We start from the raw sequence: 144,179 nt of genomic DNA, 5'->3' as shown, positions 1-144,179 counted from the left end.
CAAGTAGGCCCAAGGCAAGTATTTATATGACTCAAATATGCCGCAGACCACAAAAAAGCCAACTAAATCATATTCAATACAAATACACTCCAGACCAGCATGCATTCCTCCATGGACTGGCGTGGGTTTGAGAAAGACTAGACGATGAATCATTTTATTGAGATCACACTTGGCACACTTGATATTGCAAGCCCAGTACAGAATAAGGGATGAGGGGCATCATCGGGCACACAAGATATAAGCAACTACACTGAACAAAAATATAAAACACAAGATGTTTTAGTGTTGGTCCCATGTTTCATGAGCTGAAATAAAAAGATCCCAAAAAGTTTTTATACCCACAAAAAGCTTAATTCTCTCATTTTGTGCACAAATTTGTTTACATTCCTGTTAGTGAGCATTTCTCCTTTGCCAAGATAATCCATCCACCTGACATGTGTGGTATATCAGAATCAAATTAAACGGCATGATCATTACACAGGTGCACCTTGTGCTGGGGACAATAAAAGGGCCACTCACAACACAATGCCACAGATGTCTCAAGTTGAGTGTGCAATTGGCATGTTGACTGCAGGAATGCTCACTAGAGCTGTTGCCAGAAATTAATGTTAATTTCTCTACCATAAGCCACCTCCATCATTTTAGAGAATTTGGCAGTACGTCCAACCGGCCTCACAACAGTGCCCCATGGCAGCAATTGGGTTATGGTATGGGCAGGCATAAGGTACAGACAACAAACAATTGCATTTTATTGATGGCAATTTGAATGAACAAGAATACCGTAAAGAGATCACGAGGCCCATTATTTTTTTTTTTTGGTATCTGTGACCAAGAGATTAGCGGTCGACCGATTAATTGGCATGGCTGATTAATTATGGCCGATTTCAAGTTTTCATAACAATCGGTAATCAAGACTTTTTTTTATGCCGATTATGGCTGATTACATTGCAATCCACGAGGAGACTGTGGCAGGCTGACCACCTGTTACGCGAGTGGAGCATCAAAAGGACCTTGTGGCTGCAAGGAGCCACGGTAAGTTGCTAGCTAGCATTAAACCTATCTTATAAAAAACTATCTTCACGTGGTTGATGATATTACTAGGTTAACTAGCTTGTCCTGCGTTGCATATAATCAAAGCGTTGCCTGTTAAATTTACCATCGAATCACAGCCTACTTCAACTTAGCCAAACGGGGGTAGATTTAACAAAAGCACATTCGCGAAAAAAAGCACAATTGTTGCACAAATGCACCTAACCATGAACATCAATACCTTACTTAAAATCATTTTTAAACCTGCATATTTAGTTCAAATAGATGCATGTTAGCAGGCAATATTAACTAGGGAAATTGAGTCACTTCTCTTGCATTCAGTGCAAGCAGTCAGGGTATATGCAGCAGTTTGGGCTGCCTGGGTCGTTGTGAACTGTGTGAAGACCATTTCTTCCTAACAAAGACCGTAATTAATTTGCCAGAATTTTACAAAATTATGACATGACATTGAAGGTTGTGCAATGTAACAGCAATATTTAGTCTTAGGGTTACCACCCATTCGATAAAATACAGAACGGTTCCGTATTTCATTGAAATAATAAACGTTTTGTTTTCGAAATGATAGTATCCGGATTTGACCATATTAATGATCAAAGGCTCGTAGTTCTGTGTTTATTATATTATAATTATATCTATGATTTGATAGAGCAGTCTGACTGAGCGGTGGTAGGCGGCAGCAGGCTCGTAAGCATTCATTGAAACAGCACTTTACTGAATTTGCCAGCAGCTCTTAGCAATGCTTGAAGCACAGCGCTGTTTATGACTTCAAGCCTATCAACTCCCGGGATAAGGCTGGCAATACTAAAGTACCTATAAGAACATCTAATAGTCAAAGGTATATGAAATACAAATGGTATAGAGAGAAAGTCGACGCGTCATTATTCCTATAATAATTACAACCCAAATCTTCTTAAATGGGAATATTGAAGAGTCATGTTAAAAGGAACCACCAACTTTCATATGTTCTCATGTTCTGAGCAAGGAACTTAAACATTAGCTTTTTTACATGGCACATATTGCACTTTTACTTTCTTCTCCAACACTGTTTTTGCATTATTTAAACCAAATTGAACAGGTTTCATTATTTATTTGACACTAAATTGCTTAAGCATTTCACTGTAAGGTCTACACCTGTTGTATTCGGCGCACGTGACAAATAAACTTTGATTTGAATTGATTTTATGTATTATATTAAGTTAAAATAAAAGTGTTCATTCAGTATTGTTGTAATTGTCATTATTACAAATATATGTATACATTTGTATTTGTATTTTTTTTAATTCTGCCGATTAATTGGTATCGGCTTTTTTTGGTAGGGTATACGGTTGGGTATACAGGACATCCCAGCATTGTGTTATTGTTGTCTGAGGCTCACAGGTATGGGAAGGTTTACCCCATAATCCTGAGGTGAAGGTGTCTAGCGTGTCGTCTTTTCTGTCACAGGGAGACACGGTTGTTAAGCCCACACAAAGCCCCTCGCTAAAGCCACAGCCTCCCAGGACACTCAACGTCTCTCTCGCCCTCTGACACTCAAGTGTTTTTTTGTTTTTAACTCAATAAAAATGTGTGAAATTGCATTTTTGTGTCAGTATTGTTCTCAAACCTTAGGCAATATGACATTTAATTGATTACAAATGACATGACCCTTTCCTGGACTAAAAAACACTAAACTGTGAACATTGACATCACCCTCAGCAGATGCTCTTTAACCAGTAACTTCAAATATCACTCATAATTAGAAAATGTTTTCCTCAATAAAGCAGCATTCAGTCAGTGCTAGTCAGAAAGATGCAAGAAAGGCAAGGGTGTTATCTTTCACTTTTGTGAGGACAACAACTAGTTTTCCCCTTGGTTTTATTAGGCAAATGGTCAGCCCCATTATTATTCCTTTCAAACATTGGTCACTTGCGAGTACAGGAAGGCAGAGTTGTCTGCTGGAAGACCTCCCTGATTCGCTCTACGCAGATGTCGGAGGCCACCTTTATCTCCTCTGCATATCCCGATAGGCTAAGGAAGCCATGTGGGAGGTCTTCCACTACCCTTAGGGTCACTGGTTGGCCCATATTCCGCAGTTTCCTGGCGAACATCACAGAGTCATCCAGCAAAGCATCCAGTGCAGAGGCCTGTGGGGACAGACAGGGGAGTAAAAACTACAGAAAACTCAAGAGATTAAAGTGGAAAGACCATCAATTGTGGAGTGAGATAGAGACCAGTGAACAAGGACAAAATAGGCCTGCTGCAGTAAAATGTGTCTTGGTTTTTCTTTCTTTATCTTTTCCATCCCTCTCAACCTACAAACACGTCTTCCTAAATCAGCATTTCCCTAACTCGGTCCTCGGGACCACAAGGGGTGCACGTTTTGGTTTTCGCCCTAACACTTCACAGCTGATTCAAATGATCAAAACTTGATGATTAATTGATTATTTGAATTGGTTGTGTAGTGCTAGAGCAAAAACCAAAACGTGCACCCCTTGTGGTCCCGAGGACCGAGTTAGGGAAATGCTGATTTAGGAAGACGTGTTTGTAGGTTGAGAGGGATGGAAAAGATAAAGAAAGAAAAACCAAGACACATTTTACAGAGGACTGAGTTTGGAAAACCCTGTCTTAAATGCATTGACTCGCCCCCTCCCCATCCCTCCTCTCTCACCACTATGTGTACATGTGGTAGTCCACGCAGTAGGTCGTCAGAGGCTAGCAGGGGTGACACGAATGGGTTCTTGACGGTGGGACAGCTATACGGCTGGATCACAGACAGGCGCTCGGAGCGCAGGGGCTCAAAGCCTTCTGGGTAGTCCCTGGGGCCTGAGGAGGAGTCGGGTGAACATGGCAACACTGATCTCTGGTGGGCCTTGTTGTCCAAGGACCTCCGGTGAGACGATGACCATGACCCTAGGACCTCTGCGGGAATGAAGGACTGGATCCATTTGGACGCCCCGTGTGAGAGGTCACTGATCAGCGAGGCTGTGTCTCTACCTAGAGCGCTCAACGTGCTGATCCCCTCTGTAGGCTGAACCGTCTCAGAGTCTACACCTGGGGGGGGGGGGGGGGGGGTGAAAAAGAGAAAGACAAGGTCATTTGGAAAAAAGGAGAAAGTAACTTAACTTTTCCTATTGAAAAACAATACCACACATATAAATACAGTAAGGTAGTGATGGCTACTCTGAGGAAAAATGTACTTTCTATGCCTGTGATATGTGGTTGTCCCACCTAGATATTTAACTAGTCGCTGTGGATAAGAGCATCTGCTAAATGACAAATGTTTAAAGAAAAGTAAAATAAGACTGGAGTGTGACTAACTACCTTTTACATAACCTTGGACTAATACCCTCTCATGCCTTTCACTTCCTTACCTGTGTAGGCGTTGATACACTTGGAGAGCACCCCTAAGGGCAGCAGTAGGTCAAAGCTGGTGAGAAGGCGGGAGGGCGAGGCTTCAATGGTGAGCAGGGTAGCAGGATATGCAGCCATAATTCCATCAGGGATGCGCACACCGCAGGCAATGGCCCTCATGGACACAGTGATGCAGAGGTTCCCCCCAGCACTGTCCCCAGCCAGACACACACGCTCAGCAGTGGAGCCTAGGGCAGAGGAACAGACCAATCAGTACCAGCGGGTCCGACAGAAGTTTTGTTGTAATACTGCATAAGATGTACCAACATGATTGAGCCGAGGGTCCTCTGTCAAGCTAAGAAACCATTGCATTTGGCTCTTAGCTCTAACACAGTGGTAATGACACTGACCCAGAAGATGGCAGTTCTTGAGGGCCCAACAGTAGGCGTAGAAGCACTCCTCCAGGGCTCTGGGAAAGGGGGCCTCAGGTGCCAAGGAGTAATCCACAGACAGGATGGGGACATTCAGATCCTTGGACCAGCTCTTCAGATAGTTCTGGGAGATGGAGGACAGATGGAGATGTGACAGGAAAATTAAACAGCAAGGTTCAACAATATGAAAGTATTCATGGTATGTGCTGAGCCCCAAGCTCCACTTAATTACTGTGAAACTAGGGTTTGGGTTTAGCATAAGTCATTTCAGGCGACACACCACTACCCCCAGGCCTATGTACCTCATGGGATTTGGAGGTCTGGGACACGAAGCCTCCTCCATGGAAGTGGATCAACAGCCAGGGGGAAGGAGGTCGCTTCTGGGCACCAAACGGTACTAAAGACAGGGAAATGGGTGGAGCTTCTGTACGAGCGAAGGCTAGCAGCTCTTTACTGTCCTGAAGAAAGAGAGATGGTAAGATGTATGCATCATAACTGAACCCTTTTTACAGTAATTTGATTGATAAAACAGTGTAGACCTGTGATGAAATCATCAGATAATAAGCACAAGGTAAAAGCTGAGTTCTCACCTGTCCTTCTCGAAGCTCATAGGAGATGAGGCGCATGTTGATAGGTCCAGGGCCCCAGTGGGCCACTGGCGGGGACACAGGGGTAGAGAGACGGGGGTCTGAGACCAGGGGGAGGAGTAGCGGTTCAGGGGGTATGGTCAGGGTGAGGTTCACCTGCACTAGGGTAGAGGTTAAACTGGCAAAGCCCTGTGGAATGGATGGACAAAAAAGATGGAGGACATTGCAAACAGTCAGAAAAGGAAACAAACAGGAAGATGGAGTGAGCAAGGAGAGACTGAGTAAGTAGGAGAAACACTGCTCCCCCTTTGTAGAGTGGTGTGATGAATCACACTTGGTCCTCAATACCAATAAGACCAACGAGATGCGCAAAGACTTCAGGAAGCATACAACACCTATCAGAGGTCAGAACATAGAGATTGTAGAGGAATACAAATATCTGGGTGTCCTCTTAGACAATAAACTTCAGTGGAATAAATGTACAGACCTAATCTACAAAAAGAGTCAGAGACTGCGTCCTCAAAAAGCTGGGATCTTTTAATGTTAATTGTACTATACGGACTCTGTTTAACAAATCTTTCATTGAGGGTATTTTAACTTTTTGTATTGTTTGTTGGTTTGGCAATGTCACTCAGCCAGAGAAATATGCTGAGAAGGATTATCACCACAACAAGCAAGGAGTCAAACAGACAGGCCTGGATGAGATCTTTAAGGTCAGGGCCCTCCGCAAGGCTCACTAAATAATTTTAGACCCAAGCCACCCCCTGTACCCAGACTTCGAACTACTCCCCTCTGTCTGCAGGTATAGGCTCAGGAAAAACACAACTAGACAATTTGTGCCAGGTATGATATCCCTCCTAAATAGCTTGGGCCAATGTTTCTATCGACCCAGTACGGCCAGCAGGCCAGTCTCTTTTTTATCAAATCAAATTTTATTTGTCACATACACATGGTTAGCAGATGTTAATGCGAGTGTAGCGCAATGCTTGTGCCTCTAGTTCCGACAATGCAGTAATAACCAACAAGTAATCTAGCTAACAATTCCAAAACTACAACCTTATAGACACAAGTGTAAGGGGATAAGAATATGTACATAAACATATGAGTGAGTGATGGTACAGAGCGGCATAGGCAAGATACAGTAGATGGTATTTAGTGCAGTATATACATATGAGATGAGTATGTAAACAAAGTGGCATAGTTAAAGTGGCTAGTGATACATGTATTACATAAAGATGCAGTAGATGATATAGAGTACAGTATATACGTATACATATGAGATGAATAATGTAGGGTATGTAAACATTATATTAGGTAGCATTGTTTAAAGTGGCTAGTGATATATTTTACATCATTTCCCATCAATTCCCATTATTAAAGTGGTTGGAGTTGAGTCAGTGTGTTGGCAGCAGCCACTCAATGTTAGTGGTGGCTGTTTAACAGTCTGATGGCCTTGAGATAGAAGCTGTTTTTCAGTCTCTCGGTCCCAGCTTTGATGCACCTGTACTGACCTCGCCTTCTGGATGATAGCGGGGTGAACAGGCAGTGGCTCGGGTGGTTGTTGTCCTTGATGATCTTTATGGCCTTCCTGTGACATCGGGTGGTGTAGGTGTCCTGGAGGGCAGGTAGTTTGCCCCCGATTATGCGTTGTGCAGACCTCACTACCCTCTGGAGAGCCTTACGGTTGTGGGCATAGCAGTTGCCGTACCAGGCGGTGATACAGCCCGACAGGATGCTCTCGATTGTGCATCTGTAGAAGTTTGAGAGTGCTTTTGGTGACAAGCCAAATTTCTTCAGCCTCCTGAGGTTGAAGAGGCACTGCTGCGCCTTCTTCACAATGCTGTCTGTGTGGGTGGACCATTTCAGTTTGTCCGTGATGGATACGCCGAGGAACTTAAAACTTACTACCCTCTCCACTACTGTTCCATCAATGTGGATAGGGGGGTGTTCCCTCTACTGTTTCCTGAAGTCCACAATCATCTCCTTAGTTTTGTTGACGTTGAGTGTGAGGTTATTTTCCTGACACCACACTCCGAGGGCCCTCACCTCCTCCCTGTAGGCAGTCTCGTCGTTGTTGGTAATCAAGCCTACCACTGTTGTGTCGTCCGCAAACTTGATGATTGAGTTGGAGGCGTGCGTGGCCACGCAGTCGTGGGTGAACAGGGAGTACAGGAGAGGGCTCAGAACGCACCCTTGTGGTATTGATATGTATTGGTATGTAACTGTTATGAAAGTTGTATTGTCAAATTGTTCTGTATTTAAACGCCACTTTAACTTCTTGCGTCGAGCCAACCCGGATCCGGGATCATGACTACAGCCTCAAGCCCATTACCATAACGCAACGTTAACTATTCATGATAATCGCAAATGAAATGAAATCAATATGCTAGCTCTCAAGCTTAGCCTTTTCTTAACAACACTGTCATATCAGATTTTCAAAAATATGCTTCTCAACCATAGCAAACTAGCATTTAGCATTGGCATTTAGCGTTAGCATTAGCAGGCAACATTTTCACAAAAGCCAGCAAAAACATTCAATAAATCATTTACCTTTGAAGAACTTCGGATGTTTTCAATGAGGAGACTCTCAGATAGCAAATGTTCAGTTTTCCTGAAAGATTATTTGTACAGGAGAAATCGGTCCGTTTTCTGCGTCATGTTTGGCTACCAAAAAACCCCGAAAATTCAGTTATAAAAACGCCAAACTTTTTCCAAAATAACTCCATAATATCGACTAAAACATGGCAAACGTTGTTAAGAATCAATCCTCAAGGTGTTTTTCTACATATCTCTTCGATGATGTATCGTTCCTGGAAGTGTGCTTCTCCCTCTGAATGGCATGGTAAAATGATTGCCACTGAGAATTGCACACCAATTTAGACAAAGGACACCGGGCAACCTGGCAAATGTAGTCTCTTATGGCCAATCTTCCAATGATATGCCTACAAATACGTCACAATGCTGCAGACATCTTGGACGAACGGCAGAGAGCATAAGCTCGTTCACGGCACATTCACAGCCATATAAGGAGACGATAGTAAAACAGAGCTTCAAAAATTCAGCTCATTTCCTGTTTGAGGTTTCATCTTGGTTTCGCCTGTAGCATCAGTTCTGGGGCACTCACAGATAATATCTTTGCAGTTTTGAAAACGTCAGAGTGTTTTCTTTCCAAAGCTGCCAATTATATGCATAGTCGAGCATCTTTTCGTGACAAAATATTGCGCTTAAAATGGGCACGTTTTTTTTATCCAATAATGACATAGCGCCCCCATAGGTTGTAGAGGTTAAACATGTACATGACACTGCAACATAATTTCCCCATGGGGACAAAGTAAATATCTGCTAAATGTACAAATATTCTGCAGATGATCTTACCAAGAGTGACTTACAGTTAAGTCCGTTCATCTTAAGGTATCTAGGTAAGACAACCACATACCACAGTCATAGTTAAAAAAATTCCTCAGTACAGCTGCCATCAGCAAAGTCAGTGCTAGTAAGAAAAGTAGAATTAGTTAAGAGCCTCCTCCCCTCACCGATACAAGCTCTGATTCGGTGAGGTTCCAGAAGGACTTCCAGAACTTCATGTCCAGGTTCTGGGTGATCCGCTCATATTCTTCTCCTCTCAGCTCTGGATCGATGACATACTTCCCAGAGGTAAGGAGGGAGAATGCTGCCATGCCTAAGGGATATGGAGGAGAGCAAATGGGAAGTCAGTATAGCACTGCACACTATGCACTAACTTTGTAAAATGACAAAGGATTACCATAAATCTTGCAATAGGACCTACAAGGTAGATAATCAGTCAGTTGTTATGGCAACTAACATGTATAGTTTTACAACTTGATACAGACCAAAGAACTCAGAGACTGACCTAACCCGGAATGCTGTTTTTCGTAGCTCTCTCCAAACGAGACCATGCTTATGATTAATGACTGCAGGATCGGACGAAGGGAAGATGAGAACTGGGGAAGCATAGGGGGAAAAAATATTTCAGAATCTATTCATTCACCAAGTACATTTACACATACCTGGAATTTGACTTAGCGAATAGTTACTGTCAGCAATAAACAACATATACAGAATACAGACAGTAAGTCAACATACAGGATATACAATATAAACATAGTGAACATAAAACTCTGGAGAAAAGCTGATTTACAGTGAGGATATACAATTTACAGAGGGAATATATATCTAGTACCCCCGGTTGAGAACCACTGCTCTATAGCATCTCCCCCTGGTGGTGACTGACCTGAAAGCCCAGGCAGCGGCCGTAGAAGCAGGCCTTGTGCATGGAGGCATACTCCCTCACCAACCACCTGCTCAGCTCTCCGTCCTGCTCTCCGTACAGCTGCCCGGGACTGTTGTCGTGGAGCATTCCCTGGGCAATGTAGAGGAGGGCCCGTAGCTGACACAGGACACTGCCATAGGCTTCCATCTCTGAGGCATTGTGGTCGGCCCTGAAGAAGGCCCTGTGGCAGTTAGAGGCAATGTAGCGGCCAATGTGGATGATGTGCAGAAGGCAAGACTTCAACACCTGTGAAATTAGATCATATTCTGTTTGCTCTGAAATATGAATACAAAGATGTAAAATATAAATGTGTTTTAATAATCGAAGGAGCTCTATCACTCCCTCCCAGGGCCGGCCCTCCCATTAGGCAAGATTCGGCCACCGCCTATGGCGGCACTTGAATTCGGGGCTGCATTTTGACAATTGGCTGCCGCCACCCGGGCGCCCCTGATCGGCTGCTTCACTACCCGCGGCACCCCATTCCCACTTCTCCCGAAGTTCACTCCCACTATCCTTGGTAGCTATGGTGATGTGTGTGTTTATATGAGATTATCCAATTGCGAAACATTGAATCTGCCAGTTATTTTTTCATTTTTATGTGACGAAGACGATTAGTGATTAAGGCAGTAGCCTAACCTAGCCTGTTAACTTTGGCTAGCTACTACTAGTGGATATTATTTTAGCTAAAAGTAATCTATAGAGATCTGAAACCATTTTCTACCATGTCAAAGAGACAAAAACTAATCAGGAAACGAATATTTAAATGTATTAAATAAAAACAATGAGAAAAGAGGCATAACCTCTAAACCAAAGAAATTTGCTGGTGAAATGTATCCGCGTGTAGCAATGTGCATCAGCCGTTGGGGAGAATGACAAGCCTACGAGGACAGGCCATTTATTCGGCGAGAACGACAAGCCCCCAGTGATGGCAGCTCTCTGGTTGGACAAGTACAGGTGGTCGCACCAGGCCTAGCCACACCTCCAAACAATGTCGGCGAAGATCCTACTATTATTGACCCAGACTCGTCGCTCCCCATCCTGGATGACAGTGGTGGTGGTGCTGTTAAATCCGACTCCCATACAACAACAAAAAAGATCCCGGTGAGTGGCCAAAATATATAAATGGATCTTTACGGGATGCTAGTGCAGGCTGGGCCACATCAGGATAAGGAGGGGAATTTCCCAAGAGATGAGGGGCAATGAAAGTGTTCAGTGGCCCACTACAATAGGAGGATGGCGAATGGGGAGAGAGTGGAGAGACCAAGGCTGGTCTATTCCAACAAAAACGATGCAGCCTTCTCTGTTTTTGTGGCAAACTTTTTTCACGAGTGCAAATCTGTGCTGGTCAGGGATGGATTCAGGGACTGGAAGAATCTGTGCCACCTCCTCAGCTCGCATGAGAAGTCGCATGACCACCTAGATAGTTTCCAGAGGTGGAAGGAGCTGGAGATCAGGCTGGGGTCCAATCAAACTCAGATGATTTGATTTCAGGACCATGGACCGTTACCAAGAGAAAACGTTGCTGACTGTAATGCAGCGCCACAGCAGAGGAAAGAGGCCACTAGGTGGAGATGAAATAAATTCAATATGTAAATTTTAAAAATGAATTAAGGCTAGGTCATTGACATGAAGTTTATTTTACACTGCTCCAGTGAAACGAGGCCTGTCATGCATTTATCAAAGCAGTTGTTTCTAAAGCTCAAACGATCTTACTCTGTTTTACAGTTCTACAGGAATATATAAATATGTTAAATATGTTATATAAAAGTGTTATTTTTATTGTAATTGTAACAATTATGTGGTCATGCCATGTGTGATAACAGGTGGGATATTATTAATAAGAAACTTGTTTTCCGGCCACCTGAGTGGCAAAGTGGTCTAAGGCACTGCATCACAGTGCTAGCTGTGCCACTAGAGATTCTGGGTTCGAGTTCAGGCTCTGTCGCAGCCGGCCGTGCCCGGGAGACCCATGGGGCGGCGCACACAGCATCGTCTGGGTTAGGTGAGGGTTTGGCCGGCAGGGATGTCCTTGTCCCATCGCACACTAGCGACTCCTGTGGCGGGCTGGGTGCAGTGCACTCTTACACGGTCACCAGGTGTACTGTGTTTCCTCTGACACATTGGTGTGCCTGGCTTCCGGGTTAAGTGGGCATGGTGTTAAGAAGCAGTGCGGCTTGGTTGGGGTGTGTTTCGGAGGACGCATGGCTTTCGACCTTCGCCTCTCCCGATTCCATACGGGAGTTGCAGCGATGAGACAAGACTGTAACTACCAATTGGATAAAAAAATGTAACTTATTTTCCTCCTATAGGTAGTAGGTTGCATAGTGATAGCAACCTTGTAACTCTCCGATGAAGGGGTTCAAGTAAAATTCCCTTCTGCCTGGAAAGGGACCTTCTATATGTGCACGCGTGCGCCAACATTTTCTATGGGCATAAACATATATAATTGGAGATGATTTCTTAATCTTTCAAAAAAATAAGTGGTAAGCCTACCTGTTTGACAGACACAATTATCTAAATACCTCCGTGCCTGGGAAGGGCTTGGTGTGCTTGACTAAAACCAGGGCTCGAATTGAGTGAGGGTATCACATATCCTTTTGCCCTTTTCTTTAACAAAGGGTATCTATTGGTTTGTTTTATATTTTGAAATAAATACATAGAATGTATCCAGATTATATCAAGCGTTCTAGAACAATGCTTAACTCTGATGCCTTATGGTAGAAACAAGCTCTGAAATGTCTGTGAAAGATGTGACTCTGACCCATGTGGTGATATATTGATTCCTCTCCATGACAGTCTGAAGCTAAACTGCAGCCTATAATATTCGAGATCAAAAAAATATACTTTGCTATTCTGTCTTTTCTCTTTCTGAAAAGAAAAGATGTTTGTTTAAACCCAGGCAGCTTTTAGGGAAGCACTTATGTTGTTGGGTTATATAACGGACGAGTAGCCAGCAGTTGAAGCTTATAGGCTCTACTGACGCAGAAAACTGTTTCTGGGTGGAAAGGTAACTTTTGAAAGTGCCATGCTTAGATTCTATAGGATGTCTAAGATGTAATCATTTTTGTCTCACCTAGGGCGGCAGAACCTCTAGGGTATTGGTGATTTTATCAATGTAATCAGATTGAAAATATTAGACTATGTTATTGACATTGTACTGACTATATGGCCTACAAACCAGCTGTGCTAAAATTTGTAGTCTTATGGTCTCGCCTACGGCGGCAGAACGTCCAGGACAGGCCCAGCTCCCTCCAATTTTCCCCTCTGTGGCAAGAGAATGAGAGGCAATCACAGAGTGATAATTCTACCTTACCTTGACCAGTGTGCGATACCCATTCCCAGGGGTATCAGAGTCCAAGTCATAGTGGTGGTAGACTGCAGTGATGCCAGAAACCACAGGTTCCAGGGCACGACCATGGTCCTGAATCTTTCTCATGCATGTCACCAAGCGCCTGGACACGTCGCCATATGGCAAGTCAGGAGGCCCAGACAGAGCAGTGATGTTTTCCTTACACACCGCCTCCAAGGATGTGAACACAGCTATCCAATCCATACCTGAGACACTAGAGCGCAGACATACAGAAATATAAACCAAACCTAGGCCAAAAACATTATTTTATTTCTGAATAATTTGAAAGTTTAAATAAGGAGATATAAAAATCATTACATTTACATCTGACTAACCTCTTTAAAATGACTGGTTTGGTTGTGTGTGCCAAAGGTCAAAGATTAAAAGATGCAACTAGCACAGGACTCTTACAAATTGACTTAGCAAAAAAAAAAAAAAAAAAGGCTGTTGACAACATTTATCAAAATGTACACTAAATATTGTCCTAAAGCCTTAATTTATAGGCCTAGTCAATAGAAGACTAGGCTACTAAGAATCAACAAATCAAATCAACCTTGTTCCGGTATATATGACTGACAAGTTATGTAGGCTATATGCTTGTACGTCAGATATGTAATAACCACGTTTCCATTACAGGTTAACGTTAGCTTATACAAAACGTTGAAATTGATTCTTCAACTAACCTGCTCTTGCGACAACGTCTTCGTTCTCGATTCGGGGAAAGGGTGCCTTATAAATGTCAGTATCCAGTTGCAGGGGGTTCTACAAAAAAACAGAAAATATATATTTGAATTAAATTCGTGTTTTGTACGTCACGAGGAGGTTCCTAGCCATTTTAGGGTGTGTTCGGAAATTCAATCTGGATTGCCAGAGGTGCGCTCTAGGGTCGCTCTAATCGGGGAGTAGGGTTTATACGAGCGTTCTGACCTCACAACGGCAGTCAAGCATCCACGCTAACGGGCTAACGTTGGCTAGCTACTTCCAGACATACTAGCAGAGCTGGTTAGGCTGTTCATGTTATCCAGACCGCTGGTGACTGTCACTGTGTTGCTGTCAACAATTTAATTACGCGTTGTTGAGCGTTCGTAAATTCGTCAGTTATTCTTCGCTCTGGCACACTCAGATGAGTGTCTTCTGAAATCGGTGTTGATGGCCAGAGTAAATTTACGAACGCACCCTTGCTGCCCCGCATCTAGCATTTTCCAGCATCTTTGCAGGAACTAGTCGTTTCTTTGCGACGCGTCACTGTGCGTCACACAGTGCGACCAAAACAAAGATTGACACACATGTAAAAGGTATTTGTCACTCGATACAAAACATGGATAAAAAAAAGTGTCACACAAGCATGAAGATCTTGTGCTTAGAGGGGGAGGGGGGCCAATGGGGTGTTAATGCAGGATCCCCGGAATTGCAATTGAACACTAGTGCATCAGACAGGGTTCTGGAGAACGGAACAGCCATCATCGGTGCATCCTTTGACCCGCGAGTCCTGTCGTACTGATCCTAGCCCAAGTTACTTAATGCATAGCGAACGTTCTCTCTTTGTGGTGTTTTGGGAAACGTATGTTAGCCGTCATATTCGGCCGTTGTAGGAAATATGTATCGTTAAAACACTACACGACTTACGGACGTGCTCCCAAATATTTCCGTCCATCCTCAACCCCAGGACGTGGGTGCTCACATATTACGATGATTCCCTAGTTGATCATACACTGCTATCCAATCCATACCCGAGACACGGTTGTCGTAGGAAAAAAATCCGACACACAAACAGTGAGCTGCTTTATTAGTGTGCACTTTCTGTGCAGAAATATTGGTTTTAAAGAGACGGAGGCCAAGAATATAGACGCAAAATGCAATAATAATGATACTTGTATTACCTTTTGTTTGTTTGTCATGGTAGGGAAGCAGATGTAATATTGGTACAGTTCGCCTTGCACTTGAAACGGTCTAAAACAACAAATCCACTAAACCGGGGCACCGGGCCATGTAAAACGATCTCGCCCATTGAAAAGGCATTGTGTTCTCTCCACAGTTCCACCAATCTTTATTCTATCACCGCAGTCCGCATGGTGCGTGTTGTTAATTTCCTCTTCGCCATACAACAATATGCACGACCAACATTTACTGACATCTGACAGGTGTATGGAGAACAGAACAGCCATTGTCGGTGCGTCCTTCACCCGCTCAAACTACCAGATTCCCGGAGTACTGATCCCAGTGACTCCTTTAGCACTGCATATCAGTGCTAAAGGAGTCACTAAAGACCCTAGTTCGATTCCAGGCTCTATCACAACCGGTCGTGATTGGGAGTCCCATAGTGCGCACAATTGGCCCAGCGTCGTCCGGCTTAACGTTTGATCCGTGTAGGCCGTCATGGTAATTAGCATTTGTTCTTAACTAACTTGCCTAGTTAAATAAAGATTTAAAAAAACAAGTCACCTTTCATCTAATTACTCAAGACTCCCCAGCTCTCAGATCCTAACCAGCTGCTTGATGACGTCACCACACATCGACAAATAAACAACTCCACTCTAAACTGACCAAATCCACTCTTCCCAATATATAAACTCTAAACTGGGACACTGGTAGCCGCGATATCATCTTTCCCGATGGTAACCACATGTAAATCCATATAGTTAAAAAAAATAGCACTTTCAAACACGACATAGAACTTTGGAAAAAAGTATAACCTACCCCAGCTTCAGCCCTGCCCAGTTGAAACAAAAAGGGAATCAGCTGGTGCTTGACTGATGGACTTTAAAATCCCCACAAAATGAATTAACCCCAGAACACTTCTATTGAAGATTATCCGGGAGAATAAAAACAAGGAGCAATCGGTTGCGGCGTAAATCTGATCGATTTATTGAAGGGAGAAACACATTTAATCAGAGGCTCTGATTAAGGCGATTCATACCGAAACGTAAGCAAATATTGTTTGTCCCGTCAATACATGTCAGATTTACGCAAACAGTGTCATTAAATGTTTTATCTCCAGGATAGTCACCAGTTGAAGTGTCCTAGTGTACATAAAGTTTTTTTCTACGACATTGAATTTGGCCGCCCAAGACTTGCAAAAAATTGTGACCGACGAACGACAATTAAACAAGTGACTTCAAACGAACACTTGCAATAAACGTGCGACCTATGTTTACGAGAAAAGTTAGTGTACAGTATGATCAAATATGGAAAGCCTTGCATTGTACAGCCTACAAACTTACCAACACGCATCCTCTATTCTTCAGCTGACAGTTTCTGTTTCGCCCCACCGATTGGGGTGCGTTCAATTCGTTTAAAAAAAAAATCTTTGGCTTCATTGTTTCTTCTTCTATGGTATAATAGCCGTCCGCACACACGTTTAAGGTGCATGCCTGCCGCCAACTACTGTGCTGGAGTGTGCGATTAGAATTATACAAACCATGATCATACTACAAAAACCCATATTAATTTATAACAAACCCTCCCCTCCCCTCCCCCGTCCCCAAAACACATCAAACCTTTTCAAACTTTTGCTCTGTAATGTTGAGACAATCGATCCTTAGGATTACTCATCATTTAAAAAATCATGTGGCCAGTAACATTTTTATTTAACCAGGTAAGTTGACTGAGAACACATTCTTATTTACAGCAACGACCTGGGGAATAGTTACAGCAGAGAGGAGGAATTAGCCAATTGTAAACTGGGGATGATTAGGTGGCCATGATGGTATGAAGGACAGATTGGTAAATTTGGCCAGGACACCAGGGTTAACACCCTACTCTTACAATAAGTGCCATGGGATCTTTAGTGACCAGAGAGTCAGGACATCCGCTTAACATCCCATCTTAAAGACGGCACCCTACACAAGGCAATGTCCCCAATCCCTGCACTGGGGCATTGGGATATTTGTTTTAGACCAGAGGAAAGGGTGCCTCCTACTGGCCCTACAACACCACTTCCAGCAGCATCTGGTCTCCCATCCAGGGACTGACCAGGACCAACCAGCTTCAGAAGCAAGCCAGCAGTAGGATGCAGGGTGGTATGCTGCTAGCTTGCTGCTACATTCTGTTAACATCTGTTGCCACTAATAACTCTGTTGCCATATCCACAATAATCTTCAACATGGCATTTCTGCTTTTCACAATCTGAGTCATGTTGATAACCTTTCCAATGAAAGCTATGAAATCAATTTTATTTACTATCAAAGGGTCCTTTGACCAGACCCGGCGCCAGAATAAAGTGGCTAAGGGTGCGGCAGGATAAAGTGACTAAGGGGGCGGCAGGATAAAGTGACTAAGGGGGCGGCAGGATAAAGTGACTAAGGGGGCGGCAAAGTACAGTGGCTAAGGGTGCGGCAGGATAAAGTGACTAAGGGGGCAGCAGGGTACAGTGGCTAAGGGGGCGGCAGGGTACAGTGGCTAAGGGGGCGGCAGGGTACAGTGGCGGCAGGCTAAAGTGACTAAGGGTGCGGCAGGATAAAGTGACTAAGGGGGCGGCAGGGTACAGTGGCTAAGGGTGCGGCAGGATAAAGTGACTAAGGGGGCAGGGTACAGTGGCTAAGGGGCGCAGGGTACAGTGACTAAGGGGCGGCAGGATAAAGTGACTAAGGGGGCGGCAGGATAAAGTGACTAAGGGGCGGCAGGATAAAGTGACTAAGGGGCGGCAGGATAAAGTGACTAAGGGGGCGGCAGGATAAAGTGACTAAGGGGGCGGCAGGGTACAGTGGCTAAGGGTGCGGCAGGATAAAGTGACTAAGGGGGCAGCAGGGTACAGTGGCTAAGGGGGCGGCAGGGTACAGTGGCTAAGGGGGCGGCAGGGTACAGTGGCTAAGGGGGCGGCAGGGTACAGTGGCGGCAGGATAAAGTGACTAAGGGTGCGGCAGGATAAAGTGACTAAGGGGGCGGCAGGATAAAGTGACTAAGGGGGCGGCAGGATAAAGCGAGGGGAGAGTTGAAATCGGCAAAGGGGCACAATTTTGAGGGGTTCTTGCATTGGAATTATTTTGAATTCGGCTTATATCAAGCTATATCACAATAAACAAAGTTAAAATGCAGAGACTGAGATCATTGAGTGCTTTTGAAATGACAGTCAGGTTGGTGTGAAATATGTAGCCTATCACCGCTGCGCTGTATCAGCACAATAGACAGCACCCTACACCAAAATGCTATTCACTATTTTTGTTTCCATACATGAATAACTAGGCTACTACTTACAGCATTTAGTTTGCATTATTTTGGCAGGACAGCTGTGTATAAGGCTGAATTCACATAGGTGAATTACCCTACTGCAAACAGCCTATCTACTATATCTTGCAGCCTATATTCATTACCAAAATGGCCTTGCTTTAAGGCTTAGAATACCAAATGAATGAATGAGAACAAAACAGCGGTATAAAGTACAGTAGTAGGCTGAGTAAACTAAATATCAGATCAACAAAGGCATGACACAATCTATATCTAGGCTAGTTACATTAACAGTCAACAAACACATTAAACAAAAGGTGAATGGAGATCCAAAAAGCCTAAAGCCTACTACAGTGCAATGCAGCCATGCACAGCTGTCTTGCCAAATAAATAGTCCTATAACAAGTTGTGATATGGCGCAATATACTTCTGTGAATCAAATTTGACCCACGTAATCAATTAAGCAATGCCAACCTACCTTAAACACATTTCCAATATGTACGGTTCCATTTACAACCATGAAAACCAATAGGCTACCAAGAAAACCATAATAGAATGTATCGATTTCTATGATGAAACTTACTGATATGTACTGTAGCTACTATACCCAGGGGCATCATTTGGGTTCTTGCATTGGAATCATATTGAATTCTGCTTATATCACGCTGCACCACAAACATAAAAGTGAACATGCTTTTGACAGTGCCCTATACACTAAAGCAAGATTCTTTATGAAAAACAATAGTTTCTTACCCTTCAGAACAGTTGAAGCCTCCTTGATGCTCTGTGGAACTTCTTGAGGAATCGATCATTCCATTCTCCCCAAAAATCTTCTTGTAAGAACCCCTTCAAATGCCAGTTGGATTAGTTGAGCTATCCTCGGGTGTAGTACGCTTCTTCTGTGCTGACTGAACAAGTTTGTCAAAGTGGAAAATGAGTTTTCGCATGTAGCTTCCTCAGTGACTATCTCACCAATGAGCCCTATGATTTCATTTTGAATATCGTGTGAAATGTATGTGGCACTGTGGGGTATGGTGCTGGTATGGTGCAAGTTCCTTGTTTTTTCGGAAAGTGTATTCCGTCAGACAGGAAAAGTCCACTGCCCCCCTCCCCCACCGACTCTATCATGTCCACCTCAGTGGTTGCTGGTTTGAAACAAGTAACTCAATAATGTCCACAATCGCCGACACATACATGTGATTTCTTGCCAGCTACCCATCATTAAAATGTTTCGACATGGGATACAAAATGCAGCATTTTCTGTAACCGAGTACTCCAGCCACTCTCTTCCTCTGAACCAATTGCTATTAAATTAACGTTTTTGGACAGGAAACCTGGGACTAGGGTAGGAATCTAGAGGCTGGCTCCTCTGTCCCAAGATCATAAGGAACAGTCATAGGTGGAGGGGGCTGTGCAGCCATTATTCTGGCAGCACTTGTGGAAGAGGGTGAAGGCTCTGCACGCGGAGCTAGCTAGAGCTCAGCTGCATCATTGCTGCTGGGCTTTGTGACAGCCTCAAGTGGTTTGATCCTGCTGCTACTCAATGCTCTTCTTTGGCTTTGTTTGGATACTTTGGCAAGGCCAATTTCTGATATCCATCATGGCAGTGGCAGATTAGCTGGTTCCTGCTAGCTAAATAGGCTAAGGCTAATAACACTACCGTGTTTTACTGCTAGCTAAGAAGCTACCTCTGTAGTGGTGTGGGGCGTGAGGATGAGTTGAGTGAAGCAGCTCTAATTGTAAAATTGACCCCGCCCAAAAACATATTACAGGCAGAGGCGTATGTTGTTATTCACTTCGCCTACCACAGAGAACCGTTTCCCCCCCGCTTTTTATGGAAGACCAAAGGATTCATACCTAAACAGCCCCAGTGGCTTTCCAAAGCCCACCTTCACATACCTTGGCGCGCTCTGTCCATTGTACTGACACAGCGCAGATACAGATTTTGCGCAAACCTGTCACTCAATTTCTTACTTTTTTGCTATTTTTATATTGGGACATAAAACTGAAATTGAAGGGGCAAAGGTTTCAAGTTAGGGGGTTAAGCACTCTTTTACCCCCTTGTGGAGCCAGGTATGCCTTTGAAACAGCACATTTATGGGAGCAAGACTTCTGAACAGGTTTCAAAACCATGTCAGGACAAGTAGAAGTATTATTCTCCTGGCAGAAGGGGCCTCATTAATAAATCGTGTATAAGTACAAAAATAGACCCCAAAACATGCGTGTGCCAGTTTTCACGCAAAAGTGGGCATTTACAAAAACTGAACTTGACGTGAAAATGTACTCACCTTCCCGTAAACTTTAGACCATGTGTACGCACAACTTCTAGTGGTTGAAGTATTGCATTGCAAGCAGGCAAGTAGATTAGTCATTCGTGCACATGGGTGATATGATAGACAAGCTTATTCATAAGAATAAACAGATTAATAACAAGATGCAATCTTTTTTTTTATCCCCAATTTTACTAGGTAAATTGACTGAGAACACTTCCCATTTACAGCAACGACCGGGGAATAGTTACAGGGGAGAGGAGGGGGGATTAATGAGCCAATTGGAAGCTGGGGATGATTGGGTGCCTATGATGGTATGATGGCCAGATTGGGAATTTAGCCAGGACACGGGTTAAAACCCATACTCTTATGATAAACGCCATGGGATCTTTAGTGAACAGAGTCAGGACACCTGTTTTAACGTCCCATCCAATAGACCTACCCTACAGAGGGTAATGTCCCCAATCACTGCCCTGAGGCATTTTTTATTTTTAGACCAGAGGAAAGAAAGAGCCTGCTACTGGCCCTCCAATACCACTTCCATTTACATTTACATTTAAGTCATTTAGCAGACGCTCTTATCCAGAGCGACTTACAAATTGGTGCTTTCACCTTATGACATCCAGTGGAACAGCCACTTTACAATAGTGCATCTAAGTCTTTTAAGGGGGGGTGAGAAGGATTACTTTATCCTATCCTAGGTATTCCTTAAAGAGGTGGGGTTTCAGGTGTCTCCGGAAGGTGGTGATTGACTCCGCTGTCCTGGCGTCGTGAGGGAGTTTGTTCCACCATTGGGGGGCCAGAGCAGCGAACAGTTTTGACTGGGCTGAGCGGGAACTGTACTTCCTCAGTGGTAGGGAGGCAAGCAGGCCAGAGGTGGATGAACGCAGTGCCCTTGTTTGGGTGTAGGGCCTGATCAGAGCCTGGAGGTACTGAGGTGCCGTTCCCCTCACAGCTCCGTAGGCAAGCACCATGGTCTTGTAGCGGATGCGAGCTTCAACTGGAAGCCAGTGGAGAGAGCGGAGGAGCGGGGTGACGTGAGAGAACTTGGGAAGGTTGAACACCAGACGGGCTGCGGCGTTCTGGATGAGTTGTAGGGGTTTAATGGCACAGGCAGGGAGCCCAGCCAACAGCGAGTTGCAGTAATCCAGACGGGAGATGACAAGTGCCTGGATTAGGACCTGCGCCGCTTCCTGTGTGAGGCAGGGTCGTACTCTGCGGATGTTGTAGAGCATGAACCTACAGGAACGGGCCACCGCCTTGATGTTAGTTGAGAACGACAGGGTGTTGTCCAGGATCACGCCAAGGTTCTTAGCGCTCTGGGAGGAGGACACGATGGAGTTGTCAACCGTGATGGCGAGATCATGGAACGGGCAGTCCTTCCCGGGAGGAAGAGCAGCTCCGTCTTGCCGAGGTTCAGCTTGAGGTGGTGATCCGTCATCCACACTGATATGTCTGCCAGACATGCAGAGATGCGATTCGCCACCTGGTCATCAGAGGGGGGGAAAGGAGAAGATTAATTGTGTGTCGTCTGCATAGCAATGATAGGAGAGACCATGTGAGGTTATGACAGAGCCAAGTGACTTGGTGTATAGCGAGAATAGGAGAGGGCCTAGAACAGAGCCCTGGGGGACACCAGTGGTGAGAGCGCGTGGTGAGGAGACAGATTCTCGCCACGCCACCTGGTAGGAGCGACCTGTCAGGTAGGACGCAATCCAAGCATGGGCCGCGCCGGAGATGCCCAACTCGGAGAGGGTGGAGAGGAGGATCTGATGGTTCACAGTATCGAAGGCAGCCGATAGGTCTAGAAGGATGAGAGCAGAGGAGAGAGAGTTAGCTTTAGCAGTGCGGAGTGCCCCCGTGATACAGAGAAGAGCAGTCTCAGTTGAATGACTAGTCTTGAAACCTGACTGATTTGGATCAAGAAGGTCATTCTGAGAGAGATAGCGGGAGAGCTGGCCAAGGACGGCACGTTCAAGAGTTTTGGAGAGAAAAGAAAGAAGGGATACTGGTCTGTAGTTGTTGACATCGGAGGGATCGAGTGTAGGTTTTTTCAGAAGGGGTGCAACTCTCGCTCTCTTGAAGACGGGAGGGACGTAGCCAGCGGTCAGGGATGAGTTGATGAGCGAGGTGAGGTAAGGGAGAAGGTCACCGGAAATGGTCTGGAGAAGAGAGGAGGGGATAGGGTCAAGCGGGCAGGTTGTTGGGCGGCCGGCCGTCACAAGACGCGAGATGTCATCTGGAGAGAGAGGGAGAAAGAGGTCAGAGCACAGGGTAGGGCAGTGTGAGCAGAACCAGCGGTGTCGTTTGACTTAGCAAACGAGGATCGGATGTCGTCAACCTTCTTTTCAAAATGGTTGACGAAGTCATCTGCAGAGAGGGAGGAGGGGGGGGGGGAGGAGGATTCAGGAGGGAGGAGAAGGTGGCAAAGAGCTTCCTAGGGTTAGAGGCAGATGCTTGGAATTTAGAGTGGTAGAAAGTGGCTTTAGCAGCAGAGACAGAGGAGGAAAATGTAGAGAGGAGGGAGTGAAAGGATGCCAGGTCCGCAGGGAGGCGAGTTTTCCTCCATTTCCGCTCGGCTGCCCGGAGCCCTGTTCTGTGAGCTCGCAATGAGTCGTCGAGCCACGGAGCGGGAGGGGGAGGACCGAGCCGGCCTGGAGGATAGGGGACATAGAGAGTCAAAGGATGCAGAAAGGGAGGAGAGGAGGGTTGAGGAGGCAGAATCAGGAGATAGGTTGGAGAAGGTTTGAGCAGAGGGAAGAGATGATAGGATGGAAGAGGAGAGAGTAGCGGGGAGAGAGAGCGAAGGTTGGGACGGCGCGATACCATCCGAGTAGGGGCAGTGTGGGAAGTGTTGGATGAGAGCGAGAGGGAAAAGGATACAAGGTAGTGGTCAGAGACTTGGAGGGGAGTTGCAATGAGGTTAGTGGAAGAACAGCATCTAGTAAAGATGAGGTCGAGCGTATTGCCTGCCTTGTGAGTAGGGGGAAGGTGAGAGGGTGAGGTCAAAAGAGGAGAGGAGTGGAAAGAAGGAGGCAGAGAGGAATGAGTCAAAGGTAGACGTGGGGAGGTTAAAGTCGCCCAGAACTGTGAGAGGTGAGCCGTCCTCAGGAAAGGAGCTTATCAAGGCATCAAGCTCATTGATGAACTCTCCGAGGAACCTGGAGGGCGATAAATGATAAGGATGTTAAGCTTGAAAGGGCTGGTAACTGTGACAGCATGGAATTCAAAGGAGGCGATAGACAGATGGGTAAGGGGAGAAAGAGAGAATGACCACTTGGGAGAGATGAGGATCCCGGTGCCACCACCCCGCTGACCAGAAGCTCTCGGGGTGTGCGAGAACACGTGGGCGGACGAAGAGAGAGCAGTAGGAGTAGCGGTGTTGTCTGTGGTGATCCATGTTTCCGTCAGTGCCAAGAAGTCGAGGGACTGGAGGGAGGCATAGGCTGAGATGAACTCTGCCTTGTTGGCCGCAGATCGGCAGTTCCAGAGGCTACCGGAGACCGGGAACTCCACGTGGGTCGTGCGCGCTGGGACCACCAGATTAGGGTGGCCGCGGCCACGCGGTGTGGAGCGTTTGTATGGTCTGTGCAGAGAGGAGAGAACAGGGATAGACAGACACATAGTTGACAGGCTAGAGAAGAGGCTACGCTAATGCAAAGGAGATTGGAATGACAAGTGGACTACACGTCTCGAATGTTCAGAAAGTTAAGCTTATGTAGCAAGAATCTAATTGACTAAAATGATTAAAATGATACAGTACTGCTGAGGTAGGCTAGCTGGCAGTGGCTGCGTTGTTGACTTTGTAGGCTAGCTGGCAGTGGCTGCGTTGTTGACACTACACTAATCAAGTCGTTCCGTTGAGTGTAAAGTTTCTACAATGCTGCTATTCGGGGGCTAGCTGGCTAGCTAGCAGTGTTGATTACGTTACGTTGCGTTAAAAGAACGACAATAGCTGGCTAGCTAACCTAGAAAATCGCTCTAGACTACACAATTATCTTTGAAACAAAGACGGCTACGATCAAACAAATCACACCGTTGGGACTGTAATGAAATGAAATGAAAATGTGATACTACCTGTGGAGCGAAGCGGAATGCGACCGGAATGCGAAAGTTCTATTCAGTAGACGTTGGCTAGCTGTTGGCTAGCTAGGAGTGTCTCCTACGTTAAGGACGACAAATAGCTGGCTAGCTAACCTTGGTAAATTAAGATAATCACTCTGACTACACACTCTAAACTACACAATTATCTTGGATACGAAGACAGCAAGGACAACTATGTAGCTAGCTAACACTACACTAATCAAGTCGTTCAGTTGAGTGTGATAGTTACTACAGTGCTACGGTAGACGGTGAACGTTTGCTAGCTGGCTAGCTGCTGGGCAGATAGGAGGACGACGAAATATGATAATTACGCAATTATCACTCTAAGACTACACACTCTAAACTACACAATTATCTTGGATACGAAGACAGCAAAGACAACTATGTAGCTAGCTAACACTACACTAATCAAGCCTACAACAAGGATACCAATCGTCCCATCTCTCCTTTAAATTGGAACCACATCACAGTAGTAAATACAATGCATTCGAAAAGTATTCAGACCCCTTGACTTTTTTCATATTATTACATTACAGCCTTATTTTAAAATGGATTAAATAAAAAAAATCCCTCGTCAATCTACACAAAATTCCCCATAATGACAAAGCGAAAACAGGTTTTATTGCAATTTTGTAAATTTATTAAAAATAAACATAAATACCTTAATTACATAAGTATTCAGACCCTTTGCTATGAGACTCCAAATTGAGCTCATGTGCATCCTGTTTCCATTGATCACCCTTGAGATGTTTCTATATAACTTGATTTGAGTCCACCTGTGGTAAATTCAATTGGACGTGATTTGGAAAGGCACACACCTGTCTATATAAGGTCGCACAGTTGACCGTGCATGTCAGAGGAAAAACCAAGCCATGAGGTCGAAGGAATTGTCTGTAGAGCTCCTAGACAGGATTGTGTTGAGTCACAGATCTGGGAAAGGGAAGCAAAAATGTCTGCAGCATTGAAGGTTCCCAAAAACACAGTGGCCTCCATCATTCTTAAATGAAAGAAGCTTGGAACCGTCATTACTCTTCCTAGAGCTGGTCACCCAGCCAAACTGAGCAATCGGGGGAGAAGGGCCTTGGTGAAGGAGGTGACCAAGAACACAATTGTAAATCTGACAGAGCTCCAGAGTTCCTCTGTGGTGATGGGAGAAACTTCTAGAAGGACAACCATCTCTGCAGAACTCCACCATACATGCCTTTATGGTAGAGTGACAAGACAGAAGCCACTCCTATGTAAAAGGCACATAACAGCCCGCTTGAAGATTTCCAAAAGGCACCTAAAGGACTCTCAGACCATGAGAAACAAGATTCCCTGGTCTGATGAAACCAAGATTGAACTCTTTGTCCTGAATGCCAAGTGTCACATCTGGAGGAAACCTGGCACCATCCCTACGGTGAAGCATGGTGGTGGCAGCATCATGCTGTGGGGATGTTTTTCAGCGGCAGGGAATGGGAGACGAGTCAGGATGGAGGGAAAGATGAACGGGGCAAAGTACAGAGAGATCCTTGACTAAACCTGCTCCAGAGCACTCGGGACCTGACTGGGGTGAAGGTTCATCTCCAACAGGACAACAACCCTAAGCACACAGCCAAGACAACCCAGGAGTGGCTTCGGGACAAGTCTCTGAATGTCTTTGAGTGGCCTAGCCAGAGCCCGGACTTGAACCCGATTAAACATCTCTGGAGAAACCTGAAAATAGCTGAGCAGCGACCCTCCCCATCCAACCTGACAGAGATTGAGAGGATCTACAGAGAAAAATGGGAGAACCTACCCAATTACAGGTGGGCCAAGCTTGAAGCATCACACCCAAGAAGACTCGAGGCTGTAATCACAGCCAAAAGGTTCTTCAACAAAGTAAAGGGTCTAAATACTACCGGTCAAAAGTTTTAGAAAACCTACTCATTTAAAGGTTTTTCTTTATTTTTTTACTATTTTCTACATTGTAGAATAATAGCAAAGACATCAAAACTATGAAATAACACATGGAATCATGTAGTAACCAAAAAAGTTAAACAAATCAAAATCTATTTTATTTTTGAGATTCTTCAAATAGCCACCCTTTGCCTTGATGACAGCTTTGCACACTTTTGGCATTCTCTCAACCAGATTCATGTGGTAGTCACCTGGAATGCATTTCAATAAACAGGTGTGGCTTCTTAAAAAGTTTAATTTGTGGAATTTCTTTCCTTCTAAATGCGTTTGAGCCATCAGTTGTGTTGTGACAAGGTAGGGGAGGTATACAGAAGATAGCTCTATTTAGTAAAAACCAAGTCCATATTATGGCAAGAACAGCTCAAATAAGCAAAGAGAAACGACAGTCCATCATTACTTTAAGACGTGAAGTTCAGTCAATACGGAACATTTCAAGAACTTTTAAAGTGTCTTCAACTAATTAGAGTCATTAGAGTTGCCAGCCTCAGAAATTGCAGCCCAAATAACTGCTTCACAGAGTTCAAGTAACAGACACATCTCAACATCAACTGTTCAGAGGAGACTTTGTGAATCAGACCTTCATAGTCAAATTGTTGCATAGAAACCACTACTAAAGGACACCAATAATAAGAAGAGACTTGCTTGGGCCAAGAAACACGAGCAAGGAACATTAGACCAGTGGACATTTGTCCAAACAGGTGATTTTTGTGAGACGCGGTGTGGGTGAACGGATGATCTTCTGCAAGTGTATTTCCCACTGTAATGCAAGGGTGCCTTGCTGGAGACACAGTCAGTGATTTATTTAGAATTCAAGGCACACTTAACCAGCATGGCTACCACAGAATTCTGCAGCAATACGCCATCCCATCTGGTTTGGGCTTAGTGGGACTATAATTTGTTTTTCAACAGGACAATGATCCAACACACCTCCAGGCTGGGTAAGGGCTATTTTACCAAGGAGAGTGATGGCTTGCTGCATCAGATGACCTCCACAATCCCCCAACCTCAACCAAATTGAGATGGTTTGGGATGAGTCTGACTTTAGAGTGACGGAAAAGCAGCCAACAAGTGCTCAGCATATGTGGGAACTCCTTCAAGACTGTTGGAAAAGCATTCCATTTCTGTTTGAGAGAATGCCAAGAGCGTGCAAAGGTGTCAAGGCAAAGGGTGGCTACTTTGAAGAGTCTAAAATATATTTAGATTTGCTTAACACCTTTTTGGTTACTACATTATTCCACGTGTGTTATTTCATAGTTTTGATGTCTTCACCATTATTCTACAATGTAGAAAATAGTAAAAATAAAGAAAAACTCTTGAATGAGTAGGTGTTTTAAAACTTTTGACCAGTATGTAATTGTGATAGCAGTTTTTTTTAATGCATTTCCAACAATTTCTAAAAACCTGCTTTTTCTTTGTCATTAAGGGGTATTGTGAGTAGATTGATGGAGGGAAAAAACGATTTAATACATTTTAGAATAAGGCTGTAACAAAATGTGTAAAAAGTCAAGAGGTCTGAATACTTCCTGAAAGCACTGTAAATAAAAAAATACATTAAAAAAATCTGCATCTCTTCCCAGCCTGGCAAGAGTAGCTCTAAGGGTGTTTAGCTTCTCCAGTGGCTCTGCAAGAATGGAGAGGATATTCTCCGCTGCTATACAGGCACCATAAGCCTGAAGCCACAGACTCACAGACCACAGACTGGCCAAACTCGTGTTTCTAAAAATGAATTAAAAGGCACTGTAGACTGAGCCTAATAAGGCATGTTCCCTTTAATTTGTATTTAATTCTAAGTATGTCCCAGCCTATATGTGTAATTTATAGACGATGATTTAATACAACGAAATGTTGTTTATTGATGAGCGCTTTATGTCCCTACCAGCCTAGTGTCGCACTCGCAAATGCTTCACAATGTATTTCTTTGTAGGCTATAGCCTTGAAATAATTGAAATAAATAGCCAGAATAATTCATTTTTATTCCTTCTTAGGCTCCCTGTCTGGCTCCTGACCTATTTAAAGTGTATATATGCCGTTTAATACGACATGTAACCCATTTGAAATTATGAGTGCTACTTACATTAACCTTTTCATGTTTATTCAAATACGTTTCATTCAAATCATATGGTTTGGTTAAATTGTGAGGGGCAGCTTTATTATCTGTGAGCGCAGAGTGGTTTTTGGAGGAGCCGTTGGAAAGGATGTGGAGAGCTGGAGCGGCTCCATGACCAATGAGCGCGATTTCTGACCGCTCAACTCCGTTCACATTGTAGCTCCCTTCAGTAACCACGAGCACAACCGTTCCTTGATTTTAACTGGCGGCTTTATTCTGTAGTTTTAGTCAGAATTATCACCTTCCGTGAGAACTATAAAGTAAATGAAAAATACAGTTAAGTACACTCTTACAACCTTATCTTACGAGTATAACTCTGAAGTGCTTACATACATAACAGTTTAACCGGCGTTATAACGGGTTCAGATTAAACACATGAATAAAGGAACAAATACCTCATTGGCTGCTTATTACAGAAGGGAGGAAATCAAACTTCACATTTATTATTCCTGGCATGAATTCACACTTCATCCTAACATACACTCTTCAACCTTTATGAACTACACCCGATGACATGAAAACTTAGCAGGATTGCCTTCCCTCCAAAAGTGTGTTGCTACAATAAGGATCCCCGTTACAACAGTATTAGCTACGTAGTTCCGCTTGCATTATCATTTCCCCCGCACGGCGGACACATAAACAATTCAAACAAAAGACAACGACATAACCTGTAAGTCTAACTGTCAGTTACACACATATTCTGCTCAGGTGGAACAAACTTAAACTTGCTCCTACTTTCAATGCTGAATTGAATGTCATTGAGAAAACAGAAAGGTGTCATGTTTTTTTTTGCAAACATCCTTTCTAAATTTAAAAATAATCCAAGTTAAAAATATTTAGCTGGTAACTGATTTTAGTTCGTTTTGTAATCAGTTTACATGTAACTGATTAGATGTAATCAGTCACTCTCTAATCATGTTTAAAAGATGTGTTGATATCCTACCTGTTTATTGATTGTATATGGGACTATCCAAATAAAAGTGTGACCGTTTTATTTGTCATATATTGTTGGAGAGGAAAATGCGTCGTTTTATTAGACAAGTTTAAAAGATTGACGTTTCGGTCTTCTTGAGATTTATTATTGATTCTGAAGGCCAATGAAGGATGAAACGTCAACGTCTTAAATTTGTCTAATAACAAAAAACTATGGTGAGTGAGCGCTGCGCCTTTTCCTGTCCAATGATGTCAACACATTTTTAGGTTGCACCTACTTCTTTCCAAAATGTTCATATATTTGTATTGATATCCTATGTTTATTTGTATTGTCATTTAAATTCTAATAAAAAATATACATTTGCCCTGCTACTGTAGCAGGCTAGATCGGGATGTCATGGCATTAGTAGGCAGACTGAGTTTGTTGCGGGTCATTCCAGCTGCAGAGTTTTTTGATGACGTGACTCTTCCTATTCAGTCCCTATTGGGCAAAACATAAACCAAAACAAACCGCAATTGCATCCAACAAGTTTGTAGAGTCACAAGCTTGATGTAATCATTGCGTGCAAGGAATATGGGACCAAATACTTAACGGTTTGACTACTTTGATACACTAAGTGAATTTGTCCAAATACTTATGACTTCTTCAAATGTGGGGACTAGATACAAAGTTATTTGATGTCTAAATGGTAAAACAGACATGTATGAAAATACCCTCAAATAAAATCTGACATTCTAGCTCAAATCTAAAATGCTGGAGTATAGAGAAAAATTAAATGTTTTCACTTTGCTGTCCAAATACATATGGAATGGAGTAAAAACAAAATGCTTACCTGCTCAGGGAATGGGCACCAAAAAAGAGCAAAAGGAAAGTAATCTAATGTTATTAACATTTTACTGCAAGTGACACTAAAGTCCACAGAATAAAGGATGCATTGATATTTTAGTTAACCATGATAGCCTTTATAATAGAACGCTTGTGACAACACACATCTAAATATTGCACTTGGGAAAAACATCTTAAAGTAACTGCCAAGTGAAAATCTCACTTAAAAGTTCATATTTAGTAAACTCGTATCCAACTAATGTTGACTCGTCCTATACTCGTTTGTGGCCGGAGCATACATTGGAGAAACAAAACACAACCCCACCTCAAACGATCTCAAACAGACCTTTTAAAAAATGCTTGCTATTTCCTCATAGAACATGTCATCTCCCTGAGGATGAGCTGACCAATCAGAGGTCTAGAGGAGGCTGAGCTGGCATACCAGCGGTCGACTTGCAAGAATATTTTTGACCGGTATACGCCCAAACCATTTTGTTGTTGTTATACACCCACATCATTCCGACACAGGAAAGCAGATTTTTAAGGTAATTTAAAAATAATAATTGGAAGGAAATCCACTTCACTCATATTGTAAGTAATTATAGAAATCTGGAACATCTGGGCAGTTACTTTGAAATAGATAAGAATTCAGTGAATGTAGTCAATCTCACCCCATACACAACTCATACAGAATGAAACATAACAGACATTCTATTTTCGCTCTATTATAGTGGCGACGATAGCACAAGGCTACATGTGTGCAAAAATAATGTTCAGAGTTCAAAATGAAAAATGCTCTCTCCACTCACACGATAGTGTTAGAGTATGTCAACAGAACAAAGCAATATCTTTAAACATACACAGTCAGTGGGGTATTCTAGAAAGAATGATTATCAGACAACAAATGCTGCATGTGAGAGGTTGTACTGTATCATCATAAAAATACCAGGAATCACAGGAATCACATACACTGATTTTTCACCAACAATGCTCAGTAGCAAATATCCTTCGAGAGAGTAAAGTAGAAAACATGCTTTACAAATTTAAAATAAAACCAATTGTAATTCATTTCAGAGGGCAAATGAACAGAAACCCAACAGACCGGTCCTATACCAACATACATTTTCAGATCCCTTTCTTAAAAAAAAAACATATGAATAGAAAACACAAAACATATATTCCATCAAATGAAGGTCAATGGTGGCAAAACAGGCCTCTGAGATGCTACTGCATCCTATTTCTTGGGCTTCAACCTCTCCTTTAATTACTTTTCATCAGTTGTTTAAAAGACAACACAATAAGCATAATGATAAACTAAACCACACACATGACATGGTAGAGAGACAAAGGAAGCTATGAACAACCACTTGAGAAACTTGCTCCAACATTATCCAACACCTCAATAACCCAACCACCACATTACAAAAACCAAGTCACACAGCTCCCCATTAAAATAAACAATGTTGTAATAAACAAATCTCCCTTAAAAAGTTGAGATGACGACTATAAAGCTTCTGCACCCCAGGTTGGAGATGAGACGTGAGAAAATACAGTGGGGCAAAAAAGTATTTAGTCAGCCACCAATTGTGCAAGTTCTCCCACTTAAAAAGATGAGAGACCTGTAATTTTCATCATAGGTACACTTCAACTATGACAGACAAAATAAGAAAAATCCAGAAAATCACATTGTAGGATTTGTTATGAATTTATTTGCAAATTATGGTGGAAAATAAGTATTTGGTCACCTACAAATAAGCAAGATTTCTGTCTCTCACAGACCTGTAATTTCTTCTCTAAGAGGCTCCTCTGTCCTCCACTCGTTACATCTATTAATGGCACATGTTTGAACTTGTTATCAGTATAAAAGACACTTGTCCACAACCTCAAACAGCCACACTCCAAACTCCACTATGGCCAAGACCAAAGAGCTGTCAAAGGACACCAGAAACAAAATTGTAGACCTGCACCAGGCTGGGAAGACTGAATCTGCAATAGGTAAGCAGCTTGGTTTAAATAAATCAACTGTGGGAGCAATTATTAGGAAATGGAAGACATACAAGACCACTGATAATCTCCCTCGAACTGGGGCTCCACGCAAGATCTCACCCCGTGGGGTCAAAATGATCACAAGAACGGTGAGCAAAAATCCCAGAACCACACAGGGGGACCTAGTGAATGATCTGCAGAGAGCTGGGACCAAAGTAACAAAGCCTACCATCAGTAACACACTATGCCGCCAGGGACTCAAATCCTGCAGTGCCAGACGTGTCCCCCTGCTTAAGCCAGTACATGTCCAGGCCCGTCTGAAGTTTGCTAGAGAGCATTTGGATGATCCAGAAGAAGATTGGGAGAATGTCATATGGTCAGATGAAACCAAAATATAACTTTTCGGTAAAAACTCAACTCGTCATGTTTGGAAGACAAAGAGTTGCATCCAAAGAACACCATACCTACTGTGAAGCATGGGGGTGGAAACATCATGCTTTGGGGCTGTTTTTCTGCAAAGGGACCAGGACGACTTATTTTCCACCATAATTTGCAAATAAATTCATTAAAAATCCTACAATGTGATTTTCTGGATTTTTCTTCTCATTTTGTCTGTCATAGTTGAAGTGTACCTATGATGAAAATTACAGGCCTCTCATCTTTTTAAGTGGGAGAACTTGCACAATTGGTGGCTGACTAAATACTTTTTTGCCCCACTGTATCTAGTTCACAGAGAGGGAGGGGAGGTGGGTTTATGTTAGAAGGCAAAAAGGGACAAGAGGCATTTTGCTCAATGATTATCACTGCCCAAAATAGGCGCTACACTCAGAAATATAATCGCTAGAAGGGACAGCGCCCCTCAGGCCAAGATCATATTTCTATGGCCACACCACCCGTAAACAATAAGTGAAGGCCTCCTGTTCTCTATGAATGTTTCTTAATTCAGACTCACGGCCAACAGACTGATATTAAGTCTCAGTATCAGAGAGGCTGGCGAGACATCAACAAATCTGACTCACTGTCATATTCTCTACTACGAAATGTCTTCTACGGCAGGATGATATTCTCTACTACGACACATCTTCTACGGCAGGATGATATTCTCTACTACAACACATCTACGGCAGGATGATGTTCTCTACTATGACACGTCTTCTACGGAACAATGAAGAACACACTTCTGTAGAAAATGCATGCAGTCGTGATTTATGCTACAGGAAAATATATCAAATTAGACATAATATTATGCCACACTGTACAATATATTTACCTTTAGTGAGACATATAGACAGTTAGGTATTGTAGACACTTTTTTGGGCATCCTGAAATTGTGTTTGCATCTTTGTAAGTATGTGATGCAACTTGCAACCAGAGGGATCATGCGTTTCAAGCAATCAAGAATCTACCATGCCGAGCATACGCCCGCATCACAAATAGGGTCAAAAGTGTCATCTGAAAACATTAGTTCAATTCCATGGACTCTCAATTTGGAAACCAAGGAAACCAACATATTCTCTCAGTTCCTCCATCCTCACATACTAAGAATTCTCTTCTCAACTCCCTTCTGTTCATCTCTTATTTGCTCTTTCAAAGCTCACCTGAATGTCACAAGAAAAAGTTAACATTTTTAATGTTAAAATTGTTTAAGTATTGCACCAACACTTAGTGTGCTTCCCTGGAGAGGGTTATATTAGTACTGTAGCAGTCTTATAACAGTAGCCAAACATAAGTCACGCACGCACGCACGCACGCACACGCGCACACAAAACATAAATAATAAAATATATCTGTGGTTAAAAGCGGCACCAGAGTCCAACAGAACTTCAAAAACTAAGTCACCTAGATAAAATAAGAAGCCTCTTTTTGGAGGCATGATTTTTTTCATACATTCAAGATTCACTTTGTCACAAAATGCCAATTTGAGCACACCTGGCCAAGATAAAATAATCCAAATATTTCATAATAATAAAATAAAAACCTACTCTTCCAAACAATATTTTTCAAATTGACTGATTCTCTAGGGTTGGTGACTTGGTTCCCATACCAAACGTTTGATGAAGCCAGAGTGCTACATGTACTGATGTGAATTTAAGATACTACATTACCAAGCTATCATTCCTATTTAGACACTAAAGTATTGTAGGAGTGGAAGGCCACTGGGCAGTGTGAGCACGTCCTAAACTCTCCACCCTAAACCCTCCATACTAAACCTTACACTTGTGCCTTTTATAACATCACTACAATACTGACCATCTTCTCCTTATTTATCCATAATTCTTCCTCTCAGACAAGCATGTTAAGTCACTGAAAAGCAGGCCTCTTTCTCCTTGTCTATGAGAACTGGGGAGAGCTGTGTTTATAGTATACAATGGGCCTGAACAACACTAAAATGCATGCTGGTGTAGAGGAGATACAGCACTCACAGTGCCCCACAGAAACACAGAGGAAATGGCACCCTAGTCCCTATATAGTGCACTACTTTTGACCAGAGCAAGTAGTGAATATTGTGCCATTTCAGATGCAGCCAGAGAGAAACATACAGTAAGAGCAGCAAACCCTTAGTGCAGAAGAGGCAGAGGCAGAGTGAGGTGTGATTTTCTTCACACCCACCAGAGGGCGATGCAGGGGAGGAGAGGGACTGGAGCTTCAGTTCGGCTGGATTTCCTCTTTTGCAACAAAAAAAGGCCACTCCATCTGCCAGTAACTCTGTCTGTACTGGAGATCTGTCAGTTGATCTGTCAGTAGTTTATCTGTACTCACACGTCCAGAACAAGCAACCGACACAACTACAACACAAATAGTCCATATCATGCTACAGACGCTAAAAGCACCTTAGTGTCAACGTGTTAGGTTAGGAGTGTGTGAGTAAATAGGGATGTACTGCTTTGGTTCTAGTGGATCTAGAGCCAGAATTGGACTGGTGTCGTTATAAAACACACAAAGTTTCACAAACACAGTGGAAGACACGAGCAAACACACTTACTGCACTGATTCCCCATGGATAATCTTGTTCACTAGACACTTCCAATTTGCCTAGGGACGAGAGTACCCCAGGTAGGGAAATGGATGGAAAGTAAAAGGAATCAATAAATACTATATATATAAATAACAGTTCAAAAGTTTGGGGTCACTTAGAAATGTCCTTGTTTTTGAAGGAAAAGCAAATATTTTGTCCCATAAAATAACATCAAATTGATCAGAAATACAGTGTAGACATTGTTAATGTTGTAAATGAGTATTGTAGCTGGAAACAGCAGATTTGTAATGGAATATCTACATAGGCGTACAGAGGCCCATTATCAGTAACCATCACTCCTGTGTTCCAATGGCACATTGTGTTAGCTAATCCAAGTTTATAATTTTGAAAGGCTAATTGATCATTAGAAAACCCTTTTGCAATTATTTTAGCACAGCTGAAAACAGTTGTGCTGATTAAGGAAGCAATAAAACATGTCCTTTAGACTAGTTGAGTATCTGGAGCATCAGCATTTGTGGGTTCGATTACAGACTCAAAATGGCCAGAAACAAATAACTTCTGAAATTCATCAGTCAATTCTTGTTCTGAGAAAAGAAGGCTATTCCATGCAAGAAATTGTCAAGAAACTGAAGATCTCATACAACGCTGTGTACTACTCCCTTCACAGAACAGCGCAAACTGGCTCTACCCAGAACAGAAAGAGGAGTGGGAGGCCCCGGTGCACAACTGAGCAAGAGGACAAGTACATTAGAGTGTCTAGTTTGAGAAACAGACGACTCAAGTCCTCAACTGGCAGCTTCATTAAATAGTACCCGCAAAACACCAGTCTCAACGTCAACAGTGAAGAGGCGACCCCGGGATGCTGGCTTCTAGGCAGAGTTGCAAAGAAAAAGCCATATCTCAGACTGGCCAATAACAATAAAAGATTAAGATGGGCAAAAGAACACAGACACTCGACAGAGGAACTCTGACTAGGTTTTCTTTCAAAAGCAAGGACATTTCTCAGTGACCCCCGAACTGTAGTATATATATATATATATATATATATATAAGAAGATCTATATTTATAAACTGGGTGGTTCGAGCCCTGAATGCTGACTGGCTGACAGCTGTGGTATATCAGACCGTATACCACAGGTATGACAAAACATTTATTTTTTACTGCTCTATTTATGTTGGTAACCAGTTTATAATAGCAATATGGCGCCTCGGGTCTTGTGGTATATGGCCATTATACCATGGCTAAGGGCTGTGTCCAGGTACTCCGCGATGGGTCATGCATGAGAATAGCCCTTAGCCGTGGTATATTGGCCATATACCACGCCTCCTCGGGCCTTATTGCTTAAATATATATATATCCATTTATACGAACTTGCTGTGAATTCAGATAAAAAATCAAATAAAACCTATTAAAAAAACATAGTAGGTATTAGTCGTATCAGTGCGTCATCAGAGGAGGGAGATTCTGGTTGGGTGGGGTGGAGCAGGCCCCTTGGTTAGTCAGTGCAAAGGTCAGAAAACACACAGTAGTTCGGACAACTCACACACCTCAGCCCCAGAGAGACTTTCCATCCCAAACACACACAGTTCCAGTGTGAGTGTATTGTTGCTAGCCCTCCAGGGCCATGTCCATAGGGGCATCCATCCGTCCTGTGACGCCCATCTTGTCCTATTTGGGCTGGTGGTGGGTGGTGGTGTTAGCCGTGAGGTGAGGGGTGAGTGCATTGCCAGGGCTGGCATAGCCTGTGCCATAGTAAACTCGATTCCAGCCTCTTTAGGCTGGGGACGAGGTTAGTGCCATGTAGGCAGGGAGAATGATGGGAGCCCAGAGACTGTGCCGGCCACAGACAGCCCAGCCCCCCCCAGTGGAGCTCAGAGCTGGTGCACAATGCTGTCTGTGTGGTTGACAGGTACAGGGCCGTCCTGGCGGAGCCGCTGCCACTGGAACGTGGTGCTGAGGGAACCCACCTCTTCCTCCTCGTTCTCCTGCTCCTTAGCAAACTCCATGAAGACCTGAGAGATGGGGTGAGAGAGAGCAAGAGAGAGACTAGCTAAGACAAATAGTCAGGAAGTGGATAGAGTTTGCATTGCAGTTGATGTAACATCACATGATATTCAAGGTAAGGTTCACAAATGAGTACTTACCTGCTCTAAGGTTGATTGTGAAAAGTTGTACTCTTCAAAGTTGAAGGCTTGCTTAGCTGGAGGAAGCGGAAAGCAGAAAACATTAGAACACAATGCATTTTGCCTAAATTGTAACGGATCAATGAAACATGAGGCAGATGGTCAGAGAGTGATCTCACACACTCACCACTCTCTAGCTGAGAGAAGGACTTGGCCAGTGACTTGACATCCTCCATGGGGATCTTGTAAACCATCAGGGTGGCAAAGCTGCAAGACAGAGGCAGCAGGCTTTAGCATGTCACTACACACACACACACACACACACACACACACACTCTGCTCTGACTCACCTCTCCTGTCTTGCAGCGTGAGGGAAGATTCGACGGATCTCCTTGTGGAGCAGTGCCACTTGTTGGAGCCCCGTCAGCTCCTCTCTCAGCTTCAATTCCAGGCTGTAGCCACGCCCATACTTCCCCTTCAGGTGCTGGATAGACCCAATACACCTGAGAGACAGAGACACATCATCATGTGCCTGGGCTTACCTCCGCTGTACCCGCACCCCACCATACCCCTGTCTGCGCATTATGCCCTGAATATATTCTACCATGCCCAGAAATCTGCTCCTTTTATTCTTTGTCCCCAACGCTCTAGGCGACCAGCATTGATAGCCTTTAGCCGCACCCTCATACTACTCCTCCTCTGTTCCGCGGGTGATGTGGAGGTAAACCCAGGCCCTGCATATTTTCAGGCACCCTCATTTGTTTACTTCTGTGATCGAAAAAGCCTTGGTTTCATGCATGTCAACATCAGAAGCCTCCTCCCTAAGTTTGTTTTCCTCACTGCTTTAGCACACTCTGCCAACCCTGATGTCCTTGCCGTGTCTGAATCCTGGCTTAGGAAGGCCACCAAAAATTCTGAGATTTCCATACCAAACTATAACATTTTCCGTCAAGATAGAACTGCCAAAGGGGGAGGAGTTGCAGTCTACTGCAACAGTCTACTGCAGAGATAGCATGCAAAGTTGTCATACTTTCCAGGTCCATACCCAAACAGTTCAAACTTAAAAATGACTCTCTCCAGAAATAAGTCTCACTGTTGCCGCCTGCTACCGACCCCCCTCAGCTCCCAGCTGTGCCCTGGACACCATTTGTGAATTGATCGCTCCCCATCTAGCAGAGTTTGTTCTGTTAGGTGACCTAAACTGGGATATGCTTAACACCCCGGCAGTCTTACAATCTAAGCTAGATGCCCTCAATCTCACACAAATCATCAAGGAACCCACCAGGTACAACCCTAAATCTGTAAACAAGGGCACCCTCATAGACATTATCCTGACCAACTGGCCCTCCAAATACACCTCCGCTGTCTTCAACCAGGATCTCAGCGATCAATGCCTCATTGCCTGTATCCGCTACGGGTTCACAGTCAAACGACCACCCCTCATCACTGTCAAGCGCTCCCTAAAACACTTCTGCGAGCAGGCCTTTCTACTCGACCTGGCCCGGGTATCCTGGAAGGATATTGACGTCATCCCGTCAGTTGAGGATGCCTGGTCATTCTTTAAAAGTAACTTCCTCACCATCTTAAATAAGCATGCTCCATTCAAAAAAATGCAGAACTAAGAACAGATATAGCCCTTGGTTAACTCCAGACCCGACTGCCCTCGACCAGCACAAAAACATCCTGTGGCGGACTGCAATAGCATCGAATAGTCCCCGCGATATGCAACTGTTCAGGGATGTCAGGAACCAATACACGCAGTCGGTCAGGAAAGCAAAGGCTAGCTTTTTCAAGCAGAAATTTGCATCCTGTAGCTCTAACTCCAAAAAGTTCTGGGACACTGTAAAGTCCATGGAGAACAAGAGCACCTCCTCCCAGCTGCCTGCTGCACTGAGGCTAGGGAACACGGCCACCACCGATAAATCCATGATAATCGAAAACTTCAACAAGCATTTCTCAACGGCTGGCCATGCCTTCCTCCTGGCTACTCCAAACTCGACCAACAGCTCCCCCCCCCGCAGCTACTCGCCCAAGCCTCCCCAGCTTCTCCTTTACCCAAATCCAGATAGCAGATGTTCTGAAAGAGCTGCAAAACCTGGACCTGTACAAATCAGCTGGGCTTGACAATCTGGACCCTCTATTTCTGAAACTATCCGCCGCCATTGTCGCAACCCCTATTACCAGCCTGTTCAACCTCTCTTTCATATTGTCTGAGATCCCCAAGGATTGGAAAGCTGCCGCAGTCATCCCCCTCTTCAAAGGGGGAGACACCTTGGACCCAAACTGTTACAGACCTATATCCATCCTGCCCTGCCTATTTAGGGTCTTCGAAAGCCAAGTCAACAAACAGATCACTGACCATCTCGAATCCTACCGTACCTTCTCTGCTGTGCAATCTGGTTTCCAAGCTGGTCACGGGTGCACCTCAGCCACGCTCAAGGTACTAAACGATATCATAACCGCCATCGATAAAAGACAGTACTGTGCAGCCGTCTTCATCTACCTGGCCAAGGCTTTCGACTCTGTCACTCACCATATTCTTATCGGCAGACTCAGTAGGCTCGGTTTTTCTAATGACTGCCTTGCCTGGTTCACCAACTACTTTGCAGACAGGGTTCAGTGTGTCAAATCAGAGGGCATGTTGTCCGGTCCTCTGGCAGTCTCTATTGGGGTGCCACAGGGTTAAATTCTCGGGTCGACTCTTTTCTCTGTATTTACCAATGATGTTGCTCTTGCTGTGGGCGATTCCCTGATCCACCTCTATGCAGACGACACCATTCTGTATACTTCTGGCCCTTCCTTGGACACTGTGCTATCTAACCTCCAAACGAGCTTCAATGCCATACAGCACTCCTTCTGTGGCCTCCAACTGCTCTTAAACGCTAGTAAAACCAAATGCATGCTTTTCAACCGTTCGCTGCCTGCACCCGCACGCCCGACTAGTATCACCCCCCTGGATGGTTCCGACCTAGAATATGTGGACATCTATAAACACCTAGGTGTCTGGCTAGACTAAACTCTCCTTCCAGACTCATATCAAACATCTCCAATCTAAAATCAAATCTAGAGTCGGCTTTCTATTCCGCAACAAAGCCTCCTTCACTCACGCTGCCAAACTTACCCTTGTAAAACTGACTATCCTACCGATCCTCAACTTCGGCGATGTCATCTACAAAACAGCTTCCAATACTCTACTCAGCAAACTGGATGCAGTCTATCACAGTGCCATCCGTTTTGTTACTAAAGCACCTTATACCACCCACCACTGCGACCTGTATGCTCTAGTCGGCTGGCCCTCGCTACATATTCGTCGCCAGACCCACTGGCTCCAGGTCATCTACAAGTCCATGCTAGGTAAAGCTCCGCCTTATCTCAGTTCACTGGTCATGATGGCAACACCCACCCGTAGCACACGTTCCAGCAGGTATATCTCACTGATCATCCCCAAAGCCAACACCTCATTTGGCCCCCTTTCCTTCCAGTTCTCTGCTGCATGTGACTGGAACGAATTGGAAACTTTTATCTCCCTCACCAACTTTAAACATCAACTATCTGAGCAGCTAACCGATCGCTGCAGCTGTACATAGTCCATCGGTAAATAGCCCACCCAATTTACCTACCTCATCCCCATACTGTTTTTATTTATTTACTTTTCTGCTCTTTTGCACACCAGTATCTCTACCTGCACATGACCATCTGATCATTTATCACTCCAGTGTTAATCTGCAAAATTGTAATTATTTGCCTACCTCCTCATGCCTTTTGCACACAACGTATATAGACTCTTTTTTTCTACTGTGTTATTGACTTGTTTATTGTTTACTCCATGTGTAACTCTGTGTTGTTGTCTGTTCACACTGCTATGGTTTATCTTGGCCAGGTCGCAGTTGTAAATGAGAACATGTTCTCAACTAGCCTACCTGGTTAAATAAAGGTGAAATAAAAATAAAATCATCACAACTAGATAAACCTAATACACATGAGACACAGCATCATAACTAGATAAACCCAATACACCTGAGACACATCATCATCATAACAACTAGATAAACCCAATACATCTGAGACACATCATCATCATAACAACTAGATAAACCCAATACATCTGAGACACATCATCATCATAACAACTAGATAAACCCAATACATCTGAGACACATCATCATCATAACAACTAGATAAACCCAATACATGTGAGACACATCATCATCACAACTAGATAAACCTAATACACATGAGACACAGCATCATAACTAGATAAACCCAATACACCTGAGACACATCATCATAACAACTAGATAAACCCAATACACCTGAGACACAGCATCTTAACTAGATAAACCCAATACACCTGAGACACATCATCATCATAACAACTAGATAAACCCAATACACCTGAGACACAGCATCATAACAACTAGATAAACCCAATACACCTGAGACACAGCATCTTAACTAGATAAACCCAATACACCTGAGACACAGCATCATAACAACTAGATAAACCCAATACACCTGAGACACAGCATCTTAACTAGATAAACCCAATACACCTGAGACACATCATCATAACTAGATAAACCCAATACACCTGAGACACAGCATCATAACAACTAGATAAACCCAATACACCTGAAACACATCATCATCATCATAACAACTAGATAAACCCAATACATCTGAGACACATCATCATCATAACAACTAGATAAACCCAATACATCTGAGACACATCATCATCATAACAACTAGATAAACCCAATACATATGAGACACATCATCATCATAACAACTAGATAAACCCAATACATCTGAGACACAGCATCATCATAACAACTAGATAAACCCAATACATATGAGACACATCATCATCATAACAACTAGATAAACCCAATACACCTGAGACACATCATCATCATAACAACTAGATAAACCCAATACACCTGAGACACATCATCATCATCACAACTAGATAAACCCAATACATCTGAGACACATCATCATCATCACAACTAGATAAACCCAATACATCTGAGACACATCATCATCATAACAACTAGATAAACCCAATACATCTGAGACACATCATCATCATAACAACTAGATAAACCCAATACATCTGAGACACATCATCATAACTAGATAAACCCAATACACCTGAAACACATCATCAACTAGATAAACCCAATACACCTGAGACACATCATCATCATAACAACTAGATAAACCCAATACACATGAGACACAGCATCATAACTAGATAAACCCAATACACATGAGACACATCACCATCATAACAACTAGATAAACCCAATACACCTGAGACACATCATCATCATAACAACTAGATAAACCCAATACATCTGAGACACAGCATCTTAACTAGATAAACCCAATACACCTGAGACACATCATCATCATAACAACTAGATAAACCCAATACACCTGAGACACATCATCATCATCACAACTAGATAAACCCAATACATCTGAGACACATCATCATCATCACAACTAGATAAACCCAATACATCTGAGACACATCATCATAACAACTAGATAAACCCAATACACCTGAGACACAGCATCTTAACTAGATAAACCCAATACACCTGAGACACATCATCATAACAACTAGATAAACCCAATACACCTGAGACACATCATCATAACAACTAGATAAACCCAATACATCTGAGACACAGCATCTTAACTAGATAAACCCAATACACCTGAGACACATCATCATCATAACAACTAGATAAACCCAATACACCTGAGACACATCATCATAACAACTAGATAAACCCAATACACCTGAGACACAGCATCTTAACTAGATAAACCCAATACACCTGAGACACATCATCATAACAACTAGATAAACCCAATACACCTGAGACACATCATCATCATCACAACTAGATAAACCCAATACATCTGAGACACAGCATCTTAACTAGATAAACCCAATACACCTGAGACACATCATCATCATAACAACTAGATAAACCCAATACACCTGAGACACATCATCATCATAACAACTAGATAAACCCAATACATCTGAGACACAGCATCTTAACTAGATAAACCCAATACACCTGAGACACATCATCATCATAACAACTAGATAAACCCAATACACCTGAGACACATCATCATCATCACAACTAGATAAACCCAATACATCTGAGACACAGCATCATCATCACAACTAGATAAACCCAATACATCTGAGACACATCATCATAACAACTAGATAAACCCAATACACCTGAGACACAGCATCTTAACTAGATAAACCCAATACACCTGAGACACATCATCATAACAACTAGATAAACCCAATACACCTGAGACACATCAACTAGATAAACCCAATAACAACACATCATCATAACAACTAGATAAACCCAATACACCTGAGACACATCATCATCATCACAACTAGATAAACCCAATACACCTGAGACACATCATCATCATAACAACTAGATAAACCCAATACACCTGAGACACATCATCATCATCACAACTAGATAAACCCAATACATCTGAGACACAGCATCATCATCACAACTAGATAAACCCAATACATCTGAGACACATCATCATCATCACAACTAGATAAACCCAATACACCTGAGACACATCATCATAACAACTAGATAAACCCAATACACCTGAGACACTTCATCATCATAACAACTAGATAAACCCAATACACCTGAGACACAGCATCTTAACTAGATAAACCCAATACACCTGAGACACATCATCATCACAACTAGATAAACCCAATACACCTGAGACACATCATCTTAACTAGATAAACCCAATACACATGAGACACATCATCATAACAACTAGATAAACCCAATACACCTGAGACACTTCATCATCATAACAACTAGATAAACCCAATACACCTGAGACACAGCATCTTAACTAGATAAACCCAATACACCTGAGACACTTCATCATCATAACAACTAGATAAACCCAATACACCTGAGACACAGCATCTTAACTAGATAAATCCAATACACCTGAGACACAGCATAACAACTAGATAAACCCAATACACCTGAGACACATCATCATCATAACAACTAGATAAACCCAATACACCTGAGACACAGCATCACAACTAGATAAACCCAATACACCTGAGACACATCATCATCATAACAACTAGATAAACCCAATACACCTGAGACACATCATCATCATCACAACTAGATAAACCCAATACACCTGAGACACATCATCATAACAACTAATAAACAACTAGATAAACTAGATAAACCAATACATCTGAGACACATCATCATCATCACAACTAGATAAACCCAATACACCTGAGACACATCATCATAACAACTAGATAAACCCAATACACCTGAAACACATCATCATCACAACTAGATAACTCCAATACACCTGAAACACATCCCCAACACTCACCTGAGCTGCCCTGACACCATGATGGCCACGCGGTCACACACAGCCTCAGCCTCCTCCATGTAGTGAGTGGTCAGAATGGCCCCACGCTGGCGGTTCTTAAACGCTGCCCGGATAGCCCTCCTGGAGACAGGATGAACCAGAGGGACAGAAGGACCACAGCTTTAGCACTTTACTGGCTACTTAACAGAGTAGAACAATGAACATCTAAAACTAAAAAACAAACTGAAAACCTTAAACTGAAGTTGACATATACTTTTGGTTATGTAGTGTATGGACACCTGCTCGTCAACCATCTCATTCCAAAATCATGGACATTAATATGGAGTTGGTCCCCCTCCACTCTTCTGGGAAGGCTTTCCACTAGATGTTAGAACATTGCTGCAGGGACTTGCTACCATTCAGACACAAGAGCATTAGCGAGGTGGGACACTGATGTTGGGCTATTAGGCCTGTTGGGTTAGTCGGCGTTCCAATTAATTCCAAAGGTGTTCGATGGGGTCGAGGTCAGGGCTCTGTGCAGGCCAGTCAAGTTCTTCCACACTGATCTTGACAAACATTTTCTATATGAACCTCGCTTTGTGCACGGGGGTATTCTCATGCTGAAACTGGAATGGGCCTTCCTCAAACTGTTGCCACAAAGTTGGAAGCGCAGAATCATCTAGAATGTCATTGTATGCTGGAACTAAGGGGCCTAGCCCGAACCATGGAAAACAGCTCCAGACCATTATTCCCCCCTTTACAGTTGGCACTTTGCATTGGGGCAGGTAGCGTTCTCCTGGCATCTGCCAAACCCAGATTTGTCCATCAGACTGCCAGATGGTGAAGCGTGATTCATCACTCCAGAGAAAGCGTTTCCACTGCTCCAGAGTCCAATGAGCTTTACATCACTCCAGCCGACGCTTGGCATTGCGTATGGTGATCTTAGGCTTGTGTGCGGCTGCTCAGCCATGGAACAACATTTCATGAATTGCTTCCAGAGGCAGTTTGGAACTTGTTAGTGAGTGTTGCAACCGAGGACAGACGATTTTTATGCGCTACAACGCTTCAGCACTCGTGGTCCCATTCTGTGAGCTTGTGTGGCCTACCTCTTTGCAGCTGAGCCGTTGTTGCTCCTAAACGTTTCCACTTCACAATAAGGGCAGCTCTAGCAAGGCAGAAGTTTGACAAACTGACTTGTTGGAAAGGTGGCATCTTATGACGGTGCCACGTTGAAAGTCACTGAGCTAATCCGTAAGGCCATTCTACTGCAAATGTTTGTCTATGGAGATTGCATGGCTGTGTGCTCGATTTTATACACCTGTTAGCAATGGGTGTGGCTGAAATAGCTGAATCCACTGAAGGTGTGTCCACATGCTTTTGTATATATAGTGTACATATACAAATTACACAATGAAACACGATACATTCTGGTTTCTATTGATTGCAGTGTGATTTTGTTGTAATTTTCTCAGCCTTGTACCGCACAACTATTTCTTGTCAACAACATTGTTTTGGTCTGATTGTGCCTGTCCCAGAGAGAGGAGCATGGGTCTCACCACATGCGTTGTTTGGACTTGGGGTCCATCCCTGTAGAAGGCTCGTCCAGCAGAACTATCTGAGGGTTCCCCAACATGCTGAGAGCAAAGCACAACTGAAACACATAAACAGGAAACACAAAGGAATACAGTCAACAACGTGTGGCACAGATACAAATTAAACAGGCAAATGAGAATTAGTGAGGGCAAAAGGATTTGAATGTTTGGGCTAGGCTAAAACACACAAAGAAAACGCAACAATCAAATCAAATGTATTTATAAAGCACTTTTTACATCAGCAGATGTCCCAAAGTGCTTATACAGAAACCCAACCTAAAACTCTAAACAGCAAGCAATGCAGATGTAGAAGCAAGGTTGGCTAGGTAAAACTCCCTAGTAAGTCAGGAAGACACCTAGAGAGGAACCAGGCTCTGAGGGGTTGACAGTCCTCTTCTGGCTTTCCCAAGTGGAGATTATAAGATTGTCCATAAAGGCCAGATCGTTCTTCAAGATGTTCAAACGTTCATAGATGACCAGCAGGGTCAAATAATAATCACAGCGGTTGTAGGGGGTACAACATGTCAGCACCTCAGGAGTAAACGTCAATTGGCTTCTCATAGCTGAGCATTCAGAGATTGAGACAGCAGTCAACATACTTTGACACAGATATACAAATTAAACAAGTGAGCAAAGTAAGGTTTTAGGATTTGGTTAATGTTTATGGGCTAAGCTTGGTGGTTATTTTACACACACACCAGCTAACATTGTAGGGCTGTTTGAGCTGGCAGAGGGACGAAATACTCACCTCATTTCCTCTCTCTATTATCAAACGTCACATTAAATGATGGATGGTACTGCTAGGCCCAAACGGAATCTTTGAAGCAACCCCATTTCAGCTCTCCAAAGGTCTCCCCTGGCAGGCAGTTTCAAACTAAGTCTCCCTTTCCCCAATGTTATGTAAAGTTGTGTGGAGAGTAGACAGAGTGTAAAGTGGAACTCTCTCTTGCTCTCCCTCATTCTGTCTCACCTTCCTCTTGATCCCAGCTGAGAGGTTTTTGGCCTGCTTGTGGAGGTGGCCCTTCAGCTCCAGAGCATTCACCACACTGATAGGAACACAGAGAGAGACAAACACAACGTTCACACAAAGTCCATTCCACAGGAGACCACAGCAAAAAGGTACATAACAGAAAAATAAAGAGGGCCATGTCTAAAAGGTAGGTTAGATAAGACGCAAATGTTATATACATTATTCATTTTTTAGGATTAAAATGAACTCCAGATAAACAATCCAATCAATGCTTAGTTGTCAACAGCATATCTCTGACTACATCAGGCACCACCTGTTACTACCACAAGACAGTTGTCATAAGGGTATTTATATCTATTATGGGGTCCAAACACATTAAGGCACTTACATTACATATAAAAACAGAGAAAACAGGACATCATATAACATTATTACACCACTACATATCTACAATACAAACTGTATAAAACCACCATACAACAATATTATAATGTACGTGTGTGTAGAGTGTGTGTGCTAGCGCTTGTGTGCGTATGTTTGTGTCTGCACCTTTGTGTGTGTCTCTTCACAGTCCCCGCTGTTCCATAAGGTGTATTTTTAGTTTGTTTTTATTATAATTTTTTTATTTACATTTGAAATCTGGACTTGAGCATTGTGAAGAGACCTCTGGTGACATGTCTTGTGGGGTATAAATGGGTGTCTGAGCTGTGTGCTAGTAGTTTAAACAGACAGCTCTGTGAATTCAGCATGTCAACACCTCTTACAGAAACAAATAGTGATGAAGTCAATCTCTCTTCCACTTTGAGCCATGAGAGATTTACATTCATATCATTGTTAGCTCTCCGTTTACTTTAAAGGGCCAGCCGTGCTGCCCTGTTCTGAGCCAATTGTAATTACCCTAAGTCCCTCTTTGTGGCACAGTGGTTAACATCTCTTTTCTGAGTGTACTGCATTTAACCAGCTTCTCAGGCACCATCTCAGTGTGCTTCATTCTATAGCTAGAGGACTCCTGATAGTATCCTTTTTTTGTCTTTATCTATTGATGTCTAGTACTGTCTGTAAGCTAGCTAGGGCCATCTACTTTAAGTGCTCCCTGTCTTCACAGTGACCTACTTGGTGTCTGCTGACTGTTCATAATTTGCAGATAGTTCATGACACATCAATCAGGATGAAGGTACAAGGCCATTTGTGACTTTCTTTGGGTAATAAGTGGCTATATTGGAGGGGGAGTGCTTTCGCTTCTCCTAGGCAATCAGCAATTAGTACAGGGAGGCGTGCTCTCCACCTCTGATAAGCAATTAGCAATTAGTGTTATTTCTTCAGTCTCCCCTGGTTTCTCAGCTGTAGTGTCAGTTAGGTCTCATAACTAAGACCAATGCTGAAACAAAGATGGTTCTGTGGAGTTGTTGGAGGAAGGCTCCACACTCTCACTTGAGTATATCTTACTTAGTTATTTACTTTCTGATTTTGCAGCTTTGTCAAACCTGTGTGTTTTCTATACCTGTTTGCACCTCTCCCTGTAGGATTTACAGATGTTCCCCACAACTTGGTTTCAACCCTCCTAATTTAGTGCACCCTGCACGCACAATCCATGTGGAATTCCTGGTCTCTGGCAGCATTTGGAACTGCCACTGCGGTCAAGAATGCCTAGTTCATCTCAGTCTATGCTGCCCTTCAGTCCCTCGACTTTCTGGCCCTGACAAAGACATGTATCACCCCAGAAAACACTGCTACTCCAGCTACTCTACATCTGACTGTTTCTCTCATAGTCCGAAAGCACCTGGTCTTTGGTGGTGGTGACACAGGTCTACTAATTTCTATTCTCACCTGTCCATCTCCTCTCCCTTCTGCTAAATACTTATCCCGACTCTGCCTCTTCGACTCTACTCCCCTCCCTTTCCGCATCCTATGACCTGCACAGTCCCCTTTCCTCCCGGCCGGCTCGGTCCTCCCCTCCTGCTCCGTGGCTGAGTGATTCATTGTGAGTTTACAAAACAGGGCTGAGAGGAAAATTAAACTTCCAGAGAACCTATCATCCTTTCACTCCCTCCTCTCTACCTTCTCTTCCTCTGTATCGGCTGCTAAAGCCACTTTCAACCACTACATTTCATGCTTCTGCCTCTTACCCTAGGAAACTCCTCCACCTTCTCCCTCCTTAATCCTCTACCCCCTCCTCCCTCTGGACGACTTTGTCAACAACTTTGGGGGGGAAAAAAGATTGACGACATCTGCTACTCCTTCACTCAGCCTATTGAGTCCACTGGTCTCACTCAGAACTACCCTACACCTTGACCTCTTTATCCCCTTTTCCAGATGACGTCTGGCCACTGGACAACCTGCCTGCTCGACCCCAGACCATCTTGGAGACCTTCTCCCATCAACTTATCCCTGACCACTCAAGAAACCAACACTCGACTCATCTGACGTCAAACTATAGACCTGTAGCCTTTTCAAAACACCTGAGTGTGCTGTCTATGATCAACTTTATCGGTATAGCTCTCTATGATCTTGACCCTAACTAGTCAGGCTTCAAGATGGGTCACCAAACCGTGACTGCTCTTCTGTGTCAGAGGCTCTCTGCACTGCCAAAGCTGACTCTCTCCTCTGTTCTCATCCTCCTAGATCTATCCACTGCCTTTGACACCATGAACCATCAGATCCTCCTCTTCACTCTCAGGGCCGGGCATCTCGGGCTCTGCACACTCTTGGATTGCATCCTACCTGGCAGGCCGCTCCTACCAGATGACATGGAGAGGATCTGTGTCGGACACAGATTTACTGGTGTCCCCCAGCGCTCGGTTCTAGGGCCTCTATACACCGAGTCACTCGGCTCCGTCATATCCTCACATGGTCTCTCCTATCATTGCTCTGCAGATGACACACAACTACTTTCCCTTCTGACACCCAGGTGCCCAGCCCACCACCTCAAGCTCAATAAGACATAACTGCTCTTCCCCTGGGGGAAGGCCTGCCCGCTCAAAGACATCTCCATCATGGTTGACAACTCCAGTGTCGCCCTCCCAGAGTGCGAAGAACCTTGGCGTGACACTATTGTTCTCTGCAAACATCAAAGCAGTGACCCGCTCTTGCAGGTTCATGCTCTACAACACCTGTAGAGTACAACCCTATAATACACAGGAAGTGGTGAAGGTCAATCCAGGCACTTGTCATCTCCGGTCTGGACCACTGCAACTTGCTGTTGGCTGGGTTCCCCGCTTGTGCCATCAAACCCCTGAAACTTATCCAGAACGCGGCCGCCTGCCTGGTTTTCAAGTTCTCCTATATCACCCCGTTCCTCCTCACGATCCACTGGCTTCTAGTCGAAGCTCCCATCCACTACAAGACCATGGTGCTTACCTACGGAACAGCAACTGCCCCCACCCACCACACTTTCGTTGCATGTGATGTGGTTGTCCTTCCTAGTTAACATGAATGCAGTCACACTGGAAAAGAGCATCTGCTAAATGACAAGTGTTAACATGTTAGTGGATAGGTACCGTGTGATGATGCCAGGGACGTCCTGTCCGCGGAGGCCCTTGATGGCAGCGTAGATCTCCAGGTGTTCCTCCAGGGTGATGCGGGGCCACAAAGGGCTGACCTGGGGACAGTAGCCTATATGCTCCAGGGGGTTGTCTACTGGACGGAACTCTGTACTGTAGTCCCCCATCAGGACCTGAGGCAAGAAAAACAGACTGTTATATTCAATCAGATTGGACCTTAAAAGCAGCTGTTTTTTGTCTCAATATTAAACCATTTCTGGGCAATAATTAAGTACCTTTCATTTGCGATTGTTTAATACAATTTTGATTGAAAACCAACCTTAGCAAAGAGCAATTTCTCAAGCAAGAATTGTGTTAGGACTGGACAGCATCCTAATTTTGACTGTGTATTGTTTCCACTGAGGTTAGAATAATACTAAGTATTCAGACCCCTTTCATCACATTGAAAGCCTTATTCTAAAATTGATTAAAAGAAATCTCAACCTACACGATACCGCTTAATGACAAAGCAAAAATAGGTTTGTAGAATTGTTTGCAAATAAACATTTACATGACTTGAGCTCAGGTGTATCCTGTTCCATTGATGTTTCTACAACTTCATTGGACATGATCTGGAAAGTTACTATACAAGGTCCCACAGTTGACGGTGCATGTCAGAGCAAAAACCAAGCCATGAGTTTGTCAAGGCACCAAAACATTTCTGCAGCAATGAAGGTGCACAATAACAGTGGCCTCCATTCTTAAATGGAAGAAGTTTGGAACCACCTAGACTCATCTTAAACTGAGCAATCGGGAGAGAAGCACCTTGGTCGGGGAGTTGACCAAGAACCCCAGAGTTCCTCTGTGGAGATGGGACAACCATCTCTGCAGTACTCAACCAATCAGGCCTTTATGGTAGAATGGACAGACGAAAGCCACTCCTCAGTAAAAGGCGCTTGGAGTTTGCCAAAAGGCACCTGAAGGACTCAGACCATGAGAAACTAGATTCTCTGGTCAGATGAAACCAAGATTGAACTCTTTGGCTTGACAGCAAAGTGTCACATCTGGAGGAAACCTGGCACCATCCCTACGGTGAAGCATGCTGGTAGGGCTGGGCGATATATAGATCGTGTGACGATAGAGCATAATATTTTATTGTTGCAAATCACTCTTTACGGCAATATTTTTTGTCAATTGGAAAACGCTTAGCGTTGTTCCACACGGGGAAATTTTCAACACAAACAAACACGGAGGAGATGAAACGTGACATGGAGCTCGTACCTAAAAGGGCTACTTCGGTCACATGGACGTGGTTTGGGTATGAAAAGTCTGACACGGACCAGAAAACCGTCCTCTGCAAAATATGCCTCAGGCCGGTTCTCGACAACGGGCTCAAACACCACCAACACAAGAATCGCGTGAAACAGTACAGAGAGAGTCTACGGATGAGATCCCAAAAAGTACGGTCGAGTGCTCAAAACAAACCCCCGACTCAGACCACGAAGATGGGAGTTTACATCTGCAAAGACATGGCCCCAATTTACACGGTTGAGAAATGGGGGTTTTCGTGAGTTGGTGTTAACACTTGACCCAAGGTACCATATGCAAATTGATGTGACACGTATTAATGCAAAACATGCAAGCCCCAAAAAATATTTTTAAGAATAAAAATATGTAATAAGAAATAGGCCTTTACATGTGGTCATTTTATATAAAATGTGCTATTTCAGGATATGAGATTTTGACCATATTGCCCAGCCCTACATGGTGGTGGCAGCATCAAGACCCTAAGCCCCTAGCCAAGACAACGCAGGAGTGGCTTCGGGACAAGTCTCTGAATGTCCTTGAGTGGCCCAGACAGAGCCCGGACTTGAACCCGATTTGAACATCTTTGGAGAGACCTGAAAATAGCTGTGCAGCGACACTCCCCATACAACCTGACAGAACCTGGGAGAAACCGAGTAAAGGGTCTGAATACTTACGCATATGTAATCGTTTTATTTGCAAAACTGTATTAAAATATTTTTTTCCTTTGTCATGGGGTATTGTGTAGATTGAGGAAAAAACATTCATACATTTTAGAATAAGGCTAACGTAATAAAATGTGGAAAAAGTCAAGTAAAATCAAGTTTTTGACTGCACTGGGGCTTTAAGGCTAAACCTCACATTAGACCAACCATCTTTCCTGTAGTTGTGCGCATACTAAACGATGGTGGCACAGACGGGGGTCACACTACAAGATTCTTCACTTGGTCTTGAGGACTGCCAATACCACGGTGTCGCACGAAAACAATGATGGGATTAGATTTAACGTAGCTACAACAAGCTGTGGCTCAAAGCAGTCCTAAATGTTTTCAGTCAGACATTCACGCTTGCCATTCAGTGTTGAAATATCTAGCCAACAATTTGAAATTAATAAGATTGATTGTGAACTTCAGAGCTGTAACAATTTGACACTTGGCTTTGATTTAAAGGCAAGTACAAATGCATACTAGCAGTAGTCATCGCTCCTTCTCGAGTCTACACATTATGGGTGACGTGAAACAACGTGCTCTCATTGGCTATTGCTCATCACCGTTCTCAAAACTTGTCGTTGCACATCTCACACAACGAGAATTGTTTGAAAATATCGTGACGTCTGGGACTGCTCAAAGATTGATCGTTAGCCCTCAGATTGAGTCTCTGACCCACTCCCATTCAACATGCGTTGGTTACTGCCGCGCACCCAAAGTAGGCATGGGGATTTTGTCTCTGATCTCAAACTTGTCTGCGACAGCTAAATCGGGACCAAAAATGTGTAATGTACACCCAGCTTAAAAGGCATTTTCAATTTAAATGACGTTTAAGTCCAGGAAACTGGCCCTAAAAATTCCATATAGGATCCAGTCAAAAGACAGACAGGATGAATGGTATGTACCTGTCCAGCGGTTGGGACTGTGTCTCCAGACAACATATGCATGATGGTGCTTTTCCCTGCTCCGTTGGGCCCCAGCAGTCCAAGCACCTCACCTGAACACACATACAGTTGATATACTGGTTATCTGTTATGAGACCATTGACATTGTTCAAAAACCCAAGCCTCACAGTGCAGACCTCAGGGATTTCTCTGCCATTAATATCCTTGGACGGGTTGCTTAAATACAAACAATGTCAAATATATATAGATTTTTTTTGAACTAACACCAAAATAAAAAATAGACAGTCAGGGAGAATAGAAAAATCCCAAAACAATTCATTTAGCAGTGTATATTTTGTTATGTTTGGGCAAAAGAACACAGCATTAGCCATGGCAAAATGCATAGAATTGCAGGAAATCTGCTTTAAAACAAAAATAATAGCGGCTGCATGGAAAGTGTAGAATTGGGGGAAAATGGCTTGTCTATAATTTCCTGACACCGCCAAGATTGGGGCCACTAATTGTATTTTTTTTACTGTGCAGGCAGAACAACTGCGCCCCTGCCACATCCCTTACCACGTCCACCACCTAAGCCTAATTTAAATCCAGTTGAGGCTGCTGAGGGGAGGACGGCTTATAATAATGGCTGGAATGAAGTACATGGAAACCATATGTTCGATACCATTCTATTTATTCCGGTCCATCCATTACTACGAGCCGTCCTCCCTTCAGCAGCCTCCATTGCCCTGGACATAAATCATTGCATTCATAACGTCATGTGATAAATGTCAAGCAATGGAATTGTTTAGTGCTTGACTGATCAAATGTACAGTTTACAGTTGGAGAGTAGTAAGCTCGGCTGACCTTTGCGTACACAGAAGGAGATGTTCTTGGTGGCTACCGTCCTCCTCTTCTTGAGAGAGATTCCTTCCCTTGGACATTTATACTGCTTCCTCAAGTTACTCACAACCACTACTGGTTTCTGAAGGGGGGGGCACAAGAAAAATATTATTAGATGACAGTTAATAGATCTGAGGAAACCGTCAAAACATGGCAAATCCCCTTTCAAAGATGGGACTAGTCTTCCACAGAGATCAAGGTGTGAATAAAAAAGCACTTAACACACACACCTCCTCACAGCACTGGCAGGTGAGGGCCTCCTTCACCCGAGCCTTTTCCATCTGAACATCTTCATCCTCGTTGATCCCCTCCTCTGGGTTACGTTCCACTTTAGCCTTAGTATTGGAAGAGATCCTTCAGGAGAAAGAATGGTAATATTCAGTTTCATAGTCTCACGTTACCATACTTTCAAGTCTCATTCAAATCAAGGAACATTGGAATCGAAGCTAGGTGGAGTATTATGACGACTTAAAGATCCAATGCCGCCATTGTTATCTCAATATCAAGTACCACACTGGGATTGTTTTCAATTGAAAAGGTCAGAAAGAAACAAAAACAATTATTTCTTTTTACTGTTTGTTTTTTCATTTAAAAAATATGTTTTTATTTGTCATTTTTTGGTTGGGGGGTTTACAGGTACAATATTGATGTGCATTTACACACTTTTAGTTTATACTACACTGCCCTTCTACAGTAAAAGAAAAAAATCATATTAACCACACAGCATTTTGTAATAAAATTGGTAGGTAAAGAAAAGACAAAAAAAAAGAAAAGAGGTGGGCCTCCAGAAGTCTCAAGTTTTGAGGGAGCATGCAATTGGCATGCTAACTACAGGAATGTCCACCAGAGCTGTTGGCAGAGAATTTAGTGTTAATTTCTTTAGAAAAAGCCACCTCCAACATCATTTTAGAGAATTTGGCAGTACGTCCAACACTGCAGACCACATGTAAGCACGACAGCCCAAGACCTCTGCAGACCCCTTGACTTTTTCCACATTTTGTTACGTTACAGCCCTATTCTAAAACGGATTAGATAAAAACAATTCCTCAGTAATCTACACACAATACCCAATAATGACAAAGCGAAAACAGGTTTTTAGAATTTGTTTTTAGAAACCTTTACATAAGTGTTCATACCCTTTGCTATGAGACTGGAAATTGAGCTCAGGTGCATCCTGTTCCATTGATCATCCTTGAGATGTTTCTACAACTTTATTGAAGTCCACCTGTGGTAAATTCCATTGATTGGACATGATTTGGAAAGGCACAACTGTCTATATAAGGTCCCACAGTTGACAGTGCATGTCAGAGCAAAAACAAAGTGGAATTGTCCGTAGAGCTCCGAGACAGTATTGTGTCGAGGCACAGATCTGGGGAAGTGTACCAAAACATTTCTGCAACATTGAAGGTCCCCGAGAACAAAGTGGCCTCCATCATTCTTAAATAGAATAAGTTTGAAACCGCCAAGACTCTTCCTAGAGCTGGCCGCGCTGCCTAACTGAGCAATCGGGGGAGAAGCGCCTTGGTCAGGGAGGTGACCAGGAACCCGATGGTCACTCTGACAGAGTTCCTCTGTGGAGATGGGAGAACCTTCCAGAAGGACAACCATCTCTGCAGCACTCCACCAATCACGCCTTTATGGTGGAGTGGCCAGACGGAAGCCACTCCTCAGTAAAAGGCACATGACAACCCGCTTGGTGTTTGCAAAAACGGCACCATCAGAGCATGAAAAACAAGATTCTCTGGTCTGATGAAACTAAGATTGAACTTTCTAGTCTGAATGCCAAGCGTCATGTCTAGAGGAAACCTGACACCAAATATATTTAGATTTGTTTAACACGTTTTTGGTTACTACATGATTCCATATGTGTTATGTCATCGTTTTGATGTCTTCACTATTATTCTACAATGTAGAAAATAGTAAAAAAATAAAGAAAAACCATGGAATGAGTAGGTGTGTCTAAACTTTGGACTGGTACTGTATATGGAATTGCTTTAAGAAGGTCACACCAAGTATCATTTAGTTATTTGATATTGAATTTTAAGACACCTTGAAGTATAAAAATATATATATAATAATTATGAAAAAATGTTTTGGGCCTTACTGCTATTAGCCAATACAAATGCATTGAATAACAGACTATCTACATGGACAGTTCCCCCAAAATATAAAAAGGACGTTTGTTCTGAAGTGTCTCTAGAGAGACACGTATATCTTGAGATATAAGAAAGATCAGGAAACATTTATTATTATTATTATTATTTTTAAACGTATTTAAAACCTTATTTTTTGTCATTAAACAGTCTCCATATATACTTCCATTCATTTTTTTCAACTGGTACCAGGGGACCTTCAGACAAGTCTTGTGAGGCCTGTGGGTGTTCTAAAGAACTGTTTGGGTCAAAGGTCCATTTGATACTCATGGTGGCAGAGGAGCTTTCGACATTGTGTCAGAGACAATTACGCTATGCATTTGTCTCTCTCGCTGTAATTCAAATGATCTCTCCCATGCACTCTCCCTTTCTTTCTCTCTTCTCTCTCCCTTCCCCCTAGTCTGGGTTGAGAAGGACAGGGAACTGGGTGTGAACTCCAACACAGTGTCGGTTTGGGTCAAAGGTCCATTTGATACTTGTGGTGGCAGAGGAGACAGTTACTCAATGTATGTGTGTCTCACTCCCTCCCCCTCTCAGTCTGGGATTGTTCCTGGTCTTCCTAGCTGCTGTGCTAGTATTGTCTCTGGCTACGGGGAACATCCAGATCCACGCTCCAGAACTCATCAAGGCAAAGGGTGGCTATTTGAAGAATCTCAAATATAAAATATATGTTGATTTGTTTAACATAACACACTTTGGTTACTACATGATTCCATATGTATTATTTCATAGTTTTGATGTCTTCACTATTATTCTACAATGTAGAAAATAGTAATAATAAAGAACAACCCTTGAATGAGTAGGTGTGTCCAAACTTTTAACCGGTAGTGTACATTGTCTAGATAAAGTTTGATATTATCTGAGTATAATGAGATGGCATGACCTGTAGAATTGAGAGATATGATTGTAATTTCTTTTGATTGTTGAAGTCTCTGGGCCAGGGCCTCCATAGACAATAAAAATAGCTGAGGTGAGATGGGATCACCTTGCCTGCTACTTATTCTGACCAGAACAGAGCAGGTATTGCCTGTTATTACTATGGCTGAGGTATTGGCACATAGTATTTTAATAATATTTTCCAAAACCGACCAAAGATAACCATTTAGTCTATCAAAAGCTTTTTTATGCGTCGAGAGATATAACTGCCCAATGAGCTTTGGTTTCTGATGAGCATGTAAGATACTGTAAGTAATAGACGACGGCGGCTATCTGAGGATGTACCAATTTGGGTAAGTAGGTTTTGAGACAGGACAACAGGATTTTACAAAATGGTTTAATATCTGTTTTTTTTTCATCAAAGATAGGGGGTGATAGTGAGAGCAATGGGCGGCTTCCTTATCTTTTTTTACATTTATTTTTTATAAAATAAAAATTAGCGCTGTATTTATATCCCTTCCAAGTAAACCTTTGTGACCAGTTGTGTTAATAATTTCCGCTAGTTTGTACAAATGGTTTTCTATTCTACTGTATGCGAGTCCTTTTCGACTGCACTGGGACTTTAACAACATTTTTATCAACATACTCCCCCTATCCATTGACCACCACCTCTTCCCTCTGAGTAGCCCTGCCCCTCTTCTTCTTCTCTCATCCCTTACCTGCAGAACTGGTCATTCTTCATGGTCCTCCCTCCGTAGCGGATCTCCAACCAGCGCAGCATGAACAGCAGCAGGATGCACTGCAGATAGGGCTGGGGAGAAACAATGTGTGTGATGTGCTGTATGTCTGTCTACAAAAAATATTGATATGCTAGCATGTATGAAACAGAAATAATTTCCTACCAGACACAAAGTAAGCAACAACAACAAACCCAATCCATGTTAGACCTCAACATCTCCGTACTCTGACTCCTATTCCTACTATAATGTCCAGGGCATTTCCTGCTACTTACAGATAGGACAGCTATGAGCAGGTTCTTCCAGAGGAAGTCCTCTTCATAGAGGGAGGGCAGGAAGGTGGCCTTGGTGATAGAATTAAGGCAGCCCATTAAGGGGTAGAGAGGGTTGAAGAAACATAGTGTATTGTGGAGGATCCTCGTCAGCCCGGGGTTGTCGTTCACAAATGACAGCTGGACGATGGAGGCAGACACCACACACACCTAGTATGCAACAGAACGACACACACACACAAAATAACCAAACAAAGTAATATAGCTGCTCCCACATTGACACAAATCATTAATCTACTTATATTGTTTTTCACTATAGATGAAACGTCATAATAAAAACAAACGATTTTGTTAATATTGTAAGAATGTTGCGTGAACGTTGTAATGTTGTGTGTGAACGTTATATAAATGTTGTGTGACAGGGAGGGAGGGAAGGTTGTTGTTCTCACCATCATGGAGACCACAGAGAAGAAGTCTCTGTTACTCTGGACGCGTGTGAACATGAAAGACACCACATAGGCGAACAGGATCATAGCTGGACCAAAACCTATCAGACACAGGATCTATAGAAAATAAGATGGAGAGAGAGTCAGTCTGAGGGAGTGTACAGTGGCATGAAAAAGTATGTGAACCCTTTGGAATTACCTGGATTTCTGCATAAATTGGTCATAAAATTTTATCTGCTCTTCATCTAAGTCACAACAATAGACAAACAGTCTGCTTAAACTAATAACACACAATTATACGTTTTCATGTCTTTATTGAACACACCATGTAAACATTCACAGTGCAGGGTGGAAAAAGTATGTGAACCTTTAGATTGAATAACTGGTTGACCATCCTTCGGCAGTGTTAGCTATTTATGTTATTCTTCAATAACACAAACTCCAAAGCAAATCAGGGGGAGAAAAACAGGTTTATTTGAAAAGGACAAATCAGGATGTTATGCTGGTAGGTAGATGTTCAGTCTCCCCTCTCCTCAGCTTTTCTCCACCGAACAAAGGAACAGGCTGCCATTTATAACCCCCCACCCTAACCTGGGGTTGACTAAGTCATTGCAGTACAACTTGGCCAATGGCCAGTAACAAGTATCCTGCCCCCGACTCAATGTACAGACTAATGAAAACGTGGCACACGTCGCTCTGAGTTCAGGAGTGACATTCCACAGATTCTAAACAGATGTTGAACTGAAACCCAACTCCTATTTACAATTTGCTATTAGTATTCTAGTACTCTCGTCCTCTGCGTTGTGTATTTATCTTCAAAATATTCTTAAAGCAGCAATAACCTCAAACCAAAGTTTTCTGTTGTTGCGGTTTAGACCTGCAAAAACACTCAGGAGGAATTTTACAAAACCGTTTCAGTTCAGCAATTTTCTTTGGATGTCTGGTGTGAACTGCTCTCTTGAGGTCATGCCACAGCATCTCAATCGGGTTGAGGTCAGGACTCTGACTGGGCCACCCCAGAAGTCATATTTTCTTCTGTTGAATCCATTCTGTTGTTGATTTACTTCTGTGTTTTGCGTCATTGTCCTGTTGCACAACCCAACTTCTGTTGAGCTTCAATTGGTGGACAGATAGCCTAACATTCTCCTGCAAAATGTCTTGATAAACTTGGGAATTCATTTTTCCTGTTGATGATAGCAAGCTGTCCAGGCCTCGAGGCAGCAAAACAGCCAAAACCACGATGCTCCCTCCACCATACTTTAGGGTTGGGATGAGGTTTTAATGTTGGTGTGTCTTTTTTTCTCTCTCTTCCAAACAACTCAACTGTAGTTTCATCTGTTCACAACATATTTTGCCAGTAGCGCTGTGGAACATCCAGGTGCTCTTTCGCAAACTTTAGACGAGCAGCAATGTTTTTTTTTGGACAGCAGTGGCTTCTTCTGTGGTGTCCTCCCACAAACACCATTCTTGTTTAGTGTTTTACGCATCGTAGACTCGTCAACAGAGATGTTAGAATGTTCCAGAGATTTCTCTATGTCTTTAGCTGACACTCTAGGATTATTCTTAACCTCACTGAGCATTCCATCTTTGCAGGACGGCCACTCCTAGGGAGAGTAGCAACAGTGCTGAACTTTCTCTATTTATAGACACTGTCTTACTGATGAACATCAAGGCTTTTAGAGATACTTTCGTAACCCTTTCCAGCTTCATGCAAGTAAACAATTCCTAATCGTAGGTCTTCTGAGATCTCTTTTGTTCGAGGCATGGTTCACAACAGACAATGCTTCTTGACAATAGCAAACTCAAATTATGTGAGAGTTTTTTATAGGGCAGGGCAGCTCTAACCAACATCTCCAATCTTGTCTCATTGATTAGACTCCAGGGTAGCTGACTCCTGACTCCAATTAGCTTTTGGAGAAGTGATTAGCCTAGGGGTTCACATACTTTTCCCAACCTACACTGTGAATGTTTAAACGCTATATTCAATATAGACAAGAAAAATACAACAATTTGTGTGTTATTAGTTCAAGCACACTGTGTTTGTCCATTGCTGTGACTTAGATAAAGATCAGATCAAATTGTATGACCAATTTATGCAGTAATCCAGGTAATTCCAAAATGTTCACATACTTTTTCTTTCCACTGTATGTGTGTGTTGTTTCTGACTGACCACGGAAATGTGCATGTGTACTGTACTAGACACGCGAGTCTAACTAACTGACCACTGCGGTGACGTTGCTAGAGGTAAGCAGGTTGGCAGTATGGAAGGAGAAGAGGATGCTGGTCATGGTGGTCAGTATGAGGTAGTAGAAGGGGATGTCCACTGCAGCCTGACCACACCAGTACGCAGACGGGACCAGGCCAGAGATACGCAGCGTTGAACGGCACTTTATCTAGGATTGAGAAGAGAAAGGAAAGAGTTATCAGTCAATATGGAAAGCACACCAAATGCATGTTTTTGAATGTAGATCACAAAAGGAGTGCCTTTTTTGTTGTATTGTAGGCTTTCAGTTTCACCGCTATTGTTGTTCAATCAATCACCAATGAGGTCATTTCTGAATCGGGAGAAAACTGAAAGCTCCAGACAGCTCTGCATTAGAGCAGTCCCAGACAGTATTCATGGAAAGTCTACTATTCTGTGAATCGACTGCTTAGTGCTTACCCTCCCCATCTCAGGTGAATCGACTGCTTAGTGCTTACCCTCTCCGTCTCGGGTGAATCAACTGGTTAGTGCTTACCCTCTCAATCTTGGGTGAATCGACTGGTTAGTGCTTACCCTCTCCGTCTCGGGTGAATCGACTGGTTAGTGCTTACCCTCTCCGTTTCGGGTGAATCGACTGGTTAGTGCTTACCCTCACCGTCTCGGGTGAATCGACTGGTTAATGCTTACCCTCTCTGTCTCGGGTGAATCGACCGCTTAGTGCTTACCTCTCTGTCTCGGGTGTGGTCCATGGCGAAGTAGGCAGGCATGCCTGCAGCTAGCATCCCCAGTATGATAGCCTCAATGTAGACCAGAGCATATGACGTGGCGTCGGGAATTTGCTAAGGAGAAGAACATAGGGAACGTAAAATTATTGTAGCATGACGCTCACTCTTTCAGGCACCTTTTGTTAATTCGATAGATACATGGATAAATACTTTATTGCTTGTGTATGTCTGTAACAAGTTTTAGATAGAATATAACTATTGCTGTACGTGCTATTCTAACGAAACCATCACGGTGTTATTCCAATCATTAGTTTTATTGGACTTGACTTACATAGTCGAAGGGCTTGGTCCAGGTGTGGATGCGTTGTGTGCCGTTGAGACCTCTTAGGATGGCGTTACTGAGGACGTTGACTGTCATGGGCAAAGAGTGGACGGTAGTACTGTTGAATGCTACACTGTATCTGAAACCCTGCAAAGCGGAGAAAGAAAAAAGTGTCTGTTGTCAATGGTTGTCTGTGTGTGTGTGTGTGTGCGCAGGCGTGCTTGCGTAAAGCTTTGCTTAACTGAAACCCTATAACCAGACAGAAGAGTCAATCAAGGACTGGGCATTTAAAGTGGCATTAGTGGCCTCTCTATGTCTTCTGATCTTATGCCCCAATTATTGGCAAAAGAGCTGATTTGATTTTGATTGGTCAAAATAGTCAGAGGGGGGGAAATCAGAATTGGGCTGCCTGTGTAGACACATCCTATGTGGCTCTGCGCCATAGACAGACAGCCAGGGTAAACGTGAACCACTCTACTGAAGCACCCTACTACCAATTAGGGCACTTGCTGCATAACTAGCCTCAGCCTAAGAGCACTCCATATAGCATCTAATTTAGAACCATCCACATCATGCATATAATCAGAGGGTAAACCGCCCACACACATACACACTCACAGAGAGAAAGAAAGAATGTCACCCTTCTGTAGAAGAGGGGTTATAATTTTTCACCTTGTTGGATCCGGTGACGTTGATGGCTGCACTGTGAGGAGCACAGGACATGTAGTCTGTGTTCTTCATCATCTCCACCTTGATGTCCTGAGATTCCAGGTTACGGATGAAGTCGGAGATATCCGAGCCTGCACAGAGAAACAGACCACAGTTTTTTGTGTGTGTTTCTAACCAGAGTGTTTCTACTCTCGTATTCAGCCATTCAAATTCTGTGAACAGATGCTGCTAGGAACTACTGCTTGGGAAGAGCTAGATAGAGAACAAATTATTTCAGACTGTAGTGATGGGAGGAGAACACAGTATTCAAGAGTATCAGTTCACAGTATAGAAGAGAGTATGGACTAACCTGATGAGTTCTGGACCAGTAGACTGGTGGTGTATTTCCTGACTGATTGGCTGACGTACCTGATGAGTTCTGGACCAGTAGACTGGTGGTGTATTTCCGGGGAGCCTGGTTCGGTCTCAGCAGGTAGATGGGGAGAAACTGCCGTTCTGGAGCGTGGATCTGGATGTTCCCCGTAGCCAGAGACAATACAAGCACAGCAGCTAGGAAGACCAGGAACAATGCCAGACTGAGAGGGGGAGGGAGTGAGACACACACAAATACATTGGGTAACTGTCTCCCCTGCCACCACATGTATCAAATGGACCTTTGACCCACACTGACACTGTGTTGGGGTTCACACTCACACCCAGAACAGTTCCCTGTCCTTCTCAACCGAGACTAGCCCATGTAGCCAAAGGCCTTCCTCTCGCTCTACATGTTGAGCATGTGGGGAGGGAACTGCTTACCTCCCTATTATCTTGCCTATAGCCTTAGTACAACAACACAGTGTATAAGGTCAATAACGTCATATTAGGTTAGGTAATAGAGAGGTAAGCAGTTCCCTCCCCAGACTCACGTGTAGACAAAGGCCTTCCTCTCTCTCTGCATGTTGAGCATGTGTAGCCAGGCCACGGTGCTGAACTGCTGTCTCCACAGAGCATGGCCCTGGACCGCCTCTGGCTTGCTGTCAGAGAAGGTCAGTAGTCTTTGGTCAGTGTCGTCCAGAGAGGATGCATCACCCTCATCCTCAACCTGCTCCTGGTTGAACACACTGTAGTCTGGAGACGGGAGGGGTGGGAGAGAGGAATATGTTATTAGGCTACTCAACAGGGTTGTACTTTTCGGGCTCACTGTTTAAAATGTTTTTGAAGGGCCTCCCGGGTGGCGCAGTGGTTAAGGGTGCTGTACTGCAGCGCCAGCTGTGCCACCAGAGACTCTGGGTTCGCGCCCAGGCTCTGTCGTAACCGGCCGTGACCGGGAGGTCCGTGGGGCGACGCACATTTGGCCTAGCGTCGTCCGGGTTAGGGAGGGGTTGGCCGGTAGGGATATCCTTGTCTAATCGCACACCAGCGACTCCTGTGGCGGGCTGGGCGCAGTGCGTGCTAACCAAGGTTGCCAAGGTTGTTATCGGAGGACGCATGACTTTCAACCTTCGTCTCTCCTGAGCCCGTAAGGGAGTTGTAGCGATGAGACAAGATAGTAGCTACTAAACAATTGGATACCACGAAATTGGGGAGAAAACGGGGTAAAATTAAAAAATAATAATAATTTGTTTTTGAACAGAAAACGAAAAATTATATTTCTAATTGGACAAGTCATCTCCCTGTTTGTCAGTTTTCTTCAGTTCGGTTCCTAATGAATACGACCTAGTAACATAGTTGTCAGGAGATTGCATCTTATGATCACATGTGAAGTTAATGTGATAACATGTGCGAACATAAAACTACACGTGACAACATGTGAAATAAATGTGACATGGGATTCAAAATGTAAATGTCAGAATATGAAATTACGCGTGACAACATTTGAGCACATGTGAAAGCTGAGATGTCCAATATCATTTAGAATACTACTTTAAAATGAATAGTTGATGTTAATGGACAGTATGCGGCTGTATGCTGATTTACTTGGGACTCAATCTCACTTGGGATTTGAACTCACAACATCTTTGGTTGCTAGCTACCGGATGTTGCTGCTGCACCACCAGATCTATGGGCATAATGGAGATTGGCTATATATTTATTGCCAAGAATACGTTTGCAATTTGTCTAAAGTTGCAGTAAAAATAAAGTAAAAACGTACAATTTCTTATTTCTATAAACATGACAGTATACTACTATATTCTGATTTCAATTACTGTAAAATATAATTTTGTACTGTGAACAATGCGTTCTACAGACTAATTGGCAATAATTGGCCATTTCTGCACTTTGCTAAAAGCTGCACAGTATCAAGTAACGTAAGTGTAAAACTAGCAGTGCTCAATGACACTTAAGAGAATATACAAAAATTATTTGAGGATTTGAATGTGCAACCCCTTTGTTGGGAGTGCAACAATGTTTCTGCAGTGCTCGAACATACGGTATATTAAAACACTCAAAAAACAAGGGTATGGTTAGTGTAGTGTTGTTCCCCGGGGAAGAAAAAGGTCAAAGATACACTTCACAGCTATACATACTGTAAACTCACATGGAACAGTTCGGTGTACCTCATAGGTATGTCAGATTTTCCCACCCAATATTTTGAACATAAGGAATGATCATCACCGCACTTTAAAATATAGGTGGGGGCAATGTACTGGTTGGGTCTCATTCGCATATTTGGGGGCGTGGTTAAATACACTACATGACCAATAGTATGTGGACACTTGCTCATCGAACATCTCATTCCAAAATCATGGTCATTAATATGGAGTTGGTGCCCCCTTTGCTGCTATAACAACCTCCACTCTTCTGGGAAGGCTTTCCACTAGACGTTGGAACATTGCTGTGAGGACCTTCAATCACAAAAGCATTAGTGAGTTGGGACACAATTAGGCCTGGCTCATAGTCGTTGTGTTCCAATTCATCCCAAAAGTGTGCAGGCCAGTCAAGTTCTTCCACACCGATCTCAACAAACCATTTCTGTATGGACCTTGCTTTGTGCACAGGCGCATTGTCATGCTGAAATGGGAAAGGGCCTTCCCCAAACTGTTGCCACAAAGTTGGAAGCACAGAATTGTCTTGAATTCATTGTTTGCTGTAGCGTTAAGATTTCCCTTCACTCGAAGTAAGGGGCCTAGCCTGAACCATAGAAAACAGCCCCAGACCATTATTCCTCCTCCACTAAACTTTACAGTTGGCACTATGCAGTCGGGTAAGTAGCATCCACCAAACCCAAATTCGTCCTGTGATGGAACATTTTATGTTGGTGCTTTTCTAAGCTACATTGAGGAAAAAAGTATTTGATCCCCTGCGGATTTTGTAAAACATTTAAAACTACTTCTGTAATACAACTTCAGGTATTTTTTTACGTAAATAATCAATCAAATTGAAGACGGGATGATTGGTGTTCAATACAGGAAGAAAACAAACTGTAGCATGCTTTCTGGTCACGCGCCTCTAACAGTACACTTCAAGTGACCCTCGTTCAAGATGGCCGTACTTCTTCATTACACAAAGGAATAACCTCAACCAATTTCTAAAGACTGTTGACATCCAGTGGAAGCGATAGGAACTGCAAGAAGGTCCCTTAGAAATCTGGATTCCCAATGAAAACCCATTGAAAAGAGAGTGACCTCAAAAAATCTGAATGGTTTGTCCTTGGGGTTTCGCCTGCTAAATAAGTTCTGTTATACTCACATACATGTTTTAGAAACTCATAGTGTTTTCTATCCAAATCTACTAATAATATGCATATCTTATCTTCTGGGGATGAGTAGCAGGCAGTTGAATTTGGGCATGCATTTCATCCGGACGTGAAAATAATGCCCCCCTGTCACCAAGAAGCTAACAGTGCAGCTCTTGGTTGTCACAAGTTCTTACAAAGATTGCAGAACTGACATTGTCAAAAGATAAAACTGTTACAACATTTTCACTGAAACATATTTTTGACCTCAAATATGCTAATGCGTCCTCCCCTCAGCACATTGCCCCCATCTACATCTCAGTATAAGTGCAGTACATAATCCTGCGTTCTTAATCAAGTGGGAAGTGGGAAATTACCACGACTGTGAAAAATGAATTTGAACGGCCCCCCATCTGGTAATTACTAGTGGGAAATGCATCTATCATCCCAGAGCTCTGACTTCACCCACATGCTGACCTCACCTACTAAGGAAATTACCTCTTTAAGAGGATTTTTCAGCAGTTAAATGTAACAAAACATTATTTATAAAAAGCCATCTATTAATATTGTTTTTGAACTCTATAATTTGTTTACAAGCATGATAGCTGTACTTATAGTTTATGGTTAATGCAGCTTGTTGGCTATTAGCCAATTGGCGTTTCTCAACAACTTCAAAGCACATGAATGCATCCAACTTCACAACTAGTAAATTCCCACCTCCCACATGGTTATGAATGCAGCATTATATTGAATATATTGGGTAGAAAAAATGTACCGTTATAGTAGATTATCTGCACATGTACCCTAAAAGGTACCGACCAGTACCATGTGAGTTCCTATGTGTACCTTTGACTTTTAGTACACCGGGGAACAACACTGTACCGTAACCATACTCTTATATTTGAGTGTGTGGCTATACACTCACTGGTCAGTTTATTAGGTACACCCATCTAGTACCGGGTCAGACCCCCCTTTGCATCCAGAACAGCCAGAATTCTATGGGGCATTCACGCGATGGCATCACGCGATGGACAGTGGTACATTCATGCTGCGAACAGCCCGTTCTCATTCCTAAGATGATCTATTGGGTTGAGGTCTGGGGACTGCGCAGGCCACTCAAGTAAATTTAACTTGCTGTCATGTTCCAGGTGATGTTTTTCCACTCCTCAATTGTCCAGTGTCGCTTGCCCATTGGAGCCACTTATTATTTGAGCTTTTTGCCCAAAGGACTGCTGCTGACTGGATGTTTTTCGCACCATTCTCGGTAAACCCTAACAGGGCCTAAAGTTAACACACCCCCTGCCAAATGCAGGTAGATTTTGGCATTGGCGGGTAAAATGTTTATTTCACCAGCCACATTGGCAGGTGGTCAGGGCTCCACAGTGGGAGCATTTTACTGGCATTTGTGAATAAAAAATGCTGCTGTAGTGGTTTTCAAAGTATTTCTGACGTTTTGTTTCATAGCTGGTAAATTAAATCGTACAAAGTCAAATAACTACGAATCGTAAATAACCTATTCCACCTCGTGCTGCAACGCTGCCTGGCTGGGGGCTGTCCGCACGTAAATGAATTTTTAGAAGCGCTGCACACAGGCATAAAAGTTAGTCTAATTTACTTAAAACTAAAGTCTAGTGAAGTGAGACTCTGTCCTTGTCTTTCTTGGCTATTTACTTTGTTTTTCTATGTTTCAGTTTCAACGGCTAGGGAAGAGAAGACAACCCTTCTCCTATTCAGACTCAATCTCACAGGCACAAACATGACTCGAGGCGCACTACCACGGCAACCTCCCGCCATCTTGAAGAACGATCTGGCCTTAATGGTCATGTACTCTAATAATCTCCACCTGGCCACCCCTCAGAGCCTGGTTCCTCTAGGCTACGTCCGAGTTTCCTAGGGAGTTTTTCCAAGCCACTGTGCTTCTACATCTGCATTGCTTGCTGTTTGTGGTTCTAGGCTGGGTTTCTGTATAGCATTTTGTGACATCTGCTGATGTAAAAAGGGCTTTATTAATACATTTGATTTGATTTAAAGGGGCAGGTGAATTTGTCTAATCTGTGATATTTTGGTAAAAATACTCTTATTAAACAATATACCTCATTACTTCTTACTAGTAATACATTTGTTTTAGAAACATGACAAAGCATGCTCATGCATTTTTTGTGTTTTGTTGGTGTAATTTGAGCACCCAAGAATATTTTTCTGTGGTAAAAAAAATCTGAGTGGCTGGTAGATTTTTAAATCTACCTGCCACAGAGGCTGGTGGACCAAAAATAACAATGCTATGCCCTGAACCCTAGAAACTGTTGTCAAAAGCCCAGGAGTGTGGCTGTTTCTGAGATAATGGATCCGGCACACCTGGCACTGACGATCATACCAAGCTCAGTCGCTTAGGTCACTACTTTTGCCCATTCTAACGTTCAATCGAACAGAAACTGAATGCCTCCATGTCTGCTTCATATAACAAGCCAGGGTCACGTGACTGTCTGTAGGAGTGATACATTGTTGTGAAAGGTATGGTGTACCTCAAACTGTCCGGTGAGTGTATGTTCTTGGTAACAAGCCGTTTTCCCCCACAGGACTGCTGCTGACTGGATGTTTTTTATGTCGAATCTTGTGGCACTACAGTTTAAATCCAGAGAGCATTTATGCAGACTTAGGGCTAGATTCTATCAGATCAGGAAATAAGGAAATTCAGGTTGCTGGCATCCAAGTGGTTGTGAGTTCAAATCCTAGGTGTGGTTGCATCCCAAGTGCGCTAACCAATGTTGAGGTCAATTCCATTCAAGTTCCAGTATATTCAGAAAGTAAACCAAATACCAATTCCACATTTTTCAGTATTGAAAATAACTAATTAGAATGTATGTGTACCTTCTGAATACAGTTAGTTGTTTCACAGTAGATTTACTGTAGAAATACAGTTCAGGCGTAGAAATACTTTAAAACTTGTTTGCACTATTTTCACCATAACTCAGTAGCTGATAACTTACAGAATAAAAAAAACAACAGTTTGTCATAAAACAAGTATCCTATAAGTTCAAATGCAATTACAAGTGAAGCGTGCCAAGTTAATTTGCAGTACAGATCAAAAAGTACATTGTTATTCACAGTAAATATAGCAAAACACTATTACTGTAGAAATGTACAGTAAAATTACAAAAATCTACCTCAAAATTAACAGCAATGGCCAACAGTGTAATTTCAAGTTATCACATATTGAAACACATGATTTCAAATGTGTTAAATCACATGACATGTCAAAATGTGTTTTTGGAACACGTGAAATTATATGAAAACATGTTTTTCCAAAACTTCACATGTGGAATTGCATGTGTTATTGCTCCTTCAGCAAAAGTGTAACCCAACCTGGGATTTGATTGCACAACCTCTGGATTTGAGGTACACTGAACTTTCTACTCCACCACAAAGTCTGTAGCATTCCCCTACACATTCATTACCTATAATACATCTCTGCACTTAGCAAAAGACTGCCAGCTGCACTGCTATTTTAGTTGTCAGTTATTCTGACTATTCTCATTATTTATTTAAATGTACTTATTTCAGCAATTTCAGGGTTTGGTGTGGCATATAATTCTGTTTTAATGGTACTCCTGAATCACTATAATAAATATAATACTTTTTCTTGAGCATATGCGATCACGTGAAAATCCACGTGAAGTATCATAGGTGAAGTGTTCTAAGAACACATGGTTTCACATGTGAAAATCCAGATCACCACATGTGACGTGTTCCAAAAACACATGGTTTCACATGTGAAAATGTGGAAATATCACATGTGGAATCATGTGGTTTTTCCATAAGAGCAGGGCTTTAAAGTGCGACCAAGGAGTTTTATTATGGGAACACTGTGCGATTATGAAAGAAATCTCCCAGATAATAATTGTTGTAGTGATAATGTTTCCGAACACCCTAGAGAAAAAAGTGAAAACGTCTTGATTCTAGCCCAACCAGTACCAAAAGATCTGACCCATATTACCGCAACATGTTTATCTTGCTATAGTGGATTGCTAGGACCCCATTTTACATTCATAAACCATGTCGTTGGTTGTTCTAAAACTACTTGAGCATTGTTAAATAATTTGTTCAATCATGTTACCTCATTGGCTAGCTAGCTAACAACCTGGTAACTTTACCAGTATATCCAAACATTTGCAGGCACAGAAAGAAAGCAAAAGGGATTTCTTCTTCAGGAGCTCAATGATCATAGCAATGAATGAAAGATCTGGTACATGGTACAACTTTCAATAGGAAAATAGTGTTTTTACACAATGTAGAAACTTAATATTGCACAAAAGACTTTGTAATTTAAATGACAAGTATTTGGATCAACATTTTAGCTTTTATAATAAACTCATGTCTTTACAGTGTTACATATTCGTTTCTAGGTCACAACATGTGCTGCAAAAGTAGCTAGAATTCATGTAGGCCGTATCTCAATAAATAAAATGTAGAATGTTTTCTGGTGCTCCTAACTTTTTAAAGTTGGGAGCACCAGTGCATGTGAATGTAGAGCCCTGCTTAGTACAGAAGGAGAGAAAAGAAGGCTCACCAGCCTGGTCCACCTCAGCCTCAGCCTCCAGACGAAGAAACACATCCTCCAGCGTTGTCATGGACACCCCGTAGTTGATGATGCCCAGGTCTGGCCTGCAGTCTAGTTCTGAGAACAATCCTGAGAGAGTGAAGTCAAGGTACAGTAAGTACAGAACCACAGATCTAAAACTCTACCTGCTATATATGAATAGAAATAGAATTCCTCGAAAGTGAATAGCCCCTCGGACTATAGCAATTTGACTTCCCCGTCATGGGTACACTCAATAGGAATTATATTTCTATGATAGGCGCGATCAACTGAGCCGTAGCACAGAGATTAGTTTCTGACCTGAAAAGGTGTCCATGCTTTCGAAAGGGAGGGTGAATGTCAGCTCAGCCTCTTGTTGCCGTGACAACTGCGCCTTGGGGACGTGGTGCTTGACCAATGATGTGACACCATCCACCTCACACCGTCCACCAATAGACATTCTATAGGAAGGGGGAAAAAAACATGATTTAGCTGTGGTATGTATGCATCAGTCTTACTGTCATCAAACAACATGATTTAGCTGTGGTATGTATGCATCAGTCTTACTGTCATCAAACAACATGATTTAGCTGTGGTATGTATGCATCAGTCTTACTGTCATCAAACAACATGATTTAGCTGTGGTATGCATGCATCAGTCTTACTGTCATCAAACAACATGATTTAGCTGTGGTATGTATGCATCAGTCTTACTGTCATCAAACAACATGATTTAGCTGTGGTATGTATGCATCAGTCTTACTGTCATCAAACAACATGATTTAGCTGTGGTATGTATGCATCAGTCTTACTGTCATCAAACAACATGATTTAGCTGTGGTATGTATGCATCAGTCTTACTGTCATCAAACAACATGATTTAGCTGTGGTATGTATGCATCAGTCTTACTGTCATCAAACAACATGATTTAGCTGTGGTATGTATGCATCAGTCTTACTGTCATCAAACAACATGATTTAGCTGTGGTATGTATGCATCAGTCTTACTGTCATCAAACAACATGATTTAGCTGTGGTATGTATGCATCAGTCTTGCTGTCATCAAACAACATGATTTTTGAAGAAACAATTTTTGAAGAAACAATCTGCTGGATGGCTTAAATAGGTCAAAACGCATTAGGTCGAGATATGTTTTATAGTGTATTTTTTTGTGACATTTAGAGAGCTGTCTGCCGAAATTACCTGAGGTGGTATCCTACTCCACACTTGGTCTTGAGATATAGGGAAGAACCAACACACTTAAGTTGGCCCTGAGAGATCACAGCTTTGCGGTCTAGAAGGGAACGGGAAAATGAAAGAGAGAGAGAGAAAGAGATAAGAGAAATTGAGATGGCGAGTGAAAGACGTAAGTGTATTGAGGGATATAGAGAACCCTGCTACAGATGAACACATTGTTAGAGATAGATAGGGAAGAGATGGGTGTACCAGCGAGTATGTCTGCCTCGTCCATGTAATGTGTGCTGAGCACCGTGACTCTGCCTGCTCTGCGACTCTTCAGCAGAGACCACACCTGGTGTCTGGAACAGGGGTCCATACCAGCAGTAGGCTCATCCAGGAGCAGGATCTAAACATATACACACACGCAAAATCTAATCAAATTTTATTTGTCACCTGCTTCGTAAACAACAGATGTGGACTAACAGTGAAATACTTACTCATAGGAACTTCCCAAAAATGCAGAGAGAAAGAAAACAGAGAAATAATAGAAAAGTAAAACATGTAATAATAAAAGTAACAATAGATACACAATGAGTAGCAATAACTTGGATATATACACTGTACAAGGGTTACAAGTACCGAGTCGATGTGCACGAGGTAATTGGGGTAAATATGTACAGTACCAGTCAGTAAAAAATTTGGACACACCTACTCATTCAAGGGTTTTTCTTTATTTTTACTATTTTCTACATTGTAGAATAATATTGAAGACATCAAAACTATGAAATAACACACATGGAATAATGCAGTAACTAGAAAAATGTATTTTAGATTTTAGATTCTTCAAAGTAGCCATCATTTGCCTTGATCACAGCTTTGCACACTCTTGTCATTCTTTCAACCAGCTTCACCTGGAATGCTTTTCCAACTGTCTTGAAAGTTCCCACATATGCTGAGCACTTGTTGGCTGCTTTTCCTTCACACTGCAGTCTGACTCATCCCATACCATCTCAGTTGGGTTGAAGTCAGGGGATAGTGGAAGCCAGGTCATCTGATACAGCACTCTATCTCACTCTCCTTCGTCAAATAGCCCTTACATAGCCTGGAGGTGTGTTGGGTCATTGTCCTGTTGAAAAACAAATGACAGTCCTACTAAGCGCAAACCACATGGGATGGTGTATTGCTGCAGCATGCTGTGGTAGCCATGCTGGTTAAGTGTGCCTTGAATTCTAAATAAATCACCAACAGTGTCACAAGCAAAGCACCCCCACACCATCACAACACCTCCTCCATGCGTCACGGTGGGAACCACACATGCGGAGATCATCCGTTCACCTACTCTGCGTCTCACAAAGACACGGCGGTTGGAACCAAAAATCTCAAATGGATTCATCACACCAAAAGGACAGGTTTCCACCGGTCTAACGTCCATTGCTCATGTTTCTTAGCCCAAGCAAGTCTCCTATTATTGGTGTCCTTTAGTAGTGGTTTCTTCACAGGAATTTGACCATGAAAGCCTGATTTATGCATTCTCCTTTGAACAGTTGATGTTGAGATGTGTCTGTAACTTGAACTCTGAAGTATTTATTTGGACTGCAATTTCTGAGGCTAGTAACTCGAAGTAACTTATCCTCTGCAGCAGAGGTAACTCTGGGTCTTCCTTTCCTGTGGCGGTCCTCATGAGCCAGTTTAATCATAGCGCTTGATGGTTTTTGCGACTGTACTTGAAGAAACTTTAAAAGTTCTTGAAATGTTCCAGAATGACTGACCTTGAATTACTGATGGACTGTCCTTTCTCTTTGCTTATTTGAGCTGTTTTTGTCATAATATGGACTTGATATTTTACCAAATAGGGATATCTTCTGTATACCCACTTACCTTGAAACAACACAACTGATTGGCTCAAACACATTAAGGAAAGGAATTCCACAAATTAACGTTTAACAAGGCACACCAGTTAATTGAAATGCATCCCAGGTGACTACCTCATGAAGCTGGTTGAGAGAATACCAAGTGTGCAGAGCTGGGGTGGCTACTTTGATTTGTTTAACTATTTTTTGCTTAATACATGATTCCATATGTGTTATTTCATAGTATATGTTTTCACTTTTATTCTACAATGTAGAAAATAGTAAAAATAAAGAAAAACCCTGCAATGAGTAGGTGTGTCCAAACTGTCCAAAAATGTGCTTTTCTTTCAAAAACAAGGACATTTCTAAGTGACCCCAAACGTTTGAACGGTAGTTTGTGTTTGTATGTGTGTATACATACAGTTGAAGTCGGAAGTTTATATATACCTTAGCCAAATATATTTATACTCAGTTTTTCACAATTCTTGACATTTAATCTTATTAAAATTCCCCTGTCTTAGGTCAGTTAGGATCACCACTTTATTTTAAGAACGTGAAATGTCACAATAACAGTAGAGAGAACGATTTATTTCAGCTTTTATTTCTTGTATCACATTACCAGTGGGTCAGAAGTTTACATACACTCAATTAGTATTTGGTAGCATTGCCTTTAAATTGTTTAACTTGGGTCAAACGTTTCGGGTAGCCTTCCACAAGCTTCCCACAATAAGTTGGGTGAATGTTGGCACATTCCTCCTGACAGAGCTGGTGTAACTGAGTCAGGTTTGTAGGCCACCTTGCTTGCACACGCTTTTCAGTTCTGCCCACAGATTTTCTACAGGATTGAGGTCAGGGCTTTGTGATGGCCACTCCAATACCTTTACTTTGTTTTCATTAATCAATTTTGCCACAACTTTGGAAGTATGCTTGGGGTCATTGTCCATTTGGAAGACCCATTTGCAACCAAGCTTTAACTTCCTGACTGATGTCTTGAGATGTTGCTTCAATATATCCACATAATTTTCCTCCCTCATGATGCCATATATTTGTGAATTGCACCAGTCCCTCCTGCAGCAAAGCACCCCCACAACATGATGCTGCCACTCCCGTGCTTCATGGTTGGGATGGTGTTCTTCGGCTTGCAAGCCTCCCCCTTTTCCCTCCAAACATAACAATGGTCATTATGGCCAAACAGTTCTATTTTTGTTTTGTCAGACCAGAGGATATTTCTCTAAAAAGTACGATCTTTGCCCCCATGTGCAGTTGCCAACCGTAGTCTGGCTTTTTTATGGCTTTGGAGCAGTGGCTTCTTCCTGGCTGAGCGGCCTTTCAGGTTATATTGATATAGGACTTGTTGTACTCTGGATATAGATACTTTAGTACCTGTTTCCTCCAGCATCTTCACAAGTTCCTGTGCTGTTGTTATGGGATTGATTTGCACTTTTCGCACCAAAGTACATTCATCTCTAGGAGACAGAACGAGTCTCCTTCCTGAGCGGTATGACGGCTGCATGGTCCCATGGTGTTTATACTTGTGTACTATTGTTTGTACAGATGAACTTGCTAACTTCAGGTGTTTGGAAATTGCTCCCAAGGATGAACCAGACTTGTGGAGGTCTACAATTTCCTTCTGAAGTCTTGGCTGATTTCTTTTGATTTCCCCATTATGTCAAGCAGAGGCACTAAGTTTGAAGGTAGGCATTGAAATACATCCACAGGTACACCTCCAATTGACTCAAATGATGCCAATTAGTCTATCAGAAGCTTCTAAAGCCATGACACACACACACGCACGCATGTTCAAAGGTTGTGTCCTTGTTTTTGAAAGAAAAGCACACATCTTGTCCATTAAAATAACATAAAATTGATCAGAAATACAGTGTAGACATTAATGTTGTAAATGACTATTGTAGTTGGAAATGGCTGAAATTGCAAAAGGGTTTTCTAATGATCAACTAGCCTTTTAAAATGAGAAACTTGGATTAGCTAACACAACGTGCCTTTGGAACACAGGGTGATGGTTGCTGATAATGGGCTTCTGTACACCTATGTAGATATTCCATTAAAATAATCAGCTGTTTCCAGCTACCATAGCCATTTACAATATTAACAATGTCTACACCGTGTTTCTGATCAATTTGATGTTACTTTAACTGGCTTTTCTTTTAAAAACAAGGGCATTTCTAAGTGACACCAAACTTTTATGATCTATGTTTTATTTTTTTAATGAACTATTTATCAGTCTTATGGCTCGGTGGTAAAAGCTGTTCAGGGTCCTGTTCCAGAATTGGCGCATCGGTACCGCTTGCAGTGCGGTAGCAGAGAGACAGACAGAGAGAGCGAGAGAGACAGACAGAGAACGAGAGACAGAGACAGACAGAGAGCGAGAGACCGAGACAGAGAGCGAGGAACAGAGACAGACAGAGAGCGAGACAGACAGAGAGAGATTGACAGACAGACAGACAGACAGAGAGCGAGAGACAGAGAGAAAGCGAGAGACAGAGAGAAAGCGAGACAGAGACAGACAGAGAGCGAGACAGAGACAGACAGAGAGCAGAGACAGACAGAGAGCGAGAAACAGACAGACAGAGAGCGCGAGAGACAGACAGACAGAGTGCGCGAGAGACAGACAGACAGAGAGCGAGAGACAGACAGACAGAGAGCGAGAGACAGACAGAGCTAGAGAGAGAGCGAGAGACATACAGACAGACAGACAGCTAGAGACAGACAGAGAGCGAGAGACAGACAGACAGAGAGCGAAAGACAGACAGACAGAGAGCGAGAGACAGACAGACAGAGAGCGAGAGACAGACAGACAGCGAGAGACAGACAGACAGACAGAGAGCGAGAGACAGACAGACAGACAGAGAGCGAGAGACAGACAGACAGACAGAGAGCGAGAGACAGACAGACAGAGAGCGAGAGACAGACAGACAGAAAGACAGAGAGCGAGAGACAGACAGAAAGACAGAGAGCGAGAGACAGACAGACAGAGAGCGAGTGACAGACAGACAGAGAGCGAGAGACAGACAGACAGACAGAGACAGACAGACAGAGAGCGAGAGACAGACAGACAGAGAGCGAGAGACAGACAGACAGGCCATTTCTGTTGTGTTGTGAGGGTGGATGATCAAGGATCCAGCTACCTTGGGGTCTCCCAGGATGGCTATGCCCACAGACAATTTCCTCTTCTGGCCTCCACTCAGGTTCTTAGCCTGGGCGTCCATGATTTTCTCCAGGTCTAGATCCTTCAGCACCTTGGACACCTAACAGACAGATCCAACACACAGGAGGGAGGGAGAGAAAAGGATGTGATCCCAAACATGACTCAATATTATCCATCTTGTGAGTTGAAGCTGAATTCAGAAATACGGAAGCAACATAGAGGCCTGCCAGTTACCAACCAGCCATGCTAGAGTGACCGAGTGATCATATATGATGCATTTTACATTTACATTTTACTATTTTAGCAGACAATCTTATCGAGAGCGATTTGAAACAGCATTCAGTATCACAACATCACAAGTAAATCCTTCTCGAAAATAACCGCTATCATTATCTGTACTGGTAATAAAAATTCCCTCACCTCATTGTCAATGTCAGAGGGCAGAATCCCTTTAATGGCAGCAAATATCCTCAGGTGCTCTTCTACAGTGAGCACGTCAAAGATGATGTTGAACTGAGGGCAGATGCCCACCAGCTGCCTCATCTCTGCCCCCTCAGCGATCTCTGCCACAGGGGAGCCATAGATGGAGGCGTGGCCGTCAGTCGGGGGACAGATCCCACACAGGATGTTCATCAGAGTGGACTTCCCTGCTCCGCTGTGGCCCAGGAGGGCTGTGATCTGACCTTCATAGATGTCAAAGGACAAGCCTGGATAGAAGAGAAGTGGGCGGGACATGAAGACATTAGGGTCTACGAAGAGCCTCATATGGGGCGGTTTCGTGGACACAGATTAAGCCTAATCATGGACGAGGATAAACAGAGAAAGGTAAGACAACGTCAGGATCTGTTAACCTCTCTAGGCTAGGGGGCGATATTTTCATGTCCGGATGAAAAGCGTGCCCAAAGTAAACTGCCTGCTACTCAGGCCCAGAAGCTAGGATATGGATATTATTAGTAGATTTGGATAGAAAATACTCTGAAGTTTCTAAAACTGTTTGAATGATGTCTGAGTATAATAGAACTTATTTGGTAGGTGAAACCCCGAGGACAAACCATCCAGGATTCTTTTTTGTTGTTGAGGTTTTCAATGAGTTTTCTATGTGGATCTAGATGTCTAAGGCACTTGCTTGCAGTTCCTATCGCTTCCACTGGATGTCAACAGTCTTTAGAAATTGGTTGCTGTTTTTTTTTTGTGTAATGAAGAAGTAGGGCTGTTCAGAATGAGGGTCGAGTCTAGTGTAGTGTTGTGGTTGGGGCCGCGGCCTGAAAGCTCGCTCCACTTGGTTTTTATCCGCTATTGAACGCAGTTTATCCCGTCTTCAATTTTATCGATTATTTCCGTAAAAAAATACCTAAAGTTTTATAAGGAAAGTTGCTTGAAATGTTTGGACAAAGATTACAGGTAACTTATTTTGTAGTCATGTTGCGCGAGTTGGAACCGGTGTTTTTCTGGATCAAACGTGCCAAATAAATGGACATTTTGGAGATATAACGACGGAATTAATCGAACAAAAGGACCATTTGTGATGTTTATGGGACATATTGGAGTGCCAACAGAAGAAGCACTATCGTTATTTCTGAGTTTTGTGTCGCGCCTGGCGGGATGAAATATGATTGTCTGTGTTTGTTTGATGGTGTGCTGTCCTCAGATAATAGCATGGTTTGCTTTCGCCGTAAAGCCTTTTTAAAATCTGACAACCTGGCTGGATTAACAAGAAGTTAAGCTTTATTTTGACATATTACATGTGTATTTTCAAGAATGTTAAATATTTAAAATTCTGTAGTTTGAATTTGGCGCCCTGTTCGGAACTCTGCCGATTTCCAATTTGTCTGTTAGATACGGCAACTAGAAAAGAGGCTCCACACAGACACAGACACAAGAGTGACAAGAGAAATACTTAAGAGGAATGAGCCTCACCCCTCAGAGCTTCCACGATGCTGTCCTTCTCTTTGTACACCTTGCGGATGTTGTTAATGCTGCCAGGGTGGGGAGACAGAGAAGAGGGTAAACAAAAGGTTTCAATCTGGCACTCATTCTTTCTGGATCAAAGCTAATGGAAGTTTGCAGGCTGGAAGCAGACCAAGCCAGTGGGTTCCTATCAGGTGGTCATCTATATCGATACAGCTCGGCTGAGGTTATCGTTTCAACTGGTAACTCTAAAAGCCTGTATTTCTGTCCTGGAAAGTCAATAATGGGACCAGGTTTCTCTATAATGTAAGAGGATATCCGCCTGATCCGGAGCTGTCGAGCTGAGGCAGCCACAGAGTCTATTTTCAAAGCCACTTGTTACAGAGAGACACAAGTGTCCTCTCCCAGCCAGGGACATGAGCATTATGATAAGAAGAGCTGCACCAAAATATTTCATATGATGCACCATCGGAACTGACGTCAATGGAAAGTTGCTGATTCACACTATAGGGCCGGCCGAAACCTTACAGTGTTCCCTTCACATTGTCCTTTACAGCATGGTTCAAGCAACTATGAAGGTAAAGTCAGTAGCCTTGTGTGAGGCAGCTTCATGTACAACCACACCAGTGGCGGCCAGTGTCGTTTAAGATGAGGGAGGACAATTCTTTTTTTCATGAGCATGGCCTTATTTCTATTGCAGCATATTGGATGATTGTCATTCATATTCCATTCACCCAGTTCAATGTAACAGCAATATGGTTAGGCTACTAATAAGATAACTAAGATATTTACGAGGTTACAGCCTCAATCTCATTTCACTGACAGGTAGTAGTAGGTGAACGGTTCAGAGGTCTATTTTTTGCTTAAGAAAACACAATTAGTTTAGTCAGCATTGAGCAGACAACAATAAACAAAAAATAAAAGTATAATCAATATAAAAGTGAAGTTGTGCATTTTTCACGTTAATTATTTATATAAATAGTGAATAAGAGTGGACCAAGTCCCGAGCCCTGGGGCACACCATTACAGACAGACAATTTAGCAGACATGAGCACATCAAATTGAGTGCACCGAGTTCTATCAGACAGATAGTTAGCAAACCATGCAACTACATGCTCGGAAAGACCTATGCTCGATAGTCTCTGCCTCAGTACAGCATGATCAATTGTATCAAAAGCCTTAGAGAGATCAATAAAAAGTGAGATAGTGCTGTTTTTTTTTGTCAAGGGCTTCAGTGATATCATTTAAAACCTTCATGGCTGCTATAATTGTGATATGCTTCTACTTGAAGCCTGATTGGTACATTGATAAAATAGAGTTCATTTTTATATACTATTTTAGCTGTTCAGTAACAAGGGTTTCAAGTATTTTTGCTAGGGGTGACAGCTTTGAGATTGGCCTAGAATAGAGTTGGATCTCCCAGTTTTAAAAGTTGTAGGACAAATGTTGATTTCCAGATCCTTGGAATTTCATTACATGCAAGGGTTAAACTGAACAGATATAGTGGTTCAGCTATGAAATCAACTGCCAGTTTTAAAAAGCAGGGATTAAGATGATCAGGACCTGCAGGATTTCTCTGATCTAAGGATGTCAGGGCTTTATGTACCTCCTGCACTGAGAATGGCAAAAAGCTAAATGTTTGACCAGCTCTCACCGGTTCATCCACACAGGGCTGTATAGAGACAGAAGATACTAAATCAAACAGCCTATCAGATGACACAAGGTGTTCATTGAAACAATTTAGCATTTCAGTTTCGTCATGAAGAACAACAGAGTCCTTCAAAAAACATGAAGGTAATTCATTAACAGTACTGTTACCAGACAGACTTAATAGCCCTCCAAAACTTCCTAGGGTCATTCAGGTTATTAGTAGTAACAGACATAAAATATTCGGACTTGGCCTTCCTGAAAAGAGAAGAACACTTGCTTCATAGCTGTGAAAAAAGAAGCCAATCAGCATAAGAACATGATTTCTTTGCCTTAGCCCAGGCTAGATTACGTTAGTGAATAATACAAGACAGCTCAGAAGAAAACCATGGATTATCCCTCCCTTTACCTCTGAACCTGTGGAATGGGGCATGTTTTTTACTATTTGGAAAAAACAAATCATGAAAGAATTTCCAGGCAGTTTCCACATTAGGAAAAAGCTCAATCTTGCTCCAGTCAAAATAAAACAAATTATGAAAGAAAGCCTGCTCATTAAAACCCTTAAAGTTTCTCATCAAATCAAATCATATTTTGTTTGTCACATGCGCCGAATACAACAGGTGTATTAAGTACTTAAGTGTACTTACAAGCCCTTAACACTTATTGTTCTTAAAACTGCATTTTCTGTAAAATAAAAGTAGAAAAAAGTAACAAATAATTAAAGAGCAGCAGTAAAATAACAATAGTGAGGCTATATACAGGGGTACATTTTGAAAAGAAGGTCGACGACATCCGATCCTCGTTTGCTAAGTCAAACGACACCGCTGGTTCTGCTCACACTGCCCTACCCTGTGCTCTGACCTCTTTCTCCCCTCTCTCTCCAGATGAAATCTCGCGTCTTGTGACGGCCGGCCGCCCAACAACCTGCCCGCTTGACCCTATCCCCTTCTCTCTTCTCCAGACCATTTCCGGAGACCTTCTCCCTTACCTCACCTCGCTCATCAACTCATCCCTGACCGCTGGCTACGTCCCTTCCGTCTTCAAGAGAGCGAGAGTTGCACCCCTTCTGAAAAAACCTACACTCGATCCCTCCGATGTCAACAACTACAGACCAGTATCCCTTCTTTCTTTTCTCTCCAAAACCCTTGAACGTGCCGTCCTTGGCCAGCTCTCCCGCTATCTCTCTCAGAATGACCTTCTTGATCCAAATCAGTCAGGTTTCAAGACTAGTCATTCAACTGAGACTGCTCTTCTCTGTATCACGGATGCGCTCCGCACTGCTAAAGCTAACTCTCTCCCTCTGCTCTCATCCTTCTAGACCTATCGGCTGCCTTCGATACTGTGAACCATCAGATCCTCCTCTCCACCCTCTCCGAGTTGGGCATCTCCGGCGCGGCCCACGCTTGGATTGCGTCCTACCTGACAGGTCGCTCCTACCAGGTGGCGTGGCGAGAATCCGTCTCCTCACCACGTGCTCTCACCACTGGTGTCCCCCAGGGCTCTGTTCTAGGCCCTCTCCTATTCTCGCTATACACCAAGTCACTTGGCTCTGTCATAACCTCACATGGTCTCTCCTATCATTGCTATGCAGACGACACACAATTAATCTTCTCCTTTCCCCCTCTGATGACCAGGTGGCAAATCGCATCTCTGCATGTCTGGCAGACATATCAGTGTGGATGACGGATCACCACCTCAAGCTGAACCTCGGCAAGACGGAGCTGCTCTTCCTCCCGGGAAGGACTGCCCGTTCCATGATCTCGCCATCACGGTTGACAACTCCACTGTGTCCTCCTCCCAGAGCGCTAAGAACCTTGGCGTGATCCTGGACAACACCCTGTCGTTCTCAACTAACATCAAGGCGGTGGCCCGTTCCTGTAGGTTCATGCTCTACAACATCCGCAGAGTACGACCCTGCCTCACACAGGAAGCGGCGCAGGTCCTAATCCAGGCACTTGTCATCTCCCGTCTGGATTACTGCAACTCGCTGTTGGCTGGGCTCCCTGCCTGTGCCATTAAACCCCTACAACTCATCCAGAACGCCGCAGCCCGTCTGGTGTTCAACCTTCCCAAGTTCTCTCACGTCACCCCGCTCCTCCGCTCTCTCCACTGGCTTCCAGTTGAAGCTCGCATCCGCTACAAGACCATGGTGCTTGCCTACGGAGCTGTGAGGGGAACGGCACCTCAGTACCTCCAGGCTCTGATCAGGCCCTACACCCAAACAAGGGCACTGCGTTCATCCACCTCTGGCCTGCTTGCCTCCCTACCACTGAGGAAGTACAGTTCCCGCTCAGCCCAGTCAAAACTGTTCGCTGCTCTGGCCCCCCAATGGTGGAACAAACTCCCTCACGACGCCAGGACAGCGGAGTCAATCACCACCTTCCGGAGACACCTGAAACCCCACCTCTTTAAGGAATAACTAGGATAGGATAAAGTAATCCTTCTCACCCCCCCTTAAAAGATTTAGATGCACTATTGTAAAGTGGCTGCTCCACTGGATGTCATAAGGTGAATGCACCAATTTGTAAGTCGCTCTGGATAAGAGCGTCTGCTAAATGACTTAAATGTAAATGATACCGGTAAAAGAGTCAATGTGCGGGGGTACCGGTTAGTGGAGGTAATATGTACATGTAGGTAGAGTTAAAGTGACTATGCATAGATTATAAACAGAGTAGCAGCAGCGTAAAAGAGAGGTCTGGGTAGCCATTTGATTAGCAGTTCAGTAGTCTTATGGCTTGGGGTTAGAAGCTGTTAAGAAGCCTTTTGGACCTAGACTTGGCACTCTGGTACCGCTTGCCGTGCGATAGCAGAGAGAACAGTCTATGACTAGGGTGGCTGGAGTCTTTGACAATTTTTAGGGCCTTCCTCTGACACTGCCTGGTGATGTGTCCTGAGCCGTACGCACTACCCTAAGTAGTGCCTTGCGGTCGGAGGCCGAGCAGTTGCCATACCAGGCAGTGATGCAACCAGTCAGGATGCTCTCAATGGTGCAGCTGTAGAACCTTTTGAGGATCTGTGGACCCACGTCAAATCTTTCAGTGTCCTGAGGGGGAATAGGCTTTGTCATCCCCTCTTCACAACTGTCTTAGTGTGTTTGGACCAGGATCGTTTTTTGATGATGTTGACACCAAGAAACTTGAAGCTCTCAACCTGCTCCACTACAGCCCCGTCAATGAGAATGGGGGCGTGGTCGGTCCTCGTTTTCCTGTAGTCCAGAAATCAGCTCCTTTGTCTTGCTCACATTGAGGAGGAGGTTGTTGTCCTGGCACCATCGTTGTCGGTGATCAGGCCTACCACAGTTGTGCTATCGGCAAACTTGATGACGGTATTGGAGTTGTGCCTGGCCATGCAGTCATGAGTGAACAGGGAGTACAGGAGGGGACTGAGCACACACCCGAGGGGCCCCTGTGTTGAGGATCAGCGTGGCGGATGTGTTGTTATCTACCCTTACCACCTGGGGTCGGCCCGTCAGGAAGTCCAGGATCCAGTTGCAGACGGAGGTGTTTAGTCCCAGGGTCAAGGGCTTGTAAGTAAGCATTTCACTTTACACCTGTTGTGTTGGCAAATATAACAAATAACATTTGATTTGATAATATTTAGTATAGTTTTATCTAAAAAACATAACTTTAATGTTTGACCATTTTTGTTCTTATGAAATTCACTGAGGATGGTCAACCCCTTCCTCCTCTGAGGCGCGTCCACTGAACTACACCCATTGGACAGGACGCATCAAGTAACTATGGTGGATGCATAACCAGGCCAGCCCAGTGCAGCTTGGCTTAGATCAGTAGTGTGGAAAGGGTATAAAGGGGAGGCTCTTACCGGATGGCCTCTTTCCCCCTGAATTCCGGAGAGACAGGCTCCACAGACTCATTCACTCCTGTGGCCCCGTTCACCTCCGTCTCGTACACAGAGCTCACCTCGACGTAGCGCTTACTGCGCTTGGACCAATAGGATGGCTTCATGAAGTATACCAGGGAGCGCCGCATGCCAAACTCACCTGCACAAAGGACACAGGAATACGGAAGGCCATTTGAGATAAATTTAAAAAATGTAAATTAAGAACAAACTGTATGAGTAAAGGTTGAATAAAATCAATACTTCCTTGATGTGTTGAGAAGAGAGGAAGAAGAGTCAAAACAGTACCTGGTAGGACCTGGTCCAGGTAGACAGCCAGCAGCAGGTAGAGTATACAGTCCAGGACGAGCATGAGAAGGGGGGCGTAGAGGGGATGGGGGCCGTTGGCCAGGGTAGCGAACACAGCTCCGTCCCCCTGCGCCTCCAGGTACACCACCTAGACTCACAGAGAATAGAACAGAATAGCTTTATACATTTTAAAATGTATGTCAAACAAAAAACAATGATTGCAAAGTTAAACAAACAATACAGCTTTATGCACAAGAATAACTTAATTTCCACAGAACATTTGACAAAAAAACATTTACTTGAACAGATTTGCAGATGCAAAGTTTGGTAACAGAATGATGGTTTGTGTTGTTTGTTCTGTGATTCTGTTACTAAACTTTGCACCATATCACCACAGAAAATGTGCGCTTCTATTGTCCAAGTCCAGGTAGTCGCTCCCTGTTTCGGTCTGTTTAATCCCATTTGGTGCTTAATGAACACGACACGGGCGTTGACTGTGTTGGTTACCTGGGCAATGCCGATGGAGAATGCGCTGGGGGACAGCAGACAAAGAACCCAGACCAGCGGCTGGGGGAAGTCCTTCATCAGGACAGTGAACAGGGACAGGCAGCCGAACACCACAGTCAGCATTGAGCCCACCGTACTGGCAAACTTAGGCTTCTTAAACAGAGGGGTCAGCATGAAGGAGAAGAAGATCTGGGGAAGGATAAAATACAAGAGTTTAAAGAGGTAGTTCACTGAGGTTTGAAAATCGGATGGAACATTCTAACTGCAAAAGTGTTGCTACTGTACTGCTCTCACTTTCTGGAGTACGATTGTGCCATGCGGACTCTTCTCGGACTCTGAAAATGAATCAGACTATGGGGAAATCCCTGATTTAAGTTCAAACATTTTCATTGAACCAGACATTGGAGTCTTCTCAAATGGTAATCAACATGGTTGTTGTCACAGAAGAAGTTGACAGAGTTTTGAAATCAGTGGAATGCCCAGTGAAAGCAGAGTATGCTAGCTAAGGAGATGGAGAAAATTCTGGCTTTTGATAGCAAATATGCAGAGTGAGTCGAAAAGAGAACACACAGAAGGCTGTTGTATAAAACAACTGTCTCTGGATTACAGCTTCAATTTAATGGCAACCATGGCATCCATGACAGAGGGAGAAGCGTTCATCCATGTATACGGGGAATATAGTCTAGCTAGCTACATTTTCAAATACTATACATTTCAAATTTAGTCAGAAAGTCATTTTCATTGCAAGTTAAAGAGTACTGTTAGATAACATTTGCTAGCTAAAGTTAGTTGGCTCGCTAGCTAACATTACATGTATGATCTGTGTAGTAAGATTAAGATTATTAATATTTATTATTATCTCACAACGCCATTTGCATTGCTAGTCATAGCCTAATGTTAGCTAGCTAGCTAACACTGAACCTAGTTAGCTTTAGCTACCTGCAGATTGCATAGTAGCTAGCTATGACAATCAGTTTGTATTGCCAGTAGTTATGGTTGGGATTATTGCCACATTCAAAACAACTGGGAACTCACGAATAAAAACGAGCTCCGACTGGGAAAAAGTTTTTTTTGCGGTCATCCAACTCGGATTTCACTGTATCATTTACACCTTTTGCATGTGAAAAATAAATTTTGATTTTGGTTGATATGTTGTGTTTACCAGAGATGGTAAGGTGAAGAACATGACCTGCCCAAATGCAGAATAGGGTATAGGCCAAGGACTAAATAAAGTGTATTTTTGCTACTACTTTTAGTATTTAAATCTTTGGTTGTTTACAAATTTCTCATAAGTGGAGTTACAAGTTAATAAACTTTCAAAGCATAACTGCAGTGTATGATATACCATTGTCCAGCTCTGAGTCTCTACTTTTATCCAACGCAAAAAACACCATTTCAAATCTTGCTACAAAGCACCGAATCGAGCCAGTCGATGTCACACATACACACACCCACCCACACCAGTGGCGGTCGGTGCCGTATAAGATGAGGAAAGATTATACAGTTGAAGTCAGAAGTTCACATACACCTTAGCCAAATACATTTAAACTCAGTTTTCACAATTCCTGAGATTTAATCCTAGTAAAAAATCCCTGTCTTAGGTCAGTTAGGATCAACACTTTATTTTAAGAATGTGAAATGTCAGAATAATAGTAGAGAGAATGATTTATTTCAGCTTTTATTTCTTGCATCACATTACCAGTGGGTCAGAAGTTTACATACACTCAATTAGTATTTGGTAGCATTGCCTTGAAATTGTTTAACTTGGGTCAAACGCTTCTTGTAGCCTTCCACAAGCTTCCCACAATAAGTTGGGTGAATTTTGGCCATTCCAGAGCTGGTATAACTGAGTCAGGTTTGTAGGCCTCCTTGCTCATCACACACACTATTTCAGTTCTGCCCACAAATGTTCTATGGGATTGAGGTCAGGGCTTTGTGATGGCCACTCCAATACCTTGACTTTGTTGTCCTTAAGCCATTTTGCCACAACTTTGGAAGTATGCTTGGGGTCATTGTCCATTTGGAAGACCCATTTGCGCCCAAGCTTTAACTTCCTGACTGATGTCTTGAGATTTTGCTTCAATATATCCCCATAATTTTCCTTCCTCACGATGCCATCTATTTTGTGAAGTGCACCAGTCCCTCCTGCAGCAAAGCACCCCCACAGCATGATGCTGCCACCCCTTGCTTCACGGTTGCAAGCCTCCCTATTTTTTCCTCCAAACATAACGATGGTCATTATGGCCAAACAGTTCTATTTTTGTTTCATCAGATCAGAGGACATTTCTCCAAAAAGTACCATCTTTGTCCCCATGTGCAATTGCAAACCGTAGTCTGGCTTTTTTATGGCGGGTTTTGGAGCAGCGGCTTCTTCCTGGCTGAGCAGCCTTTCAGGTTATGTCGATATAGGACTCGTTTTACTGTGGATATAGATACTTTTTTACCCGTTTCTTCTAGCATCTTCACAAGGTCATGTGCTGTTGTTCTGGGATTGATTTGCACTTTTCGCACCAAAGTACGTTTACCTCTAGGAGACAGAACGTGTCTCCTTCCTGAGCGGTATGACGGCTGCATGGTCCCATAGTGTTTATACTTGCGTACTATTGTTTGTGTAGATGAACATGGTACCTTCAGGCGTTTGGACATTGCTCCCAAGGATGAACCAGACTACATTTTTTCCCCGTGAGGTCTTGGCTGATTTCTTTAGATTTTCCCATGATGTCAAGCAAAGAGGCACTGAGTTTGAAGGTAGGCCTTGAAATACATCCACAGGTACACCTCCAATTGACTAAAATTATGTAAATTAGCCCATCAGAAGCTTCTAAAGACATGACATCATTTTCTGGAATTTTCCAAGCCGTTTAAAGGCAGTCAACTTAGTGTATGTAAACTTCTGACCCAATGGAATTGTGATGCAGTGAATTATAAGTGAAACAATTAGTCTGTAAACAATTGTTGGAAAAATGACTTGTGTCATGCACAAAGTAGATGTCCTAACCGACTTGCCAAAACTATAGTTGGTTAACAAGAAATGTGTGGAGTGGTTGAAATACGAATTTAATGACTCCAACCTAAGTGTACGTAAACTTTTGACTTCAACTATATATATTTTCTCATGAACATGGCCTTATATCTATTACAGCATATTGGATGACTGTCATTCATATTCCATTCACTAAGTTAAATGTAAATCAAATCAAATTGTATTGGTTACATACATATATTTAGCAGATGTTATTGCGAGTGTAGAGAAATGTTTGTTCATTGCTCCAACAGTGCAGTAATATATAACAATTCACAACAATACACACAAATCTCAAAGTAAAATAATGGAATGAAGAAATATAAATATTAGGATGAGCAATGCTGTAGTGGAATTGACAAAAATACAGTATATACAAAGTGGGGAGAACAAGTATTTGATACACTGCCGATTTTGCAGGTTTTCCTACTTACAAAGCATGTAGAGGTCTATAATTTTTTATCATTGGTACACTTCAACTGTGAGAGACAGAATCTAAAACAAAAATCCAGAAAATCACATTGTATGATTTTAAAGTAATTAATTTGCATTTTATTGCATGACATAAGTATTTGATACATCAGAAAAGCAGAACTTAATATTTGGTACAAAAACCTTTGTTTGCAATTACAGAGATCATATGTTTCCTGTAGTTCTTGACCAGGTTTGCACACACTGCAGCAGGGATTTTGGCCCACTCCTCCATACAGACCTTCTCCAGATCCTTCAGGTTTCGGGGCTGTTGCTGGGCAATACGGACTTTCAGCTCCCTCCAAAGATTGTATATTGGGTTCAGTCTGGAGACTGGCTAGGCCACTCCAGGGCCTTGAGATGCTTCTTACGGAGCCACTCCTTAGTTGCCCTGGCTGTGTGTTTCGGGTCGTTGTCATGCTGGAAGACCCAGCCACGACCCATCTTCAATGCTCTTACTGAGAGAAGGAGGTTGTTGGCCAAGATCTCGTGATACATGGCCCCATCCATCCTCCCCTCAATACGGTGCAGTTGTCCTGTCCCCTTGGCAGAAAAGCATCCCCAAAGAATGAGGTTTCTACCTCCATGCTTCACGGTTGGGATGGTGTTCTTGGGGTTGCACTCATCCTTCTTCTTCCTCCAAACACGGCGAGTTGAGTTTAGACCAAAAAGCTCTATTTTTGTCTCATGAGACCACGACCTTCGCCCATTCCTCCTCTGGATCATCCAGATGGTCATTGGCAAACTTCAGACGGGCCTGGACATACGCTGGCTTGAGCAGGGGGACCTTGGGTGCGCTGCAGGATTTTAATCCATGACGGCATAGTGTGTTACTAATGGTTTTCTTTGAGACTGCAGCGCACGCAAGGAAAACATTTCCACTGGTCTACTGTCCATTGCTCGTGTATAGAGGTCCTGGAAGGCAGGAAGCTTGGCCCCAGTGATGTACTGGGCCGTATGCACTACCCTCTGTCGTGCCTTGCGGTCGGAGGACGAGCAGTTCCCATACCAGGCAGTGATGCAATAAATATATTTGGATTTGTTTAACACTTTTTTGGTTACTACATGATTACATGTGTGTTATTTGATGTCTTTACTATAATTCTACAATGTAGAAAATAGTAAAAATAAAGAAAACCCTGAAATGAGTAGGTGTCCAAACTTTTGACTGGTACTGTATGTTATCTTTTAGAACAGTCTGAACTTCAACTCTGTTCTTCTGTTTCAGGGATTTAATTGAACACACAGTAAATGGCATGTCATGAACGAACCAGGGCTCATTAGAGGTACTCACAGAGGAGATGCCGTAGAGGAAGATGAGGAGGAAGATGACGATGAAGTCACTGTTGGGGAAGAGAGCTGTATAGGTAGCGATGATGGACATGAGGATGGACATGGTGGTGACCAGAGCTGCATACAGCAGGCCCCACGATAGCCTGTTGAAACATCAACACACACACACACACACACCTTTGTAGAGAAAAAAAAAGCAGATATCATAACATAAATTACCGTAATTTCCGGACTATAAGCCGCTACTTTATTCCCACGCTTTGAACCTCGCGGTTTATACAATGACGCGGCTAATTTATGGATTTTTCCCGCTTTCACAAGATTCATGCCGCCAAAAAACTGAGCACCGTCACATAATGTGACGTAAATCGAGCGCGCTCAAACTTCCCATCATTCTGATTACGGTAGTAATTTTGTCACCCTCATCATGGCAAAGACACGGAGAAATGCATATGATGCAGCTTTCAAGTTGAAGGCGATCGATCTGGCTGTTGGAAAAGGAAATAGAGCTGCTGCACGGGAGCTTGGCCTTAATGAGTCGATGATAAGACGTTGGAAACAGCAGCGTGAGGAACTGACTCAGTGCAAAAAGACAAGAAAAGCTTTCAGAGGGAAGAAAAGCAGATGGCCCAAAGTATTTGCAGCCACTCGACATCAGTGTAAATCGTGCATTTAAGGTGGCGCTCCTTGTTCAGTGGGAGGCTTGGATGACAAGTGGGGAGAAATCCTTCACTAAAACGGGCTGCATGCGAAGAGCAACTTATGGTCAAGTCTGCCAGTGGGTCCTGACAGCGTGGAGCATTGTCAAAAAATCCACTATCATCAACGGGTTTCGAAAGGCTGGACTGCTGCGTGTTGAAGGGGCAGCATGACTTCAGTGGTTTCAGTGCACAGGAGGAGGAAGATAGTGACCAAGTTAATTTGTTTCAATGTACCGGTAGGCACCTGCTGCTTATAAACATGTGCAGCTTATTTATGTACAAAATACATATTTTTTAATAATTCAGTAGGTGCGGTTTATATTCAGGTGCGCTTAATAGTCCAGCAATTACGGTATGTAAAAATCCTCCCCTCAGACTCTTATTTTTTTATTTTATTTTACCTTTATTTAACTAGGCAAGTCAGTTAAGAACAAATTCTTATTTTCAATGACGGCCTAGGAACAGTGGGTTAACTGCCTTGTTCAGGGGCAGAACGACAGATTTTTACCTTGTCAGCTCTGGGATTCGATCTTGCAACCTTTCGGTTACGCTCTAACCACTAGGCTACCTGCCGCCCTTACTAGGCTACCTGCCGCCCTTCTTTAACAACCTAGCTTTGCACATGGTACGCCAGCCTCCATCATTGAGTCAGTTAACTGTTGGAGGTTCTTTATGGCAATATAGTATAAATGTATACAGCAGTTACTTTAACAAACACAAATCATCCTACTGACCAGAAGGCAGAGTCGTAGAGGCCCATCATGGTCATGGTGTCTTTGAGCCTGTGTTCCTTCTCTGCTGCCACGTTGACGATGAGGAAGGTGATGAAGGGTGTGAAAGCCAGTACCAGGTAGATGGAGATGAGAGCGTGGGGAAACTTTTGGACCTCCACTGACCCTGGCTGGCCCATCATCACCACACGCAGGTGGTCCATCTCACTCCATACTGACCGCTTGGTCTGCATCTGAACACAGGACATAGGCAGGGATCAAGCATTAATATACACTGAACAAAAATATTAACGCAACATGTAAAGTGTTGGTCCCATGTTTCATGAGCTGAAATAAGATATCCCAAAAATTCCATACACACAATAAAAGGCCACTAACATTTGCAGTTTTGTCACACAACGCAATTCCACAGATGTCTCAAGTCGAGGGAGCATGCAATTGGCATGCTGACTGCAGGAATGTCCACCAGAGCTGTTGCCAGAGAGTTGAATGTTAATTTCTCTACCATAAACCGCCTCCAACGTCATTTTAGAGAATTTGGCAGTATATTCACCTACAGTGGGGCAAAAAAGTATTTAGTCAGCCACCAATTGTGCAAGTTCTCCCACTTAAAAAGATGAGGCCTGTAATTTTCATCATAGGTACACTTCAACTATGACAGACAAAATGAGAAAAAAAAATCCAGAAAATCACATTGTAGGATTTTTTTATGAATTTATTTGCAAATTATGGTGGAAAATAAGTATTTGCTTCTTACGAAGCCACTCCTTCGTTGCCCGGGCGGTGTGTTTGGGATCATTGTCATGCTGAAAGACCCAGCCACCTTTCATCTTCAATGCCCTTGCTGATGGAAGGAGGGTTTCACTCAAAATCTCACGATACATGGCCCCATTCATTATTCCTTTACACGGATCAGTTGTCCTGGTCCCTTTGCAGAAAAACAGCCCCAAAGCATGATGTTTCCACCCCCATGCTTCACAGTAGGTATGGTGTCCTTTGGATGCAACTCAGCATTCTTTGTCCTCCAAACACGACGAGTTGAGGTTTTACCAAAAAGTTATATTTTGGTTTCATCTGACCATATGACATTCTCCCAATCTTCTTCTGGATCATCCAAATGCTCTCTAGCAAACTTCAGACGGGCCTGGACATGTACTGGCTTAAGCAGGGGGACACACCTGGCACTGCAGGATTTGAGTCCCTGGCAGCGTAGTGTGTTACTGATGGTAGGCTTTGTTACTTTGGTCCCAGCTCTCTGCAGGTCATTCACTAGGTCCCCCCGTGTGGTTCTGGGATTTTCGCTCACCGTTCTTGTGATCATTTTGACCCCACGGGGGTGAGATCTTGCGTGGAGCCCCAGATCGAGGGAGATTATCAGTGATCTTGTATGTCTTCCATTTCCTAATAATTGCTCCCACAGTTGATTTCCTCAAACCAAGCTGCTTACCTATTGCAGATTCAGTCTTCCCAGCCTGGTGCAGGTCTACAATTTTGTTTCTGGTGTCCTTTGACAGCTCTTTGGTCTTGGCCATAGTGGAGTTTGGAGTGTGACTGTTTGAGGTTGTGGACAGGTGTCTTTTATACTGATAACAATTTCAAACAGGTGCCATTAGTACAGGTAACGAGTGGAGGACAGAGGAGCCTCATAAAGAAGAAGTTACAGGTCACAATTTGCAAATAAATTCATAAAAAATCCTACAATGTGATTTTCTGGAATTTTTTGTCTCATTTTGTCTGTCATAGTTGAAGTGTACCTATGATGAAAATTACAGGTCTCTCATCTTTTTAAGTAGGAGAACTTGCACAATTGGTGGCTGACTAAATATTTTTTTGTATATCCTACCAACGGGTCATTAAAAACTGTAATATCTTATGTTTCACAGAACCGTGGCTGAACGACGACATTAAGAACAAACAGCTGGCGGGTTATACACTCCATCGGCAGGACAGAAGAGCAGCCTCTGGTAAGAAACAGGGCGAGGGCCAATGCATATTTCTAAACAATAGCTGGTGCTCGATATCTCAGGAAGTCTCAAGGTTTTGCTCGCCTGAGGTAGAGTATCTCATGGTAAGCTGTAGACCACACTATCTACCTAGAGAGTTTATCTGTATTATTCGTAGCTGTCTACATACCACCACAGACCGAGACTGGCACAAAAACCTCACTCAATGAGCTGTATTCCTCCATAAGCAAACAGGAAAACGCTAATCCAGGAGGTGGCGCTCATTAATTAATGCAAGAAACCTTCAATCAGTTTTACCTAATTTCTATAAGCATGTTAAATGTACAACCAGAGGGAGAAAAAATTCTAGACCACCTTTACTCCACACACAGACACGTACAAAGCTCTCCCTCGCCCTCCATTTGGCAAATCCTCCTGATTCCTGGATGCCACCCATTCTGTAAAATACGTAACGGTTCCGTATTTCACAGAAAGAATAAACGTTTTGTTTTCGAAATGATAGTTTCCGGATTCGACCATATTAATGACCTAAGGCTTGTTATTTCTGTGTCTATTATATTACAATTAAGTCAATGATTTGATATAGCAGTCTGACTGAGCGGTGGTAGGCAGCAGCAGGCTTGTAAATATTCATTCAAACAGCACTTTACTGCGTTTGCCAGCAGCTCTTCGCAATGATTGAAGCACAGCGCTGTTTATGACTTTAAGCCTATCAACTCCCGAGATTAGGCTGGCAATACTATAGTGCCTATAAGAACATCCAATAGTCAAAGGTATATGAAATACAAATGGTATAGAGAGAAATAGTCCTATAGTTCCTATAATAACTACAACCTAAAACTTCTTAACTGGGAATATTGAAGACTCATGTTAAAACCACCAGCTCTCATATGTTCTTATGCTCTGAGCAAGGAACTTAAACGTGAGCTTTTTTACATGGCACATATTGCACTTTTACTTTAAACCAAATAGAACATGTCATTATTTATTTGAGACTAAATGTATTTTTATTTATGTATTAAGTTCAAATAAGTGTTCATTCAGTATTGTTGTAATTGTCATTATTACAAATGTATATATAAAAATTGGCCAATTAATTAGCATCAGCTTTTTTTGGATCTCCAATAATTGATATCGGAGTTGAAAAATCATAATCGGTCGACCTCTATCCTGAACAGCTCATCAAATGGCTACCCATACTATTTGCATTGCCCCCCTCACGCTGCTGCTACTCTCTGTTAATATCTATGTATAGCCACTTTAATAACTCTAACTACGTGTACATAATTACCTAGACACCGGTGCCCCCCGCACATTGACCCTGTACAGGTATATATCCCCGCTATCGTTATTTACTGCTGCACTTTAATTATTTGTTATTCTTATCTCATACGTTTTTAAAGGTATTTTCTTAAAACTGCATTGTTGGTTAATGGCTTATAAGTAAGCATTTCACTGTAAGGTCTACTACACCTGTTGTATTCGGCACATGTGACAAATAACATTTGATCTCACCTGTATGATGGCGGCGTCGATGAGAGTCTGGAGGCGGATGAAGCCAGAGTACCAGTAATTAGCTGCTCTGCAGTTCACTGAGCTGGCTAAACAGTTGGCTGAGGGAGGGAGGAACAAACAAAGACAGACAGACAGACACACTCCGTTAATGCCTTCATAACTCACATCTGTACATGGACTAGTAACCAATCCTTTGAATAATCTTGGAATTTAAAATCATCTAGCAGTATGCAAACAATATATCTCCAAGCGGAAGGCTATCTATTGTATTGGGGATGTTCTGCATGTACAAAGAGGGTAGGGTCAAACTTTGTCTCTCTCACTAATGGACATTAGGAAGGTATAGGCTCAACTCTCGCTCACAATTAAAAAAATACATTTTTTCACCTTTGTTTTACCAGGTAGGCAAGTTGAAAACATGTTCTCATTTACAATTGCGACCTGGCCAAGATAAAGCAAAGCAGTTTGACACATACAACAACACAGAGTTACACATGGAGTAAACATACAGTCAATAATACAGTAGAAAAATATGTCTATATACAATGTGAGCAAATGAGGTGAGATAAGGGAGGTAAAGGCAAAAAAAGGCCATGGTGGCGAAGTAAATACAATATAGCAAGTAAAACACTGGAATGGTAGATTTGCAGTGGAAGAATGTGCAAGATAGAGGTAGAAAAAATGGGGTGCAAAGGAGCAAAATAAATAAATAAATTTATACCGTAGGGGGAGAGGTAGTTGTTTGGGCTAAATTATAGATGGGCTATGTACAGGTGCAGTAATCTTTGAGTCGAGGATCGGTAGGATGGTCAGTTTTACAAGGGTATGTTTGGCAGCATGAGTGAAGGATGCTTTGTTGCGAAATAGGAAGCCAATTCTAGATTTAACTTTGGATTGGAGATGTTTGATGTGAGTCTGGAAGGAGAGCTTACAGTCTAACCAGACACCTAGGTATTTGTAGTTGTCCACATATTATAAGTCAGAACCTTCCAGAGTAGTGATGTTGGACAGGCGGGAAGGTGCAGGCAGCGATCGGTTGAAGAGCATGCATTTAGTTTTACTTGTATTTAAGAGCAATTGGAGGCCACGGAAGGAGAGTTGTATGGCATTGAAGCTCATCTGGAGGGTTGTTAACACAGTGTCCAAAGAAGGGCCAGAAGTATACAGAATGGTGTTGTCTGCGTAGAGGTGGATCAGAGACTCACCAGCAGCAAGAGCGACATCATTGATGTATACAGAGAAGAGAGTCGGTCCAAGAATTGAACCCTGTGGCATCCCCATAGATACTGCCAGAGGCCCGGACAACAGGCCCTCCGATTTGACACACTGAACTCTGTCAGAGAAGTAGTTGGTGAACCAGGCGAGGTAATCATTTGACAAACCAAGGCTATCGAGTCTGCCGATGAGGATGTGGTGATTGACAGAGTCGAAAGCCTTGGCCAGGTCAATGAATACGGCTGCACAGTATTGTTTCTTATCGATGGCAGTAAAGATATCGTTTAGGACCTTGAGCATGGATGAGGTGCACCCATGACCAGCTCTGAAACCAGATTGCATAGCGGAGAAGGTATGGTGGGATTCAGAATGGTCGGTAATCTGTTTGTTGACTTGGCTTTCAAAGACCTTAGAAAGGCAGGGTAGGATAGATATAGGTCTGTAGCAGTTTGGATCAACAGTGTGTCCCCCTTTGAAGAGTGGAATGACCGCAGCTGCTTTCCAATCTTTGGGAATCTCAGACGACACGAAAGAGAGGTTGAACGGGCTAGTAATAGGGGTTGCAACAATTTCGGCAGATAATTTTAGAAATTTGTAGGGGTCCAGATTTTGCAGCTCTTTCAAAACATCAGCTGACTGGATTTGGGAGAAGGAGAAATGGGGAAGGCTTGGGCGAGTTGCAGTGGGGGGTGCAGTGCTGTTGAACGGGGTAGGGGTAGACAGGTGGAAAGCATGGCCAGCCGTAGAAAAATGCTTTTTGAAATTATCTATTATAATGGATTTATCGATGGTGACAGTGTTTCCTATCCTTAGTTCAGTGGGCAGCTGGGAGGAGGTGTTCTTAATCTCCATGGATTTTACAGTGTCCCAGAACCTTTTTGAGTTTGTGTTGAAGGAAGCAAATGTATGCTTGAAAAAGCAAGCCTTGGCTTTTCTAACTGCCTGTGTATATTGGTTTCTAGCTTCCCTGAAAAGTTGCATATCACGGGGGCTGTTCGATGCTAATGCAGAACGCCATGGGATGTTTTTGTGTTGGTTCTGGGCAGTCAGGTCTGGAGAGAACCAAGGGCTATATCTGTTCTTGGATCTACATTTCTTGAATGGGGCATGCTTATTTAAGATGGTGAGGAAGGCATTTAAAAATAAATAACCAGGCATCCTCTACTGACGGGGTGAGATCAATATCCTTCCAGGATACCCCGGCCAGGTCGATTAGAAAGGCCTGCTCGCTGAAGTGTTTCAGGGAGCGTTTGACAGTGATGAGTGGAGGTCGTTTGACCGCTGACCCATTTCGGATGCAGGCAATGAGGCAGTGATCACTGAGATCTTAGTTGAAAACAGCAGAGGTGTATTTGGAGGGCAAGTTGGTTAGGATGATGTCTATGAGGGTGCCCGTGTTTACGGCTTTGGGGTGGTACCTGGTAGGTTCATTGATAATTTGTGTGAGATTGAGGGCATCAAGCTTAGATTGTAGGATGGCTGGGGTGTTAAGCATGTTCCAGTTTAGGTCGCCTAGCAGCATGAGCTCTGAAGATAGATGGGGGGCAATCAGTTCAAATATGGTGTCCAGAGCACAGTTGGGGGCAGAGGGTGGTCTATAGCAGGCGGCAACGGTGAGAGACTTGTTTTTAGAGAGGTGGATTTTTAAAAGTAGAAGTTCAAATTGTTTGGGTACAGACCTGGATAGTAGACAGAACTCTGCAGGCTATCTTTGCAGTAGATTGCAACACCGCCCCCTTTGGGCAATCTATCTTGCCTGAAAATGTTGTAGTTAGGGATGGAGATTTCAGAATTTTTGGTGGTCTTCCTAAGCCAGCATTCAGACACGGCTAGAACATCCGGGTTGGCAGAGTGTGCCAAAGCAGTGAATAAAACAAACTTAGGGAGGAGGCTTCTAATGTTAACATGCATGAAACCAAGGCTATTACGGTTACAGAAGTCCTCAAAAGAGAACGCCTGGGGAATAGGAGTGGAGCTAGGCACTGCAGGGCCTGGATTCACCTCTACATCACCAGAGGAACAGAGGAGGAGTAGGATAAGGGTACGGCTAAAAGCTATGAGAATTGGTTGTCTAGAACGTCCAGAACAGAGAGTAAAAGGAGGTTTCTGGGGGCGATAAAATAGCTTCAAGGTATAATGTAAAGCCAAAGGTATGGTAGGATGTGACTACAGTGGAGGTAAACCTAGGTATTGAGTGATGATGAGAGAGATATTGTCTCTAGAAACATAATTGAAACCAGGTGATGTCATCTCATTTGTAGGGGGTGGAACTGAAAGGTTGGATAAGGTATAATGAGCAGGTCTAAAGGCTCTATAGTGAAATAAGCCAATAAACACTAACCAGAACAGCAATGGACAAGGCATATTGACATTAAGACTAGAGGTCGACCGATTATGATCTTTCAACGCCGATATCGATTATTGGAGGACCAAAAAAGCCGATACCGATTAATCGGACACTTTCTATTTATTTATTTGTAATAATGACAATTACAACAATACTGAATGAACACTTATTTTAACTTAATATAATACATAAATTTAGCCTCAAATAAATAATGAAACATGTTCAATTTGGTTTAAATAATACAAAAAGGTAAAGAAGTAAAAGAAGTAAAAGTGTAATATGTGCCAAGTAAAAAAGCTAACGTTTAAGTTCCTTGCTCAGAATATATGAAAGTTGGTGGTTCCTTTTAACATGAGACTTCAATATTCCAAGGTAAGAGGTTTTAGGTTGAAGTTAATATAGTATTTATAGGACTATTTCTCTCTATACCATTTGTATTTCATATACCTTTGACTATTGGATGTTCTTATAGGCACTATAGTATTGCCAGTGTAACAGTATAGCTCCCGTCCCTCTCCTCGCCCCTACCTGGGCTCGAACCAGGAACACATCGACAACAGCCACCCTCGAAGCAGCGTTACCCATCGCTCCACAAAGCGGCGGCCCTTGCAGAGCAAGGGGAATAACTACTCCAAGTCTCAGAGCAAGTGACGTTTGAAACGCTATTAGCGCACACCCAGCTAACTAGCTAGCCATTTCACATCGGTTACACCAGCCATTAGGCTGATAGGCTTGAAGTCATAAATAGCGCTGTGCTTGCGCATGAAAGTGCTGTTTGAATGAATGCTTACGAGCCTGCTGCTGCCTACCATCGCTCAGTCAGACTGCTCTATCAAATCATAGACTTAGTTATAACACAAAGAATTACGAGCCTTTGGTCATTAATATGGTCGAATCCGGAAACTATCATTTAGAAAACAAAACATTTATTATTTCAGTGAATCTAACGGATGGCATCCCTAAGTCTAAATATTCTTGTTACATTGCACAACCTTCAATGTTATGTCATAATTACATAAAATTCTGGCAAATTAGTTCACAATGAGCCAGGCTGCCCAAACTGTTGCATGTACCCTGAATGAACATTTACATTACATTTAAGTCATTTAGCAGACGCTCTTATCCAGAGCGACTTACAAATTGGTGCATTCACCTTATGACATCCAGTGGAACAGTAGTGCATCTAAATCTTTTAAGGGGGGAGGGGTGAGAGGGATTACTTTATCCTATCCTAGGTATTCCTTAAAGAGGTGGGGTTTCAGGTGTCTCCGGAAGGTGGTGATTGACTCCGCTGTCCTGGCGTCGTGAGGGAGTTTGTTCCACCATTGGGGGGCCAGAGCAGCGAACAGTTTTGACTGGGCTGAGCGGGAACTGTACTTCCTCAGTGGTAGGGAGGCGAGCAGGCCAGAGGTGGATGAACGCAGTGCCCTTGTTTGGGTGTAGGGCCTGATCAGAGCCTGGAGGTACTGAGGTGCCGTTCCCTCGCAGCTCCGTAGGCAAGCACCATGGTCTTGTAGCGGATGCGAGCTTCAACTGGAAGCCAGTGGAGAGAGCGGAGGAGCGGGGTGACGTGAGAGAACTTGGGAAGGTTGAACACCAGACGGGCTGCGGCGTTCTGGATGAGCTGTAGGGGTTTAATGGCACAGGCAGGGAGCCCAGCCAACAGCGAGTTGCAGTAATCCAGACGGGAGATGACAAGTGCCTGGATTAGGACCTGCGCCGCTTCCTGCGTGAGGCAGGGTCGTACTCTGCGGATGTTGTAGAGCATGAACCTACAGGAACGGGCCACCGCCTTGATGTTAGTTGAGAACGACAGGGTGTTGTCCAGGATCACGCCAAGGTTCTTAGCGCTCTGGGAGGAGGACACAATGGAGTTGTCAACCGTGATGGCGAGATCATGGAACGGGCAGTCCTTCCCGGGAGGAAGAGCAGCTCCGTCTTGCCGAGGTTCAGCTTGAGGTGGTGATCCGTCATCCACACTGATATGTCTGCCAGACATGCAGAGATGCGATTCGCCACCTGGTCATCAGAAGGGGGAAAGGAGAAGATTAATTGTGTGTCGTCTGCATAGCAATGATAGGAGAGACCATGTGAGGTTATGACAGAGCCAAGTGATTTGGTGTATAGCGAGAATAGGAGAGGGCCTAGAACAGAGCCCTGGGGGACACCAGTGGTGAGAGCACGTGGTGTGGAGACGGATTCTCGCCACGCCACCTGGTAGGAGCGACCTGTCAGGTAGGACGCAATCCAAGCGTGGGCCGCGCCGGAGATGCCCAACTCGGAGAGGGTGGAGAGGAGGATCTGATGGTTCACAGTATCGAAGGCAGCCGATAGGTCTAGAAGGATGAGAGCAGAGGAGAGAGAGTTAGCTTTAGCAGTGCGGAGCGCATCCGTGATACAGAGAAGAGCAGTCTCAGTTGAATGACTAGTCTTGAAACCTGACTGATATGGATCAAGAAGGTCATTCTGAGAGAGATAGCGGGAGAGCTGGCCAAGGACGGCACGTTCAAGAGTTTTGGAGAGAAAAGAAAGAAGGGATACTGGTCTGTAGTTGTTGACATCGGAGGGATCGAGTGTAGGTTTTTTCAGAAGGGGTGCAACTCTCGCTCTCTTGAAGACGGAAGGGACGTAGCCAGCGGTCAGGGATGAGTTGATGAGCGAGGTGAGGTAAGGGAGAAGGTCACCGGAGATGGTCTGGAGAAGAGAGGAGGGGATAGGGTCAAGCGGGCAGGTTGTTGGGCGGCCGGCCGTCACAAGACGCGAGATTTCATCTGGAGAGAGAGGGGAGAAAGAGGTCAGAGCACAGGGTAGGGCAGTGTGAGCAGAACCAGCGGTGTCGTTTGACTTAGCAAACGAGGATCGGATGTCGTCGACCTTCTTTTCAAAATGGTTGACGAAGTCATCTGCAGAGAGGAGGAGGAGGGGGGGAGGATTCAGGAGGGGAGGAGAAGGTGGCAAAGAGCTTCCTAGGGTTAGAGGCAGATGCTTGGAATTTAGAGTGGTAGAAAGTGGCTTTAGCAGCAGAGACAGAAGAGGAAAATGTAGAGAGGAGGGAGTGAAAGGATGCCAGGTCCGCAGGGAGGCGAGTTTTCCTCCATTTCCGCTCGGCTGCCCGGAGCCCTGTTCTGTGAGCTCGCAATGAGTCGTCGAGCCACGGAGCGGGAGGGGAGGACCGAGCCGGCCTGGAGGATAGGGGACATAGAGAGTCAAAGGATGCAGAAAGGGAGGAGAGGAGGGTTGAGGAGGCAGAATCAGGAGATAGGTTGGAGAAGGTTTGAGCAGAGGGAAGAGATGATAGGATGGAAGAGGAGAGAGTAGCGGGGAGAGAGAGCGAAGGTTGGGACGGCGCGATACCATCCGAGTAGGGGCAGTGTGGGAAGTGTTGGATGAGAGCGAGAGGGAAAAGGATACAAGGTAGTGGTCGGAGACTTGGAGGGGAGTTGCAATGAGGTTAGTGGAAGAACAGCATCTAGTAAAGATGAGGTCGAGCGTATTTCCTGCCTTGTGAATAGGGGGGAAGGTGAGAGGGTGAGGTCAAAAGAGGAGAGGAGTGGAAAGAAAGAGGCAGAGAGGAATGAGTCAAAGGTAGACGTGGGGAGGTTAAAGTCGCCCAGAACTGTGAGAGGTGAGCCGTCCTCAGGAAAGGAGCTTATCAAGGCATCAAGCTCATTGATGAACTCTCCGAGGGAACCTGGAGGGCGATAAATGATAAGGATGTTACGCTTGAAAGGGCTGGTAACTGTGACAGCATGGAATTCAAAGGAGGCGATAGACAGATGGGTAAGGGGAGAAAGAGAGAATGACCACTTGGGAGAGATGAGGATCCCGGTGCCACCACCCCGCTGACCAGAAGCTCTCGGGGTGTGCGAGAACACGTGGGCAGACGAAGAGAGAGCAGTAGGAGTAGCAGTGTTGTCTGTGGTGATCCATGTTTCCGTCAGTGCCAAGAAGTCGAGGGACTGGAGGGAGGCATAGGCTGAGATGAACTCTGCCTTGTTGGCCGCAGATCGACAGTTCCAGAGGCTACCGGAGACCTGGAACTCCACGTGGGTCGTGCGCGCTGGGACCACCAGATTAGGGTGGCCGCGGCCACGCGGTGTGGAGCGTTTGTATGGTCTGTGTTGACAGGCTTAGTTGACAGGCTACACAAGAGGCTACGCTAATGCAAAGGAGATTGGAATGACAAGTGGACTACACGTCTCGAGTGTTCAGAAAGTTAAGCTTACGTAGCAAGAATCTTATTGACTAAAATGATTAAAATGAGTACTGCTGAAGTAGGCTAGCTGGCAGAGGCTGCGTTGTTGACTATGTAGGCTAGCTGGCAGTGGCTGCGTTGTTGACACTACACTAATCAAGTCGTTCCGTTGAGTGTAATAGTTTCTACTGTGCTGCTATTCGGGGCTAGCTGGCTAGCTAGCAGTGTTGATTACGTTACGTTGCGTTAAAAGAACGACAATAGCTGGCTAGCTAACCTAGGAAATCGCTCTAGACTACACAATTATCTTTGATACAAAGACGGCTATGTAGCTAGCTATGTAGCTAGCTACGATCAAACAAATCAAGCCGTTGTACTGTAATGAAATGAAATGAAAAATGTGATACTACCTGTGGAGCGAAGCGAAATGCGACCGGGTTGTTGAGTGCGGAAGTTCTGTTCGGTAGACGTTGGCTAGCTAGCAGTGTCTCCTACGTTAAGGACGACAAATAGCTGGCTAGCTAACCTCGGTAAATTAAGATAATCACTCTAAAACTACACACTCTAAACTACACAATTATCTTGGATACGAAGACAGCAAAGACAACTATGTAGCTAGCTAACAATACACTAATCAAGTCGTTCAGTTGAGTGTAATAGTTGTGCTGCTAATCGGTAGACGGTGGACGTTAGCTAGCTGGCTAGCTGCAGGGCAGATAGCAGTGTAGACTGCGTTAGGACGACGAAATACGATAATTACGCAATTATCTATGATACAAAGACGGCTATGTAGCTAGCTAAGAAGAAATTGCTAAGATTAGACAATTCAAACCGTTGTACTATAATGAAATGTAATACTACCTGCGGACCGAGTGCGGATGCGACCGCTCGCTCCAACCCGGAAGTGAACGCAAGAGAAATTACACAATTTCACCTGGTTAATATTGCCTGCTAACCTGGATTTCTTTTAGCTAAATATGCAGGTTTAAAAATATATACTTCTGTGTATTGATTTCAAGAAAGGCATTGGTGTTTATGGTTAGGTACAGTCGTCCAACGATTGTGCTTTTTTCGCAAATGCACTTTTGTTAAATCATCCCCCAGCGTTGCATTGATTATATGCAACGCAGGACGCGCTAGATAAACAAGTAATATCATCAAGCATGTGTAGTTATAACTAGTGATTATGATTTACTGATTGTTTTTTGTAAGATAAGCTTAATGCTAGCTACCAACTTACCTTGGCTTCTACTGCATTCGCGTAACAGGCAGGCTCCTCGTGGAGTGCAATGAGAGGCAGGTGGTTAGATCGTTGGACTAGTTAACTGTAAGGTTGCAAGATTGGATCCCCCGAGCTGACAAGGTGAAAATATGTCATTCTGCCCCTGAACAAAGCAGTTAAACCACCGTTCCTAGGCCGTCATTGAAAATAAGAATGTGTTCTTAACTGACTAGCCTAGGTAAATAAAAGGTATATATATATATTTTTTAAGAATCTGCAAAATCGGCACCCAAAAATACCTATTTCCGATTGTTATGAAAACGGCCCTAATTAATCGGCCATTCCGATTAATCGGTCGACCTCTAATTAAGACATTGATAAATACTTGATTTATTACAAAATTAAAATCATCTCTCACCAATAGATTCAGTGTAGTCACTGGGCAGGGGCAGATGGTTGTAAGGGAAGCGCAACCTGTAAGAGGTGGGTGTGCTGCCCATGAAGACCACCCCAACGTAGCCTGAGGGCTCATAAAGACTGGCATTCTCCAGATCCTCTTCACTAGAGAACATCTCCAGGCGATCCTGCAAGTCTACAGTGCAATCAGGAAATCACAAGAAATAAGGCAGACATAAATACACTGTCTGTGTCCCCAATAGCACAGTATTCCTGTTATAGCGCACAACTTTTGACAAGGGCCCATATAAATTCCCTCCAGGCTCCAATCAATGCTTAGCCTACACCAAGGCAATGCTTTTAGGCTAAATCCATGACGGGACGGGGAGGGCTTAATCCATGCCTTGGTTTTGTTAATCTGGTCACAGTCGCCAAATGCTAAAGCAAGTCAATATCCCCTATATTAGCATTTTACGCACTTCATGTCCATCCTCCTACTTACGCATTTCCTGGGCCACCTCCTCCATGATGTGATTGGTGGCATTGTTAATGGGGGTGTATCCCAGGCCCTTGAGTAAGTGGTAGTCCTCCCTCTCCAGCTCCATGGTACTGATGCCTCCGTAGTAGACATGTGGGTTCAGGGTGCTGATCAGAATCAGCAGGCACAGCAGCAGCAGTGGCAGGATCAACTCCTAGAGGAGAAATGGCACCAATCAATTAAATCATCTCCTGGAGGGAAAGGGAATTAATCAACCACTCACTACCTCAATAAATCAAATTGATTTATAAAGGGCATCAATTCATCAATAATACAATGAAACAAATGTATTGATAAAGCCCTTTTATATCAGCATTTATCAAAGTGCTTGACAGTAACTCAGCCTAGATGGAAGGACACAAGACTGAGGTTGAATTAACATATCAGCCTTATCATTCTAATAAACAGCAGTGACACTACCGTAAACATCCTACTACCGTAGACAGTACTCCTCCCCCATAACCATTCGGTGGCCTGGTTTGAGCGGATCAAATCTGTGACGCATTGTGATTGACTGACTGATCTACAAATAATAATGACTGAGTAGTTATTAATGATGCAAAGTGATTTGTCAGTCAGTCGGCAGTTGCTTACACTGTCGGCTACAATGTCGAACAAGCCCACTGTCTTTAGCTTTTCCATGGTCTCAAATTCTCACTACCATCAAGGTTGGCGACAAACAGTGCTATTGGGGAGAAGTGAGATTAATTGAAACACTTAATTGTTGTGTTTGGCATGTCATGCTCTCAGCTGGAGGCTGGCATATCTTTCAAACAGCCATGGATAAAAAAGATATGTTAGCTACTCCTATGACATGCCTTGGTCACATACTAAATTGATTTGTGCTTAAAGCTGTAGTTGTAATGAGTCTGCACACATTTGAATGGCATTTCGCTCAGAAGACATCCGGCAGAAAAGTCTGTCCGTTTTATGAAATTGTGCAAATATTGTACTGTCACTACAATGATATTTATTTTACAGTTATAAGGTGAAATCTTACAGCAAGTACTTTAGAATTTCATTGTTACTATATTTAGAATAGGGATGTGAACATTTAAAAGCTAAAATGTTTAAACAAAACTGGGATCTTTAAAATTAAGAAAAATCCTTCAGGGAAATTCTCTTGTGTTTATCACAGTGCAACTGGCTTGCCTGCTCTTTCACTTTGCTAATGATGCAAGTGGGTGTTCACTCTTCGGTCTGTTGCACATAGAATATCCTAGCCTATTCATTTATGATAGGCCCTGCTTTACTGAAGTTGTGAGACACTGCAAGCCAAGAAATTGCAAAATTCAGCATTCCATTGCGAGATACAGCTTTTAATTGCAGATAAGCCAAGGCACTTTCAAGGATATATGACTGCAGTAGATAGGCTATAACTTCATTGCCCGGCTCTAGCAGTCATAAATACGTAATAGGACGGGATGAAAAACATTTCTGCACAAAGTTTGAGAGAAATAAGCTTTGTGCATATGGAACATTTCTGGGATCATTTATTTCAGCTCATGAAACATGGGACCAACACATCACCTGTTGCGTTTATATTTTTGTTCAGTGTAGACAATTATTCATATTTCTATAATATTTGTACTATGTACTTGAGCTTGTTTCCTCAAAAGTGAGTACACCAAATAAGGTAAGTTCCAGACCTTTATAAAACTATGCAGCTTTACCAGTTATTTTTTTATTTACCTGGCTATCCAAACTCCTTGCTTTGGCAAAATGCTACGCCCATGGACGTTTGTTCTAGCAAAGAGTCTGGGTCGGAGTACCTCCCCTGCCGATTCTAAAACGGAAAAACATTCTAACAGTTCTGATTGGTCATAGAAACCGATACGCCATTGTCTTTGATACTCCGATCGGTTAGAGATGATCACTGATGACTTCGTTCTGTACTAGAGACCTAATTTTCACCACAAACTACTTAAATGATGGCAGTTTCAGACTGAAGTATTGTATGTAGCGAACAATAGAGCAGCGGAAGAATTCAGTTTGAGTCGTCAGTTGGTTTGCACATTTTAGGGAATATTCAGAGGTGGGAACTTTTCGTGGGAATTAACGGGGGAAAATGGGAATTAACATAAATATATGCAAATGAATACCATTTAAATGTCGATGTTTTGTGTGTTGGATATGTTTACCATATCATATGGAGACAGAAACATAAAACCTTTTACCTCATAGGTAGACAATTTTAATAAAAGGAGTTGACTCTTCACATTGCGCACACACACAGTACCAGTCAAGAATTTGGACACACCAACTCATTCCAGGGTTATTCTGTATTTTTCTATAATAGTGAATATATAAAAACAATAAAATGACACAAGGAATCATGTAGTAAGAAGTGTGAAACAAATCAAAAATACTTTTAATATTTCAGATACTTCAAAATAGCCACCCTTTGCCTTGATGACAGCTTTGCACACTCTTGGCATTCTCTCAACTCAGGTAGTCACCTGGAATGCGTTTCAATTAACAGGTGTGCCTTGTTGAAAGTTCATTTGTGGAATTTCTTTCCTTCTTAATGCTTTTGAGCAAATCAGTTGAGTTGTGACAAGGTTGGGGTGGTACTAGGGTTGCACATTTTGGGGAATATTCAGAGCTAGAAACTTTGTGGGAATTAACGGAAATATATGCAAACTAATATTAACACCATTTACATGTAGATGTTTAATGCATTGGATATACAGTTGAAGTCAGAAGTTTTCACGTATTTGGCTAAGGTGTATGTAAACTCAGTTTTTCACAATTGCTGACATTTAATCCAAGTAAAATGTCCCTGTCTTAGGTCAGTTAGGATAACCACTTTATTTAAAGAATGTGAAATGTCAGAATATTAGTAGAGAGAATCACATTCCCAGTGGGTCAGAAGTTTACATACAATCAATTAGTATTCAGTAGCATTGCCTTTAAATTGATTAACTTGGGTCAAACGTTTTGGGTAGCCTCACACAAGCTTCCCACAATAAGTTGGGTGAATTTTGGCCCATTCCTCCTGACAGAGGTGGTGTAACTTTTGCCACAACTTCGGAAGTATGCTTGGGGTCACTGCCCATTTGGAAGAGCCATTTGCGACCAAGCTTTGACTTCCTGACTGATGTCTTGAGATGTTGCTACAATATATCCACATACTTTTCCTACCTCACGATGCCATCTATTTTGTGAAATGCACCAGTCCCTCCTGCAGCAAAGTACCCCAACAACATGATGCTGCCACCCCGTGCTTCACGGTTGGGATGGTGTTTTTTGGGTTGCAAGCCTCCCCTTTTTTCTCCAAACATAACATTGGTCATTATGGCCAAACAGTTTTATTTTTGTGTCATCAGACCAGAGGTCATTTCACCAAAATGTACAATCTTTGTCCCATGTGCAGTTGCAAACCGTAGTCTGGCTTTTTTTATGGCGGTTTTGGAGCAGTGGCTTCTTCCTTGCTGAGTGACCTTTCAGGTTATGTCAATATAGGACTCGTTTTGCTGGGGATATAGATACTTTTATACCTGTTTCCTCCAGCATCTTCACAAGGTCTGTTGCTGTTCTGGGATTGATTTGCACTTTTCACACCAAAGTATTTTCATCTCTAGGAGGCGTCTCCTTCCTGAGCGGTATGACGGCTGCGTGGTCCCATGGTGTTTATACTTGCGTACTATTGTTTGTACAGATGAAAGTGGTACCTTCAGGTGTTTGGAAATTTCTCCCAAGGATGAACCAGATTTGTGGTCTACATTTTTTTTCTGAGGTCTTGGCCGATTTCTTTTGATTTTCCCATGATGTCAAGCAAAGAGGCACTAAGTTTGAAGGTAGGCCTTAAAATTCATCCACAGGTACACCTGCAATTGACTCAAAATAAGTAAATTAGCCCATCAGAAGCTTCTAAAGCCATGACATTATTTTCTGAAATTTTCTTTTAAAGACAGTTTTACTTGTGGAATTGTGATACAGTGAATTATAAGTGAAATAATCTGTCTGTAAACAATTGCTGGGAAAATTACTTGTGTCATTCACAGAGTAGATGCCCTAACCAACTTGCCAAAAGTATAGTTTGTTAACAAGAAATTTGTGGTGTGGTTGAAAAACAAGTTTAATGACTCCAACCTAAGTCTATGTACACTTCCGACTTCAACTGTATTTACCATATGATATGGTGACAGAAACCTTGTACCTTATCATAAGCAGACAATTGCAAATGATTAAATTCTTCCAATAGAAAAAAACAAAACAATTTAGTTATGAATTGAACTTTAATTAAATGAGTTGACTCTTCACATGGGATAATTTCACTGAACAAAAAGGGAATATTGAATGATCCCCAATGATCCATCACATCTCCCAAAAACATTTTCAACATGCATCTATAAAATGACAGTTCACCTCTTGAACATCCAGACTCTGAGACCTCATCTTCACAGTCACATTCCAACCTTGAGGGTGGCTCATTGTCAGGCTCAAAATGCCTCACATGGCCACCAATTGTTCAACCCTTGTATTGGTCAGCCTGTTGCGTTCTTTGGTGTGTGTGTGTGTTCCCAAACAAGGACCAGTTGCGCTGAGGCAGCTGATGTTGGTGGGATTTGGAGGATAATGGAGGCAACAGGGGAAAGAGCCTCAGATCCACAAAATCCCTTCCACCAGGTGGCTGATGAGATATGTTGGCACGACTGCCATATTGCATCTTCATCCCAAAGCTCTTGCTTGGAAGTGTACTTCTCCAAACTGCCAAGAACCTTGCCCTCATCCAGGCCAAGGTGGCGAGACATGGTAGTGATGACACCATAGGCCTTGTTGATCTCTGCACCAGACAGGATGCTCTTGCCAGCATGCTTAGGGTCCAACATGTACGCTGCAGAGTGTATGGATTTCAGGCAGAAGTCTTCACACTTTTTGATGTATTTCAGAACTGCAGTTTCCTCTGCTTGGAGCAACAGTGAAGTGGGCAGGGCAGTACGTGTTTCTTCTCTTACATCTGTAAGCAGAGTCTGAACATCAGACAGGATGGCATTGTCTTCCTCAATCCGTGCAATGGCTTTTACTATAGGTTTCAGGAGTTTCAGGCTGCTTACCACCCTCTCCCAAAATACATAATCCAGGAGGATCCTCTTGATGGTGTCCATATCGGCAGATTGTGATATGGCCATTTCTTGGAAAGACTCCTTCCCCTCCAGGAGACATGACGACAACACCACCCCAATGGGTGTTGCTGGGCAGCTTCAATGTGGTGCTCTTATTCTTCTCACTTTGCTTGGTGAAGTAGATTGCTGCTATAACTTGATGACCCTTCACATACCTAACCATTTCCTTGGCTCTCTTGTAGAGTGCATCCATTATTTTCAGTGCCATGATGTCCTTGAAGAGCAGATTCAATGCATGAGCAGCACAGCCAATGGGTGTGATGTGTGGGTAGGACTCCACTTTAGACCAAGCAGTCTTCGTGTTCGCAGCATTGTCTGTCACCAGTGCAAATACCTTCTGTGGTCCAAGGTCATTGACTGCATTCAGCTCATCTGCAATGTAGAGACCGGTGTTTCTGTTGTCCCTTGTGTCCGTGCTCTTGTAGAATACTGGTTGAGGGGTGGAGATGTAGTTAATTATTCCCTGCACACGAACATTCGACCACCCATCTGAGATGATTGCAATACAGTCTGCTTGCTCTATGATTTGCTTGACCTTCACTTGAACTCTGTATCCATAAAATGAGTAGATAAAGCATGTCTGGTTGGAGGGGTGTATGCTGGGCGAAGAACATCCAGAAATCTCTTCCAATACACATTGCCTGTGAGCATCAGAGGTGAACCAGTTGCATATACCATTCAAGCAAGACATCCATCAGCATTTCTCTGACTATGTTCCTCCATTGAGCAAAATAAAACTTCTGATTCCATGAGGACCATGAGCTGTTCCTATCGATAAGGTGTCTGATTCATCATTTTCACCTTGAATAGAAATAGAGGGACTTTTGTCAGAGGTTGCTTGTTGTGAGTGCTGAGGGAACTTTATGTACTTGGCCAGATTATTCTGCATCTTTGTTGCATTCTTCACATATGATTTGGCACAGCATTTGCAAATGTACACCGTTTTCCCTCTACATTAGCTGCAGTGAAATGTCTCCACACATCAGATAGTGCCCGTGGCATTTTCCTGTAAAGATGAGAAAATAAATTGTAAAAATAAATAATACAATTCCATGTACAGATAAAACGTTAAGCAGTTAGATGAAACAATTCCTTTGAAAGACAAATGTTTTAAAATTAAACATGTATGGAAACAAGTGAATTAACAGTTTGCAGGCTCAAGCAAGCTAAAACCCACATGGTAGCAAAAACTAACCAGCAGAAATTGTTAGAAATTATTTAAAACACACTTTGCTGTAACCTATATTCACCCCACCAAGTATTGTAATCAAAACTTACCAGAAAACATGTAGTCCTTGGCTCAGACAGTGTAGTAGTGTGGGCTCAATAGCATCTCATTAGTGTGCAATATCTTGAGAATCAGCTGTACATGTGTTGGAAGAGAGCACTGTACATGTGATGGAAGAATGCACTGTGCATGCAGAGGGTTGCAATTCCATTGAATTGGGGATAGTTTAACCAAAATGCCACAAGACCTAGAATTGCCTGATGTGTATCCCACAAAAAAAAATGGTTCACTGTTATAAGTAAACTTTTTTGATGAATTTAAGCAAAATTCCCCAAATTCCAGGGCTTAACTTCCCATGGAAAATTTCCGGAAATCTACCGACCCTTTGTAACCCTAGTTGTCAGGCAAATTGTTTATGGCCATCACAAAAACAAAAAAAATTCACTTTTGGGTATATCTATATTTAGGCAGAAATCTACATTTTGCCATTACGTTCAAGTTCAGTTGTTAATAAACTTAATTACTTGCTTATCGTTAGTTTATAAATCTGTAATGAACAACTATTACAAAAAACCAAACACGTTTGATAAACAGTTTCGCCAAAGGATAATCATTAGCGCTAAACTGGCATTGGTGCTTTGCTCCCAGACAAGCTTGGCATGGAGGTATGGAGCGTTACATAACACGCCTCATTTATTTGGTTGCATTTTAATAACCTTTAAAAGGATTGCAGCCAGTCCAAGACGGATTATGACATTCAGCGAGTGGTTGATGTGGCCAGCATGATTAAAAAGCAGAGTCGACCACTTCGTTTTGACAGCACGTGCAGTAGGAACTGTATGCTAAGTGTCAGCCTGCGTCCCGATATAGTGCAAAACGACAAAGGTACCATTTGGAACTCAAGCCTAGTTATTCAACACTTTCTGACTTCCCTTATACAGCGAGTTAATTTCCAGGAAGCCCCTCAAACACTGGCTACCCCGGGTGGAAAATATGAAACCGGGAAATGCATTAATAATGCATTACAGCAATTTAGCAACTCCAAATGAAAAACGCATGGCCCTACAAAGAAGGAAAATAGAGGAAGGACTTAAAACAAAACAGAATATAACTATTGTAAAAACAGATTGTGTATAATATGTATTATCTGAAGGTAGAAACCTAAGTGTTATTGTTTATTAGTTTACTCCAATCGGGGGAGGGATAGTAGGGTTTGCTGGGAAATAATAAAGGCACTATTTTTTTAAGTGTGTATATGCATGTATGTTTATGTATATATATGGGTAGGTATGTATGTATGTATGTATGTATGTATGTTTGTATGTATGTATGTATGCATGTATTGGTGTTGGCTTTGGGGATGACCAGTGGAGCGCATGCTACAGGTGGGTGCTGCTATGGTGAGATAAGGCGGAGCTTTACCGAGCAAAGACTTATAGATGACCTGGAGCCAGTGGGTTTGGCAACGAATATGTAGCGAAGACCAGCCAACGAGAGCATACAGGTCGCAGTGGTGGGTAGTATATGGGGTTTTGGTGACAAAACGGATGGCACTGTGATAGACTGCATCCAATTTGATGAGTAGAGTGTTGGAGGCTATTTTGTAAATGACATCGGTCAGTTTTACACGGGTATGTTTGGCAGCATGAGTGAAGGTGGCTTTGTTGAGAAATAGGAAGCCGATTCTAGATTGAATTTTGGATTGGAGATGCTTACTGTGAATCTGGAAGGAGAGTTTACAGTCTAGCCAGACACCTAGGTATTTATAGTTGTCCAAATATTCTAAGTCAGGACCGTCCAGAGTAGTGATACTAGTCGGGCGGGTGGAAGCGGGCAGCAATCGTTTGAAGAGCATGCATTTCGTTTTATTAGCATTTAAGAGCAGTTGGAGGCCACGGAAGGAGAGTTATATGGCATTGAAGCTCGTTTGGAAATTTGTTAACAGTGTCCAAAGAAGGGCCAGATGTATACAGAATGGTGTCGTCTGCGTAAAGGTGAATCAAAGAATCACCCGCAGCAAAAGCGACATCATTGATATATATATATATATACACACACACAGAAAAAAGAATTGAACACTGTGGCACCCCCATAGACTGCCAGAGGTCCGGACAACAAGCCCTCCGAGTTGACACACTGAACTCTGAGAAGTAGTTAGTGAACCAGGCGAGGCAGATATATCGGTGAACATATCGGAATCGGCCAATATTAGCTAAAAATGCCGGTATCGGCCGATGTCTAGTTTAACGACCGATGTGCAAAACCGATGTCAAAGCTGACGTGCATACCTATATAACGAAGATACATGACATAATGACGCCACGTAAAATGTTACTCTATACGTGCAACGCAGCATTCCTAAACTAGCCCACAATGTCTGCTGTGCGGGTCTAACAGTCAACAAGTCAAGTAGTCATTTGAAAGAGTAACAAAATTTCAGCGAGACAACTCAAAGGCGAAATCCATTAAAGCCAAGATAATGTAATTCATTGCCCTTGACAATCAACCGTTCTCTGTTGTGGGTGATGTTGGCATTCGCCGACTGGTCGAACACCGGGTAACACTATCAAGTGCGCTATTTTTCCGATGTTGCCCTACCGGAGTTACACAGTAATACCGTCACTGCTATTAGCTTCACGACATACATACTATGGAATGCCGTTTGGGTCTTTGCATGTCAAAAAATATACAGTAGCACTGTCAAAGCTGTACAAAAAAAGTCAGCAAACAAGCAAAAATAGACCACGAACGATGTGCTTACAATAACGCATTGGTAATAAAGCATCATTTGTTCAACCGCAACTTCTGGGGTAGCCTGAAAACAATAACCAGTAAAAAACTGCAGTCATTTTCATTGTTCTTAGCAATAATTTAGGAAAAGTATTAAAGTATTAGCTATGTTGCCACTTGTTGTTCGCCTATTGAAATTGAACTTCAGTTCATGAAAATAAATAGCTAGCCAGTTACTTAACCCTGTTGGCCAAAGCTAACGTTATAAGCAGCCAGCTAGCTTCATCTGGCAAGTGCTCGACCGGACCGGGTTATGAAGCTAGCCACAATAAGGATTAAGCACAATAGTGGAATTTGCGTTTGCCTTCAAAATAAAGTAATTGACAGTGATGCAATTGAATACAAATAGTAGAATTATGCCATAATTTTATTTTGAAGGCTAACCAAAGTCTACGATTGTGGCTAAACCTTATTGTGGCTAGCTTCACATACATGGGTCCGACCACCATTAATCAAAGAACTGGTTATTTTAGACAATGACACCTAGCTATTTAGTTAGCTTGCTAACTACAGCTACTGAAACAGATGTCGTTTTGCTATGTTTTTGGGGAAGAACATTGTTTGCATCCATGATCTAGCTAGCTTTTTTAAAATGACGAGCACTGTAGGTGCACGAGACTTTACCAGCATCTTAGCATACGTATCAATGAATCGTTGTGACATATGAAATACGATTGAGTGTAATCAATGTGTAATAACTACGTAAAAAATATGTAAATGCGTTAAATTATTATGTGACGAGCAGTCATATTCAGGTCCTGATCTGTCAACAAGCTTATTTGACATGTTAAATTGTATATATTTTTGACACACAAAGACTCAAACGGCGTTCTATAGAAATCCTGGTTTAGAATGAAACGACTGGATTAGTAGATTTGGATAGAAAACACTCTGAAGTTTCTAAAACTGTTTGAATCATGTCTGTGAGTATAACAGAACTCATATGGCAGGCAAAAACCTGAGAAGGAAGTGGGAAATCTGAGGTTTGTAGTTTTTCAAGTCATTGCCTATCGAATATACAGTGTCTATGGGGTCATATTGCACTTCCTAAGGCTTCCACTAGATGTCAACAGTCTTTAGAACCTTGTTTGAGGGGGGCTGAATGAGAGCTGTTTCAACCAGGTGTCTGGCAGAGTGCCATGAGCTCAGTCTCGTGCTCGCCCATGAGAGTTAGCTGCGTTCCATTGCATTTCTAATGACAAAGGAATTGTCCCGGTTGAAACATTATTGAAGATATATGATAAAAATATCCTAAAGATTGATTATATACATCGTTTGACATGTTTCTACGAACTGCAATATAACATTTTGGACTTTTTGACGGAACTTTCGCCTGGACTTGCCCGCGCCTCGTGAGTTTGGATTTGTGAACTAAACGTGCGAACAAAAATTAGGTATTTGGACATAAATTATGGACTTTATCGAACAAAACAAACATTTATTGTGGAACTGGGATTCATGGGAGTGCATTCTGATGAAGATCATCTTAGGTAAGTGAATATTTACAATTATATTTCTGACTTTTGTGACACCTCTCCTTCTTTGGAAAATGGCTGTATGTTTTTCTGTGGCTAGGTGCTGACCTAACATAATCGCAAGGTGTGCTTTCGCCGTAAAGCCTTTTTGAAATCTGACACAGCGGTTGCATTAAGGAGAAGTTTATCTATATTTCCATACATAAGACTTGTATCTTTTATCAATGTTTATTATGAGTATTTCTGTCATTTGATGTGGCTCTCTTCACTTTCACCAGATGTTTGTTTGAGAAAATGCATTTCTGATCATAAAACACCAATTTCAAAAGAGGTTTTTGGACATAAAGATGAACTTTATCGAACAAAACAGACATTTATTGTGTAACATGAAGTACTGTGAGTGCCACCTGATGAAGATCATCAAAGGTTAGTGATTAATTTAAATCGCTAGTTCTGACTTTTGTGAGGGCTCTCCTTGGCTGGAAAATGGCTTTATGGTTCTCTGTGACTAGGTGCTGACCTAACGTAATCGTTTGGTGTGCTTTCGCCGTAAAGCCTATTTGAAATCGGACACTGTGGCTGGATTTACAAGAAGTTTATCTTTAAAATGATGTAAAATACTTGTATGTTTGAGGAATTTTAATTATGGGATTTCTGTTGTTTTGAATTTGGCGCCCTGCAATTTCACTGGCTGTTGGCGAGGCTAGCGTCCCACATATCCCAGAGAAGTTAAAGCTTGCGGGCGGGTGGGCACAATAAAATGCTAGAGCCAACATGCTCTGGAGGGAGGTAAAACAAGAGAAAGGAAGGTACATGTGATTGACCATGTCAGTGCACTCCTAGCCCTAAGGGAGTAGCATGAACCTGATTGAGTGGCGTATGTAGGCTATAAACACCACATACAAATCAGCCTTCAGCAGGCTGCAGTAGTATTACCTAACTAAGCCGTATAGTCCTAATGGGGGCAGCCTAAAGTGTGGTGTGAATATTATCATAGAATTGAATGAGACTTTTGTACTACCATTCTCCTGGCAGAAGGAAATGATGATTGGCAGCATGGGTTAGATACAGATGAGTTATATAGTGAACTATACAGCTAGCTACTTTTATCAGATGCAAAACATAATAGGCTTTATCTGTGTCCATGAAACTGCCCCAAAGTGATTCAAATCAGGCAGACAAAGGGCAAGGTGCACCAAGTAACCCACCTGCAGACTCTGTTGTTTAGTCCTCCATTTGATGAGAAGATTCTTGTAAAGCAGGCTTTTCGTTTGATGCCAGACTCCGGCATCTCTTCTGATTACGTTGGGCTGCATACTAACGTTACTACCAGCATGCTTCAACTGTCTGGGGCATGAATGAGGACGTTCTCCACAGCTGGGCGCAATAGCTGCAAAACAAGATATAAAAAGCATCCTTGTTTTGAGCAACTTTTTTTTAGATGGCTCACTAACTACTAGATTGATAAATTCTTGGCATTAATTTGATGATGGAAGGGATCAAGGGAAGTAGCTAGCTAGCTGGCTAGCTAAATTATTAACGCATGGGTCAATAATTTAAGCAAGCAAGGCTAATTGGGCGATTCCACGGCAGCTGAAAATATTTTTGGCATCTCAGATTGTTCTTGAAATTCTCACATTGAAACTTCATCGGGAGGAAGGATGTTTAACATGTTTTTTACATTTGTATCACAAATCATTTTGTAGAAAATCATGATGAAATTAGCCATTTTAGGCCATATATAGACCTATACATGCCTCCTGCAAGACCCTATGATCTGTGAACCTTACAAGATACAGATATCATCTTGGTGTCAATATACATTGGGGCAAAAAAGTATTTAGTCAGCCACCAATTGTGCAAGTTCTCCCACTTAAAAAGATGAGGCCTGTAATTTTCATCATAGGTACACTTCAACTATGGCAGACAAAATTAGAAGAAAAAAAATCCAGAAAATCAAATTGTAGGATTTTTTATGGATTTATTTGCAAATTATGGTGGAATTATGGCGCTGCTGCGCCTTCTTCACAACGCTGTCTGTGTGGGTGGACCAATTCAGTTTGTCAGTGATGTGTACGCCGAGGAACTTAAAACTTACTACCCTCTTTTTTTTTTTTACCTTTATTTAACTAGGCAAGTCAGTTAAAAACAAATTCTTATTTTCAATGACAGCCTAGGAACAGTGGGTTAACTGCCTTGTTTGGGGGCAGAACTACAGATTTGTACCTTGTCAGCTCGGGGGGTTGAACTTGCAACCTTCCGGTTACTAGTCCAATGCTCTAACCACTAGGCTACCCTGTCGCCCCCCTCTCCACTACTGTCCCGTCGTTGTGGATAGGGGGGGTGCTCCCTCTGCGGTTTCCTGAAGTCCAATGATCTCCTTTGTTTTGTTGACGTTGAGTGTGAGTGAGGTTATTTTCCTGACACCACACTCCGAGGGCCCTCACCTCCTCCCTGTAGGCCGTCTCGTCGTTGTTGGTAATCAAGCCTACCACTGTAGTGTCGTCCGCAAACTTGCTGATTGAGTTGGAGGAGTGCATGGCCATGCAGTTGTGGGTGAACAGGGAGTACAGGAGAGGGCTCAGAACGCACCCTTGTGGGGTCCCAGTGTTGAGGATCAGCGGGGTGGAGATGTTGTTACCTACCCTCACCACCTGGGGGCGGCCCGTCAGGAAGTCCAGTACCCAGTTGCACAGGGCGGGGTCGAGACCCAGGGTCTCGAGCTTGATGACGAGTTTGGAGGGTACTATGGTGTTGAATGCTGAGCTGTAGTAGATTAACAGCATTCTCACATAGGTATTCCTCTTGTCCAGATGGGTTAGGGCAGTGTGGTTGCAGTTAGTGCTAAATACGGCTGCTAGAATCCTGACTAAAACCAAAAAATGTGATCATATTACTCCAGTGCTAGCCTCCCTACACTGGCTTCCTGTCAAGGCAAGGGCTGATTTCAAGGTTTTACTTCTAACCTACAAAGCATTACATGGGCTTGCTCCTACCTATCTCTCTGATTTGGTCCTGCCGTACATACCTACACGTATGCTACGGTCACAAGACGCAGGCCTCCTAATTGTCCCTAGAATTTCTAAGCAAACAGCTGGAGGCTGGGCTTTCTCCTATAGAGCTCCATTTTTATGGAACGGTCTGCCTACCCATGTGATAGACGCAAACTCGGTCTCAACCTTTAAGTCTTTACTGAAGACTCGTCTCTTCAGTGGGTCATATGATTGAGTGTAGTCTGGCCCAGGAGTGTGAAGGTGAACGGAAAGGCTCTGGAGCAACGAACCGCCCTTGCTGTCTCTGCCTGGCCGGTTCCCATCTTTCCACTGGGATTCTCTGCCTCTAACCCTATTACAGGGGCTGAGTCACTGGCTTACTAGGGCTCTTTCATACCGTCCCTAGGAGGGGTGCGTCACCTGAGTGTGTTGAGTCACTGATGTGATCTTCCTGTCTGGGTTGGCGCCCCCCCCTCCCCCCCTTGGGTTGTGCCGTGGCGGAGATCTTTGTGGGCTATACTCGGCCTTGTCTCAGGATGGTAAGTTGGTGGTTGAAGATATCCCTCTAGTGGTGTGGGGGCTGTGCTTTGGCAAAGTGGGTGGGGTTATATCCTTCCTGTTTGGCCCTGTCCGGGGGTGTCATCGGATGGGGCCACGGTGTTTCCTGACCCCTCGTGTCTCAGCCTCCAGTATTTATGCTGCAGTAGTTTATTTGTCGGGGGGCTAGGGTCAGTTTGTTATATCTGGAGTCCTTCTCCTGTCCTATCCGGTGTCCTGTGTGAATTTAAGTGTGCTCTCTCTAATTCTCTCTTTCTTTCTTTCTCTCGGAGGACCTGAGCCCTAGGACCATGCCTCAGGACTACCTGACATGATGACTCCTTGCTGTCCCCAGTCCACCTGGCCGTGCTGCTGCTCCAGTTTCAACTGTTCTGCCTGTGATTATTATTATTATTTGACCATGCTGGTCATTTATGAACATTTGAAGAGTACTGGCCACCCCACATAGCCTGGTTCCTCTCTAGGTTTCTTCTTTCTAGGGAGTTTTTCCTAGCCACCGTGCTTCTACACCTGCATTGCTTGCTGTTTGGGGTTTTAGGCTGGGTTTCTGTACAGCACTTTGAGATATCAGCTGATGTACAAAGGGGTATATAAATAAATTTGATTTGATTGGGGCGGTAAGCAAATTGGAGTGGGTCTAGGGTGGAGGTGATATGGTCCTTGACTAATCTCTCAAACCACTTCATGATGACGGAAGTGAGTGGTACGGGGAGGTAGTCGTTAAGCTCAGTTACCTTAGCATTCTTGGGAACAGGAACAATGGTGGCCCTCTTGAAGCATGTGGGAACAGCAGACTGGGATAAGGATTGATTGAATATGTCCGTAAACACACCAGCCAGCTGGTCTGCGCATGCTCTGAGGACGCAGCTGGGGATGCTGTCTGGGCCTGCAGCCTTGCAAGGCGTTTAAATGTTTTACTCACGTCGGCTGCAGTGAAGGAATGCCCGCAGGTTTTGGTATCGGGCCTTGTCAGTGGCACTTTATTGTCCTCAAAGCGAGCGAAAAAGTTATTTAGTCTGTCTGGGAGCAAGACGTCCTAGTCCGCCACGGGGCTGGTTTTCTTTTTGTAATCCCTGTTTGACTGTAGACCCTGCCACACACCTCGTGTGAGCCGTTGAATTGTGACTCTACTTGTCTCTACAATGACACTTAGCTTGTTTGATTGCCTTGCGGAGGGAATAGTTACACTGTATGTATTCGGTCATGTTTCCGGTCACCTTGCCCTGGTTAAAAGCAGTAGTTCGCGCTTTCAGTTTTGTGCGAATGCTGCCCTCAATCCACGGTTTCTGGTTTGGGAATGTTTTAATCGTTGCCGTGGGTATAGAATCGCCGATGCACTTTCTAATGAACTCGCTCACCGAATCAGCGTATTCCTAAATGTTGTTGTTGGACGCAATGCGGAACATATCCCAATCCACGTGATTGAAGCAGTCTTGAAGCGTGGAATCAGATTGGTCGGACTAGCATTGAACAGACCCGAGCGCGGGAGCTTCTTGTTTTAGTTTCTGTCTCTAGGCTGGAAGCAACAAAATAGAGTCGTGGTCAGCTTTTCCAAAAGGAGGGCGGGGGAGGGCCTTATATGCATCACGGAAGTTAGAATAACAATGATCCAGGGTTTTACCAGCCCTGGTAGCACAATCGATATGCTGATAGAATTTAGGGAGTCTTGTTTTCAGATTAGCCTTGTTAAAATCCCCAGCTACAATGAATGCAGCCTCAGGATATGTGGTTTCCAGTTTACATAGAGTCAAATAAAGTTAGTTCGGGGCCATCGATGGGTCTGCTTGGGGGGGAATATATGCGGCTGTGTTTATAATCGAAGAGAATTCTCTTGGTAGATAATGCGGTCGACATTTGATTGTGAGGAATTCTAAGTCAGGTGAACAGAAGGACTTGAGTTCCTGTATGTTGTTATGATCACACCACGTCTCGTTAATCATTAGGCATACCCTCCCGCCCCTCTTCTTACCAGAAATATGCTTGTTTCTGTCAGCGCCATGCGTGAAGAAACCAGCTGGCTGCACCGACTCTGTTAGCGTCTCTCGAGTGAGCCATGTTTCCGTGAAGCAAAGAACGTTACAGTCTCTGATGTCTCTCTGGAATGCTACCCTTGCTCGGATTTCATCAACCTTGTTGTCAAGGGACTGGACATTGGCGAGTAGTATGCTAGGGAGTGGTGTGCGATGTGCCCATCTCCGGAGCCTGACCAGAAGACCGCTTTGTTTGCCCCTTTTACGGCGTCGTTTAGGGACGCCGGCTGGGATCCGATCCATTGTCCTGGGTGGAAGGCAAAACACAGGATCCGCTTCGGGAAAGTCATATTCCTGTTCGTAATGATGGTGAGTTGACGTTGCTCTTATATTCAGTAGTTCCTCCCGACTGTATGTAATGAAACCTAGATTACCTGGGGTACCAATGTAAGAAATAACACGAAGCGAGGCGGCCATCTCTGTCGGCGCCGGAAATGTATTTGGATTGAAATGTATTAATTAAGGATTCATATATGTGAGGCCATGTGCTAAACAGAGTGAATAGTTAAGTAAACAAAGATTTCAAGATTAAAAGTGGTAAAAATAGTTGCCTACAATAAGGAAAAACTCCAGGTAAAAATACACTATCTAGTCCTTGAAGTATATTCTAACCTGACTTTGGTGCAGGTCATGTTGTTCTTCACATTACTGCCTGTTTAACACACACTATATCAAATCAAATCTACGTTTGTCATATACAGAGGATACAGAAGGTGTAAATGGTAAAGTGAAATGGTTACTTACATAGTAACAATATCAAGAGGAGAAAGTGTCCAGATTTAAAATGTTTAATTATTTGATGACGCTTTCCCAACACACTTGTCTAAATTAATGGGTCATGTGAAGGAAATGCTAAAACCAACCCGAGCCACATCTAGCTAAGTGGATGGGTAACTATTGTCTAGACATGTACACGTGTTAATGAAATACGATAGATGGCCGTAATCACCCCTAGTCACACCTTTCTAACTTGATGGGTCATGTAATCATCTGGTGAAGTGCAGCCTTTTGTTTAGACATGTTCTTCTGACATTGCCCATAATAATATTGAGATATTTCTTAATTCCATTCTTTAACTTTTAGATGTGTGTATTGTTGTGAATTGTTAGATACTATGGCACTGTTGGAGCTAGGAACACAAGCATTTCGATACACCCGCAATGGTCACGTTTGCGGACGACACTACAGTGGTAGGCTTGATTACCAACAACGACGAGACAGCCTACAGGGAGGAGGTGAGGGCCCTCGGAGTGTGGTGTCAGGAAAATAACCTCACACTCAACGTCAACAAAGGAGATGATTGTGGACTTCAGGAAACAGCAGAGGGAGCACCCCCTATCCACGTCGACGGAACAGTAGTGGAGAGGGTAGTAAGTTAAGTTCCTCGGCGTATCCATCACGGACAAACTGAAATGGTCCACCCACACAGACAGCGTTGTGAAAAAGGCGCAGCAGCGCCTCTTCAACCTCAGGAGGCTGAAGAAATTCAGCTTGTCACCAAAAGCACTCACAAACTTCTACAGATGCACAATCGAGAGTATCCTGTCGGGCTGTATCACCGCCTGGTAAGGCAACTGCTCCGTCCACAACCGTAAGGCTCTCCAGATGGTAGTGAGGTCTGCACAACGCATAATCGGGGGCAAACTACCTGCCCTCCAGGACACCTACACCACCCGATGTCACAGGAAGGCCATAAAGATCATCAAGGACAACAACCACCCGAGCGAGCCACTGACTGTTCACCCCGCTATCATCCAGAAGGCGAGCTCAGTACAGGTGCATCAAAGCAGGGACAAAGAGAGACTGAAAAACAGCTTCTATCTCAAGGCCATCAGACTGTTAAACAGCCACCACTAACATTGAGTGGCTGCTGTCAACATACTGACTCAACTCCAGCCACTTTAATAATGGAAATTGATGTCAAAATGTATGACTAGCCACTTTAAACAATGCCACTTAATATAAATGTTTACATACCGTACATTACTCATCTCATATGTATATACTGTACTCATTTAAACTGCTGCATCTTGCCATCTTTATGTAATACATGGTGCGGCAGGGTAGCCTAGTGGTTAGAGTGTTGGGCTAGTAACCGGAAGGTTGCAAGTTCAAATCCCCGAGCTGACAAGGTACAAATCTGTCGTGCTGCCCCTGAACAGGCAGTTAACCCACTGTTCGATACAGAGTGAATAGTTAATAGGCCGTTATTGAAAATAAGAATTTGTTCTTAACTGACTTGCCTATAAGATAAGACTTCCAGTTATTATGACGTTCCGGAGGACGTCCTCCAACCTATCAGAGCTCTTGCAGCATGGACTGACACGTTGTCCACCCAATCAAAGAATCAGATAATCAATTTAGTACTGAACACATAAGCTACAGCTAGCACTGCATAAAATGAGGTGAGTAGTTGACTCAGAGAGAGAGAGAGACAATAGTTGAACAGTTAAATTCATTTCTTCCAAAATGAAGAACAGCAATTTTTTTCAGTTTCACAGCTAGTTTAGCCTGCTCAAACAGAGGGATGCTATGTTAGCTAAGCTGGCTATGACTATCCAACACAACACTGAAACTCTTTCAAGTCAAGGTAAGCTTTTGGTTTGACCAATTTATTGCCACCGGGGCCCGCCTGTGTAACTGCTTACTAACTGCTTACTGACTGTACACTAATGTAACTGCATGATTGTAGAGGGTTTACTAACTTGTTAGTTCTGTTCGCTATGCTGACTATGACGTTACTTTAGCAAATATTGTGAGAACAATGGAGGCTGTGTGTAGCGGTTTGGCTTGGAAAGGTTTTTTCGCCTGGTCACATACAGCTGATGTGTTGTGCATCCACAAGCGAAGAGGTGAAAGGAGGAGAGTGCATAGATAAAAAGAACAGAACGTGGCTGCTATGAAAGTGAACAGTGTTTACAGGTGATCACTGCTTGCGATTACTGCTGCTCTTTAATTACTTGATACTTTTCTTTTATTATTTTAAACTGCATTGTTGGTTAGGGGCTCGTAAGTAAACATTTCACTGTAAGGTCTACAGACCTGTTGTATTCGGCACATGTGACTAATACAATTTGAATTGATATTCATTCCGCTGATTCTATTGAAAAATGTTTCTTAAACGGATGCAAATGGAACAACACAGTGATAAAAAAAATGCCTGAATTTGTCCAATCGTTTGCAACTGTTGGACTAATGATCACACCCTATATCAGCTTGATGCAGGCAAGAGTGTGCAAGATGGTACTGAATGTCACCATCAGTCCATATGTCAAGGTCTGTCACTTCAAATTTGTCTCTAGACCGGTGTGCGCCTACGTTGTAAATTTTCATTCATAGGCTAGGTTGTAGCAACCTCATGATAGGTATAGGGAAATTGTTCGTATCATGTAGTAGTCTAAACCTATCGCTGTTACATTGAACAGGGTGAATGGAATATGAGTGACAGTCATCCAATATGCTTTAATAAAAATAAGGTCATGCTCATGAAAAAACATCGTCCTCCCTCATCTTAAATGGCACTGACCGCAACTGAGCGTTATTGTTCACCGATTATAGGGTCTTACAGGAGGCATATAGGTTTAAAAAGGAACACTTTCATAATGATTTTCTCAAAAATGGTTTGTGATACAAATGTAAAAAGCATGAACAATTAAGTTTTTGAGAATTGCCAGAACAATGACATACCAAAAATATTTTCCGCTCCCGCTGGTGTGGAATCTGCATATTATTCTACAACCTTCGTATAACAGAGTTCAATGATTTATTTAACATACAACACGAGGAAAAACGCCAACAGAGCTGTTGGATCAATAAATAACCCTGTTGTACACGTTAGCTAGCTAGCTACAGTTGCTAGCTACCTAGCTAACTAACGTTACCGACTAACTACAGTTTATGTTAGATAGCGAAGATTAGCTAGCAATACCAGACAAGTGGAATGCATGGCGTGGGAATGTTAGATATAAGACGAAATATTATGTAGTGGATAGATACAAATATCGCAATTTAAAATAAATTCAGGTCGGTTTTTATGTAGCTAACGTTAACGCGTATCGTAGTGAGCTAACTGAGCGCACAAGGAGGAGTGATGCTAGAAAGGAAAGAATGCTAACACAAAAATAGCTCTGCAATTAAATAAAATATAAACGTTTTAGCTACTTACGTATGAAATACATTAAGACATGTCTTTTTGTCTAATTTGTTCCTTTGTGGCCCTTGTGCTCTAGGTTTAGGTCCGTTTCATGTAAACAAACCAAAATCGCCGTTCCTGGTCGTTACTAGTTACAACAGTCACAAAGTCATACACCCCGCCTATTTCTACAATCTATCTTCTTAAAATGTTATTTTAAACCTAACACTAACCTTAAGCCTAACCATAGCCACACTGCTAACCTTATGCATAACCCTAAATTAAGACCCAAAAGCTCATTTTTGTTTTCGTGATTTTTTACGATATTGTCAAAATTGACTTTGTGGCTATGGTAACTACTAGAAATGGTGTTTTCTGTCGTACTTCGTCTCTGCCATCGAATGCGGGACCACAGAGTGTGATGTTGACCAATCAAGAGTCATTGAAGCTGTAATTGTGCTCTGGGCCGTTGGTAAATTCAGAGCGCAGTCAGCTTGTCCGTTCGTAAATGTATGGCACAACTGTAACTTTCATAGATGAAAATAGACTGAGATAAAAACTCGGTGCCAACCAAGACCGACAGTAGGGATAGGGTAGCAATTTCAGCAACACTGTGGCTCTATAGTTACTCATCAAGACGTTTCTTTATGTAGACAAACATACTGAACGCACATTGGGTAAACCTACAATACAAAATATTGCATGTTGAGTCCGTGCACAATAATATGGTCCAGTAGGGAATTTAATGTAGCTTTATGTGTTTTTGGTGAAATTTCAGCAAATGATCAAATACCGTTTCCATTATACACGGGCGAAGGGAATGCTGGGTAATATTGTACCCACTACTTTCTGATTGTTTCGCTGAGAGAATATGCTTCATTCCGCTGTTAAACTACAGCATTGATGTCTGGAATGACACGTTTGAAAGTACAAGTCAAAAAGCTGCTAACTAAATAGAACATTTTCTTTCACTTAACCGGATAGTCTAAATTTCGCCAAAACAGCATTTACGCATGCGCAGACAACAGTTCCAGTTCAGGGTCGTCACTAGTTACCACAAACATAACGTTATAAATAAACCCCGCCGATTTCTACAATTTCTCTTCTTAAAATGTAATTTTAAACCTAACAATAACCTTAAACACACTGCTAAGCATAACCCTAACCATAAATTAAGACCAAAACCACATTTTTATTTTCATGAACAGAATAAGTTAGAAGAAAAACTAAGAAATGGAGTTGCTTATTCAAGAAAGATCAAGTGTAATATATTAACAAAATAAAGCGAATTGGATGGAATATTGGGAAAAATGCACCAAATTCTTTTTTAATCTTCAACATAGAAATGCTACCAAAAATAATATACAGAAACTTGTTACAAATGACGGTGTCATCCATGATTCACCAAACAATATTTTTAGAGGAAGCAAAGTACTTTCAGATTATGTTTCATTTCAGTCTAGTCCATCTCTACTAACTGAAGTTAATTGTGAGGATTTTTTTTCTATTAGTAGTGTAAAATGAACAGAGGTACAGAAAGACTCGTGTGAAGGCCTGAATACAGAGGATGCATTTCTAGATGTAATTAAAGCCTTTAAATCCAGGAAAACTCCAAGGCTGGATGGCAGTTGAGGTATATCAAATATTTTTAGATGTACTCAAATGTCCATTATTAACATGTTTTAACCACTCCTATAAAAATGGAGAACTCTTACACTTCAGTGTTGTGATGCCAGCATTTTAGCTAAATGTATAGCACTTAGAATTAAAAAGGTGTTGTCGAATATTATTCATCCTAATCAGATTTTTTACATAGGAGATACATTGGAGATAATATAAGACAATAACTGAAAACAATAGAACCAGGCATTTGATAAATAACAACTATAATGTATACATAAATGCATGGACTATTTTAATTTAGGAGAATCTCTTATGCAATGGGTTAAAGTTACAGAATGTATAGTAACCCCAGGTGTAAAATAATAAATAATGTCTACATCTCAGAAAGTATTCAACTGTAAAAGAGTAGTAAAACAAGTTTGTCCACTATCAGCATACTGTATCTATTTATTATGGCCATGGAAATGTTAGTTAGTAAAATCAGATCCAACAATAAATCTGCAATATTGATATCTGCATTGAGAGCATCCTGACCGGTTGCGTCACCACCTGGTATGGCAACTGCTCGGCATCATGATAAGGCGCTACAGAGGGTAGTGTGTACGGCCCAGTACATCACTGGGGCTAAGCTTCCTGCCATCCAAGACCTATATAATAGGCGGTGTCAGAGGAAAGCCCATAAAATTGTCAGAGACTCCAGTCACCCAAGTTATAGACTGTTTCCTCTGCTACCGCACGGCAAGCGGTACCAGAGTGGCAAGTCTAGGACCAAGAGTCTCCTCAACAGCTTCTACCCCCAAGCCATTAGACTGCTGAACAATTCATAAAAATCACACTGCACAATTTACATTGACACCCCCTCCCTTTTGTACACTGCTGCTACTCGCTGTTTGTTTGTTACCTATGCATAGTCCTCAACTAGCCTGTACCCCTGCACACGGACTCGGTACCGGTGCTCCCTGTATATAGCCTCGTTATTCTTATTGTGTTACTTTTTATTATTACTTTTTTTATTTTAGCCTACTTGGTAAATATTTTCTTCTTCTTGAACTGTACTGTTGGTTAAGGACTTGTAAGTAAGCATTTCATGGTAAAGTCTACACTTGTTGTATTCGGCGCATGTGGCAATAAAGTTTGATTTGACTAAATGCTTCAGTCATACAAGTTATACTTGAATCCGAACTGGTTCTGCAACAGATTATTAGGAATGGCTTACCCTCTGTTCAAAAATAGCCCTTTCCATGAATTCAGATTACAACCTCTCACTTTCGGTCATTTAAAAATTAAATCATCTCTGAAATATTAATATTTTTTAAAACAAGCCATAGAAAGCTGGTTGCAATTTCAGTTTAATCCACCAGAAAAATAATAATTGATAAAAAAATCTTAAAATAAATGTTTAAAAATTGTATAATCTTTGTAAATAATATAATTTGTATTTGTATTTATTATCGATCCCCATTAGCTTCTGCTAAGGCAGCAACTACTTATCACACATAAAACAAAAGATAAAACAGTATATCATAACATTATTACACCACTACATATCTACAATACAAAATGTATAAAACCACCATACCACACATATTACAATGTGTGTTCTGTTAGACAGGTAACTCTTTATCCACAATATAGGGGGAGAGGTTGTTGTCCTGGCACCACAACTCCAGGTCTCTGACCTCCCTGTAGGCTGTGTCATCATTGTCGTTGATGAGGCCTACCAAGGTTGTGTCATCGGCAAACTTGATGATGGTGTTGGAGTCGTGCCTGGCCATGCAGTCATGAGTGAACAGGGCGTACAGGAGGCATAGCATCCACGTCATCTGACCACTTCCGTATTGAGCGAGTCACTGGTACTTCCTGCTTTAGTTTGTGCTTCTAACCAGGAATCAGGAGGATAGACTTATGGTCAGATTTTCCAAATGGAGGGCGAGGGAGCGCTATGTATGCGTCTCTGTGTGTTGAGTAAATGTGGTCCAGATTTTTTTCCCTCTGGTTGCACATGTGACATGCTGGTAGAAATTAGGTAACTCAGATTTCAGTTTGCCTGCATTAAAGTCCCCGGGCCACTAGGAGCTTCTGGATGAGCATTTTCTTGTTTGCTTATGGCCTTATACAGCTTGTTGAGTGCGGTCTTAGTGCCAGCTTCGTTCTTTGGAGGTAAATAGACGGCTACGAATAATATAGATAAGAACTCTCTTGGTAGATCGTGTGGTCTGCAGCTTATCATAATGTACTCTACCTCAGGCAAGCAATACCTTGAGACTTCTTTAATATTAGACATCGCGCACCACCTGTTATTGACAAATAGACACACACCCCCACCCCTAGTCTTACCAGACGTAGCTGTTCTGTCCTGCCGATGCACAGAAAACTCTGCCAGCTCTATATTCTCTGTGTCGTCGTTCAGCCACAACTCTATTAACATGAGATATAACAGTTATGAATGTCCTGTTGGTAGGACAATCTCGAACGGAGATCATCCAGTTTGTTTTCCAATAGAATGTTATGTATATGGGGGATACAAACATCCCAGCTCTGCATATTTTGTTGCAAAGATATATAATCATTAGATCACTTGTTTTGGTATTGCCCATATGTAGTTTGTTTTTGGTTGCAGGTTCAGGAATGGCTGAAAAATCCCAACATTCACTTAAAGCCATCTTTGCAAATAGCACTGCTGGGTGACTTGAAAAGCCATGGTCAGTCGAACAATAATATAATTTATATATTTATATTTATATATTTATAACTTTTAGTAAAGGTGTTTGTCTTTAATGTAGAATCTGTGGAAACTATAAGAATAGGTAGGTTCAGAACTTTTGTGAAACATCACAGCACAGTGAAAAATATATGGCAAGTAGAAGTCAAGACTGGATGGTTTTTAGAGATAGATGGGAGGGGTTAAGGGTAGCTGAAGGGTGGGATAAAAAATATATAAAATGTGGATTGAAGAGTGTAGAGAAATAGTGAAGTGTAGGAACAGGGCTTTCATAATGTTGAAAAGGTCCCATAATTACCAGCACCTGATTCAGTATAAACAAGCAGTAGTAAGAACAATCATTAGGACAGTTAAGAGAGGATATTGTTGCCTGTTCTGTGGAAACATAGGCAGGACCACTTCTGTGGGAAAGGTACAGTATAGGGGATGATTAAGAGGATGAGTGGGGTCAGAATAGATTGGGATCTCCCTGTGCTGTAAAGTGGGGAGACTGTTGCAGTGAGAGACATGGAGAAGGCAGAGATGTTAGCCCAGGCATTTGTGAAGGTGCACAGCTCAAATAATCTGACAGAAGCGTGGGAGAGAGAAGGTCAGAGGAGAACATCAGAGGGTCCTGGATCAGAGAGCAAAAGTGGGGATACATTGAATGGCCCTTTTACATTGGCTGAGATGAAGAGAGCATTAGCTAAAGCTGGAGCAACATCTCCTGGGATGGATGGGATGTGTTACATCATAATGGCTCATCTCAGTGACACTGCAATGGGGAAAGTATTGGGCCTTTACAATAAGGTGTGGCAGGAAGGGAAACCGCCTGGAAGTTGGAAGCAGATTGTTGTGGTGCCAATATGGAAACCAGGGAAAGACCCTAATACTCCTTCAAGCTATAGGCCGATAGCGTTGACATCTCATGTATATAAACGTATGGAAAGGATGATAACGTACTTTCTGGAGAGTAGAGGACTAATGTCACCAGATCAACGTGGGTTCTGGAAAGGCAGGTGAACGATTGATCCTGAACTGTGCATTGAGTCAGTCAAACGGAAGGCACAGGCAAATAAGGAGGTGGTGGTAGCCGTTTTCTTTGATGTAGGCTTATGATATGATGTGGAAGGGAGGCCTACTCATCAAGCTGGATAACATGGGGGTTGGAGGAAATCTCAATAAAAATCATGGATGCGTTGAGTAATGCTGTGTCAGTTAGAATAACAAGTGTTTTCTTTTTTTGGTTTGGTGTCTGCGGAGCAGATGAAGCGTGCTTTGTGCCCTTTAAACAGTTATCTGAATGGAATGTGTAGTGTGTGGGTCTTCAAAGCAGGACACCTATCAAGGGGGTTATCTCTGGGGTGGCGCTGGAACTTAATGCAGATGATATAACTGAGGAACTAGATGGAGTGTTTGAGGCACGTTACTGCTAAATATCTACCTAGCTAAGTATAGCTTTTAGCCTTCACCTACGCTAGACTTTTGTTTACCACTTACTAGTTAGCTAGTCATGGTAACAAATATACTTTTTAAAATCTTTGGAAGTAACATTAGCTATGAAAGTTAGTATATTAGGGTATTAACTAATCTGTCTCCTAATCCCCTCCCTCCTAGCCTGGTCCCAGGTGATTTGTACTCTTGCCAAATCACTGAATGCGTGTGTGAGCTACTCACCGCTGCCTGTAATGTTTCTGTTGGAGAGAAGGGCACTTTCTATCTTCCTATATGTTCTTCTCGGTGGCGGCTGGTGGGAGGAGCTATAGGATGACAGGGTCCATATGTTTGATGTGTTTGATATCGTTCCATTGATTCCATTCCAGCCATTACAATGAGCCAGTCCTGCTATAGCTCCTCCCACCGGCCTCCTCTGGTTCTTGTTGACCTTTCTATCTGTTCTTACCCAGTAAGCAAAATGACATTGAAAATACGTCTTTTAGACGTCTTTCCCAGACATTGACATCAAATGCATTTACACAAATAAGTACACATTTAGGCAGTGTGGACCAGATACAAATCTGAACGAATCATAGACATTTCTTCTGAGGGGAGGACGGCTCATAATAATGGCTGTAATGGAGCAAATGGAATGGCATCAAACACATGGAAACCACGTGTTTAATATATTTGATACCATTCCACCTAAAACGCTCCAGCCATTACCATGAGCTGTCCTCCCCAATTAAGGTGCCCCCAACCTCCTGTGACACACGCACAGCCACAGACCTTGTTAAGTTTGCCTACCTTTCCATGGCTCTGTTCTGTTGATAGTATGTAAATTAATTGTACATAGGACGAGAGTGGCATCTAGTGGTGATTTAATAGTACTGCTGAATAATATTTTTTTATTCCCCAGTGTCATTTCATTCACTCTACCTTCTTGTGGATTTAACATTTGATTTGATTTCATGTATTTTTGTCGTCTCACTTGATTGTGTCTTGACTGACATTCCTATAGGTGTGATGTGAGATGATGGCATAACCTTTTATGTATATAATTTATTTAATCTTGATCATGTTTGTTACTGTATGTAAGCCCTGCAGTTCACTCCTTCATCAACTGAGTAGGTAGAGTGAATGTCAGAAAAATAAATAACGTGCATGTCAGAACCAAGTTTGCGAGTGTCAGTTTGTCAGTAGTGCACACACACACACACACACACACACACACACACACACACACACACACACACACACACATTAATGAATCCACATTGTTCATAATAATAACCACAATAACCAACTGATACTAACAGGAGACATAGAGAAAAGCCCTCAGTGTGAAAGAGGTATGGGAACCTGCTAATCCAAACTTAATCTACAGAAAATAGACCAATATAGGTGGTGTGTGTGTATGTGTGTGTGTGTGTGTATGTGTGTGTGTCAAATCAAATCAAATTTTATTTGTCACATACACATGGTTAGCAGATGGTAATGCGAGTGTAGCTAAATGCTTGTGCTTCTAGTTCCGACAATGCAGTAATAACCAACAAGTAATCTAGCTAACAATTCCAAAACTACTACCTTATAGACACAAGTGTAGGGGGATAAAGAATTTTTACATAAAGATATATGAATGAGTGATGGTACAGAGCGGCATAGGCAAGATACAGTAGATGGTATTGAGTACAGTATATACATATGAGGTGAGTATGTAAACAAAGTGGCATAGTTAAAGTGTCTAGTGATACATGTATTACATAAAGATGCAGTAGATGATACAGAGTACAGTATATACGTATACATATGAGATGAATAATGTAGGGTATGTAAACATTATATTAGGTAGCATTGTTTAAAGTGGCTAGTGATATATTTTACATAATTTCCCATCAATTCCCATTATTAAAGTGGCTGGAGTTGAGTCAGTGTGTTGGCAGCAGCCACTCAATGTTAGTGGTGGCTGTTTAACAGTCTGATGGCCTTGAGATAGAAGCTGTTTTTCAGTCTCTCGGTCCCAGCTTTGATGCACCTGTACTGACCTCGCCTTCTGGATGATAGCGGGGTGAACAGGCAGTGGCTCGGATGGTTGTTGTCCTTGATGATCTTTATGGCCTTCCTGTGACATCGGGTGGTGTAGGTGTCCTGGAGGGCAGGTAGTTTGCCCCCGGTGATGCGTTGTGCAGACCTCACTACCCTCTGGAGAGCCTTACGGTTGTGGGCGGAGCAGTTGCCGTACCAGGCGGTGATACAGCCCGACAGGATGCTCTCGATTGTGCATCTGTAGAAGTTTGTGAGTGCTTTTGGTGACAAGCCGAATTTCTTCAGCCTCCTGAGGTTGAAGAGGCGCTGCTGCGCCTTCTTCACGATGCTGTTTTGTCTGTGATGTGTACGCCGAGGAACTTAAAACTTACTACCCTCTCCACTACTGTTCCATCGATGTGGATAGGGGGGTGTTCCCTCTGCTGTTTCCTGAAGTCCACAATCATCTCCTTAGTTTTGTTGACGTTGAGTGTGAGGTTATTTTCCTGACACCACACTCCGAGGGCCCTCACCTCCTCCCTGTAGGCTGTCTCGTCGTTGTTGGTAATCAAGCCTACCACTGTTGTGTCGTCCGCAAATTTGATGATTGAGTTGGAGGCGTGCGTGGCCACACAGTCGTGGGTGAACAGGGAGTACAGGAGAGGGCTCAGAACGCACTCTTGTGGGGCCCCAGTGTTGAGGATCAGCGGGGTGGAGATGTTGTTGCCTACCCTCACCACCTGGGGGCGGCCCGTCAGGAAGTCCAGTACCCAGTTGCACAGGGCGGGGTCAAGACCCAGGGTTTCGAGCTTGATGACGAGCTTGGAGGGCACTATATGGTGTTGAATGCCGAGCTGTAGTCGATGAACAGCATTCTCACATAGGTATTCCTCTTGTCCAGGTGGGTTAGGGCAGTGTGCAGTGTGGTTGAGATTGCATCGTCTGTGGACCTATTTGGGCGGTAAGCAAATTGGAGTGGGTCTAGGGTGTCAGGTAGGGTGGAGGTGATATGGTCCTTGACTAGTCTCTCAAAGCACTTCATGATGACGGTAGTCGTTTAGCTCAGTTACCTTAGCTTTCTTGGGAACAGGAACAATGGTGGCCCTCTTGAAGCATGTGGGAACAACAGACTGTGATAGGGATTGATTGAATATGGCTGTAAACACACCAGCCAGCTGGTCTGCGCATGCTCTGAGGGCGCGGCTGGGGATGCCGTCTGGGCCTGCAGCCTTGCGAGGGTTGACACGTTTAAATGTTTTCCTCACGTCGGCTGCAGTGAAGGAGAGTCCGCATGTTTTGGTTGCGGGCCGTGTCCGTGGCACTGTATTGTCCTCAAAGCGGGCAAAAAAGTTATTTAGTCTGCCTGGGAGTAAGACATCCTGGTCCGTGACGGGGCTGGTTTTCTTTTTGTAGTCCGTGATTGACTGTAGACCCTGCCACATACCTCTTGTGTCTGAGCTGTTGAATTGAGATGCGAGTGTGTGTGTGTCAGAGTTTCTATTTTTATTTTTTTTACCTTTATTTAACCAGGCAAGTCAGTTAAGAACAAATTCTTATTTTCAATGACAGCCTAGGAACAGTGGGTTAACGACAGCTTGGGGGTTTGAACTTGCAACCTTCCGGTTACTAGTCCAACGCTCTAACCACTAGGCTACCCTGCCGCCCCCAGTTAGCAGGGCCTTGGGGATTCAGGGGATGTTTTTGCCACTCAACACCAGTATTAAAGCCATGTGTGTCAACTAGCCTACTACAAAACAGAGTTGGTGACAACAGCAGCTGTCTAGATACGCCTCTCGTAACAAAGTCCTGTTTTAAATTACAAAACAAAATAATGTAGTGCAATCAAGGTATGAAATGATTATATTTGAAAATACAATTTCTTTTGGGGCTTAGTTGTGGTTTATTTGTTATGTTCTGGCCCGCCGACCATCTGCTCCAACAAAAATCATTCCATGGCTGAATCTAGTTGCCTAACCGTGCTTTAGTCTCTGGGAGTGTCCCAAATGGCACCATATTGCATATATGGGGCAGTGCACTACTTTTGACCAGAGCACTATGTGGCAGCAATCTGTCGATCATTCATCTCTTCAATCTTTAGAATGGAGTGAGTTGATTGACAGAAATCACTGAGCCTTTACAGCTCCCTCCATTAAGGGATTCAGTCATTCATCACGTTAAGGAGCTAGTTACAGACGTGTGTGTGTGTGTGTGTGTGTGTGTGTGTGTGTGTGTGTGTGTGTGTGTGTGTGTGTGTGTGTGTGTGTGTGTGTGTGTGTGTGTGTCTAGGTCTAAGGTAAGTGAGTGAAGTTGGGATTTCCATCCAACAGCAGACTGCACATGACGTTGTTGGGAGTGTGACGACTCCAACTTTATTTGCACGTAAGCCGAAAGGCATGGTTTTTAGTTTGATATGTAAGCATAATTTAACACCCACCTACAGTTGTATTAATATACATGTAGCAGTATGAGTGGTATTGTTCACTGACAACATCTTGACTATTTTGGCTTCTTTCCAAGTCGAAAATGTAAATATCATTCCTGTTTAAATCCTTCTCACATCACACTATTATTATCATCCCAGTGTTCAATCAAACCTTTTGTGACATCACACTGTAAAACATTTCCTGTCAAATTTCTTGTAATTTACTGGCAGCAATTGGCCAGAAGGTTACTTTAATTTATTTTAGAGCACAGCTACTGTAATCCATTTGACAGTAATCCATTGTACAGTACCTAATGCTGAGCAATTAGTGCTTTTTGAAATCAGTTCGGTTTCAGTGAGATTCTAAAAAAAAATATCATGGTTTTCGATTTCAATTTTACATTTTTTTTTTACATGAAATGCACTATTCAATTTGCATACCGCTCAAACAGATGATGCAATCTCTATTGCACTGCCCTTTCCCACCTGGACAAAAGTAACACCTACATAAGAACGCTATTCATTGACTACAGCTCAGCGTTCATCACCATTGTGCCCTCAAAGCTCATCACTAAGTTAAGGACCCTGTGTTAAGGACCCTTCCTAAGTTAAGGACCCTTCCTGACGGGCCGCCCCCCGGTGGTGAGGGTAGGTAGCAACACATCTGCCACGCTGATCCTCACACTGGAGCCCCTCAGGGGTGCGTGCTCAGTCCCCTCCTGTACTCCCTGTTCACACATGACAGCATGGCGAGGCACGTCTCCAACACCATCATAAAGTTTGCAGATGACAGTGGTAGGCAATATCACCGACAATGACGAGACAGCCTATAGGGAGGAGGTCAGAGACCTGGCCGGGTGGTGCCAGAATAACAACCTATCCCTCAACATAACCAAGACAAAGGAGATGATTGTGGACTACAGGAAAAGGAGGACCGAGCACGCCCCCATTCTCATCGACGGCGCTGTAGTGGAGCAGGTTGAGACTTTCAAGTTCCTTGGCGTCCACATCACCAACAAACTAACATGGTCCAAACACACCAAGACAGTTGTGAAGAGGGCACGAAAAAACATATTCCCCCTCAGAAGACTGAAAAGATTTGGCATGGGTCCTCAGAGCCTCAAAAGGTTCTTCAGCTGCAACATCGAGAGCATCCTGACAGGTTGCATCACTGCCTGGTACGGCAACTGCTACAGAGGGTAGTGCGTATGGCCCAGTACATCACTGGGGCTAAACTGCCTGCCATCCAGGACCTCTATACCAGGTGGTGTCAGAGGAAGGTCCTATAAATTGTCAAAGACCCCAGCCACCCCAGTCATAGACTGTTCTCTCTGTTCTCTCAAGCGGTAGCGGAGCACCAAGTCTAGGACAAAAAGGCTTCTCAACAGCTTTTACCCCCAAGCCATAAGACCCCTGAACATGTAATCAAATGGCTACCCAGACTATTTGCATTGTGTCCCAGCACCCCGCCAATCACTATTTTATGCTGCTGCTACTCTCTGTTTATCATCTAAACATAGTCACTTTAACTATACATTCACGTACATATTACCTCAATTAGCCAGACTAACCGGTGCCTCCGCACAATGGCTACCCGGACTATTTGCATTGTGTCCCGCCACCCCGTACCCGCCAACCCACTCTTTTACGCTGCTGCTACTCTCTGTTTATCATCTATGCATAGTCACTTTAACTGTACCTACATGTACATTCAGTTAAAGTCAGAAGTTTACATACACCTTAGCCAAATACATTTAAACTCAGTTTTTTCACAACATAATCCTAGCAAAGATTCCCTGTCTTAGGTCAGTTAGGATCACCAATTTATTTTAAGAATGTGAAATGTCAGAATAATAGTAGAAAGAATGATTTATTTCAGCTTTTATTTCTTTCATCACATTCCCAGTGGGTCAGAAGTTTACATACACTCAATTAGTATTTGGTAGTATTGCCTTTAAATTGTTTAACTTGGGTCAAACATTTCATGTAGCCTTCCACAAGCTTCCCACAATAAGTTGGGTGAATTTTGGCACATTCCTCCTGACAGAGCTGGTGTAACTGAGTCAGGTTTGTAGGCCTCCTTGCTCGCACAAGCTTTTTCAGTTCTGCCCACAAATGTTCTATAGGATTGAGGTCAGGGCTTTGTGATGGCCACTCCAATACCTTGACTTTGTCCTTAAGCCATTTTGCCACAACTTTGGAAGTATGCTTGGGATCATTGTCCATTTGGAAGAGCAATTTGCGACCAAGCTTTAACTTCCTGACTGATGTCTTGAGATGTTGCTTCAATATATCCACATACTTTTCCTTCCTCAAGATGCCATCTATTTTGAGAAGTGCTCCAGTCGCTCCTGCAGCAAAGCAACCCCACAACATGATGCTGCCACCCCGGTGCTTCACGGTTGGGATGGTGTTCTTCGGCTTGCAAGCCTCGCCCGTTTTCCTCCAAACATGATGATGGCCATTATGGCCAAACAGTTTTATTTTTGTTTCATCAGACCAGAGGACATTTCTCCAAAAAGTACGATCTTTGTCCCCATGTGCAGTTGCAAACCGTAGTCTGTTTATTTTTATGGCAGTTTTGGAGCAGTGTCTTCTTCCTTGCTGAGTGGCCTTTCAGGTTATGTCAATATAGCACTCGTTTTACTGTGGATATAGATACTTTTGTACCTGTTTCCTCCAGCATCTTCACATGGTCCTGTGCTGTTGTTCTGGGATTGATTTGCACTTTTCGCACCAAAGTACGTTCATCTCTAGGAGACAGAACGCATCTCCTTCCTGAGTGGTATGACGGTTGCGTGGTCCCATGGTGTTTATACTTGCGTACTATTGTTTGTACAGATGAATGTGGTACCTTCAGGCGTTTGGAAATTGCTCCCAAGGATGTACCAGATTTGTGGAGGTCTACAATTTTTTTCTTAGGTCTTGGCTGATTTATTTTGATTTTCCATGATGTCAAGCAAAGAGGCAATGAATAGAAGGTAGACCTCCTTTTATTTATCTGATATTTTACCAGGTAAGTTGACTGAGAACACGTTCTCATTTGCAGCAACGACCTGGGGAATAGTTACAGGGGAGAAGAGGGGGATGAATGAGCCAATTAACTCAAATGATGTCAATTAGCCTATCAGAAGCTTCTAAAGTCATGACATCATTTTCTGGAATTTTCCAAGCTGTTTAAAGGCACAGTCAACTTAGTGTATGTAAACCTCTGACCCACTGGAAATGTGATACAGTGAATTATAAGTGAAATAATCTGTCTGTAAACAATTGTTGGAATAATTATTTGTGTCATGCACAAAGTAGATATCCTAACCGACTTGCCAAAACCATAGTTGGTTAACAAGACTTTTGTGGAGTGGTTGAAAAATGAGTTTTAATGACTCCAACCTGTGCAAGCAGTAGCTCCCGACGCAACTTGGGTACACTGCAGCATCAACTGAGAGGCTCTTGCTACCAAGGTAATGCCTGACAGCTTGAAAGACGTTTCGGACACTACAGAGAAAATGGTTAACTTTGGTAAAGCTAGGGCCCTAAACTCTTGTGTAATTTCTACATTACGCAATGATATGCGCAGCGACCATGTAACGCTTTTACAACATACAGTAGTGCGCTGTATATCAAGGGGCAAAGGATTGACATGTTTTTTTAAATTGAGAGACGAGCTTAAAGTTTTCTTTACTGTTCATCATTTCACTTGTCTGACCTCTTGCATGATGATGAGTTTCTCACACGACTGGTGCTCACAACATTTGAGAGTGTGCTGATCCTGGTGCTAGATGGGGTACGTAACTGGAGGTTGAATGTTTGAAGGGGTACAGGACTATAAAAAGTTTGGGAACCATTGCTGTAATCTAATTTACAGTATATTACTGGAATATATATATTACTGGAATTACCGACCCAGTGACATATTACCCAGTCTTCTTTGCAAGTTTTCATTTTTCGATTTACATTTTGGCCATTTTAGCGGACACTCTTGTACTTATCAACTTACAGTCAGTGCATTCAACCAAGGTTGATAAAGAAAACACATTTCACAGTCATATCAACTGTTACTGAAAATGTTGTAGTTAAGGATACTTTGGTCTTCAGTGTAATTGTAATTACAGCAAGATATCTTACGATGTATCTCTGACTAGATCCAATCCAATCATATACTGAGATATTAATGGTAATTTGAAACCAGAGCAATAACACACAGAACAGTAAAAGTGACTTTAAAGTTCTAGCAACATTATTTCTACAGTATTTTACTGTAATTACAAGGCATTACAGCAAGCAGGTTGGCTGCAGTCATTTGCACATTACAGCAAGCATATTAATTCATACTCGGTGTTGTGTATCACTTGCACTTCTAGAGGCCAAAACAAAAGCTTCCTAACTGGCTGTAATCAGAGCAAAACAGATCAAATGGACATGGGTAACGGGTTAAGCAGTAAAACGTTTAAGACCCACTACCACTCTGACCTGTTCCCTATATACATTTAATTGTTAGGAAACTTCTACCACATATCACTTCAATTGGTACAGGACTATCACTAACAGCTGTAACAAATATAGCCTCTTACAAGACAGGCCTCAAAGTATGTTAATGAGTGAGACACAACAATACCATGCACCCACTAGAGTTCAAAATCATCTTTTGTTCTCCAAAAATGTGGTAAGACACTGTATTCCAAATTACATTAAATTACATGTAGCAAATGGCCAGTAAGTTACTGTAGAGTTTCAGGACAAATTCTATAGAATCAATAAAATACAGTATGTTAGTGTATTGTGTGGGGGTACAGGATTCTCACTCATGGGTACAACAAATATAGCCTCTTACAATGCACGCCTTAAAATATTCTAATGAGCCAGAGACTCCCCGCCTACAACGTTTTCCCACAATGCACCATCATTAATACTGTAAAACATATTTATGGTATTTTACTGTGCATTCTTTTCCTTTTCTTTTTTTTTATACCCTTTTTCTCCCCAATTGGTAGTTACAGTCTTGTCCCATCGCTGCAACTCCCGTACAGACTTGGGAGAGGTGAAGGTTGAGAGCCGTGCATCTTTTGAAACACAACCCAACCAAGCCGCACTGCTTCTTGATACAATGCCCACTTAACCCGGAAACCAGCCACACCAATGTGTCGGAAGAAACACTGTACACCTGGCGACCATGTCAGCGGGCATGCACCCGGTCTGCCACAGGCGTCACTAGAGCGCAATGGGGAAAGGACATCCCTGCCGGCCATGCCTAACCCGGACGATGCTGGGCCAATTATGCGCCGCCCCATGAGCCTCTCCCCCTACTGTATTTATTTATTTTGCTCCTTTGCACCCCATTATTTCTATCTCTACTTTGCACATTCTTCCACTGCAAATCTACCATTCCAGTGTTTTACTTGCTATATTGTATTTACTTCGCCACCATGGCCTTTTTTTTGTGATGCCTTTACCTCCCTTATCTCACCTCATTTGCTCACATTGTATATAAACTTATTTTTCTACTGTATTATTGACTGTATATTTGTTTTACTCCATGTGTAACTCTGTGTTGTTGTATGTGTCGAACTGCTTTGCTTTATCTTGGCCAGGTCACAGTTGTAAATGAGAACTTGTTCTCAACTTGCCTACCTGGTTACATAAAGGTGAAATAAAAAATAAAAAAATTGGTACAGCTAATGTAGCACTGTGATGTTGTGCATTTACTGTGCATTCTACATTGTATAACTCTTGAAATTACAGGAAGCTCTTACAGTGTGCTGTAAAACAAATGTACAGTATTTTACTGTGCATTCTACATCGATGGCTCTGAACGAACTTTATTTAACTCTTTGCAAACTGGAAACCATTTATCCGGAGGCTGCATTCATTGTAGCTGGGGATTTTAACAAAGCTAATCTGAAAACAAGACTCCCTAAATTTTATCAGCATATCGATTGCGCAACCAGGGGTGGTAAAACCTTGGATCATTGTTACTCTAACTTCCGCGACGCATATAAGGCCCTGCCCCGCCCCCCTTTCGGAAAAGTTGACCACGAATCCATTTTGCTGATCCCTGCCTACAGGCAGAAACTAAAACAAGAGGCTCCCACGCTTGAGGTCTGTCCAACGCTGGTCAGACCAAGCTGACTCCACACTCCAAGACTGCTTCCATCACGTGGACTGGGACATGTTTCGTATTGCGTCAGATGGAAATATTGACGAATACGCTGATTCGTTGTGCGAGTTCATTAGAACGTGTCGAAGATGTCGTTCCCATAGCAACGATAAAAACATTCCCAAACCAGAAACCGTGGATTGATGGCAGCATTCGCGTGAAACTGAAAGCGCGAACCACTGCTTTTAATCAGGGCAAGGTGTCTGGTAACATGTCCGAATATAAACAATGCAGCTATTCCCTCCGCAAGGCTATTAAACAAGCTAAGCGTCAGTACAGAGACAAAGTGGAATCTCAATTCAATGGCTCAGACACAAGAGGCATGTGGCAGGGTCTACAGTCAATCACGGACTACAAGAAGAAACCCAGCCCAGTCACGGACCAGGATGTCTTGCTCCCAGGCAGACTAAATAACTTTTTTGCCGGCTTTGAGGACAATACAGTGCCACTGACACGGCCTGCAACGAAAACATGCGGTCTCTCCTTCACTGCAGCCGAGGTGAGTAAGACATTTAAACGTGTTAACCCTCGCAAGGCTGCAGGCCCATACGGCATCCCCAGCCGCGCCCTCAGAGCATGCGCAGACCAGCTGGCCGGTGTGTTTACAGACATATTCAATCAATCCCTATACCAGTCTGCTGTTCCCACATGCTTCAAGAGGGCCACCATTGTTCCTGTTCCCAAGAAAGCTAAGGTAACTGAGCTAAACGACTACCGCCCCGTAGCACTCACTTCCGTCATCATGAAGTGCTTTGAGAGACTAGTCAAGGACCATATCACCTCCACCCTACCTGACACTCTAGACCCACTCCAATTTGCTTACCGCCCAAATAGGTCCACAGACGATGCAATCTCAACCACACTGCACACTGCCCTAACCCACCTGGACAAGAGGAATACCTATGTGAGAATGCTGTTCATCGACTACAGCTCGGCATTCAACACCATAGTACCCTCCAAGCTCGTCATCATGCTCGAGACCCTGGGTCTCGACCCCGCCCTGTGCAACTGGGTACTGGACTTCCTGACGGGCCGCCCCCAGGTGGTGAGGGTAGGCAACAACATCTCCTCCCCGCTGATCCTCAACACGGGGGCCCCACAAGGGTGCGTTCTGAGCCCTCTCCTGTACTCCCTGTTCACCCACGACTGCGTGGCCACGCACGCCTCCAACTCAATCATCAAGTTTGCGGACGACACAACAGTGGTAGGCTTGATTACCAACAACGACGAGACGGCCTACAGGGAGGAGGTGAGGGCCCTCGGAGTGTGGTGTCAGGAAAATAACCTCACACTCAACGTCAACAAAACTAAGGAGATGATTGTGGACTTCAGGAAACAGCAGAGGGAACACCCCCCTATCCACATCGATGGATCAGTAGTGGAGAGGGTAGCAAGTTTTAAGTTCCTCAGCATACACATCACAGACAAACTGAATTGGTCCACTCACACTGACAGCGTCGCGAAGAAATTCGGCTTGTCACCAAAAGCACTCACAAACTTCTACAGATGCACAATCGAGAGCATCCTGGCGGGCTGTATCACCGCCTGGTACGGCAACTGCTCCGCCCTCAACCGTAAGGCTCTCCAGAGGGTAGTGAGGTCTGCACAACGCATCACCGGGGGCAAACTACCTGCCCTCCAGGACACCTACACCACCCGATGTTACAGGAAGGCCATAAAGATCATCAAGGACATCAACCACCCGAACCACTGCCTGTTCACCCCGCTATCATCCAGAAGGCGAGGTCAGTACAGGTGCATCAAAGCTGGGACCGAGAGACTGAAAAACAGCTTCTATCTCAAGGCCATCAGACTGTTAAACAGCCACCAATAACATTGAGTGGCTGCTGCCAACACACTGTCATTGACACTGACCCAACTCCAGCCACTTTAATAATGGGAATTGATGGGAAATGATGTAAATATATCACTAGCCACTTTAAACAATGCTACCTTATATAATGTTACTTACCCTACATTATTCATCTCATATGCATACGTATATACTGTACTCTAGATCATCGACTGCATCCTTATGTCACTAGCCACTTTAACTATGCCACTTTGTTTACTTTGTCTACAT

At 43.1% G+C, this 144,179-nt stretch overlaps 2 protein-coding genes and 1 long non-coding RNA gene across 7 annotated transcripts; all 3 read right to left on the bottom strand.

Annotated features, from left to right (window-relative positions):
• Positions 1 to 138: 138 nt before the first annotated feature.
• LOC115112988 (hormone-sensitive lipase-like) lies at positions 139 to 19,207 on the bottom strand. 5 transcript variants are annotated; one of them, XM_029640134.2, is made up of 12 exons: positions 16,260 to 16,355; positions 13,722 to 13,800; positions 13,003 to 13,252; positions 9,651 to 9,935; positions 9,270 to 9,360; positions 8,932 to 9,077; positions 5,402 to 5,587; positions 5,114 to 5,269; positions 4,791 to 4,935; positions 4,401 to 4,628; positions 3,698 to 4,080; positions 139 to 3,173 (listed from the first exon to the last, which is right to left on the bottom strand). In XM_029640134.2, exons 3-12 carry the CDS (start codon positions 13,240 to 13,242, stop codon positions 2,952 to 2,954), a joined length of 2,082 nt encoding a protein of 693 aa, XP_029495994.1. In that variant the 5' UTR covers positions 13,243 to 13,252; positions 13,722 to 13,800; positions 16,260 to 16,355; the 3' UTR covers positions 139 to 2,951. The 5 variants fall into 5 exon arrangements, with proteins under 5 accessions (XP_029495994.1, XP_064868768.1, XP_064868769.1 ...); XM_065012696.1 differs by lacking the exon at positions 16,260 to 16,355 and adding an exon at positions 15,481 to 15,574; XM_065012697.1 differs by lacking the exon at positions 16,260 to 16,355 and adding an exon at positions 14,919 to 15,083.
• Positions 19,208 to 37,199: 17,992 nt separating this feature from the next.
• On the bottom strand, positions 37,200 to 125,900 carry abca5 (ATP-binding cassette, sub-family A (ABC1), member 5). The gene is made up of 37 exons (XM_029640128.2): positions 125,768 to 125,900; positions 117,230 to 117,411; positions 105,364 to 105,553; positions 104,884 to 105,057; positions 95,487 to 95,584; positions 92,011 to 92,240; positions 90,577 to 90,718; positions 85,790 to 85,978; positions 85,283 to 85,430; positions 84,959 to 85,136; positions 79,499 to 79,557; positions 78,002 to 78,288; positions 77,562 to 77,681; positions 72,833 to 72,971; positions 72,590 to 72,680; positions 71,708 to 71,847; positions 71,378 to 71,497; positions 64,061 to 64,262; positions 63,564 to 63,730; positions 63,159 to 63,286; positions 62,496 to 62,633; positions 62,165 to 62,278; positions 61,459 to 61,629; positions 59,240 to 59,353; positions 58,794 to 59,000; positions 58,501 to 58,592; positions 54,983 to 55,106; positions 54,717 to 54,834; positions 53,874 to 53,965; positions 50,975 to 51,150; positions 47,478 to 47,553; positions 46,472 to 46,566; positions 44,937 to 45,056; positions 37,817 to 37,969; positions 37,654 to 37,733; positions 37,488 to 37,543; positions 37,200 to 37,355 (listed from the first exon to the last, which is right to left on the bottom strand). Exons 1-37 carry the CDS (start codon positions 125,778 to 125,780, stop codon positions 37,215 to 37,217), a joined length of 5,064 nt encoding a protein of 1,687 aa, XP_029495988.1. The 5' UTR covers positions 125,781 to 125,900; the 3' UTR covers positions 37,200 to 37,214.
• LOC135565549 (uncharacterized) lies at positions 109,622 to 117,223 on the bottom strand. Its single transcript, XR_010461666.1, has 2 exons — positions 111,807 to 117,223; positions 109,622 to 111,534 (listed from the first exon to the last, which is right to left on the bottom strand). It is a non-coding gene; the product is annotated as an uncharacterized LOC135565549 (long non-coding RNA).
• Positions 125,901 to 144,179: the final 18,279 nt, after the last annotated feature.

The sequence above is a fragment of the Oncorhynchus nerka genome, linkage group LG28 (assembly GCF_034236695.1).
Source record: "Oncorhynchus nerka isolate Pitt River linkage group LG28, Oner_Uvic_2.0, whole genome shotgun sequence".
NCBI classification, from domain to species: Eukaryota; Metazoa; Chordata; class Actinopteri; order Salmoniformes; family Salmonidae; genus Oncorhynchus; species Oncorhynchus nerka.
Note: the sequence above shows the minus strand (reverse complement) of the source record. Positions and strands in the feature narration are given on the sequence as shown.

Excerpts from the sequence above, each read along its gene's own strand:
- LOC115112988 (XM_029640134.2), bottom strand. The coding sequence starts at position 13,242 with ATGGATTGGATAGCTGTGTTCACATCCTTGGAGGCGGTGTGTAAGGAA. Across the intron at positions 9,936-13,002 it reads GGTATCGCACACTGGTCAAG|GTGTTGAAGTCTTGCCTTCT; the intron begins GTAAGGTAGAAT and ends CTAATTTCACAG. Across the intron at positions 4,629-4,790 it reads CAAGAACTGCCATCTTCTGG|GCTCCACTGCTGAGCGTGTG; the intron begins GTCAGTGTCATT and ends CCTCTGCCCTAG.
- abca5 (XM_029640128.2), bottom strand. Across the intron at positions 47,554-50,974 it reads GTCCCTGGCATCATCACACG|TGTGGTGAATGCTCTGGAGC; the intron begins GTACCTATCCAC and ends TGTTCCTATCAG. Across the intron at positions 46,567-47,477 it reads CAGCTGGGATCAAGAGGAAG|TTGTGCTTTGCTCTCAGCAT; the intron begins GTGAGACAGAAT and ends TATGTGTTTCAG.